The sequence below is a fragment of the Macrosteles quadrilineatus genome, unplaced genomic scaffold (genome assembly GCF_028750875.1).
Source record: "Macrosteles quadrilineatus isolate MER2022 unplaced genomic scaffold, UCM_ALF_1.0 Scaffold_3__2_contigs__length_128488019, whole genome shotgun sequence".
Taxonomy (NCBI): Eukaryota; Metazoa; Arthropoda; class Insecta; order Hemiptera; family Cicadellidae; genus Macrosteles; species Macrosteles quadrilineatus.
This window is the reverse complement of record NW_026542596.1, coordinates 47,833,098-47,977,276: the sequence shown is the minus strand read 5'-3', so window position 1 is coordinate 47,977,276 and position 144,179 is coordinate 47,833,098. Positions and strand designations below refer to the sequence as shown.

General features: G+C 34.8%; 1 protein-coding gene and 4 non-coding genes across 5 annotated transcripts; all 5 read left to right on the top strand.

Moving 5' to 3' along the window:
- The first annotated feature begins 15,242 nt into the window (after window positions 1–15,242).
- On the top strand, window positions 15,243–15,314 carry Trnac-gca (transfer RNA cysteine (anticodon GCA)). The gene has a single exon. It is a non-coding gene; the product is annotated as a tRNA-Cys (tRNA).
- Window positions 15,315–44,268: 28,954 nt separating this feature from the next.
- Trnav-aac (transfer RNA valine (anticodon AAC)) lies at window positions 44,269–44,341 on the top strand. The gene has a single exon. It is a non-coding gene; the product is annotated as a tRNA-Val (tRNA).
- A 6,355-nt stretch (window positions 44,342–50,696) lies between these two features.
- Window positions 50,697–50,769, top strand: Trnaa-agc (transfer RNA alanine (anticodon AGC)). The gene has a single exon. It is a non-coding gene; the product is annotated as a tRNA-Ala (tRNA).
- A 14,900-nt stretch (window positions 50,770–65,669) lies between these two features.
- Window positions 65,670–136,735, top strand: LOC128990187 (dorsal root ganglia homeobox protein). Its single transcript, XM_054412472.1, has 9 exons — window positions 65,670–65,760; window positions 73,727–73,838; window positions 86,019–86,110; window positions 86,734–86,835; window positions 106,654–106,776; window positions 116,977–117,104; window positions 117,935–118,072; window positions 133,152–133,258; window positions 136,115–136,735. Exons 2-9 carry the CDS (start codon window positions 73,748–73,750, stop codon window positions 136,429–136,431), a joined length of 1,098 nt encoding a protein of 365 aa, XP_054268447.1. The 5' UTR covers window positions 65,670–65,760; window positions 73,727–73,747; the 3' UTR covers window positions 136,432–136,735.
- Trnaq-uug (transfer RNA glutamine (anticodon UUG)) lies at window positions 89,160–89,231 on the top strand. The gene has a single exon. It is a non-coding gene; the product is annotated as a tRNA-Gln (tRNA).
- Window positions 136,736–144,179: the final 7,444 nt, after the last annotated feature.

Genomic DNA, 144,179 nt, shown 5'->3' with positions numbered 1-144,179 from the left:
AACAACAGTGTCTTTGTTACGGGCGACCACCAGAGGGACTGCTGGCATCCTCACGCTATTCAAATTACGGGGATTTCTATATTTGAGTCTGCAAGTTATGTGGCATTTCCAACTGTCAATTTGGTCTTCAACATAAACGTTGACATTGACAAACGAGCGGACGTACAGAGAATTTGAGGAAGCCGGAAAACTCCACGCTGGGAGGGTTTCGAATATTTTTTCAAGCACCTTTTATAAGATGATCCTTTTTTGAAATAGGACAAGGCCATAAATAAAAACTAGCGTCAGTGCTGTGACCCTTGAGGCATTTAGGGGTCGTTTTTTTATTAATGACAGTTCAGTTAACTACACCACACCATCTGTTTCTCAATCCTAATATTAATTTGTAAAGTAGGCCTACTGTTAGGACCAAGCCTTGCTTAGTAGTATTTTGATTTCGACTAGTTTTAGTTTTTGTTATTACTGTTGATCAAGATTCCTTAATCGCTAAATCAACTTATTTCAATGATAGGCCTAACATTTCTATTACACTCTAACATCCGGTAAGCAAATACAATGATCTAAAAAAAACTAATATAACCCAAATGACATCTATTTTCTATCCTTACATTAAAACATGGGAGGGTTTTTTATTCGCAGATTCCGAATCAACCACTTGGGTAACACAGTAGTCAAAAATTAAAAAAGAAAATATTTTTTTTTATAATTAATTCTAGTTTAAAATTTTATCCTGAATCCATAGATACCAAATATGTTATATAATAAAATTTATTTTATAGATTTTTTGTCATTTATTATAAATCTTGCACAGCTGTTTCAGTGATCGCATGACAGCGACTAAGGCTTTATATGCGATTTACCGAAAATTTACTTTTTTCTTCGTCCGGTACATTTTTTTGACACATTTATGAACCGATTTTAATGAAATTTTTTACAGACCTTCTGTGTATATTAACAAATAATAATAGGAAGTGAAATTACAAAATATTTGATACAACCCGAGTTTTAATTATTTTTTAATTAAAAAACGTGATAAAATATTTATAATAACAAAATTATTTTTGACTTTAGAACAAAAGTGGTTCCTATTATCGTTGAGAAAGGTGTGTAAGACAATGTATAAAAATTTCAGGTTGCTAGGATAATCTTTAAAGAAGTTAGGTGTACCTAAAAATGGTGAAATTAACATGGACGGGATAGGGACTACTGTGTTACCTTAAATAAAGCGTAGGCCTACTAGGAAAACACATGCGAATTGTTAATGTTAACACGAAAAACAATTAATATAAAACGTATTTTATTGTTATGTTTACAGAAACATTGAGCGAACTGTACATTACAAACTAGATGACCCGGCGAACTTTGTACCCCATAAAAGTTAAAAAAAAACCAAATCAACCGGCCACCTTTATAAGTCTTTTAAAAACAATCACAGACAACATAAAACCGCTGAAAATGACTTTCAATTACATTACCTGTCAAATGTTTAATCAGCTGTTTCTAAAATATATTAAATTAATCTATACATATGGTCAAAAACCATCATATTTTTCTTCATACGCATAACATACATATGTGGGGCTTAGCCCTAAATTTAAATACTGAACTGAAGATACATGTGTTAATCGGGTTAAAGACGAATCCAACAAATCATAAATCATTAAAAAGATCCAGCCGGTCTCGAGTTACAAACTGCTTAACTAACACGACATCATGGCATGTAGCCTATATCTAGATGCATACTAAGAAAGTGTTTAAAAGTACCGTATTTTCTCTCAAAGTCCTGATATGAGGCAGAAAATCCATCATAGCGACCACTTTCAATTTCCATAGCTATATATATCTTAATCCACGTAAATTTCACACCTAAATAACCCCATTTCAGAAGATTCGCATATTCAGTGTAACCATACCTCGAGTTATACATTACCTGATTTTAGAGTTTTGGTCCAAGAAGGAAGTACCGGTAATTATTTTATAGGGCAAGCCTACTTGCGTGCAACCGCATCTTGTTTACAAAAAGGTAAATTAAGTAATAAATTACAGCATCTCAAATATATCACAATTTATCACTCTATAATGCATAAAAAATAACATTTCATTGAAATAAAATTAGTTAACTGAATGATAAATTGTCATATCTTTGACAAGCTGTAACTTCTGAATGAAACAACCTTTTTTAACCAGGTAACGCACACCCAATTTCCGAAAAATGACTGCAAGGTTTCATTCAATTGTGCCAAATACTTTAGAAGGTATCAGACGTTTTCCAATTTATAAACTTGAGTTTAATGGCATAATATTAAAAGCCTTGAGGAACTGTAACTTTGATTAGATGGACCATTTACGAAGCGGTTTGTGCTGTTAAAGTTAATGTTATTATCAATGTGTATGCATTAATTGACATGCATTAAGTATTGACACGTTTCTGTTTTCAAACATCAGACTAGTGAGTAAAACGAACAGGTGGGCCTATTGAGGGCAGCGGTGCCAATCTGTCGTATACTGCTACGACTGATTGGCACCTCTGCGGCCGCCGTCAGCTTGTCACCACGACAGATTGGCACCACTCATTTCTCGAGGTCCCAATCTGTCGTGTACTGTTACGACTGATTGGCACCTCTGCGGCAGCCGTCAGCTTGGCACCACGACAGATTGGCACCACCCCTTTCTCCAGGTTCCAATCTGTCGTGTACTGTTACGACTGATTGGCACCTCTAGGAGCGGTGCCAATCTGTCGCGGTGCCAATCTGACGCGGTGCCAATTAGACGCGTACCCCTAGCAGCAAGTTGTTCAGGAAAGCTGCCACAACTTGTCAAGTATCCGTTATCAATGACTTTATCAGTTATCAAGGACATGACCAAGGTCGTACTGATAAGGGACCGGCGGGCCGGGAGCCACATTTATTATTTCAATCTGTCAGCCTATCACAATAACCACTTAACCTATAAACTGCTCCGCCGCCATGATTGAACCATGTGCGTCGTCCCGGCTTATGTCTGGTGTCAACCGTATCAACAAATCACAGATTCAATATTTGATCAGAGATATAGTTACATACATTTCCTTGAGGGAATTGTCCAATGTATTTACAGCTATAACTTTTATTTCATTACCAGTATTCAAATTTAACATGATTAATATAGATGTTTTGTAGTCTATATAACCTTTCAACGTGAAGTTTTTGGCTATGTCTCGGGTTTACTTTTAAAAACTAACCTAACCTTAAACTAGGTGAAAGATAATGCTAACATATCAACCAAAAATAACAAAGTGGTAGTAAAATTAAGTTCAGTTTTTATGATAGAAATTAAACTATAATAATTTTACGTATTGCGTTTCAAACTGTTTAACTAGTTTCGGTTGTGTCTCGGTTCTATTCTAACGTATACTTAAATAGGATTTGTAGATAATTATAACATCTACGCATCAACACACATAGTGGAAATAATTAGACAAGGTCAGTATAATTATTTTAATTTACCAAGAGTTTTACTGGAATTGATACCTATTGAAAAATACCCACAACACGACAAAAATATGCGATGATCATGATCCCAAGTGAAAGAGGAGCATTCATAATTCCAAGCTTAAGGATTTCTAAGCTAAAAATTCAGCTACACATTATTTCCAATTGCTCATTTCCCCCAGTATTTTCGCGTGATAAATATTCCAAGTGAGGGTAAATAATTCTAAGCATCAGACTGCCTACGTGTAAATATTAGGAATTGGGAAATTTTATCTATGAATAATGTGAGTTTGACCATTATAAGTTCGATGGTTTAAACAAAAGGTAGTGTGATATAGGGATATAGGATAATATAGCGATATAGGATAGGGAGAAGTGTGATATTTTGAAGGAAAAATTTTAGTGTAAATCCAATCAGGCAAATGAAAATTCGCTTAGTCTGCAGGTTTGCTTCGGCGGCGTATTTGATGTTGTTATGTATTTTTCAGTATTTTTAAAGCATTTGTTCAGCTGCCAAGCTCAATTTAATAACCTGCTAAATTTACTAATAGTTTCTAATCTGTCTTGTCTATTTGATTCCAAAAATAGCTTCTTATCAGTCTATTTGGAGACAGAACAAATTAGGCACAATGATTAGTCCAGTTTGGTACATAAATATTTATCTAATGACAAATCCAGTGGTTCAGGAATAAAGTTTTACGATAACTCCAGTGAAGCAACACGGGACAAAACACTGAATGTAATAGTATATTACGTTACTAGTCCTGAAAATAGGTGTTTACCGGACGAGTGTGGTCGTTCCCGTGCGAGACGATCAAGTCGAGTACGGGATTACCATACGAGTCCGGTAAACACATTTTGTACGAGGGACGTACGATATTTTACGCCATCTACTAAATCGGTACAAATCCTTATATATTACCACCGACTAAAGGACTAACAATCACTAGTCATAACCTCTAAGAGAGGTTATATTTTTGTTTATAACCATTCATTGCCACCTAAATACAGTATAATCAGCTGATTGGTGTCCGGTAAAACTCATTACAGTACAGTAGTACGCAATGAAACCCCTTTTGAATAAGCTGGCGGCAAACAGCTGTTTTCTGGACTAAATCCTTGCGTGGGAAGTTCGTCAAAATAATGTAGTGTGGCGTAAACATATTATCATAGACTATGACTATCATAGTCTAAGTCTATGATAATATATACCTACAGTGTAAATATAGTACACTGTAGTAAAAATTAAATATAATGTAGTACGGTGACTTGTGAACGAAACCATTGAACTATTCATATTATAAACAAAAACAGAGCGATTACGATTTCTAGTCACGCTGCATAATCAAAACCATAAAAAAAGATAGCGAACGATTATAGTATTCATTTGTATAATGATCAACATATTACTTTCATCGTGAATCAATAGCTACATCACCGTAAAATAAATATAATCCAGGTTAAATAACGTTTAAGCTAAATAAGTAACGTCTCGGACATGGTAAAGTTAAAATTATAATGCGATTTCTCCTTACACAGCAAATGAAATTAAAGTACAAATGCAAAAGTAGTAAGTAATTTGTTCCTTGAGAAAATATAGTATTCTATTATCAAGCAATTTTTATCCATAATTAAGTAAAATTTAATAATTTATTTAAATTGTCTGTTTAATGTATATACACAGTATATTATCGGACAAATTTTGTTTTAACACAGCTAGTATACCTAAATAATTGGGCTTAATTTTTTTATTTGTTACAATTTCTAGAACGATTTGGGGTGTTCTGTAATCAACATTTAATAATTTCCAAAATACATATGCTGTCAACAGCTGACTTTCCTGCCGAGATAATATGCTAAGAACGGTGACTACGACTTTATATAGTGTTCCATATAACTAATGAGAATGGTAAATCAATCTACATATAACTTCGTAATATTTGGCGAATTTCTTTATTCAATGTGATGGGGAGTATATATAAATTCTTATAGATCGCTTGTTTTATGATAGCCGTATTGAAATAGAAATCGTTAGTAGCGATCTTAATTATTGGATGCCTTTCGGCATGAACCTTTTTTATACAAATTTTCACTAATTAGCTAAGATTCTCCTTGTATTGTCTCCTGCACTGGGTTCCGACAAACTATTGCAATATTTTCTTAGAAAATCAATAACTATCCCATCTCGACTACTGTAATAGTATCTTATCTCATTTCCATTGAGTATCTCTTGAAAGCCAATCGACTTGGTATTTTCCTTGAGAATTATCTCAAAGAATTGAACCACGTAATCTTTAGTTTACTTGAAATGCTTACGGATATTTCAAAAAGTCGAATATCCTAAACACAAGCAACCTATGAGAATCAACGTTATTAGGCTACGTTAATTTTTGTAATATTTTATCCTTGTCTTGGTCGATATCTAAAACAACAATATGTATACCACCAAACCACACCAAACTAATATAATTAAATGATGTCAGTTTTCAATGGACAGGGCAGAAGCTTAGCCCGCATAATTTCACTTTGACAACAATACGTTATAGCAACAATGACACTACAGGCCTACTTCAGACTGTTTGTAGCAGGCCCCTGAATAGCAAAAAAGTCATGTTATTTTCATGCATCCTATCTTTTTTTATCGACACCTTTACATATACACGTAAATCTTGTCCAACCGATTAAATTTAAATCAAAGAGACTTCCTTGTAAAACACATAAGACAAAAACCAACATTATTCAAGTTTTGGGTTTGACTCATGGTTTAGTAACATGTTATTCGTCACCCGCAATTAGATGTTCTGAGATAACATAACAAACTACTGCTACTGATAATGGTTGATCAAATAACGGCTCTTTTCTTCAAATACGATTTATTTTGCTCTAAATTTTAACAACTAGAGAACATGAAATCATTTAGATTTTGGTCGAAGTCAAGATACTGATTTATTTGAATTTGTAACGAGTTAGTTCCAGGATGTCCTGAAAACAGACACTTTGGAGCGATAGCAACGCTCTTTACATCGTTGACGCTACCTGCGTGCCTATTTCAAGCTGGATATAAATAATTCACGATTGTAGCTGAGAGAGAGGTGGGTATGTAGTGAGATTTGAGTAGCTTCTTCCCTGATTCCTTGACAAAATATTTGTGTATGGAGTTTAAAAGAAAATAATCCAATTACAAAAACACTTCTACTATATCTTTAAAAATTTAGCGATACCCTATGAATCATTGCGGTGCTCGGTGTTAGGTAGACGACTGAATTGGAGATTGAGAAAGTCAAAAGACTACATCAAGAAGTTACAGTATCTTGTTTTCAAAAACTCTCAGCTGAACGAGATACAGTTATCAAGATCATAGGAGTATTAAGGGCTTGAGGATGTTACCGACATATTTCACTATGTACATTCAACTATGTTTTTTGTAGATTGTAAATTGATGCTGGTCCGTACAGACATCCCGTACATTTCAGTTTCAGTATCTAAAAGTCAGACTGAAACTCTGCCTCAGCAAACCACAAAATTGAAATCTGCGCCTTCCATTCCGGTATGTTGCTTGGACTTGTAAATGAAATAGGTATGTTTAGGTTCACATATTCTAGCACAATGGTCAAATAATTGACAATACAAACCTTCCGAAGTGATGACTTTGCCGTTGGACATGACAACAACCTGTTCGTCGTCGCCGTCTTCGGTTAGACGGTCCGACGCGAAACAAAACGAGTCGAAACACACGCGCATAGACGGTCCTGGCAAACAATCGCGTAAACGCATCCAACCAGTCGCTCACACTCGCGCACTACACTGCACTGACGACACACTCGATACTCGCACCTATCTGTCGTTATCACCGATAGATAACTGCGACTGCGGCATGTCGGTTATGCCACTGACAAGTTGACAACACGGCGCTGGTCGCGGGTCAGTCGGCCGGCGCGTCACGGACAATGCAATGCGCATGCGCGGCCACGGCCGACCACTGCTGCTCCTGGCGGCGGTGGTGGGAACTAGCGTTTTGGATGGGGAATGGGCCGTTTTCGTGCGTCTTCGTCTTCAACTGCAAGGATGGGTTTGGGATGAATGGTACTGTATTTGGTTACGGGACGAATTCGACTGTGCACATGTACATTGCACGAAGAGGAGGGGGCGAGGGCTTGAGAGCTAAAGCCCTCGAAACGTTTATGTTTTATCATTTTTATGTTATTTTATGTATTCTACAAGTGTAAGTCTTTCATGTAATTTCTTCCAGTCGTCGTTATTATTGCGTAGGTATACATTATTTATTCATGGAATAGGCTACATTTAAGTTTACTTTTGGGGCCCCAGATAGGACAAACTTAGCCCCCCTCCAAACTGTGGCACGTACCTGATGGTGCACCTTTCTGATTCTACACGTCTAGAAATCAATGTGATAACAAACAATACACCCTACAATACATGCAGTTCTTTAAAATAAACAAAACAATTCTCTCTAAACTAACCAAAGTTTGTACTCATAAGAAATATGTTGATATTCTTCATTACGTATCAAAGATGGCTACCGTCTTGGGTTACAGTTTACTAATCAATTATCACTACAGTGACATTCTTGTTAGATGCGGCTGGACAGCTGTGTCGCTATGAAGGCCACAGGTAGTGGCAGGTATCACAACAATGGAGGGGGACACAGCTGATTATGCGTGACCTTGACAGACCACTACTAGTAGTGTGCCTCTGCAATATAACGCCTCTTCGTTGTTAATATAGTGTAAAATACACTTTGCACTATAATAAGTAAAAATTTTATGTGACATCTTTAACTTTTGTATATTAAAGGAGACATCCCATCATTGACCAGCTTTGGTAAATTGTTTTTAAAAAAGTTTCGAAAGCTCTTGAGCCATCTACAGAGTAATAATGGCCGGATTTTATAATGCTAAACATGAGAATAAAAAGTCTCCTTCCTGGTACTGGTGGTAGTGTTATAGTCAATTATATTTGCCCTGTCATAGAAATCCTTAAATTTCACTAATACAATTTGGATTAAACACTATAATTTACTTATATCATTGCCTATATGTACTGTACAACCAAAATATCCACGCCACATCAAACCTGCAGACTAGGTGAATTTCCATTTGCATGATTTTTACACATTTTCTTCAACAAGTGAGATTCATTCGTTAGGTCGAGTATCTAGGTTTGCTACTACAGTGGTAAGCTAAATCTAAAATAGGCTACTTGTATGACAACCGTCTACTCAATACACTAAACTGGAACTAGCTGTCATCATACGGATACAATATTCTCGCGTATTTACATACCAAACACGAGATGTCTAGCCTACTTGCTGCTAGTCACGTTTTTCAGTTTACAAACACAAATATTTACGATAAAGTACTTTACTGAAATACTCTCTACGGATATTAGAACAGAAACGGTAGGCCTATTGATTATAAACATAAAAATACGTCAGTGGCCAGAAAGTAAACATGTTTGTAAAAATATTTGAATGAAACTGTATAATATTCGGTTTAGTGACGTCATTTGATTATGTTTGTGATCCATACAGTTTCTGTTCTAATATCTGTGATTTCCAGTAGTAAACTGCGTGAAGTTTGTGTACAAGTATTCTTGCAATACATTTCTACTTACAGTACTGTAAAGATTTTACTATTAAACGCAAATCTTACATTATATAGTACTACGAAACGTGGAATTGTTACATTGGATAAAAATTATAACCACTGTATTGTAATTATTATAATGCTCAGAGCAGAAAGTAGAATCTTAGCCATAACTATGAAAACTTGATTTTCGGAGCTCGATTTAAAATTTAATTTACTTATGCAATAATGTCTATCGTAGAACAATGTTTTAAAAACCCTTAAGGGTCCTACAGAGTTAGTAATCGCCCTCTTGTACTGTACTACAAAAGTATGTTACAATTAATTTGGGAAAACAGGAGGAAATAAATGTGTGAAATTTGTGAATACACAGGAGTTCCTTTTCAGTAGGTATTTCTTTTTTTTAAGAATTACGACAAATAATAGCCTTTTTGATAGATTACATAGTTATCTATGTTATCACTAAATGTCAAACACGCAACAGATTGTATCAATTTAAAGTAAAACAAGCTAAAAATCAAACACATGCAAACAAGCTAAGCAAAAAGAATTGAGTTTAAATGTCAAAAAAGAATCTAGACATGAAATTTTATATAAATGTGGAGACATATCAAAATCATGTTAAAATAAATGTATTATAAAATACAAAGGACATATAACTTAAAACGCCCATAAAAGGACATAACCTAATAACAATATTAACAGAGAAATATAAGAAAACAAGCTTAGGGCTCAAAGTGTTAAGATACCATGATTACCATGATATATTATACAAAAACAAAACACATTTTTGACATATCCATGAATTTTACTATGATTTACGTTAAGTAGATGTTGATTCTCATGTTGTATGTTTTAGTTTTAGTTTGTAAATATTGACGTTGCATGATATTTGTTACATGTTATTGTATACAAATCTAATGTGCAAATAAACTATTTGATTTGATTTGATTTGGTTAACGATATTATGTCAGTACTAAAGGCTCATATTCAAGAAGAGGGACGCCACTGTTCAAATTTGCTCCACGAAAATGAATGCGTGTGGTTAGGTTAAGTTAGGTAAGGTTTGGTTTTATCAGGTTAGGGACCATAATTATGAGTGTTACACTCTTTTTCTGTGCTAAAACCCTGCCACTCACTATGACTGTGGTGACCACCTTCTTGAAAAGACCTCTACTGGATATGTTTATACGACTAAAATACAGTAATTAGCAATGAAACTTACGGCGTCCGAGCGGCATATCCACACATACACCCGGCACAGACTAGCCACACCGGAAACTGCACTCTGCAGCTACAGTGGCCGGAAACAGGGTGACCAATGGGCCGTCTATTAGTTCTAAATATAGTACAACTGAAGCATGGCCACTACAAACTCTCGCCTCTCACGAGCCAAAATAGCCTCGTATGAGGTTCTAATCGTGCCCGGCTCGAGGCTAACAACGTAAACAAAACACAACGTTTACAAATAGTGTGGTAAAGAGATGGTTTGCGGTCAAGTAAACATAAATAAATAACAAATCCAACACTCTATAAATGTTGATCTCAGAGGGTGTTCCTTTTGCATTGCATTTTGTACGTATAAATTATCAAATAATTTTATAATATAAAATAAAATATAAATACGATTTAAAACGTCGACAATACTTTAGTTGGTTTATACGAATTTGTATTAACAGTTAATTTACAGCAATTAACTCATTTTCTGCTTGACGCCGGTACAATGCCACCAAGTTTTCAGTTTTTTACAGTTGGTTTAACGGAAAATTAAATGAAATGAAAAAGTGCTTTTATTTACAAAATAAATGTACAACATTAATTTATTCAGCATGTTTTTGATTTTTTCAGCACTAAATACAAACCAATATCGTTTGTTGCGGCTGGTGTACCTGGTTAGCACACAAAAAAGATCATTTTCCCAAATTTGTATTACTCATAACGGCATACTAAGAATGTTTACGATATACAATAGTCTAGATCAATATTTAAAGAGCCAACTCGATTTCCACAATTACATGACTCGTAATAATAAGGTTCTGCTTTTATTTGATCAGATTTTTAGTATTTTGAGGAGAAATTGGCAATTATAATTTCTGAAATAACCGAACATTATTTGACGCATTTTAGAAAACCCGGTAACTTTGCACTCAAACAAGTCATCGGATTTCCTGTTTTTGATAAGATCTATTCACTGTTGTATTTCTCTTATCATTGCAGGATAAAGTACAAACATTTACTGAACAAGTCTATTGCGCATTATAAACACTATGAGCCTTACAATTTATTTTACGTGTGTATAAGGTCATGGGAATTTTTATGATGTTCAACTTTATACTAAAGAGTATAAAATGCCATGGAAATTTTAGATGATTGCCTTCATGTTTAGATTTCGTAATTTTGTGGATATTCAAAGGAACTCATCTTTTGTTCGTAGGATACAATATTCCTCAGTTGAGTTCTATAATGGTTGATGCAGTTTATTTTATTGTTTAGCACTATAAATATTGTTTGTTAAGGTGGATAAGACATAAAAACTAACCGTATAGCATAAACATCGCGCACTGTATACTCTGTATAGAAATAAATTTGAGATGATGCAGTTTGGAAATAAAAACTAAATTATTGGAACTACATGAAATATATTGTCGATTGAGAGTGGATATGTAATAGAAAACATTTCCATAAGACCGATTACACTTCAACAATGTACTTGACAACAGATCAACTATTTCTGATAAAAAACAAGAAGTAGTCAATTTGCTGTAGCTGGGTTTTCTCTACACTATTACAATATACAGTGTATTGGTAAGAATATTTCCAGAAAATCGGTTGGAAATAGTAAATCTTGGAACGCAACCCAAACCCAGTACGTTCCTAACAAAACCGCAGATGTCCGCCATGATGTGGTTATAGACGTTTATTTGGGTCAGTAGAAACCCACATCGCTTCTGAGGAATTGACTTAATTTACAGGAAATTACAATTCAGTTTTAATCGAATCGTTACAATTTTTAGCAAAAAAAAATATTAGTATTAAATTTGTTGTTTAAGTTTTAAGTTTTCATTCCTGTTACGTGTGTCAATCGTGTCTAAGACAAATTACACGACCAATGGGGTTTCCATTTTCCAGCCGTCCTTCTTAACAGATTTTTACGATTGAGGTTTCAATTTGCTCATGATCTACCGCAACTGAGAATAGGTGTTTAAAAAGGTAAATTTTCTTTAGCGCTTTACTCCCATCACGTTTAATTTATTTTTAGATCTCATATTCAAAGATCCCGTTATGCTGACCCACTGTCTTTAGGTATGTGGATTGTAATTTAACAGTATTTCATTCAGTTGAATGTTTAACCACAGTCAAAATACAATCAAGAGACTAAACCGTTTATGAAAATTTACTTTACATGCTCTGAAATCAACATAAGTACTGTATATTAGTAGTTCAATTAACCTAACTGTTCTAAAAAAACATAATCTTGAAAGGGTATTGGGTATTACACAGGATTCATTTTTCCTCAAAAACAAGTTTTGGATCCTATTAACACTGCATAATTTGTGCGCAGATCCCCTCATGGTGTAAAATCATTATGACCGAATAGGTATATTATTGTAGTCGAGATACACGCGTTTCATGTTGAGCTCTGTACAGTGATTCTACAATATTTGTATGGTTCAATCACAAATACCCCAATGTTATGATTCATAGTATTCACATTAGTCATGCTTTGATACGCCTAATTTCGTCATAGCCAGATAACCGATGTTTGCTTTCAGTTTTTGCAACATAACGGAAGTAAATATTTTCGTTGAAAGTAAACTGATAAGATTACTGACCTTCAAATTGTAAGATAAATACGGCTGTTCTATTTCCCTAAATAAGATTGTTTTAAGATACGACTTTACGGCATACCATAATCATTATAGGTTATCACTATATGCATCTAAACAAATGAAACCCATACGGTGTTAGTGATGTTGAATTTTACTCAGTACATCATTTCTAATATTTTAGTCTCTCTAGTGTTAAAATATCCTTCAGGAAGTCTATATTTTCCTAATCAAAAAGTGTACCGACGTAATGTGATCTTAAATAATGTATGTGACAATAAAATTACATTAACGAATGGATCATCAGACATGTCAAACTTGTATGATATCTACTGCTAAAACCATTGAGTAAACTTAATAGAAATCACATTAGCCCTAACCTTATATATGGCTGAGATTATACAAATAAACTTTTGTGTGGCTGTCCTAACAATCAAAATACTATACTCAAATTTGTAAGTACAGAAAAAGCAAATAAAATAGTTTTAGGATCGTTAGATCCTAAAGTTAAAGTTTTATTTCAAAATAATATCGGAGTCACAATGATTACACAATGTCTTCATTTTTTAGGTTAAGTAAACTACGTTTACACAACCGTGCACTTATGGAGCCATAAATTCGCCCAAGACTGTAAAAATTCCACTTTCCTCCAAAGTAGCGATTTAAATTCATGATTCCGAGATACGCCCGCTGCCAAATGCCAAATGCGTTACGATTTTGTTTGGAATGAAAACATCCATTATCGCCTGATGGAGGAATGCAGTCTAGTCCTTCGAACAGGTTTTAGTTTTAGTCGGGTCCATCGGCCAATGTAACATTTCGACATTCTATATTCCGAAGGTTCAACATCCGACAGTCGTGCGTCGTGCAACTGACCAAAGTCACACAACAGTGTGATGTAAGTCACGATACGACATTCTGTCAAATTTACACTTCTTAACGATGAACAACTGTGTGAAATGACATATTTTGCACTGAATCCCTGTGCTGAAAGCTAAAATATAAGTACTGAAGTAGTTAAAAATCCTTCCTTTACACCTACAGCCAGAAGGTCTGTCCATAAGTACTGCAGTCCGACATGCTATAGTCTAAAATCCATCGCTTTATCATCTTAAATTTGGCTGAGACCAAGATTTCCAGTCTATAGTCGAATATTACCTAGAGTCAAAATTCTAAATTCTGACATTCTATATGTTCAAGAGTTCTCAATACATTGTGCAGCGCTGAACACCGTTCCTATTTTAATTCCGGCATTTAACAGTCTTAAATTCTATCCATCATTCTAAAAATTCTGACACAATACAGAGTCCTCCTCCTCCCATTAGTCTGCTCGTCCGAAATTCTACGTAAAGAGTCCAAAGATCTGTCCAATTCTACTGTATTTTGAAATGTCAAAACACAGGTAATGATATGTCACTACCTCAAGAGTTATCGAGACATTATAACGCCCTAGAGCGCAAAATTCAACAATTCAACATTCTATCAATTGTGCGTTCGTTTGCGTCCTGCAGTCCACGCTAGACCTAGGGTCCGATGGCCTTCCAGCGCATGTGTTATTTCGTGTCCTCCGCGGCCAAGTATTAGTATCAATAGTCTATCAGGAAGCAGCCTTCTTGGAACCATTAATCCAAACTCAATCTGCTGCTGCCTTGACCGCGATCTCGGACCAATTGGTGAACTTCGTCGCCGCCGGCGCCTCCAACTTTCCGCGTATACAACACAACTAAGGGAGTAGATTCAGATGAAGGTTTTGTATGAGCTTTGTTGGGACAATACTAAAAGACTGGTTAAATTTATTGGTTATAGTGTTTGATTTTTGAAATCAATACTTTATGATAATAATTATTAGGTACATTCTAATCTGTAAGTTTTATGCCAATTAATAAACTGACTCGAGTTTACTTTACACTATTTGGAGGGATACCACAGATCTTTACTAAAGAGAACACTTAAAAAAATACAGGTGCTACAGACCCCTTGGTTTGTCTACTACATGAAGCAGCCATCGATGTGTGCGGTAAATGAAATATATTGTATTAGGTACTCAAACAAAAACTGGCTCTTTCGTCGGGTGTATGATATAATAATTCAATCTCTATGTGCTTACCAATATTGTTGGTACCAACAGCCGAAACGAATCTCGAAACATCGACAACGACGATATACTATCCCGACTTATAATTATGGACTCTGGTATTTCAATTCTATATTTATCAATATAGTTTGTGTTACGCAAGATATGTAGTCTCAGTCTGCAAGTTTAAACTTTTATCCAATTCCGTTCAATTTGACTTATTTTATATATTTCATTTGTGTCGTTCTTGAGCTCATCTCTCAACGGGGGTATAGCTCAGTGGTAGAGCATTCGACTGCAGATCGAGAGGTCCCCGGTTCAAACCCGGGTGCCCCCTTAACTTTTGCTTCTTAAGGAGGTGATCCAATAGCTATCTGATTAAATAATTTTGTCAGCTAATCCGACCAAACAAGTTGGTTCTATGATATTCAATAGCATTAAAAAGTTATACGGTTTACCGACAGAGTGCAGCACTATTATATTTTTTGCAATTATGATAACAGCTAATTTGAAGTAAGCAGCATCAAAAAGCTGTAATACACAATGAGGACTGTCAAAGTAGGATTGTTTACAGGAACTTTTATGTTTTTTTTTTAAATTTAATACATAATTTGTGATATTGTGTGAATGTTTAATAATTTATTTACTTTTTTATACGTATTGTTTAGGTGCAGTGGTAGAATAGAATGGCTATGGTAGATATGTAGTATTATACTGTATATACAATACTATATATGTAATACTATAGCATACCGTAAATAAAAAGAACCAAATACTCTCAAGTCTTATCCTCCCCCATTGCAAACGCAAAGCTAGAGTATAACTGCAATAAGCATTTTATACTTATACGCCAACCCCGTACGAAGAACGGGTACTCTGCTAGTTTTAAATATTTGTTTAGAAGAAGTCAAAAGGGGTTTAGTATACCCGTTGAAAACATATTTTTAAATAAATCAATTTGTAACCGATTTTAAACAATAATTAATTATACTAACTGTTTACTTGCACTTACAGTTGCAGAGATTGCCACTTGGAGGCAGCACACAACAATGATGTAGCATTGATCTGCCTTTCCATCAGCTGCTTGTAGCTTCGGGGTTCTCCGCCAGGCAGCGCACAGTGCTGCAAAACACATTTGACTTAACGAAAGTATAATACCTCCACCGCAGCAAACCTGCAGACTAAGCGAATTTCAACTTGTCTGATTAGGCTACATTTTTACTTGAATATTTCCATATATAAGACATATTTATTCCCTATTTAAATAACATTAGATTTAACGAGTGCTTAGGTTTGCTGCTACGGGGAAGGTAAAAAGTGTTTTTTGACCATACGTCAACAGTATAGATGATATATAAATTTGCCAAACTTTATCAATATACATCCATAAACAAGTAAACTACAACAATTTTCATTTTCTCCATAAGAATAACATGGGAATTTTAAATTACAATACCAATAGTATTTTTGATTTTTTTCCGTGACCGTTACATACAAGGCATACAACAGCGCTTCAATTTACTAAATTATTTCTTTTTTTTTAAGATCTACAAAACTGTTTAGAAAGAAATTCCCAAATTTTTTGTATTTAGGGTCAAAAATGGGAAAACCCCATTTTTACCCCATAAAACCTCCCATAAACCCCTGTTCCCATGGTCCGATTATGCTGGATCGCGAACTCGTTTGAATTAACGTAGGTTTACACGTTTGTACCAAATTTAATCAAAATCGGATCATTTTTGCTCGAGTTATCGCGCTAATGGACACACACACACACACACACACACACGCACCCACGCACACACGTCCAGGTGTCTAGACTTGCCTCTTCTTGTACAGCTACTTGATACTTCCAACACCTCGTAGGTCGAACGACACATTGCTTCGAGAGGTGTAACTTAAAATACATCGAACTAATTTTCGAAGGAGTCTTTTGAAGAAGTGTCTGATACAGAAATACGTTTTGGTGTTGTGACACATTCTTACGGAGCAGGGCCGTACACCGCTTAGACAAAACAATGTCTAACAATGTCAATGTGTGAATTTGTTATCTTAGACTAAACATTTGTCGTTAAGAAGGGACATAGAGAATTCTTTGGTCTTAGGACGCTAGGCACGACCCCGGGATTGTTTTTCACATTGCTTCAGGCTAGATCTAGGGGTTGTGGAATAATCACAAATAACATCCATTGGTGATTTGGTGGGATTCGAACCCGGGACCTCAAGGACCGAAGTCCCTCGATCTACCAATATACCATCTTATTCCCCAGGGATATTGAGAATAAATAATAGATCATTTATAATACATTGCCACAATAATACATAACATACTAGCAGAGTTCCCGATCTACGGACGGGGATCTTGTAGTCAGTCGAAACCTTACTATATTCAAAACAGTATGTTTGTATATCGAGTTTGCATTTTTCTAGATTAACAGGCAAAACCATTATACTCTTACATCGCAAACACCATATCTGACAATCTTCATTAGGACAAAAACAATATCTGTAATTTTTAAGGCAAACCAAATGTTTTACAAATAAATACCACGGGATATTTCTCTTAGTAGGTACTTTTACCAAGCTTGGTCCTTAGGTACTTTTTTATGGGAAATTCGTGTCAGTAGATCAGTTAACATTCATTAACTCTACAGAATGTAAAATATTAAGTTAAATTGATTGTTGCTCAAATTACTTATAACGTGTGTTTAAGTTTTCATGTTCACTATTAACTAGCTGGTTAGCCCGTCCTAGTACGGGAATTCAGTACCTAGTAGATTAAAAATGAATTTAATTCAGAACTGCTAGTTTACACGCTTAAATAAAAATTCTGCCAGTTTTAATAGAGATCATCACCTTGTAAATTTATATCACATAACCATCTATCGTTTTCATCCGATTATAAGCCTATACGATACGCATTTTAAATCCGATAATTTTACAATAACACAGAAATTATGTGGATTTTAAAAGCCTTGAAGTGAGATTGGCGGTCGCGGTTGATCCACACACTAGTTTAAAGTACATCAGCTACATGCCACCTTTGATTGCATATTATTACTTCACTTGCCGTACCTTATTTTACCTCAGTGGCCACTGAAACCTTAAGAGGATTTTGGCTCTTCTATCCCTTGCCTCTGCTAATGTTGATCCCAGTCTGGAGAAGTCTTTCATTTCTTGGTCCTCCAAATGGTCGTCTTATTTGTGGTAATCATTGGAATACATTTTTAAAAGTTAATGTATCTTCTCTCCTCCACGCATATCTGGGTGTTGAAATATTCCTCTTAGCTCGCTGTTCTTTCGTATCTCAACCACCGTTATCATAAATGGTCCGTATATTTTCTCTGCACTCTATGTCTCAAACCCAGCAATAAGGGTTTTCGGTTCTTTGGTCAGTGCCCAGGCTTCTGAACCATACACTACTGGGATAATATGGTATGATATGAATCCAGTTTGGTATCGACTGACACCCTGCAGCGTATAGGGCAGTTTTATACACCTCATTCACCAGTTGACATTGACCAACCAAAAATTTGGTATGCCAACATAGTCCTGACATTTTGAAATAAAACGTCCATACCTATCATTTCCTTTCATCCTTTGTATCAATTTTACTGCATTAACTGCTAAATAAATTAGTAAACAAATAAAAGTAAATACCCCCGTCGCAGCAAACCTCCATACTAAGCGAATTTCCATTTACCCGGCTTGATTTCTACTAAAATATTCCTTATAAATGTTCAGATTTATTTCCTATTTAAATAACATTAATTTTAGTGAGTAGTTAGGTTTGCTGCTACGGGGAAGATGTTGAGGTGTGTTTTTTCAATTGAAATATTGATAGCTTAGTATGAAATAAACCAAATTGCCAAATTTGATTAAAATATATCCATAAACAAGCAAACTAGAACAGTTTATTTTTTCTCCATAAGAATAACATGGGAATTTTAAATTTACAATTTTTTTAAATTTTCTCCGTAGTCAATGAACATTCAAAAACACTTCAATATACTAAATTATTTGTTTTTTTAAGCTCTTCAAAATGGTCTAGAGAGAAATTTAGAAATTTAAAGTTTTTAGGGTCAAAAATGAGAAAAAACCCATTTTTACCCCATAAAACCCCCCATAAACCCCTGATCCCATGGTCCGATTATGCTGGTTCGCGAACTCGTTCGAATAAATGTAGGTTTACACGTTTGTACCAAATTTCATCAAAATCGGATCAATTTTGCTCGAGTTATCGCGCTAACGAACACACACACACACACACACACACACACATATATATATATATATATATATATATATATATATATATATATATATATATATAATTGAAAACATTATAAAAACATTATTACCCTTTTTAAATTCATTTTTAATTAATAAATAATTAAAAATAAATTTAAAAAGGGTACTAATGTTTTTATAATATTTTCAATTATTTATATACAGTAGTAGTAGCCCTAATCACAATCATACTTAATATATATATATGAATTTGAACGGATGGTGTTTTTGGCCTCTGGGGACCTCAAAACGAAAAAGTAAATCGGTCCCGGGTCTAGGTCTTACCATGAGACCTACGGTAATAGCTTATTCCCTATATGGGAAATTCGCTAAAACAATAACAGATAGTTTTTTTAACAGATGTTTAGATAAACTAACATTCATTTGAGAAAAGAACTTGTCATCTGTGGAAGAAATTTGAAAAAGTAAACACTCTAGTAAACTAGTGACGTAATTTTTCTATGTTTATTATCCATACCGTTATACGTTCTAATGTCTGTGACAATTGTCTTTGAATAAAACGCGTAAAATAGTTTGCATAGGCTTTTCTACTTTGAAAACTCGTGGACAGAGCCTCGATTTGTATACGGCAATGGTCTAACTTATCTCTGTGGTTTACTTATCTCTATTAATCTTACTTATTTCCTATAATCAATTACTAAATAAAATAACCTCATAGTTCTATAGAATATTTTCATATCCATCCAGCTGTTAGATCAATCACATTATATTGCTCTAAAAATAAATTAAATTATCAAGAATTTTAAAATATAGATTTAATTAATCGTTCATCCCCTTACCAAATAAATGAATGTATCAATTATTATAACATTACAAATAGTATAAATAAGTCAACCCTACGTATGTCATTTCATCTCTATCCAAATTATCCAAATGCTGAATTTCTGTCACAAACTCTGAATGTTTACAGCTGTTACGTTAAGCAAATGGTTTTATGCCAAAAGCTAATCTAGAATGTTAGCGTCGGCTGCTAGACTTCTTAAAAATCTAATCTTAATTTATAAAAAACGGAAACCCTAATCTAAAATTATGGCTTCGACATTCCCTAGTTCTCAAATTTATCTTTCTTTGACACAAAAACCATGAAAATCCGTCAAGTGGTTGATTCAGAACTGTCACGTTTTAATATGATGATAAAGATGATGACGGCTGTAAGATATTAAATGTTACAACGTTGCTTACTCTATGTTGTTTCGTTTTTTACTTTCTTAGTCAACACAAATTTGTAAAGCAACGCTTTCTCTGTGACTAATTTTCATAAAGAGAACTTGTGAATTAATTTTGTGAAGTGAATAACAGTTTTTTAGCAATTATAATATGAGTACTTATAAAATATAAATTTGCACCACTTGCACATGGAGAAGTTACAAACAGACATAAATCAACGGCAATTAGAAAGATCGATCATCGTTATAACACAAACATGTCACATAAATTTGTTCACCATCCAATTAGAGTAATTTTCTCTTGCCAGAACCTGTACTCTTGCAACTATCATTCTATATTGCCAAAGTAGCTGTACATGGAGCATCATGTACTTGATCAACTTGATTCTCCTGCTTCTAATGTGTAAGTGTTTTACAATGTATGTTTTGCAATTTATGATTACACCAGTAGCTTAACTAATATGGATTAAGATTTAGGTATGGGTAATGTTAAATAACTGCTTATCCGTACAACATACTTACCATCGCCGCAGCAAACCTGCAGACTAGACAAATTTCTATTTACCTGGCTGTAATTCCACCAATTCCCTTAAAATTGTCAGATTCTATTTCCTATTTAAATATCATAAATTTTAATGAGTACTAAGGTTTGCTGCTACAGGGAAAATAAGTTATGTTTTTATTGAAATATTGATAGCTTAGTACGAAGTAAACAGATTTTCCACATTTCATTAAAATATGTCCACAGACGAGCAAGCTACAACAGTTTATTTATCTCCATAAGAATAACATGGTAATTTTAAATTTGCACTTTTTTGAATTTTTTCTGTAACCGTTAGGTATACAAAAACTCTTCATTATAAGAAATTATTTGTTTTACTGCTCTACAGAAATGTTTGGAAAACATTTTTTTCTTTTTAGGATGAAAATGGGAAAACCCTGGGTCAAAAACTAAAAAGAATTACGCCACTGGATAGAATCTAATACTAAATAATATATACATGTGTTTTCGAAGACCTTTCCATAGTCCGATCATGCTGGTTCGTGAACTTTTTCGAATAAATGTAGGTTTTATACTAAATTTCATCAAAATTGGATCATATTCGTTCGAGTTATCGTGCTAAAGGACATTATAAATATAGTAGGTATATATATTTATATATTTTTTTATATATAAACTAAAATTCAACATATTAGTACCCAAGTAAAAATTATTTATTAAGATATTTGCCGACTCGTAAAAATATATAAATGAATAGTATATGATATTAAAAAATTGTCTAACTTGTTATGTAATTTTGTCTTTATTGATTCATTTATATACTATAATATATGCTTGTATTTCTTTTTATTAATATATTCTCAAATTTGCTTTGTTTAATATATTGGATTATTTAATTTTGGTATCATTGTGTTAAAAATATTCGATTTGTTGTTTTTGTAGCTCATATAAATATTAATTTCTTCTTTTACATTACATTTTTCTACGCCTTTTTTCAATTTCTAATATTGTTACATTTTCTTCAATATTAGTATTTTTATGTTTGGAATTTAGTAGATGATCTGAAATATTTGATTTCATTAATGTTTTGTTCTTCGAATCATACGCTTGTTTGTGTTGATTGAATCCAACTTTAAAATTTCGATAGGTTTGTCCAATGTAGTAGTTGTCACAGTCAGAGTATTTAATTATGTAGATACCAGATGCGTTGCACTTGTTTTCTGTGTTATTCGTTGTAGGTTTGTTGATTTTGTTGTGTACAATTTAAAAAATGTTATTTTTTTCTGTATTTTATTTGATTGGAAAGTGTTTGAATTTTTTCTTATTGTCTTGTTAAAACTTTTGATGTATGGGATGCACATGAATTTCTTTTCTTCTTTTTGTTTCAAATTATTTTTTAAATTTGAGTTGAGTTCATTTTTTTGAACAATTTCTTTTTGATCATATTGTTAATAATTTTGCTGCTATTTAATTTTTTTCAGCTTGATATTTTATGGTGTTAACTTCGTTCTTGAAATTTTCTTTATTCAAAGGAACATTGATTAGTCTGTGTATTAGTGAATGAAATTTTGTGTGTCCATGGATGATTCGAATTTCGTGGAATTATTATGACTGTAGTTGTAAGTTTTCCAAAATGTTATATGAATGTTTGTTGTTTTTTATGGAAATCGTTAGATCAAGGAAATTAATTTCTTTTGTTGGATTTCATTGGTAATTTTAATTTTGTCATTTATATTGTTGAGATATGTTAAGAATTGTTTAGGTTCATTGTCATTACCTTTAAATAAACATAAAATATCGTCTACATACCTGTACCAATATACGATTTTGTTTTTGAATGCATTTGTTTCATTGGACTGAATCTCAACAACGATTTGACATTTGTTTCGGAACTCTATGTTTTAACTCACAAATGAACCTTTTTTCAACACGATATACGATATCTAAAAAAATAGTTATCCTACTAAAACTGTTCTGAGTATGCATTTTCAGTATATCAAACTACTAATTTAACGAAACTAAGGTCGAAAATGTTGGTTAATAAACAATATTTTACAGTGTTTGTAATACGTATATATGGATGTTATTGTTTTGTGATAAAATGGTATGTTAAAACACTTCGAAATTTGTGAGTGGACTGTATATTTACGAAAAGTTGGAGCACTTGGTGTCTTAGCAAATGAGATATGATGAATTATTTTAAGGCATTATTTTAACTGGTTTTATGATATGATCACTAACATTCACTAACCATGAGTTGTGGAGAAGGGAAGCCTAGATGACGACAACATGGCCGATACCCACGCCATGAACTGGATGAGCTGTTGGGGAAGACGATGCAGGTACAATGTCCAGACGTGTGATAAGAGAATGTCCAATCTAAACACTTTTCTTGATGTCGAAACGACGGGTTAGTTTATATGAGCTCAAGAAAATGTTATTGTAAGTTATGTTCACATGCGTTCGCGGAAGCCACACAAGAAGTTCACGTTGAATAGGAGCTTTTACTTTTCAGGGAGTTAATACACAGTTAAAAATACGATTTAAAAACATAGAATACAATTATGCGTGACACGAAATAAAGAATATGGGGGCCTAAGTAGGCTACAATACACTGTTAATAGGGAACTGTCCTGAATCAACCGAGCCAAAAAATAGAGACTTGATGAACGGGAGTGTTACCAAGGAGCTTTTCCGAAAGACTGACGCTTGTGGGCATCGGGAATGGACGCGTCCAGTGGTCACATGACCGTCTCGACCAATAAATTTATTGCTATATTTTAGTTCACCAATGAGGGAATACTTAGACCCCTCTAAGCAAGTAATGTTATAGAATAACGGGACCTCTCTCTGTCTCTGTGGAAGGGATAACGATAGAAAATTGAAATAAAACAGTGCTGAGTTGCCTGACAAATAATATTACATCAAATACTTATACGAAATACTGAACAGTTATGATGTTGTAATTCTGTTGATAATTTAGTTATGATGTTATTGTTCTTTTCCGCCGCTTCACGGCACGGCGGTCTGGGTCTTGCACGCTTTCACAAAAACCATAATACCCTTGTTGTTACAGACTTTTACAATAGAGGTATCGATGGATTAGTCATAAAATTTACAAATAGGCAATATTATTATTGTTTTTAGCATAATTAATTATTTTAAAGATATTTAAGAGGGAACATTTTAAATTGTCACTATTTTAATTGATATAATGTATAAATCTGATACTTTATAAAAATGTGGTCCTATCTGTCCCTATGCATCTGTGCACTATGTTTGAAGACAATCGCAAGGTATGGATATTTGTGAAAATAACATACAGACAGACAGACAGAAAACAATATGAAGTTTGTATACACCCTGTATAGGTTGCTCCAGAGAGAATAGTTCGATACTTATGGTAGAAGGACAAGTAATGTGATAAATTAAGTTCTCACTTAGTTTAACTTTGGTCGTGGGTTTAGGTTTATTTCTTAATAACTACTGTTGTTAAGACGGCAGATCTATACCAAAGGTCATTTTTTGGCCCACAGCGAAGTCTCTGCTTCAGCGGTTCAAAGTGGTAATAAAACACAAAGTTATGTCGAGAGCAGCTAATATCTGATAAAAAAGATGAGGATTTTACATTGATATACAAATCTGTAAATAATGGTTAACTGCTTTAAAATGTCTCACTGAAAAAAACCCATTACTGTATGTTCGAAATTAATGATTCTCATCGAATTCGATATCTCGTCAGGTCGTTAAATTCTGACTTAGGTAGGGTCCATTCGGATAATTTTAAGTGGGGTGGGGGAAAAATTCCAAGATTAAAATTCCGGGTTGTACATCAGTTCACGAAACCTTGGTCATATAGGAAGGGGGTGAAATTCCGACTTTTATTACTGATCTAATTTATCACACACTGTCTTTTCCATTAGACTCACATGTCAAGAGGGTTATCAACAAACTTAGGAGCGCTCAGATTCCTACGTCATAGCAATTTTGCCATATATCAATGGTGTTCCTTAAAGAGTAAAACTCAAGGGATGTGAAATTATGTTACGCATTCATGAGAAATCATCATGATCTCCTCCCTACCTCGATGTTGGCAATTATCGATCTCAAAATCTTCTTAGTTGCAATGATTAAAGTTCGACTTTACTATTATTTCTGACTTGATCCTCGATCATTCAATTTTTGGATCAGCTAAGCTTGATATTCAAGTCGCTTGCACATATGTAGATGAGTTTTGTAATAGACAATGTCACTGTAGATTACTGCAAAATTTAAAATTTCTTTAATGCTGACAAACTTTCTAATTCGCCATTGTTAGAAGCGAATGTCACAGATGTCTTTTGGAAGTGTAAATATTGGAATTACATAACTGATATGTTTCAGGTACACTCTGTGGGGCCTTTTTAGGATGGGGGAAATGTAATTCGGGATTCAAGGCTTCAGGTTACCAATGGCATCATGGTACGAAAAAAAATAAACCTTGCATTCACTGCATTCCCAAAGATCCCAACTCGTCAGCCCGCGAATACTACTACTGCAAAGGAGATCTCGTATGTCATACATCCCATATCGAGAATGAAATGGGCGTCAAACAAGCGCGGCACTTGTGTTAACCTAAACAGTAAATACAATAAACAAGATTCCAAACTTATTTATAACCATACCTATTATTCTTTTGTCATGTTCATTAAAAAACATGTTCACTTGAGTTGTGTCATCTATAAGTACAAAAGAGGATGTTTGTATATATATTTGGCAGTGATAAGCTCAAGACACCGCTGAACCGATTGCCACGAAACTTGGTACATACGTGTAGAATTTCATGGAATAGGTTTATACACCATCAATTTCGTGATCCGTCCAATCGGCTCCGCCCCAGTGGCTCTGGAGTTTCCCATGTTAACCTTATGAGAAATGGAATTAATGAATCTTAACAGCTGTTTCAATTAAACAAGTTAGTTCTGTTCTATGATGTTCAATAGCATTAAAGTTACAAGGATTACCAACAGGGTGCAGCACTATTATTTCTTTTACATTTATGACAACAGCTGATTTGCAACCAAAAGGTGAGTGAGCATAGCGAACGAACTTCAATCTGGAGGCGAGTTTGCGTAGTGAACGAGCTAAACCTGAAGGCAAGTGAGCGTATATATATTATGTATATATATTTGGGTCACAACACCACCTTCATATTTGAAATAATTTATCACATTTCAAAATGGCGGATCCAAGATGGCGGCTGAAAAAAATACATCCATCATAACCGAGTGAAAATAGGTCTACAATGAATGGTGGTGTCCACTTAGGTCTATCTTTATCTAGCACTATTTTGAGATTATGGCCTTAGTTTGTAAATGCACAATGTTATAATGGACTAAAAATAAAGTTATAAAAAGTTCTCATAACTTTAGAATGGATAAACATTTTTTAAACGGATTGCAGCATCGTATTCATCGTAAAAGTCTTGTTTGAAACGGTGGGTCACAACCCTACCTTTACATTTGAAAAAATAACTTTGTATCCAATATGGCGGATCCAAGATGGCGGCTAAAAATTTAAACCAAGTCAAAATGAAGTACTTGCAACTCTACAATGATCTGACGTGATTCGGAGTTGATATCTTAAGAAATGTATAAAAAAGTAGGGGGGGGGCTCATTAAAAACTCAACCTGTATAAAACAATTCACAATTATTTTCCTCATAATTTTTTAGATTTGAACAGCCGCCATTTTGAAATGACTTGATGAAACTTGACCATTTTCAACCCAGGCCGAGATAATGTATTCAAGCACTTGTGTGCCAAATTTCATGAAAATCGGTTCAGGCATTCAGTCGTTATAGCCAATTCATGGGAACCCAGCATCCTCTTACGGCCGCCATTTTGATGACGTCATTACGGACGACCGAGGTCCTTAAAAATTGGGGTCTGGGCGGTTTTAGGTTCAGAAACTTGTATACTATAACCACCTAAAATTGCAGCCTCTCTGCCAGAACTGAAATATTCTGCCACTATATGCAGCTATACGACCCCACTATTATGCTGAGCGGACCAGTGGAAAGTGCGATAACCTCGAAACCCGATCTCAACTATGTTGATCTAAAGCAACCGGAATTAATCTGTCTATCTAAGTAAACTATTTTTAATTTAGGCCTAGCCTATCTTGATTATTATATCATTTTATTTAAAATTAAAAACAAAACAAAAAATTAAATAATAAGTTTAGCAAATGGATTGTCCTTAAGGGATATGCTCTTGGTGGCTCGGTTATAGTTTAATTGTAAATTCATTGTAACTGTGTACTGTGTTTATTGTAAATTGGTCTGGTATGATTTCATGTTCAATTGTTAAATTTAATTATTCATGCTCTTAGATTTGTACCAGGCTATTAAATAGGCCCATCCTTGATTCTTGTTTTAAATTCTTTGTAATATTTCTTTCAGGGCAGGCTGAACTGCCATTGTCTCAATTTTCTTTAATTTCAAATCTAACTGGATATCTTGTTAAGTTGTTCACCTTTCTTAGGCCTATCTAGTAATTACTGTACTTCCTATGAATTCGTATTTTGATATGTAGGCCTAACTTGTATTTCTGGCTACACTTTGATTTTCATGTAACTTGTTTTCTTGTTTTGTAACTTTTTGAACTTGCCTCTTGACTGATTTCAATATAATTTGTAAATGCCTAATTTGTAATTTTGTAAATATGTGTGTTCTTTTTCTAAAAGGATCAAGGGCAACCAGTGAAAGCGTACTTGCTAATTTGGGGTCTATTAATGTATTACCAGAGTATTATTAGGGGGTGTGATATGTAGGGCATATTATTGATTTACTATTGATTATTATTATTATTAATATTATTGATTAATTGATTAGTTATTGAATATTGATTACTGAATATTGTTCACTATTGATTATTGATTGATGTATTAAAATTGTCTTACTTCTATTTTTGGAATTTGATTTCTTGTCATCCTGGCATCGCACTGGGCAATTGGGAGTGACCATTAAGTTTCTGCTGGTAGGCATGCAACAAAGTTGTGCAGGTTTACTAGCGCTACTCAGCAACAAAAACCATTTAATTTATCTCTAAAATATATATTCTTAAAGTGCACTGAGCAGCAGCCTAAAAATCTATGTAACTTACCCATATAATATAGTTACAAAATGCTCAAACTCGCATTGTGACATTTATAATTCGGCTTATATTTCTCAAACAGAAAATTCATCTGCAAAAGAATTTTATTGTGCTCTTACCGTTTCTAATAACACCCAAACACAGAAACCTTGCCTAAAATGGTACCTATCTTGACAAATTATTTGCAGTGCCTATATTATGGACCGTGGCCCACTGGGTTGGTAACATTATTGAAAATAACACGCAATTTTGGCTGTAAACATGGCCCAATGAGTAAATACTATTTAAGCAGCTACTGTCATGACAGAAAGGTCATATTCCTTTTATACTAGATCACATCATCCTTTATAAGATACGTTGATTAACAATGCTTGTAAACGTCAATATTTACGTAACAGCCAATTTAGATTATTATTATTATTATTTTTTTTTTTTGAAATGCCACATTACTATGTCATTCGCATTATTTGTTGCCAATGAAGCTGCACGACCATATAAATGAGGAGGCCCCAAACATTTCAAGAATAAAAGCCAACTTCACTTCAAGTATATTCCACTACACCTAACATTCCGTAGAGAGATTATATTGACAACTGTATGTAACTGATAAGGCTGAGACAACTAACTGACATCCCCCATGTCAAGGAATTACAGCTTTAGGGTTATTCATTGGCACAGAAGTACGACATGAACTGACGCGACGTGACGAAGGAAAAATCAAACTTACACTGTAATGAATATACCTCCCTCTGAAGTTAGAACGTATCTTCCCAACAAACAGATTTTTTTCTCAAATAAAATCATAGATTAATCTGCATTACACTGATGAAATGACGGAAGTGTTTAACTACAAAAGATCCACCAATACGATTTTAATACTATTTAAAGGTTCTTCCAAAGGAAGAGATACCAGATAGCATACTAACAACTCCGATGACTACAGTATGGGTAATATAATTGACTATACACCTCTACCGGTAGAGGTGTATAGTCAATGGTAATATTTTATTCATTGAATGATCAACCATATTTGGTAACTAACGCAATTAATATCATTATTGTTTCTACACTTATTAATCTTTAAACAATGCTAAATGCTCAAAATATGTATAACTTCACTCGATAAATCGCAGTTAGATGAATTAGCGTAAGCCTTGAAAGTAACCGTCGATTTCGACGGGTTTCATCTTGTAAGTAAATGGTGGGAATTAATTAAGATCCAGAGTATTAAGTATTTCATGTTGGTAACTCTTGGCTCGTGTGGTGATGTCAAATATGTAATATGTTTATCTTTTATGTTAAAATAGATTTTATTTAAGAATCGGCCATATAATAAAAGAAATTAAAATGCCAGTCCTCCTTGTATATTACATATATTCTTCAGCCTAGAATATAAAGAAGAAAGCGTGGTTCATAATGTTTAGAGAAGCTGTAAAGGTGATACTTCGAAATACCACTCGATAACCTTAACAAATCATCAATTTTTACAAAATATTCTTAAAGATTATTCATTTGTATAAAATAAACTGAATACACTTTTGAATGTGTTCAGGGTTTTACCGGTTCAGTGTTTGAACAGTGTTTTGTGTAAAAGACAAATTAAACGTTGAGTATGCATTTTGCACATATCCTAATTATACTTGATCTACTGCTAACATGCTGGATGCTGGTAACAAAACTAATTTTTCAATGAACGACAATGTCCTGGGTAGTTGACCAGAGTCAGTAGTTGCACCATTTCCTACCAGAGCGCTCTGATGTGGTTCATAAGGCGAAAGCAAGTTGTTTGGTTGTACAAAGTACTGTACCAAGTTAACCAAACCATTGCTGTAAATAGTTCAGTCGTTTTCCACTAGGGCATTCTTGTAGCACCATCGAGAACATTTAGATAATCTTTCCTTTTCCATCTTGCTCTCGTGCTATTGTTTTACCATATATACATAATCATAACAATACCTAAGTTATTGCTATTGATTTTTATTCTACGTTGTTGATAAACTTACAATATTACGTCAAGATAAGAAAACAGTCAAAAATCTTTGAAGACTAATAATAAATTTGAATAAAGTTTATTGTAACAAAATTATAATAAATTTGCAACAAAGATTCAAATTAACCTCAACTATGGTATGCATGTTCAATATTATTGCACAAGTATTCCAAAAGTCATATTATTTACTATTTTTTGATGGGGGCAACCAAGCGTATTTGAACGCAAATTAATGGAATACGGAATAGAATGAAATCAGATTCCATGGGTAGCTTTATTCATGGCTAAGATAAGTCGTTTCTATGACAAGGGCCATGTGTAGAGAGCCAAATGATCAATAATAGCTGGGCGTCAAACCATCAAAAAGCAACTGACTAATCTGAAAACCAAATTGGACGTCCCGTTTTTTTAGCACTTTTCTTATAGCCCGATGGTGGGAATTAAGACCCAGAGTAGTATTAAAAGTAAAATAATACTGTTTGGAATACAAAAGTATTATGAATATTGTTGCAAATAATACCTATAACTTTACTAGAATATACGATAAAAAACATAATGAAATTTTTTGAATTATGTACAATAATTCGCACATTTATGTATAATTTGGCCAGTGGGCCCCATAAACTAAATTCAAACACGAAAAAAGTGGAAATCAAACCCATTGCAGGAACCGCAAACAAAAATGGAACGATCAGAGTGGAAAAACAATTGGAAGGTTGAACAAATCACGATGATGGGGTGACGGACATTTCATCCGGAAACAAAGTATCGGCTTATCAACCGTGGTCACAGCAGGTGGTGTGGGGGGGGGCGCCCCCCTGGATGTGACGAAGTGTGGCATTGTGTGGGTCTCGTTAGCGGGGTGATCAGGCGACAACTCAATCACACGGGTGATCGCATTACGATGATCAGGGAGGATAAGAGAGGATGTTGCAGAAGAGAGAACGTGATGAAGGAGGTGGGGATGTAGATAGAGAAGTTTACAGGTGAGAAGATGAAAGGGAGAAAGATGGAAGGAGGTTGGGGAGGAGTGACAATGAAAATGCAAATAGAGAGGTTGAATTTTTCAACCGACGTGTCCGTCTATAAGGAGTAAGAGAAGCAGAAATGCTGATTTTTAGGTCTAAGGGACATCCTATGGGTTAGTTTAACTTATGAAAGTGACTTAAGAGTAAAGCACTAGAAGATTATGCAGGAGGAATGGTAGGAGACTCGAATGGAGGGAAGACAAGGTTGCATCAGAAGAAGTCACAAAAAGAAGGAAAGGAAAGGGAAGGGAAGTGGTCAGAGTTGCTGTAACAGGTGGTAAAGTAAAAGAGAGAACGAAAGACGAGAAAAATGAGAGTAGCAGAGAAGTCACTATGAAACGCAAGGAGAGGCTGATCTCCAAAGAAATGGGGAGGGAAGCAGAAAAACTTATGGAAACATACATATAAGGAAGTTTAAGTGGGGAACTAGTCAGGTTAATACTATATATGAGTTGGGTAGAAAGGGGTATGGGTAAACAAGCAGCAAGGGCATGTGAGTTAAAACAAAGTAAGTATACGTAGGTATTAGCATTAGTCGGAGAAGTAGTTAGGCGGGAAGATTGCAGGAAGAGAGAATGATAAACAAAAAAGAAGGTAGAAGAAGTCTGAACAACTTCGGTATAACTTATTGAACGTAGAGGGTTAACAACTGTGTACAAATAAATATAGAGAAATTTAAGCAGCAAGGCTAATAACGTAAGATTATCAGAGAGTTACATAGAAAGTGGTAAACAAACAGGAAGACGGGAATGCAATTTGAAACGGAAGGACAGTCGAGAGCCGGAAAAAAATATATAGGAAGATATAATTTCGTACCCCACAACCACCTAAAACAACCACCAATGTTTATCTTAGCTTCAATACCCAATGTCGAATGTTTTAATTAAACACTTCCAGTGTTCTTGGTCACTGGGCTTACATGGCTAAAGAACTAGGTGATCATAAAGGTACTAACTTATCCTTCCAACAGTCATATTTCAGTCCCTGCCTAAAAATACACTTCCTGAACCATCCGAGTCGTACACTTCTCTTCTAATCTCCCTACCTTTGACTTTTGGTACAAAACCACCTTAAAACATCCACCAATCCAACAATACGATAAGCAAACACGCATTGTCGAATGTTTGACGGGTGAGCAGTGAGCACTTGTGTAACCAGTAGCCGCAGTGGGGTGTCTAGGGGAGGATAATCCCTACCACAGCCAACACGTTCAACACGCTCAACACGCTCATTAAGTAGACAAACACGCGTGTAGCTACAGTAGCAGTATGGGACAGATGGTAGATAGCCCGGGGCAGCGCTCGCCGTATGTTGGCCTACTCCAGCACAGCACACCCCATGGTAGGGAAAATAATAACTAAGTTTGTATTGTAAAGATGGGTTCTATTGGTGAACAAGGGAAATGAAGTTTATTAGGTAATAACCGTCGAGGCATTTTCTTTTTTATTAGTTTTTGTACAAAATTTCTATAACGTCAATCATTTTGAACATCGCTGAAAAATGATCCAAATTGTCGTCATCAGGTCAACATTAATCCACGAATTTTTAACTATGAAGAGATTTAATTATGGATATATTTTTTTACAATGCCAATTTATAAGTTGACTGGATATTCAAGCGTAAACGTATTACGTGCCCAATAAAAGCACACAGTTTTGTGTTGTGAAATTCTGGAATGCGGTAAAAAATTTAGTGCAGCAAAACAATGAGTGCAGGAAAAGTAAGTAAATGCAACAATTAGCAGGCCACACCATACGATATTTGGGTGAGTAATTACTAAAGTTGCTGAATGCAGTAGTAAGTCAGCAATGAAAATATATCTTGTTTAAACTGCCCAGGACTTTGTGGTTGCCTTTTATGTCTTATACATTAGTTATTATAATGAAAATGTTTTCGATACTGCCAAACATGATTCTGTGTTAAAGATTAAATTGTTGCCAAGTTTAAAATAAATCCGTGACTATTTAGCTTACGAGATATAATTTGTAGATCTTTTGCTGCACTCAATTTTTTACCGCACTCCAGTATTCCAACACAAAACTGAGTGCTTTTATTAGGCACGTAATACGTTTACGCTTGAATATAAGTTGGCATCACTCAAAGATACTACGACTACGATCAGCTGGTAAAGCGTTTCCCAATTCGTTCAACGCTTGGATTCAACCTATCCTAAACGTGTTGTTTAATGTTTGAAAGACTAATAATTATGTATATGCTTTATAGTAACTCAAGGAAAAATATAATGTGTAACTAAAGTGCAAAGTGGCATTTCGCACATTAGTTACACAAATAACGAGGCCTACTGTATTTCAAATTCCAGTTTGATGAGAAAAAGTAGTTTGTTGAATTTTAAATACTCGAAAAAACATCTTAAGAAACAGCTGGTAAGAACCAAAGCTACAGGAAGAATCTCATCTTCATCATGTTTCATGTTTGGGTAAACTTATAATACGCACCAAGGGACCCCTTTCTCGGTTGGTAATAGTTTCATTCATTTTTAAAACACATTTCTTTACCAGGACAATGTTTGTAATTCTTGATTTAACTTATAATGATGTTATAAGCACTACCTATTTTATTTAATGAATAAATACTTTTAAAAAGTCACCCAAAGTCAACAACGGTCGAAGGAAGCGTATCTAACTAGGCCTATATTAATTAATAGATTCCACCATTGACTATACGCAAAACTGTGTTTAATCAATTCCACTAAAACAGCAAAGTGTTCTAATAATTTCCAATCAAAATATACTTTTACTATGTTAAAAAAAGGAGAACAATTGCCGGTTCTGAGGTGTAAGTATTCACTTTTGAAGTGGGTTTGTGTTTTCTTCCAACTATTTACATGTCGGGAACTGCTCCCGTTCGACACCTAGAACCATCGGTCCTCCCGTCTTCACACAACACTGGTGGTGTATATATGTCGCCGCAAAACGCATACTTTCCTGCGAGAACCAATCTCACTGTTGACATTTTCATATTTATTGAGGAGCTGTAGTTGTATCTAATAACCTTTTACCGTTAAGAAACTATTGTTGAACAAATCTTGGTTTGAAAAAAGAACAATTTTTTTTAATCATTACCATTAACCCTTACGACTCTGGTGTCGGCTGTGAGCCAACATCGGCCGTTTCGCAATCGTATCACATTCGGTCCAGTATTATCAATTGATGGTGGTAGATTAGATGGGTATGCAGCCTAAGTGCGTATTTTATCCCAAATATGAGTGTAGAATGTTGTAAGACGATCTGTGTAGCTTATAGTTGTTTAAAAAACAAGATACTGGCAGTAAACAACTAGGCACAAACCAACATAGCTAATAAACGGTCCTTTAACTGATCCATAAGAATAAAATGGACCATACTTACTACCATACCACCACTTGACTTTTGGATATTGAAGCCAAATGCTCATTCCATGGAATTAATGAATTCTCGTGGACCAGCTGCAACTAAAAAATCTAAATGAACATTCTACTTAAATTAGCAACTTACATAGTGTGCCTTACAAAATGCCTTAATTTTATTGCTGCTGTTGACAAATTTTACACCTAACAGCATATTGTAACAAAATTAAAACTTACATGAATAATAAAAAAATAAAAAAACATCCTTCAACAAACAACCACTACGATAAAAACGGGACATTTCAAACAGTTCAAAAAACGATTTGGCAAACTATAGCTTTAAAAAAACATAATACATTGAATGTTTTATCATTTTTTCGGAAATAAAGTTGAACTTCAAAAATAAATCTCAAACACCATTTCATTCGAACACAAAATACGTACAGATTGTTCCTTTGCAATGTACTTCTACTAGCTACGAAAATCGCATTTATTTACAAATAAACCATAACATTTTACGATTGAATTTTACTACATAGCCTACCTGCTTCAATAAAAATCGTCAATACGTTTACACAACAGGTTTAAGATTATCTGTACGATATTACATACAATATATCGGATATGAAAACCTGTTAGGGAGTATGGGAATGAATTGAGTCATTTTGAAACCTTATAGCGATACGCGTCAACAAAATATAGCCTAACAATAATGCGCCGGAAGTTATAGGGAGGGTTTATATTAACACATTGACATATTCGTTCCGTCTTTACAGTCCATCAAATGTTTAGGAGGGTGTAGCAAGAGATGTTATGGCGTATCCATCCGCGTATGTAAATGCTACCCCGATAATATGTTTCATTTTACGGGGTTTGTTTAGTGGTTTGTAAAAACGAGGCAACAAGATAGGTGGGAGATTATTTTAGTGATTATTTTAAGAGATTGTTTCTTTTTCATTTCTTCTGCAAAACACAGCGTAGTTTTCTTGCATTCCACTGTTTAACAACTATATATTCATTCGTAGATATTGACACTGACAACATTCAAATCTGACTCAAATAACGTAAACTATTAACGTTCTTTTGTAAACCAAAGTCTACATGGTACCTTTGACTATTCAATGATGGTATACGAAACCAAACTTAAACAACGATTGAGTTGTGATGTTAAGCTATTCAAGTTAATTTTTTGAAATCCTTTGATGCTCTAATGTTTGATCATCATTCAATAGACAAGATCAGTGTCAGTGCGATGTAGTCCCCCACTAGCTAGCAGCAATCACAAGTCTGGGGCCAAATTGGATCAGCGGGGCTGATTGGGTCGTCAGCTTCTTACCCCCCCCCCCCCCAAACATTGTCACCAAACTCCGCGGCGCCCCCAAAGTTGGTTAGTGACGACCAAATGAAAGGTATTGGTGGTAGATCAAGGGGATTGAGTGACGTAGTTTATTAATCTCGACCGGTTTCGTACGACCGGCTTCTTATTGGTTTTCTAAAAAGATTATTGAATATTTTTATGTAGTTTTGGACTATTTAAATGTTTGGACTACTGAAATTCAAGGGTTAAAAATGTATATTGATACTCTCAAAGGAATTCTATTATTGTCATACATCTATACGGTTGTATTGTGCTAGTATTTGTACGTGTGATTTTCTACTTCTTCGGACCTAAAGCGTACTTTTCAACCCAAAATTGTTCGTAATATTATTACTCTTTTACATGTTCATATTTGTATGTATTTTGTATGTATATACTTTGCATAATTTGTAATGCATTTTGACGTCTGGCTCACAGTCACACAGCAGTACTTGTACTTTCGATATTATTTCCACATCCATACAACCAAATGAAATCAATTACAGTATATTTTTGAAAACCCAGACTGAGTATTTTTAGATGTTGCACATATTAATTAACATCTGTGTCTAAGGAAAATGTCGTTGTCTGATTTACAAGACTACAAAATCGCGCCACTTATCCTACACTCACCTTCATTCATACTTGGCTTAAAATACCTATTTTCATTTGGTCGCCATTTCAAAGTAAAGAATTGAAAGTATACGCTCGTACCTGAAATAATACACTTCGCAATGTATGTATTTAAGTTTTTCAAAGTTTTAAAAGCCTAAAGACCATATAAAATCCGAAAGTGTACGGAAGTCTGCATATATTGTAAATATTAGTTTTATTTTTTTATTATAAATATTCGTGCAACAGCCTATCCAGCTTATGCTGGTATCAATCCAAGGAGGAGCTAATAAGGTAATAAGGTATGAATTATATTAAAAGACATGTATTGGTTGAAAACTGAAATCAAGTGTATACTTCATCCATAGTCTATAGAATTACACAACAAATTGGCAGGGATATATTTGCTTATGAAGGGAAGGTAAGGTAAAGGCGATTGAGATGCAAATCATATTTTCTCATCCAAGGGTGTTTGAAGACCCGCCATAACTTGGTTCATTATTCAAAATTCGCACCTCCAGCGCGGGTATTGGATTATCTGTTCTACAAGATACAACTGTTCAAAGGCGCGACAGATTGAGGATTCGTTGATTTGATCCTCGAGCTAAAACATCGGTTATTAATTGGGGGAGATACACAATATTATAAATAGTCAGTTAATTTACAAGAGTACGCCACAGAACACTAAATGAAAACCACCAACTATTCTACAAACGCCGATACTTATGTTTAAATTGTCATTCTCAAACAAATATGTTTTATGAGCTGCTGACACCATTTGCTTTTTGAGGTATGAGTGACAAAAAGATCCAGTTTTATGCTGTTCCACCCAACTTGTCGTCATGAAAAGAACCCCTTACTCGCAATTGTGATAAACACTAAGTACACCATCTTGGAAAATAGGAATAGGAACTATTATTTCAAAAAAATTAATTATTTGGCAAGAAGGGATTTATTGATAGTATCATATCCTCCTTTAATACAAGGTCGCTGCGATGATGTGTGGCAAGACAACGTCGCAACGACGGCTAGAAGTCGTGGTAAAAACATTGATAACAAACGTGTAAACATAGCAATTGCCAATAAGGTCGATCATGAATTAGTGCAACAGCTGTTTCGGTCGAGACTACGTCGTTGCCACTTTTTTCTCGCTTCGGCATTGAGAAGATATGATGCAGGCACCCAGGCACCATACTACCTGTACACATACTTAACTTTGAGAGACCACAGAATCTCTTTATTCTGAGCTTAAACTGTAACTGTGTAAGTATAACCATTACATTCCAATGAAAATAAACACTTCTTTCAACTTTAATATGATATTCATATTATCTATTGTCACGTTATACGAGCGAGGGACGAAGTACGATGACAAGTGTAGTTTCTTTACCAAGACCGCGTTTCTTTAGTCAATAGGCTACAATTTTGTATTAAAAACCTTGCTGATAACGTTTTGATATTGGTAATATCATTGAACTCTAAGATCAACTGAGCAGATTGAACTCTACAGATGTTGTAGAGTCTGTAGGTAATAATTTTTGAGACATAATTATGCAATTTTATAAACTATGATGGTTGTATTCACAATTCACGTATTTTTGGGGATAGCTTTTATGGTTGAAAACTAGACTAAACATTCCTTGACCTTTAGACCCGTTCGTCGTCGAAACAGAGATAGGCAACATAAGTGAATGTTCAGGTGTGGGTCACTTATTCCGTGGTGGAACTCACTTGGTATTCACTCTCTAATTGCCTTACCCAATCAGCCTTTCCCTCGCCTTCCTAATTACCAATTACCGATCAAGAAATGCCTATAGTCTAGTGCTTTTCTTCAACTTTTCTCAATTAATCGTCAAATATTTAATTCCCAGCATATAATTCAGGATAAAATTCCCCTTTAATGTTGCGATTAGAAAAGCAATTCAGGGACTTCACGATAAGGCTATTGTAATTGTATTTGATTCCAGTAGAATTTTGTCAAATAAGCACTATTACAACGAGAAGAAAGAAGATAAATTTCAAAGTTTTAGTTCTACAATATTTAATGGTTTTTCAATAGGTCTTAAATATATATAACACAAAAAACCCCACTCATGCTATATTTAATAGAGACATATTAAAAAATATATGGACAAACCCGTGTGAAAAACATAGGTTTTCAACTAAACCATACTTTATAAAAACGTATGTATATATATTTTTCTCCTTCGCGTAAAAACACTACACCAACTTTCCTGACATTTTGCACAACGAATATCTGCCTACCTTGGAAAACTATAAGCCATTTCCATTTTCAAGGTATCAAAGTTCCAAGGTGCAAAGTCGAAGTTAATACTGATTTGTTCCATTGATAATAAAAATAATAATTAGTATTACCGGTATTACAATTGTTTCATGTACATTAGTATAGGCTACATTTTGGTAAAGACTATTTTATATATAAAATAGTCTTTACCAAAATGTAGCCTATACTAATACATGAAACAATTAATTACATGATAGATGATTGAATACAAGCAGTCGATTTAAAAAATCAGGTGTTAAAACGCAGGATTTGTCTACAAAAGATTTGAATAGCGATATCTTTGAGCTCTAAACTCACTGTGTAGAAAGGGGTAAAGCCACTAAAATTAAACTAAAACCACACAAACAACTTGAACCACAAAACAGATCCAGCGATTTTCAACGATTCGTCAATACATTATCATTATGACGGGCTCAAAGTACTGTAAATCGATTGCGGTAAAGTGTCGCTGGAAGCTGGTTATGCTTGATGAAAGTTTCGAGAACCAAGCAGCTAGCAAGTGTTTGAGCGGGAATTGATTGCCTCATGTGGACAACCGTGTTCTCCATAACCGTATTATCGCCAAGGGCTATCGGAGGGACGCGGCGACTTCAAACGGCTGTCAAAATGGCGCGTACTTTGACGCGCGTCACGCGCCGTCGCGCCAACTCATATTCTTTGATGTAACATACATTATTGACAGTTTTAGCGATGAAGTCACTTAGACGAAGCTTCACTTCGTTGGCTAGACCAGAACCGTGGCTCTTTTGTAGTAAAAAGCCTCTAAATAATTAGTTTTAGTGTAATAACGTTCTTTATCAATTGGAGGGTTCGCATTAGGGTTTTTCTGAGGACCTGTTGAATAATTAACTAGTCAGTTATGTAGGGGGCGTTAAGCTTGGAGTTTATTGGATTGTTTTGTATCTAATGTACGTGGATTGTTAGGTTTTCAGTAGTTCATCGTTTTTTTTTTTATGTTTATCAACCGTAATTTTATTATTCTCCATGTATTTTAATATCCTTTATGATTTCATGATAATTACTTTTTAGTATTTATTATTGTTCGATTATCTATGCAGTATTGGTTGTACGGACCACGGCAATAAGAAGTGGTACAATTTTGTTCGTGATAATCCGAGTCAAAGTTATAGACCTGACCACATTTTCCAACAACAAAAATTAATATTAAACAGTAATTTTAATTCTTTAACACTAATAATCAGTAATTTCGAAGCTGCTAAAATATTCTACTTTTAGGTTCATATGTAATATTATATTACATGTTTTAAAATGTTGAACCACCGCAAAAAATGTTTAAATAGGTACGGTAACACATTAATGCAATCATGCCTGGTACTATTGACTTTATATCTACACTTAGATATAAAGATAATATAGATATAAATTAAATGCTAGTATGTACGAAAAAAGTTTCAATCATACCACGTTTTTTTACAAAAACTTGTATAGTGGCCCTTTCAATGAATTGTTTTGAAATTTTCCGTTTACAGTTGAACCTCTATAAGACGAATTTCAAGGGGTACGGGAAACATTCGTACTATAGAGGTATTCTTAATAAAGAGGGTCGTTTTATCGAGGTTTAATGCTGCTGTTATTCTTCTTATAGAGGTTTCTCCTCGCTCCAAGGTTTCTCCAAACAATGACTGAGGAAGGAGGAGGGATGGGTGGGGGTTTCATGTTGAGACAAGCTTCTATTTGTTTTGAAAACTACGTACTATGGAGTTTACGATTATGATAAATTCGTCTTATAGAGGTCACGTTCGTCTTGTAGAGGTTTTGTGCTAAGAATATTCGTTGTATAGAGGTTAATCAGTCCTAGCCCATGTCCCAAACAAATTCGTCTTATGGAGGTTTTGAACTTAATTACTACGTTGTATAGAGGTGTTTTTAGCATTGACCTATATGAAAGTGTCAAGGGGATTAAAAAAAAAATCGTCTTATCGAGGAATTTGTTTTATCGAGGTTCGTACAAACGAGGTTCAACTGTATAATAAACCTGTTTAGTAACCCCTGTATATTCTTTGATTAATTGTTATATTTTTTTTTCTTTTGTCCTGTATTTGTTTGTAAAGTGTTGGTAAATTTTGTTTTTAGTTGTTTGTAGCTTGTAAATTTCTTTGTTTACATTTTCGCCGGATAGTTAATTGTCGATTACACTAGACATGGTTTTTAAACAGAACTTGGTTATAACATACATATAAGGTCTTCGAGAAGCTTTTGAAAAAAAAAATTAAACATACAAACTTTACTAAAAAATATGTTTGTATTAGTCCAGCTTTAAAAGTGGCCGAGTACCTCGTTTAGTAGGTTGAAGAGGTAACTTCACCCCAAAGACCGTACAGAGAATTTCATAAAAACCCCACCAACCGTATAGTTTCCGTCTATTGATCGATAGTCAATCCATTACGATTGCGGTTCTATTACCCATGATCCTGTGCACCATCTATCTTCTATTCAGTCGTGATCAAGTTTAACATCGGCTGAAACTCGACACCCAACCCCCTCGATAAAAATATCATTACTACCCTCCGCAGACCGGGAAGCTATAGGGCGGTGGGCTTCGATATTAATATTTATAAATGCAATAAGGACAGTTTGCGAATGTGACAGTTCCGAGGAAACCGGTCATATCTTGTGGTTCATTTGCTTTTATATAGTTTCGTCGTCAGATTTCTCACTTCCGAGACCCCCCAGCGTTTTGGAATCGTAGATGGTAAATGGTCTTGATTCTTTAGTTTTGTTTAAAACTTTATCCCATATTTTTGGGACTTTTTGTTAGTTTTCGATTTGTCTTTAGGAGATTCGGACAGGGTTGTGATTCTTGAGTTTTGTTGTAAATTCCGGATTGTTATTGAGCAAGTTTGTTTGCTCTGTATTTGCATAATTGTTTGACACTTTGTTTTTCGTTTGGATGCCAAATTTTAGTTTTAACTCATGAATATAAATTGAGTTTAGTTTTTTAAGTTTAGGGATTTTTTTATCAATGTCAAGTTAAACTATCGATATAGTTAAAATATTTCAAGCAAAGATATATATTTTGAATTAATTGGGTTTACAAATATTTATTAATTCATAAAGCACACACTTTTAAGTAGATTTTCAATTCTTTTCAATTTTCTGTATTTTTATTACAATTTTAGAGACGGGTATTTTTGTATTCCTTCGAGGTTTTAATTCAAAAAGATTAATAAACTAAAAGTTAATTCGTATATGATATTTATTATGTTAATTGTAGTTCATCTGGTGGCCTTTGGTTTGAGTACCAAACTTTTGTTCTGGAATACCAGAGGCCACAGAACTCTGTTTTATATGTGCTGATTTGATGATTTATTTAACCTCAAGTCTGAATTCACTAAAAAAGGCAAAAAATATGAGACTGGAAGATCCTGTGTCTAATTGTTCTTTATAAAAGCTCATTTTTGTTGTCTATCCTATAACTCTAAATTTTTACAACTAGACCTATACAGGGTGATTTGTACTCAGTGTGACAAAATTTTTTTGATGTAAGTACAAAGTAAATGAAGTGTGATGATGCATATCAAATGTTCCAAGTCTCAAAATTAGCGTCCCAAAAAATTATTTTATGTATTTCAAAAATAACCATGCTTTTAAACTTAATACAGCGATTTCTCAATTACCTGTATATGGATTTGAGTAGATAATGTCATTTTCGTGTTCTACATTAAATTTTGAACAAGAATAATGGAAAATGACGGAGGATCAGTTGTAAAAACTCCATTGTAAATAGATTCAAAGATAAAAATTAAGATATTTGATAAAAATTTTAAAAACAATGGTCTATTGCATTTTTCACACCCTGTATACAAGAAAGTGTCGGAATATGTTAAAAACTGCACCATTTTATAAGCTTTCCAACCATATGATACACTATTGAGGTTTAGATATTTTTTTGTTTTTTTAGTGGTTTGAATACCAGAAAACAGGGAACTTTTTACTGTTTTTACTGTTCAAGCTGAATCAAAAATACAACTTTTGCTTAATACATGCCGACTTTCGGACTTTCTATGTTTTAAATGTTAAAGACGCCATGCTTTGTAGTCTTCAAACCATTAAAGCGTACATAAGCAGACATAAACCTCAATAGTTTGGATTTTAAACAAAAAAAGGTTATTCGGTTCAACTATAGCACCACAGTAAGTATGACAATGTCACCTGTAAGATTGGTTCTCGCAGGAAAGTATGCGTTTGGCGGCGACATATATACACCACCAGTGTTGTGTGAAGACGGGAGGACCGATGGTTCTAGGTGTCGAACGGGAGTAGTTCCCGACATGTAGATAAATGCACATTAAACACAGTTATCACTTCAAAAGTGAATACCTACACCTCAGAACCGACATTTGTTCTCCTTTTTGCATCAACATTAGCAACATATAACAAAAGATTTTTGACTTAAATATAAGCAAAACATATTGTAGAATTACACTAAACGTTAATATTCAGAATATAAAAGAACCATTTTATTTTATTCTTAAACACAATAACATAAACAGAATATTAACTAACAAACTTAAGAATAATAAATCAGCTGATGAGTTAATCACTTACATATTTAACTATCTAACACTTTTCCTCTCTCTCTCTCTCTCTCTCTCTCTTTTTACGCTGATTCTACAGCCCCCATTCTTTGTCTCATCTGGTCGGCACGCTTTCTTTTTACAACACATCCACAAAGTACATCATATGAGTACAGTCCATGTTTATTTTTTCTTCATTCCAGCTGACCAACCATTCCCATTTTCATTTTTAATCCACACATCTTTTCCTTCTTTTAAAAGTTCGAACTTTCTTGTCTCTCCCTTGTTCTTTCCAAACCTTTATTTCCATCCTTTTCCTAAGATTAGGTTTCATATTGTCAAAAAGTGTTGTAGAATTACACACGATTACACTAAATGATATTCAAAATACAAAAGAACCATTCTTAAAACACATCAACACAAACAGAATATTTTCTAACAAACTTAATAATAATAAATCAGCTGATGAATTAACCACTTACAGATTTAACTATCTAACACTTTCCTCCTCTAAACAATTCTCTGATCTAACCTTTAATTTAGATTACTGAATCTATCTATCTATATATTAATAGGCAAGCATGTTTCTTTAAAACCTTTTTTCTCAGCTCCTGTGCATCGTAGAGAAAATCTACGCATACCGTTAAAAAGCTATTTTCCTGTAGGTGTGCAGAATCCCTTTATAAATTTAAATAGGCTCAAAGATAAGCGCAAAAAATGAGATTAAAAATTTGAAAAAAATTACATGGATCTTATGCGTTGCCATGCTGGTGACGAAATAACAACGAAATATAAACAGAAAATCAAAACAAATGGAAGAAACTCCAATCACATGTTTTATTTACAGTGTGGGGTGAAACATAACATAAGTGAGTACGTTACATATTTTTGGTCGAGTTTCGACCACTGGACATTACTCGTATAAATTATTTTTGGGATAAAATATGTATTTATTCAGTTGTAAACAGCTAAGTGCTTACTGGACTCAAATCGGATCCATCGTTTCCGTGGTGTAGCGGTTATCACGTCTGCCTAACACGCAGAAGGTCCCCAGTTCGATCCTGGGCGGAAACATTAACTTTTTGTTCTACCCCGCTTCCCCGTAGTATCATTTTCTTTATTTATTCCACTTTTCCAGTATTATTGATGGTATTGAAGGTACATAGTTTGCGATGAATAGTAGCCTATATTTTTCAGAGTAATATATCCACTTAAACATGCCTAATTGATATTGATTTATTATGATTGTTATTACTTTCATAATGGATACTTGAGTATTCCAATAAAAACAAAGCAATTCGTTGATACAATAACTATTTCAACAACCTAATATTTAGACAAAACCACTAAAAGTGGTTTAAATAGTAGTAAACATCTTTGTATGTTATGGTATAAAAGTGAAGGCCACGCCAGGAGTTGAAGTCACTTTTTCCTTCAAAAGCATTTAAGCGAAATGACGCACAATTTTCAAAGTGACTATGTCCCAAAACGAGAAATCACAGTAGGCTGAAATTTCTAAAATAAGAAGAATGACAAGCCAGGAGATTAAAGTATATTTAAGGAATATAAACGATGTTTTATCGTTTCGCCAAAAATTTGCACTCTCGTGTGCTGCGTCCTCTTTCCCTTCCTAAAAATTTATAAAAAACATTACCAACGAAAACATAATAGCATAGATGAAGTAATATAATGAGATAGGCAACCATATTAATTAGCGTAGGCATCTTTTAGCCTAGTAGCAGATGAAGTAATATAATGTATAAATAAAAATCAATAAGTTGACAGTTATTCGTAGCCTACAGTTTTTTATGTATGAGTGTAAGTAAATTCCAATCTGTAAGTCCTTCTATTATTGTTAAATTCAGGTTCAAATGTAACCATATTTTTTTTTTATTATTATCGGTTTTTATTGGTGTAGGCCTACAATTCTTTTTCGCGTTGCTCCTGTCGTTCAAAAAGAGCTGAGTCAAAACTGCTTTACCAACGTTTGGTGGTGTCTTCCCCAATCACCGCTAGGCGCGCTGGTCGCAGAGGTTCAGCTTACATCTCAAGTGTGACGCCTGTAGCACAGACAAGTATTATATTGTCTGTGCCTGTAGTTTTTTATATTCACTTGGACGTCTGGAAATGTGATATCGGCACGTAAACCTAGCTAATGGCTTATATGATACAGACTGAATCTTGATTTTCCGGGATACCCCACTTTCTTTCACCAACTATCCCATTCTTGTCATTGTCATTCCACGTATATCTTCCAAAGAAACGTTCACTACAATTCTGTTAAACTGTTTGATAGCCGGAGCATTCCATTCGACTAAAGACCGAATAATATTTGAAGGTCTTAAAATCTTTTTTGTTGGACAGAACCCTCCCTATACAGCGTCCATGAATACTTCGGGGGTTAATCAAAATAACAGTAAATATTTGTATATGTTTCACAGTACTATAAGAAGTTTGGCTGTATCAATTAGACTATGAATTCATTTTTTTAAGTTTTGAATTTAGTGCAATAATGACTTTTTGAGCATGTGTGCCGTAGGGAGAATTTCGATAAATGTTCAATAGGTAATGGAATATTTTATATCCGGGTGCATTTGACCATAGCATTCTAGGAAGCTATGATGTGACCATTTGACATTAATTTTATGCCCAGATGCATCAGGCGTTCGCTTGCAGGGCGTATACCACAGAGAAGTAATATAAAATACTATAAATATCCTACATACAGAAAAAATGTCTGATAATTGTAAAGTTGATTTTAATGTGGGTTACTTTACTTTACTTACTGTATAACTTTACTTTAAAATGGCGACCATACGAAGGTAGGTATTTTAAGCCAAGTATGAATGGATATGAGTGTAGGGATCTTGTAGTCTTAAGTCTTCTTACTGACTAAGGCCTAATAGCCCATACAGCCAATAGCAACCAAGGGACCTACGGTTTATAGTTGTGCTCACGACATTCGCGAAGGCGCTGAAGTTCACTATTTTCTGTGTATATGTTTTAAATTGATTGATATTTTATCATAGCAAGTCACAATTAGTAGGCCTATAATAATTGTGAAAAATAATCAAATCAAAAACATTTCGTGGATCCTGTTGTGTTTAGGACTAGTATCTTTGAGAACAGCGTTTGAAATATACCTAAATACTTTGAAATAAATACATACCTCAGTGCATAGTAAACGTGGAATGGAGAAACTAAAATGGTCCCAGTTGAAATTTTTAATGGCAACAGAGAAAGTTCTATGATATTTATGCCAATTAGTGACAGTATTAGCTATGTTCGTTCGGTGATAACCTTAAACCGTAAACTAATAAGAAGAAACAAATAGCACTTGATTGTACACGGACATTAAGAATATAAAATCTTAGGACGAAACCAAACAACAGATTGAGGTGACCGCAGTGTATATTGTAGATTGGCCAAAGAGAGCATCGCAGGTATTATGTCGTACCTGGTTGTTATTCTAGCCACAGCTGATCCCCCCCTCCCCCTCCACACTCACACTCAAGATCAAATCTAATCCGGCCTGGACATCTGATGGAGACGCACTGCGATCAACGATCAAATAAACCGTGTCTCACTCCAGAAGATCAACACTTTAACGGGAAACGAACTCAAAGTTCTAAGGGAAATAATTGAGAGATTTCGTCCCTGTACCACTTCCATGAGTTAAAATAAACCACAGCGAGTAAGACGGTAATATATACGATTATTATATACCAAGGGGTGTATAGCCTCTGTTTCAGATTTAAAAATTATTAGGTTCGGTTTAGTGGATGCAAATTCTGACACACTGTGCGCAAGGAAATAAATAAACTGTTCCTCACTATACTACAAGTAAAGTTCAAGCTTTTAGGATAATTGTTTGCATATTACCTGTACCAGAGTTTTGGTTTTCATTCCCAAAATATAGTTTTAGCACCTGTTTCTGAACAACACATAGTCAAAATGCGCTTAAAAAAACATTGGTTTCAGTTTCGAGGAAATGTGTGTCAGATTTCGTATGGATTGACTCCCATACAAAACCTGGGTGCTTTTCTGTTAACTAGCCGTGCTATTATAGAAGATGAGAGAGCAAGGAAAATGTGGGTATACGACATAAATAAAGAACGACTGCGATTTGGCGAGTACCATATACACTCATGACCCAGTTAAGAAAAGATTAAACAAGATTCTACATATTCTGGAATTAATCAGGAATGTTTTTACGAGTTGCTGAGTTTGATTTCTGACATAATCGAAAAGGAAAGTACCCACTACCGTGAAGCGAGTGCCGAAGAACGGCTAGCAATCACTTTAAGTTTTTTTTCCTAGGACGCTAGGCACGAGCCTGGGATTGTTTTTCACATTACTTCAGGCTAGACCTAGGGGTTGCGGCATTACCAGTTAGATAAAATCCATTGGTGACTTGGCGGGGATCGAACCCGGGACCTCAGGGACTGAAGTCCCGCGCTCAAACCACTACGCCAGCTCGCTCCCAAATCACTTTAAGGTAAGACTGGTATGTAGATATATTTTTCAATGAGTTGACGGATCAATTAGCATTCCACCCACCTCCATTACCATTACCATTACCTACCATCTCTCTAGTTCGTCTAGTCTGACTAGCAAAACCTCTACAATATGCTGTGCTATAGCTAATACAATATTGTATGAACTATTAAATAGTAATTTGAATCATCATCAAACCAGTATTAAATACGTTATTCTGTCAGCAATCGCCCAACATTGGATTGACAGCGGCACTGGAAAAACTATTGATAATTCAAATCATATGTTTAAGTGTTAAAATAATTAATAAATCCAAGATGTCTGAATGTTTGGGAATTCTATAGTAAATTCTTCAGAAAAACGTAGTTTAATAACAAATAATGAAGACGAACCCTATTTTAAATTTCTAGTTGCTAAAACGTGATATAAATCATAGTGCATCGGGTATGTATAAACAACTTCAAGTAAATGTTCGGTGATACACGACATGTTGTTGTTGTCAGAGAAAAGACAAAACTGAGTAGTTCATCGTTTGGCCTCATTGGTATCGCCGCGACACAGCGCTGCAAACAGTGCATGCAGCGTTACCGCGATACTATCGCTACGGTATCGCATTCGCCTCGGTATCGCGTATCGCGGTTCGCTCTGGTGTGTGCGGCTCCATAAGGCTCCATGGTATCGCACGGACCACTTGGTATCGCAAGAGAATTTCCAAGAAAAAGTATCGCGCCCGCTCCAGTATCGCACGGAGTATCGCTCTGGTGTGTGCAGGGCTTAAAAAATATGAAGATGTTCGCTCCCACCAAATGTTAACGTTGTTGTGTCTGCTTCAGGATACAAATATTTCACTTCAATTGAGTTTGAGACACCGATGAAGTTCCAACTTCAAGGAATACATTTTTTATTTTTTATGAATAAGTACCATACATTTTTTTAAACTTAGGTACGTACTTAGGTAAGTAGACTGAAGGAGTAGTGTCTACTCCTTCAATATATGGTACAAGATAACAGTTAATTCCAATGTTATAGTTTTAAGGACATTTTTCAGAGTAATAAATAATTTAATTTATATGTCCCACAAACCCTGAGTTCCAATTACGAGAACAAATCATTTTACCAGGTTTCTCATTGGTAAACGTTATGGTCAGCCTCTGTATCAAAACTTGACTTTAGACTCCCTACTGTGACTAAAACCATAAGTTTTCATATAAACAGTAGTACTGCAGAGTAAGCAAATAGCAATTTGTCTAATTGGATTTTAACTAAAAAAATTCCAATTCCCCATTAAAAAAACGTTTATTTGACGAGTACTGAGGTTTGCTGCTACAACGCAATATTTTTTTCTTTTTATAAAATGTCAATAGTATAAAATGGAATAATTTAATTGGTCAAATTTTATCATAATAGATCCATAAACTAGCAAAACACAACAGTTTTCTTTTTCTCCGCAAGAATAACATGGCATTTTTTATGTAAAAATTTCTCCGTAACCTTTGATCGAAAAACAACGCTGAAGTACAAAATAATTGGTTTTGAAGCTCTACACGATGGCCGTAATGTAAAATTCCACGTTTTAAGGGTACAATCGAGAAAAACGCAATTTAAGACAGTTTAAAAACACCATTCCCATTAACAGATCTAGCGATTTTACTGGTTCGCGAAATCATTCAATTTTATCCATCTCTACACTCATGCACGCAAATTTTCATCAAAATCGGACCAAAATTATTCGAGTTGTCGTGTTTACGGACACACAGATATATGTACACATGTTTTAAAATTCGAACAAATAGTGCTTTTGGCCTCTGAGGACATTAAAATAAAACAAAATCAGTCCCAGGTTAGCTTGCAAGTGTAAATGCAAAAAAGGTTATTTTATTCAATTTACCATTGTCTTATAACACCCATCATTGTATTTACCATTGCCTTCTGAATTGTATTCCCAAAACGAGCACTCAAAAAAATAAATACTTCACATAGGAAAAAATACATCCCAACAACCAAAACATATTTTAAAATCAAGATCTAAACACCCTCACAAGCCGTCGAACTCGAAGATTTTACCATAAGCCAACCATTCTCACACTTGATTCAAATGAATTTGCCAACCCAACACACATTATCAAACCAATCTCTAAACGCCCTCACGAATCCTCAAACGTTACCAAAACACACTATAAACCAACTCTAAGAACATTCACGTAATAGAATCCATCCGAGGGAGTTTTCATCCCCATAAATAGTAGCCATCAAATTACAAGGTGTATGTAAAACGGACGGGGATATACTGCCGGCGCCGCCCCATGCAAAACCAACCCTTAGGCAGCATTATAGCGCCGTAAACGTAAACTCTGTAATGTACGACTCTCCAGGGTTTGCGCGCCAAATTGTATTACTTGGGCCGCACTTTCGGCGGGAAGGGCGGGGAACCTACCTGTTATGTACCGGTTATGAGTGAATTACTTTATGTAAGTTGTGTATGAAATCGGTTCAAGTTGGGATTTTAAGTTAGGTGTATCTTATAAGTTTGCTTGGAAAATAATTGCTTTTGGACTAACGATGTTATTTTCAACAAGCATTCAACTGCCTTAGTTTAAATAATATATTTAATTAGAAATACAATCATTTACGTTTATGTCCTTTTACGTTTTCACACAAAAAGTTTTTAGCAGTATAGTATTTAATTTTTCATTTCTTCATTTTTTCATCACTAGAGTCAAAATATGCAATCATAGTTCTTTTAATCGACTTATACTTTCAAATAACTTGCAAATGTCCTATTGACAAGAATATTTGCAACGTCTTTTCACATAAACAGGATTTAACCCCATTTAAAAGGGTGGATTTTCGATAGAATAAACTTTTATCACCAGAATCCTTTTATCATTACGTACTTAAATAGTTTTTAGCATTTCAACCCCTATGTTAAGTAGGGGGCGTAGCTCAGATGGTAGAGCGCTCGCTTAGCATGCGAGAGGTACCGGGATAGATACCCGGCGCCTCCAGAGAAATTTTGAATACAATATAATTTACATTTGGATAGTATAAGACCATGGTTAGACCAACCACTATGGAATATGGATTACTGTACTGTATTAAAGGTTCTAGAATCCAAAATATCAGACTTATTAAATAAATCCCTCCCACATAGGATGGAATAAAAAGTAAAACTTTTAGCGCACCAAGTAAACATCTCATAACGTTCCAGGCTTGCCATTTTTTTCCGAGAATTAGTAAAATTCAGTTATCCAAAAGCATTTATAGAAACACTCCTACTCTTCAACTCAATCTTCCTAGTACTTAACTAAGGATAACTCCTAGTATCGATGTTCTTTTTTCACTGTACAATGTTAGATTTTGCAGATTAACTTAATTGTTGAGCATACTGTATCAAGATTAGTTTTTACAGTGTTTTATCCTTTGTTTTCGTTTTTATAGAACACAACTTACATTGATTTCCAAAACTTATCACTTTTCATCGCATTGCTTTCAAAATCTACCGATTAACTTATAAGAAGAATTAATAACGCTAAAAGTATTGTAAAATAATTAATTTGTGATTTATTCCACATCACGAAGTAAATGTTATTGACAAAATACAAAAACCATGAGTGTCCAATTTATTTTGCAACATTTCAAAAGTGTAGCCTTTAAATCAGTTACCATTCTACATTGGTCTCCCAAGGGAGTTTTGGAAGGGATTTACCCGCGTTTTCGTCTCCATCTTGTGTTATAAAGTTGCAATTGGGCTGCAGTGTCAACCTATTTGGCGCCAAACTTACATTGACATCTGATACGTTCTATTGGATATCTCAGGAGTTTTCCAGCAAATGTTTTTGTTTCGCGAATTTCCCTCGGAAACTCACTGTTCGAATTGGTTTTTGTGCAATCTTCACAATTGTTGCCAGGAAAATGCTAGGAAGTTTACATTGAAATGGATTTAATTTAATTATAGCTTTGTCGCTTACGAGGTTAGAAGGACAAAGTGTATACGTACAACTAAGTAAGTTCATAGTCAATGGCTATAACATAGACACTACACGTTAAGTTAATAGCAGACTTTGTTCGAGCGTCTTTGAGTAACCCAATTGTCGTCTTCTTGTATGCAAGCGAATGGTAAATAACAGATAATCGGATGTATGGACAAAGTTAGAGTTCGGCTACTATAGACACTGCAGGTGAGTCAATAGATTGAATTAGAGCGTCCGTCGTTGAGTAACCCAATTGACGACTTCTTGCATGCAAGCGAATGGTGTATAATCGAGTGTGCGTGTGTGAGTGCGCGGCTGTTAATTGTGTTACGAAGGGAGAGTTTGTAACTCAATACCTTCCTAGGAACTGAAGGGACATCGACATGAATTGCTAGCAAGGTCTGTAGGTTAGGTTTTGTAGGAATAATATATATTATTCACCAATGTGGAAAAGAAAATTAACTTTTCCTACAGTTACCTAACAATGTACATGTTCTCTCACTGATTTGAGAAAGCAAAGCGACCAATTCGCTCACCAGTGAGACAATGTTAACATTGTCTCACTGTAATTACTTTGTCTCACTCCAGATTTGCAACGTGAAGGCATGAAATAGTGAGGGCGTAATATGCAGACAAGGTCGTATGCGCGCGAAATACGTTGGCAGCACTGGCTGTAAATCAGCTGGTCAGCTGTTGTACTGTTGTGTCATTAAATGTAATATTAAAAGTTCACTTCTGTGTAAAAATATGACACGTTTCTTTGCCAATTTATTTGTTTTATGGAAACTGTAGGAAAAATATAATGTGCAACTCGAGTGCAAAGTGCAATTGCCTCACTCGAGAAACCATTCCTCTCGAGTTAGTCAATTGCTCCCTTTGCTCACTAGTTGCACAATAGTTATTTTATATAAGCTGACCAGCTGATTTACAGCCAGTGCTGCCAACGTATTTCGCGCGCATACGACCTTGTCTGCATATTACGCCCTCACTATTTCATGCCTTCACGTTGCAAATCTGGAGTGAGACAAAGTAATTAGAGTGAGACAATGTTAACATTGTCTCACTGGTGAGCGAATTGGTCACTTTGCTTTCTCAAATCAAATCAGTGAGAGAACATGTACATTGTTAAGTAACTGTAGGAAAATAACTATTGCTGTGACCTTTTTATCAAATTGAAAAAAATGTACATTTGGATTCACCATGAAAGTGTTGGTGTTTTTAAAACCTTTATTTGTAGACAATTACTTTAACTTTGTAGAGTTACCAGCTTTCAAGAGTAGAACCATCCCTCAACTCTTGATAAAGGAAAAATAGGGACATCCTTAGCATCATAAGGATCCAAACATGTTGTATGCATGTTCTTTGAGCATGCCTGGTTACAGTTTGTAAATACAAATATTTACTTTGAACACATAAAATTATTGACTGAATACCAGAAACGTCACCAGCTATAGACGCCTTACTTTGTTGGCGATAGTTTACGATGACGGAGTTTCGACTGTGCGTAGAAAAATAAAATAGTTCCATTCTTCTTTGAAAACTTCAATTTCGTAAGTTCGTTCTTGGATGTACAATATTCAATTCATACTCTAAAAATCGCAATATTTAAGGATGGCCACCTCAAAAATGTAATCTTCCCCAAATCCGCTTCAGTACATGATCATTACTACAATAAAAGCTCCAATACGAAACAAATCTTTTCATTTAGGTTTACAAACGAACATAAACTGCAACCCCACAGCTGTTCAAATATGTAATCACACAACGCGAGTCTATCGGCTCAAATTCAATCAGTGAGGAGGATCCGTGTTAAAACCTCTTGATTATTCTCTAAATAATTACTCCGCGGACTAATTGACACGATGCAGCCGACTCAAATAATGGACTGCTTTAGACTGATTTGCCTGTTTTGTTGCGGTCTGCTGGATTGCGCAGACAAATGAATACGCGGATCAGCGGGCGTTCGTTTTACCTTGTCGCGATTTTCTGCCATGTTGTGTGTCGAAATAGTGTAGTTGTCGCCATATTGTATCACATTCAAAAAAGATGTTTTCGCTACGATATATTGATGTAGTAGTATTTTCAAAGATTTCATTATTCAGCAATTACCTAGATCTTGTTGCTGTAATACACACAATAATTATCATTGAACAATAATTTTACTCCTGAATAAGGTACATTATGATTATATAATGTAAATTATTGCATTCTTCTTCACACTTATGCAGTGACTATATTTAAATACCTATTACTATTCATTACAGAACACACTATATTAGGCAGGCAAAGAACTATATCCGGTAATGTAATTTTCACCACCTAAGCAAACGTAAATGTGAAAAATTGCGTTAAAATTAGAATACAAAGAACTGTGCGAGTTTAAGATTTGTTTAATAGTTTGCAAATTTCTTGGTGACAAGCAGTGGTTTAAAAATGCATGTGGTTTAAAGCACAGTACACTACCTACTTTTGTCAATAAAAATTAACGAACAATAATGTTACGGTAATTTGTCACAAAACGAACTTTGCTACTCAGAACTTTGAATTTTTTCTGTATTGTTGTAAAAGTAATGATTTTAAAGATGTTCACTATAACCTGTATTCAATTCAAACATCACTAAGTGCAGTTCAGGACAAAAGAGCACTGCAGTGATAATAAATTACTTTACATTTCAGAAGTTTTGTAAACCATTACAACCACAACAATGGGAACGGCTTGCTTTTCAGTTGGACAATTTAAACATTGTGGTGCAGAATGGTAAATATTTTTTACATCAGCGGTTTATAGATTGGTTATTATAAGAGTAAAGCCCCAGTAGTATTATAGCCCAAGAACTGATTGAATTTTAGTTTGACGAGTGTTAACTCAATTCTATAGAAGAATACTGAAATTTCATAAACATCTTATATTCCTGCAATTTAAATAATAATAATTACATTTTAAAATATAATCGTTATGTAAGCGTGAATATAAAACCTGCACATTGAGAAGAGAAGTAAAAAGATAAAATTACCTCAGAACAATTTCAACGGGACGCCATTTTACGAAAAAAGTGCGAAGACAGGATAAAAGTTCTCAAATGTTATTTAAAGTAAAAAATTATAATTTATATGCTATAATAGTTTCAAAATCGGTTCCACAATTCAAGCTTTCTAGTTTAATTACTAAGTTATAGCTAATCATAAACTAGCCTAGCTTTTCCAACAGAATTACAATAATAATAGTAATTGGTGTAATACCAACACCAAAATTAAATGTGTTTAAATTGTATTTGATCATAAACAAACAAAATTGGTCACCGCATGCATATAGTTAAAAGTAGTGGAAGAAAGCTTTAAAAAATGCTAGTATGTACTGTTAGAGTAAAATACATCACATATATTAACAAGTAAAAAGTAAATAACTTTTTTACACGACTCGAAAATCCACAGTCGCTCCAAAACTTTAAATGTTTTATTATGTATGTATGTTGAATTTTCATCATTCGCTAAAACAACTGGACCAAAACCAACAAACGACAATAAAGACGAATCAAATTCAACGCTACCAACCTGACAGACTATTTAATCAGCTGGTAATTGTCAGCGGTGCCAACATCACAAAACAAATCAGCGTTGAGGGTAATCCCCAAATACTGTGGGAATCAAACGATACAATTAAAGTTGTGATGGTTGATTGCCGTGTGCAATTGTCACTAGATCAGGTGCCAATACTGAGAATATTATATGAGAACGGTCGATTTCGATTGGGTATTTGGTTTGTTATGGTGTAAGACTACATAGGGTTTAGCTCTAACACAGAATATTTAATTAAAATAACCAAAGTAAACTTAAAACAATTTCCAAATCGTTATGTTTCTCTTTGTAGATAACGCACTGGCAAGTTTGTAACTTATTTGGATGGTTAAGGAATGTTTTAATTTTAACAATTATCCATTACACTTATGTTTTTGAGACTTATTTTCCCCGCATACCTTTAATGTATGTGATTTTATTTATTTAATAAACGGTTTTTACAAGACATTCGTTTGAGTACTCTAGAATAAGTCGAAGGTGTCCGATAAAAATAACCTAGTTTTTCATATATTTTGTAATGTTTTGATTTTGAAATATTACAATACATGAAGCTCTCAAAGATAATTGTTTAATATTTTGGTTCCACCGTGAAAATTCAAATAACATTTATATTTTGGAGCAGGTAACACATATTTACATACAACGACAATGAATTACTGATTGTGCTCGTATAAAATGTTATTTAGATTATGTTTGCATTTTTAAGATTATGTTATTTGCTTACCGGTTGTTAACTATTGGAGTAGACACGACAACAACTGTGAAATAAGCTGTTTAGCGAGCGGAGCGGCAATGGGCTATTTTGCTTACTGTTTAAAGGTACATAGCAATGTGATCGTTTCCATGCAGTTGTAGGAAAAATACATGATTGTTGCTAAGTTAAGGTTTCAACATCATTATAGATTTACTATATGTCTGCATATTATAAGAATAAAAAAAAAAAAATTCTTCCAAAAGTTATTTATATATCTCCATTTATACACTGTAAACTTTTACAACTAGGGAAATGAATACTTAAAGATATAAAAAATTACAATATCGATTTTTTCGACCAATCACGACATTCAGCAACCCTAATCGGAGTGTTCCTGTCTTATAAATGTTTACAGTTTAAGCGTGGACACATCAAAAAGTGTCGGATTAATTATTTTATTACATCGTAAATAGTTCCTACACGAGAAATAAGAATGAAGTCATCATAGTTGTCAGTGGGCACGTACAACTCTACCAAACTTTTCCACTAATTCCTCAAACAGTGTGTTTTCAGCGGTTTAGCTGGTGAGTATGTAGTAATTATGTGTAAAGTACAAGTGCCACAATGATAGCCGCAAAGTCAGTACTCACTATGTTGTAGTAGTGTTATAGTGTTATGGCGCGTAGTAATTCATCACTTACACCCTCCGCCTCATTCACAGTAGCGGCGTTAAACCAAGTTGTCATAAAATGTTTCGTTTTCGAGTTTTGGATTTTGTAACTTTGAGGTTACCGAGTATAATTCCCTAGAACACTTCACGCTGTGTTTTACTGTGTGTTAACTACTAGGTAAATTAAACAAGTTCGGTCTACATAATTTTAGCGAATTTTCCTATAGGATAGCTGCTATAGACGTAGGTGGTAAGATCTGGGCCCGGGAACGATTTTCTTTTTCATTTTGATGCGGGTCCGATTTCCATTTAATTTGGAATGAGTAGGGTGGGATAAACATGAATGAGTTCAAATTTTTACCCTTAAAGCATGGGAATATCCAATTTTTAATGCAACCATCGTGTAGAGCTTGAAAACCAATAATTTTGTATATTTAAATGTTGTTGTAAAATAAAAGGCTGCAGAGAAAATGTCAATAAATTGTACATTTAAGATTCCCATATTATTCATATGGAGAAAAAGAAAACTTTTGTGGTTTGCTTTGTTACGGAAGTATGTTGATTAAATTTGGCAAATTTATTTATTTCATCCTATACTATTAAAATTTGGACAAAAACACTTTAACCTTCCCCTGTAGCAGTAAACCTAAATACTCGTTAAATCCAATAATACTTAAATATGAAATGGATATGAATAAATGATAAATGATTTTTTTTTTCATTAAAAATTACAAAAAACAATCTTATCATTGGAAATATAACTGACCACATTATCAAGTTGTGTGGTCAGTATAGAAAATTCTTAAAATCTAAAAATAATTTTTTTTAGTTATTATTCTAGAACTAACAATTAATTTCTCGCTAATAAATGTATAAACACTTGAAAATTGGTTTAGATGGATTTATAAAACAAATACATGCTCTACAGAGTACAATATGATATTGTTAACAAATTCTACAAATATTACTCTCAACCGAAACATTTTAACTAAAAAATGTAATATCTTAAAAAAGAATCGTCGACACCAACATTCTATGACTTTTATCCTACATTTATCAAACGAGTTACTCGTATCTGCATATTTTTCCATCTGTTTAGCGATGATACAGACAGGGACGTAACTAACTTATAAGACCCGTTATGATCCCGCGATTATTTCAAGGGGCCTATAATCGAGTTTGCGACGATGGCAGATCATAATCAACATCGCAAAGTTCATTATTCGCGTACTTTTTATCAAAGTACGCCACTCTTCGCCAACCGGCGTAATCGAGTTTTACTTATTTCGGTTCATTAGACCCATTACGCTTTCTTTCCCTTTGATTTCGAGCTCTTGATGCGAGTTCGTCCCGTAGATTATTCCGGCGAATTATGTATCGGAGGGTTTAAAAAGAGTTGTATGGCAGGGTAAATTTGCTTAGTAATATCTAAAAGATGATATCCGGTTAAACTGTAAAACTAGTCGATATGTAGGCATGTCAAATACGCAGTCGGGGTAGGAGGGGTATGTTGACACATCAATACACAATAATTTGTCCAATGATAATTAATACGCATGTCTGTAATGTGTTTTTAATAATTAGAAAATATTTCCTTAGCTAAATCCTGACGTTGTTTAAATTGCTATATTAGCAAAGGTAACAAAGGTAATTTTATACCAGGACATTTAGAGTAGTTACTGATACAAGAGGTATAGCTACCGGTACGTCTAAAGTCGAAATATGTATGCTATTTATGTATTTAGACTTGACTTACAGATTAGAAAACCTAGTTTCTTAATAATATATTGTAAAATGCTTTTTTCTAAATTGAAAAATCACTCAATATTTCAGAAGGTTCTCAGAATATGTTTTATGAAATATAAAACAAATAAGATGAATCGTTAAGTATATTTTATATGAAGGGTCTAAACACAATAATAGACATATAAATTATATAAGTTCCCGCAATACATAACGCTCTCTAAATCATTTCATAGCAAAAACGTTCATATTATTAATTAATAGATAATTTACCCTTGGACTTCAACCATTTAATACTTCGATCCAAAACACCACATGTTGGATTAAACTTTGCAATATACTGTATTTTGTATTCGTCTCCTTAAAAGTATTTAATTGTTTAACAAAGGGGTGTCTAAAATCAAAATAAATCTTAATTGTATGTAATATTGGTAACGGATGGAAATCAATTCGTAGTTGTGAAATACCATACACAGCAAAAAATAACACATTAAAGCATTAAAGTTCCTCTAATAACATTATTAAATGGTTTCAATGAAGGAAGAGCCCCTACATTTTTACTTTCTTAGTTTGGTTTTGTGAAGTTTGAACAAACTTTAGACAATATATACTATTCAAGAGCATCTTAAACGTCTTAAGTTCCAAATACTAGCCAACGCATTGTCTACAGTTCTTAAACAATAACTCATTCTAAAGTTATGAGAAAGAGGAAAAAGAATAAAGTTTTACTCCAAGTATTCAAAGTGGATACACATTTGTAGGGGGTTTGCATGTATAAGTGAAGCCCACAGCCCCTCAACAGCGGCTTGAGCCCTCCTCAAAATCAACATTTATCAATACTGATGAACGATCACACACCGTTCCTTTTATTATCATTCCCTAAAGCCTCGCATTCATTTTACATGCTTAATTCAACCCTTTTTACGATTATTGGCAGATTTTACTTTTCAGACTGAACGAAATGCCTCGATTTCTCTGTAAAATATGTTTTGGATTATTCAAAAGAATTTCGAGCGGGAAAGATTTTAGTTCTTTTTATCATCTCTGAAAGCCTCACATTCGTTCCCCAGTAGCTAATTCAACCTATATTCTGATTATCGGCGAATTTTACTTTTCAAGTTGTGGGGTTTGGATTTCTTGTTTTTTTTTTTTTTTTTAATTAGAAGAAATATGATACATTTTCTAATTTAAGGGGGGTTTTCAAGGGATTTCAAGGAGTTTTGTTGATATTTGAATAGACGACAAGGGGATGGTTTTTGTTTAAAACTTTTGATGCTAGAGTTTTAATAAATTTATTGCCTATGATTATTGGAACCTTCCAATAAAACCGAATGACTTTAATAGATCCAAACCTCGACCAAGCCTTTTCTGCTTTGAGAAAAAAAGTATTTCGAACGTTCTGCAAAAATAAAAATTAATATCTCAACAAACATTTTTAAATATTACAAAAGGGCAAGTTTGGTCTGAAACCTAACTTACAAGTGCGTTTGTCCTAAAACCTAATTCAACTGAATCAAATCCATCAAATTGCAATCGTCTTGTAGTGGTACCTCGCTCGCTCCCAGATAAAAAATATTTCGGCAAATTCATTTTACCTCCAATACATAGCAAACCCAATATCACTCACACTATTTGTGGGACAAATTGTCAAGAGAAACCTTCAATATCCAATACATCATCGTAACTTAGCCGAACAAGTAGGAACAGTTCACAATCCTATGTGATATTTATTGGAAAAGTTGGAAAGATATCGGTTTATCCCCGATATCAATCAGAAAGCAATATCAATATCAATACAGTATTCAGGGGTGGTGTTGGCAATTGTGTACAGGGCGACCCTAGCGGTGCTTTTATAACTTCTTTTCGACCCTTCTGGATAGGGGAAACTTATAAACTAAGCTTTTACTAAGAGCTTTCAATACTGATGGTCATCAAGGAGTTTTCATGGATTGATTTATTGTTTTGGGATAGATGATTGTTTAATTTAGTGACATTGTCCCTTGCCTGGCTCCTGATCCTGAACAGCTCATTTCCGTAAATATTTGAAATGTCAACCAAAAATCATGAAATAAAACAAGTAGAAGTGTATGCTAAGGTAAATACAATTTTCCTACCACTGCCTGGAAATGAGCACATTGCCATTCCTGTAAATAGTACGCAAAATAACTCATTGCCGCTCTAGAGAGGGAATGATATATTCCCACACGCTAAATAAGCTGATTTCACTGTTGGCGTTTCTACACCAACCAAAGCTGCGGATCAGGTACGTCAGTTAACAACCGCTTAGCAAATAGTATAACCTTAAAAAGCAAACATAAATACAACACTTTTAAGTTCTATAAACGATGAAAATTTGTCAGTTGAATTCTTAATTGGAAAATCAATAAAATACCTCTCACATAACAAGTTGTCTAATGACATCAAAGCCTCCATTAGCATAGATATTGAAGTGCTCAGTCTATTGTGTTTTCTACCGTCTATTTATGGACAGCGGAGGAGTTGAGAAGTTAATTATTTTCAAGATTGACAAGTAAAAGTCATCAAACAAAGACAGTCGAGTTAAGGAGTTGGAGATGGCGCAGAAATAATCAGTTGTTTAAACGGAATCTGCTTAATGATTACTACGGCTGTCTGCTCTCAACAACTTTATAATTAGTTTTCTACTGCCTACTCACATTGTATCGAACTTTTGACACTGTTTTGACAATTTCTTCACGATTGAAAAAAATCAATGTTAACACTTTTATAGGTGCAAACCTAGTGTATATTGTAATACTTTGACGTTGACTGAACTTCCAAGCTAAGTACTTCATTCGACGTGGTCTGTTTTGTATTTTAATTCGTCCTAATTTTATGTTAAAACACAGGAAGTTTTTATTCGCAGATTCTGAATCAAACACTTGACAGATTTTCACGATTCTGTTGAAAGAAAGATAGACTAGGTCTGTTTTGTATTTTAATTCGTCCTAATTTTATGTTAAAACATAGCAAGTTTTTATTCACAGATTCTGAATCAAACACTTGACAGATTTTCACGATTCTTCTGTTGAAAGAAAGATATTTTTAGAGAAAAGGAATGTCGGAGGGGGGGACAAAAACCTGTCTATTTTTCATCCATGCCCTAAGATAGAAAAAAACGTGGTGCTCTAGCTTATTTACCACTCAGTAATTCCTCATTTGTGTACTTTTCCGCACAACTTTGGATTGCTTAAAATAAATTTTAATTTGTTTTTAATTTTTTTTAATGATTTTTCCCCTAAGCTTGCTTGTCTCAATATAAGGTTTCTCTGAATATCCCAGCAACTTCAGAACACTTTCAAATAAGAAAATTACAGCCTCATCTCTAAATAACCCACTTGGGGTAATAGGAGAAGTCAGTGGGACGATAAGAGAATATTTTTTTTTACTTATTTAAAAAATCATAGAGCATCCAAATTGATTGTTCAGATTCGCCATACGGACCACTTATCGCAAGTTTTGTTAAAACTCTTGTACTCCTATTAGATTTAGAGATACCAATTAGTAGTACTCGTTTCACCTTTTTAGCGAATTTCCCATATAGGGAATAAGCTATTACCGTGTCTCATGGCAAGACCTAGACCCGGGACCGATTTACTTTTTCGTTTTGAGGTCCCCAGAGAGGCCATGATGAAATGTGGTACAAACGTGTAAACCAATGTTTATTCGAACGAATTCGCGAACCAGCATGATCGGACAATGAAAACAGGGGTTTATGGGGGGTTTTATCGGGTAAAAATCGGGTTTTCCAATTTTTTTTACCTAAAAACACAAAATTTCACAATTCTCTTTGAATCCATTTAGTAGGGCTTAAAAAAAAAATAATGTTGTATATTGGAGCCTTGTTGTATGCCTAACGGTTACGGAGATTATAAAAAAAATTAAATTTAAAATTTCCATGATATTCTTATGGAGAATAAATAAACTGTTGTAGTTTGCTTGTTTAAGGATACATATTATTCAAACTTTGCCATTTTATTTATTTCAAACTAAGCTATCAACATTTCAATAAAGAAAACACACCTCAATACACTCCCTGTAGCAGCAAACCTAAATTTGAAATTAATGTTATTTATATAGGAAATAAATCTGACATTTTTTGTAGAAATCCAGCCAGGCAAATGAAAATTAGCTTAATCTGCAGGTTCGCTGTGGCGGGGGTATTTCTTACTACTCCGGTTTCCTCTAAATTGTTTTTTTTTTCTGAAAACTTCTATTGGTTTACGTACGGCTCGGCATAGGCAATATGGGTAGACTACATCATTCATGTTGCCGCCGTTCAATGCAGGCGCACTGAGATATGATCATCGCTGGATCTTTACACACAAATCCGGCCATGCTGTATTTCAGTGTATTTTGACTTTTAATATTTTTATGAAAAGTCTACTTTAAAAATGGTCATACAAGCGTGGGATTCGATATCGTTGTTACTTGGTAGTATTAAACTCGACAAGACACCTAGCACACTGAGACTAGGGTGATAAGTACAAGTACTGTATTATGTTTTATGTGTGTTATGTGTTTTATGTGTGTAGAGTATGTTTTATGTTTTAAGTAATGTGCAAGTTCTGTTTCATGTTTTTACGTGTAAGACGCAGGATAGGCATGCGTCACCTGACTGCAAAAACATTCTGTAGTTCATACTGACTTTTTAATACTCCACTACGATTGACTATACACTGAATGCTGTAGCATAACAAACAGCTGATTTATTTATCACTTAACACAGAATATTGTCTTTAGTAAGCCATCTCAACAGTTTGCACCACGTTTTTTTTTTTTTTTTTCAAACTTTTACATTACATGTGATGTCTATTCTGTGTATAGTCAGTGATACTAGGTTCTTACGAAGTATTCTGCATTTTAGAAGGTAAATGAATGTCCCCTACAGAAGCCTACATTTCAACAGTTGTAATCGTGTACGATAAATAAAATACGTGATCAGATTTATTATTGACCACAAACACGAATGGTTCTTCGCGACAAAGGTAGTGTTTTTACGGGGTTTTTATATTATAACTTTTTAATGTAAAAATTAGTGATAAATACATGTGAATACATAAATACCCACCTATGAAATGTCACTAACCAGATCAGTTTTCTTCGTTAATTAGCGCTGGTTATTTAGCTATATATAGGACCATTCATGAAAAACTATAATTCCAGGTTTAAACAGTTCCACATGTTTTATTCAAAATCAAAACGTAATCTGTTTGAATTATTAAATACAATCGCGAGTTTCTTATGACAAAGTTGGTGTTGTGCGGTTTCTCAACCCTCCTCGTCTTTTCTAATCCTCATTTAATTACAATGTTAGCCACAAGCAATCCCGGAGTGATCAGCTAACGGGAGATTACGGAGATTTGCTTACCTTAACTCTCTCTCCTTAGCCTCCTTAGCTGCAATTAGGCAGTCTGTTTGCTTAGGTATTACCGATAGATTACTCCTTAGGTTGGCTCTTAATGATGTTAATACTTGGTTATTATTGGTTGAGAAGTTAACACAGCTATATTCTTTTAGAACACGCAGATAAGGTGTAATGTTTGGTGGTTTTGCACCGAGAAACACTCACAGCAATCAACACCTCAGATAGCCTATCCAACACCTTATACAGGGTGACAAAATTTTTTTGGTGTAAGTACAAAGTAAATGAAGTGTGATGATGCATATAAAATGTTCCAAGTCTAAAAATTAGCTTCCCAAAAAAATATTGTATGTTTTTTTTAAAAAAACCATGCTTTTAAACTTAATGCAGCGATTACTCAATTACCTGTATATGGATTTGAGTATACAGTATAATGTCATTTTCGTGTTCTACATTAAATTTTGAACAAGAATAATAGAAAATGACGGAGGATCAGTTGTAAAAACTCCATTGTAAATAGATTCAAAGATAAAAATTAAGATGTTTGATAAAATTTTAAAAAGCAATGGTCTATTGCATTTTCACACCCTGTACACAAGAAAGTGTCGGAATATGTTAAAAACTGTGCCATTTTATAAGTTTTCCAACCATATGCTACACTATTGAGGTTTAAATATTTTTTTTTTTGTTTTAGTGGTTTGAATACCAGAAAACAGGGATCTTTTTACTGTTTTTACTGTTCAAGCTGAAACAAAAATACAACTTTTGCTTAATGCAAACCGACTTTCTATGTTTTTAATGTTAAAGACACCATGCTTTGTAGTCTTCAAACCACTAAAGCGTACATAAGCAGACATAAGGCTCAATGGTGTAGCATATGATTGGAAAGCTTAGCTTGGGAGAGGACACGGTTTAAGAAAATGTGGTCCTTTTAATTTATTCGGTAGGCCTATGCTATAGTATAGCACACCTACCATAGCCATAATGGTACTACTGCACCTAAACCATAGAAAAAAGTAAAGTTCTCATTTTGTAGCACGGCCTTTTTGTTAATAGTTGGTTGCCATAAACGCAAACAATAATAGTGCTGCACCCTGTTTGTAACTTGTAAACCCATTAACTTTTTAATGCTATTTAATGTCATAGAACCAACTTGTGCAGTTGAAACCGCCGACTAAATTCTTTAATTTCTTTAAATATGAATACTTATTATGAATATTATTTATTATTATTATTATGAATATTTTATTTCTTTGTATACAAATAAATAAATAAATACTCATAAGGTTAACATGGAAAACTACGGAGCCACTGGGGCGGAGCCCAAAACTATTTTTGAGATAAGAATATGTCTATATGTTAATCGGGAATGTGAGCTATCATACCAAATTTCAACCCTGTCGGTTTAGTATTTTTCGCGTTTAAGCTACTTGTCACAAACATCCATATGTACATCCAAACTTTCTGACTGATAATATTAGTACTCAGAATAAGTCTAGAATCAACTCAAGACGTACACCATTACGTTGAAACACGTAAAGAACGTATTCCATTTGCCCCAACAATATATCAAACCAAGCACCAGAACCACCGTCAGACTCGGCAGTATCGATAATTATGGCCAAGTAAGCAAACACCAACACAATAAAGATCGCAGGAAGATTTCATTTCTAATGGCCTATTTAAACGGTATCACATGCCGGGACAAATCGTCGAAAGAAAATTACTTTACAAGAAGCAAACCACTTAGCGGTGGTGGAGGGGAGGCCACGCCCACCACGTGAGCGCCCATTGGTAAGCCCCGCCCTCGCGCACGCGCGTTGCCCTCCTCGCGCCGGCCCGCGGTCGAACGTTGTCAGTCGCGTACCGTCCGCTTCCCGCTCGTCAGCTGATAAGCGATTGTGCCGCTCGTACCGTGACGTGGTCGTTGTCGCTCAAGAGGATTTCCCAGTTGCCAAAGTAAGCGGTTTTTTATTTCATTTTAAAAGCTCTAATTTTTTGTAGTGTAGGGTAGTCTATGATTTTTGCTCCTTAAAAATTTTTCGGTATCAAAGTAAGCGGTGTTGGAAATGTAAATAAGATTTCATAAGGTTGTCACAACTAACTTTCTAGGGGATTTCTCGGTGTTCAAAGTAAGCGGTTGTGGAAATTCTACAATTTTTGAAAATTCGATTGGTTGTTTTATTTTGATGACTTAAAAAAACTAAGATTTTAATAATAATACAGTTAATCTAATCTACAGTTAAATAATACACAATTATCAATTTTGTATGTTATTCGGATTGTACTAGGATTCGCAGATTTTGCAATTTATTGTGTTTTCTTTTTTCGATATTATGCGATTGAAACACAGTCAGAATCAAATAATTTAATGTTTGTTTACTATGAATTAATGCTTTTGGCGTCCAGAAAGATGCCAAGACAGTTTGTTTACTATTAATTGACAATAAGTTTGTTGTGTGGTTAATAAACTCATCCAACATTTATAAAGTTTTATCTATTTGTTTTTACTTTGGCTAAATGTTATAACATTAGACTAATTGGGGGTTTACATAAAAAGCTGAATATTATTGCTTATTGCAATGTTTGGAACAATAAATTATTTTGAAATCTAAAATGATTTTTTTCTGTTTGTGCACTTAAATTCTTGAATTTTTAATGCACTTAAATTTTTATTGTAATTTAATATCTTCTTTAGTAACGGACTTTAAAGGTAATATTTGCAAGATAGTCAATAAAACTTGAAACTTTAACAAATAATTGGTAAATTACGATCATTGTCAAATACCAAAACTATAACATTTTGACCAACTAACACTTTATCGTGTTACTCGAAGATATTTCTACAATATCAGGTCCAAATTCTTGGACTCAGAGTGTAGTGTTAAGGCATGCGCGTAATCATTCAATAATCATAGTTAAGAAAATGGATGGAAATATTTTACGATGTTTGTATTTGTAACACTTATTAAATATTTTATTGAAGAAACTCAATGGGTACTATTTAAATGTATAAAAGCTCCTATATTATAGCGCAATACTAATATACCTAGAAGCCGCACGTTTCTGCGGCTCCTAGGTGAACCGTCTAGCCAGCCGCAGCTGCTTGCGGCTGGCCGTCGCAGGCTGTAAAAGCTCCCATATCAACGCAATGTACTTACAAGGCCGCAGCGGCGCGTGGCGTGCGGAGTATAAAAGTATAAAAGACAACTACAGATGTTAATAAACAACAGATAGAAATACAAAGTAAAGAAAGTAGTATTTTTAAACCCCCATAAAAATCTGTGTTGTGTTACAAATAATTAAAACAATATTAACTTTAATAATTAATATTAATTATAATTAAATAATATTATTGTACACTCGTCAATCTATTTGTTAACACAAACATGGACCTAAACACAGAGAAAGATGTGCCCTAATTTCTAAATGTGCGTCATTCCCAATGCAATGACGCCAGACAGAAATTATTATCGTCGGTAAATTATCAAATTAGCTAGTTAACGAATAATAATCGTTGAAATATGATTCAACAAGTTGTGCAGTCGAAACGCTAACTGATTACGGTAATCATGTGTTGAAATTACGTTAGTGTAATAACGACTTAATACTAAATTAAACAGCTGTTTGCGTCATCGAGTGCGTCAACTAGCATGGGAGTACTGTACGTCTTTGTTTATAAAGATTAATTGTATTTATACCAACAGCATTATTACTGAGCTGCAGCGATTTTCTATGATAAAATTAGTAAAGAAGATGTTTGTTGTACAACGGGTACACAATACAACATGGTGTATGTACAGCAATAATACAATTAAACCAAAACACTAAACCAGTCAGTTGATGAATTTAAACAAGTTGTTTTGGGTTCACCCTACATAGTAAAATACTTTGATGATGAGAAAATTAGGGATTTATCTTTAAAATGGCTTGAAAGATACTTATTGGGATTTTGAGAATTTTATCACAAAAACGTGTATATCTAAATGAATAAGTTTTAAAATATGGATTGAAAATATTGTAAATAATGTTTTTACTTTTTATTGTCAGTTTTAAAATACACAAGATGAAATAAATTTGTGTTTGTATTCTTTAAATTAAGTTCAGTTGAACAAATGCTTAACGATGTACCCTATATTCAATATCAGAGTAAATTAATTGTTGTTTATTGTTTGTTTATCGATATAGCTTTGTTCGTACATGTTGACAAATTCTAACAAAACTACTTTTTACTGAATTCATCGTAGCAGCATACGTTCGAATTCAATTTTTCTCTACTAACGGCAGATATTTTACCAGAGCGAATACAACAACATTAATAAGAATAAGAAATGTATTGACCACTGAGAAAATACATTGTTTACAATAGGTCTCGTCAAATTAGGCCACAAAATTTAAGTCCAAGCAGATAGCAACAGTCATCAAGTTTTCAGGCCTTGAAGCTAAATACAATTTTCTATTTAAAGCTACATGCAATTCGAATTAAATAAGTAAACATGACAAGCTTGAGCATAGTACAAGAAAATTCTTGTAATTAACTGGAATTATCATAAAAATACAAACAAGGGGAATTTAATCCATCTTGAAAAAGATTGTATGTGAACTGAGCATATGGATGATACTAGATTCGAAACATTGATACTGTAATATAAGCGAATGAATAAGCGTGTTTTAAAATCCAGTTTACATTATGAGTAATTCATGCAATAAGTGTAAATTTTTTGAATGCATATAATAAATAATTCATCGGCATAATAAGTTGTTTGGGCGTAAATATAAGTGTATATTTCCATTTACAGAGTTAGATCCTGTTTGGAAGTAAAATTTAATATGAAGATGGGAAATTCACTAAGTTCTAATATTTTCTACGACGGTGATACTGTACTATATACAGGGTGTCGCATGAAGAGGTTGCAATTTTTGAATCAATATGCCATACAAATTAAACATGCTCTAAAGTAAAAAATAGTTCCACAGTTGAAATAAAAAGGTACACATGTAAAAAGGATACCCCTGATTTTGGTCTGATTAATCAGACCAAAATGGCGTTGGAACAAAATAATAAGAAATTTATCAATAGCTAATTAGGCTTAAAGATGTAAGTTTGGAGGAAGGGTTATGAATAAACTTAATTTAATTTATCATTTACCGTTGTCCTATCTACTGTATTTGATTAATGTAGTTAAATTAACTTAAGCATAACAGTAATAAAATTATAATTTGAAGTAGACAAATAAAAGTACTTTAACGAAAACACATCACAATCTTGACGTTCCACCATTGTGTTCTTATTGGCCAATCGAGTGAAATTCGGGTGAGTTCAGCGTGTTTTTGTAGATACTTACTGTATAGAGTTTTAAGTTTTTAGAGTCTTCATTTAGGGTGTTCGGTGCGATTGGTATATTGATAAAAAAATAGCAACTTTTTGGTTACTCTTCCTGAAACTTATCTCTTCCTGCGGTCTCTTACGTATTGGCCTACATTAAATACAAATTTAGACCCAAAATATTTTTTTCCGTCCCCGATTTCTCTTAGACAATGTCCCCCTAGATTGGATTGTTTCTAACTACCACTAGACTCAACTCACAGGCTTGCTAGTAATAGTCTAATCATCGAGTTAATAAGTGTAGAAGATTTAATCAAGGACAATTAAGCTCGTATCGTTGCTGGTAGGGGCTCCGCTGCTCTACTGCACGGCTAAACACATACGTCCGGTATCCAACAACAATGCGTCGCTACACTATACAGTATACAACAACCTAGTATACATACACCTTTAGTCAATTTGTTTGGAAATTATTTTGTAGTGGAAATAAACTGCTTTGATGATTTTTAATTCTAAAAATTCCGGACCATCTCGTTGCATTACTTTGGTGTTGGTTTTGAAGCAATTTATGGTAAAAACGGATGTGGACAGTAAAAACCATTACCTACGTTTTTCCCCCCTCAGAACATGACGATGATGTATACAAAATAAATTAAAACTCATTCGTGTACAAATTTCTTCACAGTAAAACAATTTGTATAACTACTCAAGTCAATGATTGACTAACACTGAAATTGACAATTTAAACGTCTACGCATTGCAATAGGTAGTTTTTAAATCCTTATTAAAAACAGGTATAAAGTCCAAGCGCGTTTTAAACATTCTTTTGCGGACGTATGGAGTTTATAAGGAATATTGCGGACACAGTCCATCACTATGTGAAATTAATAGTTTCTGATTGTGTAATTAATGAATGCTTGGTTTGATATATAGTTTTGAAGGCGTTGCTCGGCTTGTAATCTTATCGTAATTTTAGTTACTGTCTACCTGAAGACGGAGCAGATGCCGGATCCCGAAACGACGTGAACATCGTTTTTATTTAATCAGTGATATAAACTAATATACACAAAAATAGAAGTTTTCTTGGTATGACCGTTAAACTTAATAAAGAAAAATTTACACTACGCTTCTTTAGTATTTCATTTAATCAATTTAGTTGCCCAGCATAGAGCATATACATCTTGAAACATATACTTAGTTAGTAGTTCAGTTATTTTATTATAATTAGGCTACATAAAAGTGGATGTATATTAATACTGCTTCTGCGAGTGAGAAATTACGTCCAACACATTAATATTATAAGTAGTCGAGTCTACTTACTCATGTACACTCTAAAACCAATCTATTCGGAGAAATGTTGTTAAGAAACAGAACAAAAACTGAAACAAAGTTAGCGGTAACAAGGTAGACCGAACATTCGAGGCACGTTACTCGACTTAGAAGTGACATTATTGGTAAGAAAACAGAGAAATCCACAAACCAAGTTACCTAAGAAGTTCGGGCTAAGTGAGTTACAACTCGGACAAATCGGATGAGGCGACATGTTTGTAAAAATACTACCGTCGTCCAATGGCGCTATTTCAGTCTCGGTCGCAATGTTAGGTCAAGTGGGGTCAATATGCCATGCTGGACCTCTGCCGCTAACTTGGACAGTTTATTAAATCGACAACAGCCTAACTCAATCAGCCTGGCCGGCCTTCGATTTGGTTATTGCGAAATAGGGCGCCCTTGTGAGTCCGTGCTTTTGTGGAATTTGTTTAGCGTAATTTTGGATTTTGGACCTTTTTCGTTTTTCGACTACCACGAACTAACACGTGTAACAATACACAACTAAAGTTTTAGGTCTTGGTTCTAACCTAATCAATCTAACCTAACCTAACCTTACCTAAATCAACCTAATGTAACCCTAAACAAGATTTGTATACAATTTAACATTTCAATCTCAAAGCATAGTAGTCATATCACGGAGAAGTTCGTTTTAGGACGGTTTATTTGAAAAGACAAACTACGGTACGTACATTAACAAAATCAAAAGTGGTAATCTTGTGTAATTAGTTAAAGAAAAATTTACATAGATGTCATTGTGTATTCCTGCCCCTGTTTTTCATGTGTTCAGATAAAGGTAAATGGTAAAAATATTACCTCGTTTGTGTTAGTTATTATAATACGGCATAATCTAATCTAACCACCCCAGCGTAAAATGGTGGAAGTCCACTTCTTGAAAAAACCCAATTTATTATGTGCGATTTTGGATATTACTAGTCAAGTATTATCAGAAGGGGGTGAATTCTACAACGCGATTTGGACGTTCACATAATTTGAGAAAATCAATATAGGATACGCTATTTCGTCTCAAGGAAATTTAAGACGATCGTGTACAACGTTTGGCTTTTTGAAAATATGTCTATACCTATGGTGATTTCCTAATCATCAGAGGGTCACCGGTTCGATCTAGAGATAATCTTTATTTTTGTTGGTTTAAAACTGGGCCGAACTGTCCTTGAATATTGGAAATAATGTTGGCCCTTCAATGTACAGTGGGCTACCCGAGAGCCTAAAATCAATTAGTCTATATCCAGCAAACTTACCAATTTAGGAATAAATTGAAAAAAAATGTTTAAACACACTGTTTAGCACTTTATTTGGGTAGTTCAAAAATACTGTTAAGAAAATCTGACATAATAGAGAAACGTTTTAAAATAACGAAATTTTATTATTTTCATTTATTTATTGTACTTTAGCTTTAATCTAATGGTCCTGACTCGATAAACATTTGATCTTTTTCAGTAAAAAAGCTACGCACATAATTCCACAGCATGCTACGCCCATTTTGCAACGATATCATAAAATATACACTAAGGGCGTAGGCAGCTTAAAAAGGTTATTGAGGTTCTAAATAATAAAATTTCCATCCTATTAGGTTTGTTGGTCAAATTAAAACTATATAAAAATAATAAAAAAATTGTCACCAAATACTGCCTCAGTTAACCAATATTGATGGTAGTGAGTAATAATAGAACTCACATCTCACATCGTATTTGTGATGTTGTTTGCAAGACATATTCATTGGAATGACCATTAATTATTTATTAGAACAGAGTTGTTACGATCCACAATTTTCGCTATTTGGGCATTAATAATTGACAACGCGCACCTCAAATACCTGTAATTCACCGATTACTAGGTACACTTATTCGCAATAAATCACACAGACACAATCACACGAATAATTATTTCCACTAATTGAAAAAGACAAAAACCTAAATAAACACGCAATTAGAGCAAAACTATCCAAACCCAATTACCGTGTAACACCAAAAACTATCAATCATGTCATTTAAACATTTATTCTAATAATATTTAACTTATTCAACGAATTAAGCTTTAATGACTGAAAAACCAATTATTTTTCGAATCCCGAAAGGTAAACAAGACCGCCGCGGGGGCCGCAGTAATGGAAATATATCGGAGAATTATCGAATAACGTAAAAACCGTTTCGATCACAGCGGCCAAATATTTGCGAGCAATTACTGTTATAAATCGAATCTCTGCGAGTCAATATAGAGTGGAGCAGGTAAACAGAGCGGGATTGGCTCAAGAGGTTGCCATGGAAACCGTCTCATACCCGCCAAATTGTGGCTAATTGAATATGTCTTCTAAGTTGGTAAATTGGCTTACATGGAACTTTGCGTTTACACATGTAGCGCCTAATGGAGAAACTGTTTTACCTTCAGATGGAATTGAAACTCCATCTCACCCAGGGGGGGGGGGCACCGGCACATGCTCCGTGTTTTAATCCTGTTTAATTAATGAAAAAGTTAAGGTAACTATTTGGACAGTAACTCGATCACGCTTGGCTTTCAGCTTCTGAATAATGATATCAGTCGCAAATGTACTTCTTTAGAAAAGGTTTTTGCAAAAACTGATATGAACTTTGTGATGCAGCTACTGTATTTGCATTTTATAAGTGCTGTTTCAATACGTGCTTAACGACACATTGGAGGTATTAAAACAAATAAATTTGTTTTCGTCAGAATAAAATGTTAGCCAACGACTAATTAAAGAGTTTAGAGGTGTACGACTAAATTAAATAATCATCCTTTGTATCTGGAAATCATGTTATGTTAATTGTACATAGTCTTTTAGGAGCCAATTAGAACAAATGTAGAATGTAGGGAAAGTAACAGCTAATAGCCAATATTGTGTATATGTTTTATGTTTCATCCTTGTCAATTGTGGATATTGTGCTACCATCTGGCTGAACTGTGTGTAAATACATAGATAATATCATAGACAAAAAGAATTAAGTATAGACTGTCAGCCGTGCTCCGGTTACCATGGTTACCATAGGTTCTGGCGCACACCGCTGAGAGCACCGTGAAGTTACGTAGCGCGTACGTCATAACTACATAACGGTCCCAGCGGTGTGCGCCAGAAACTATGGTAACCGCAGCACGTCTGACAGTCTATATTTAATTCTTTTTGTCTATGATGATATCAAGTCAACACACATCTACTATTAGCAAGAAGTACCGGTATTTAGACTTTGTTAGACGATAGGCCTACACAAGATCTAACATAATATTTGTGTGTTTCAGATCGCCGGTCACGGGTCTAGCATGTTCTGCTACCACTGCCCACCTTCCCTTCACCCAAGCTCGGCCCCCCGCCTCCCCTCGCTGGAGTACCCCTTCTCATCGTCCCATCCATGTAAGTACTCCACACAAACACGCTGTACAGATGGCTTCATCTATTAAGTCCATTCAGATGTGATCGGGCGTGAAATGTTTGGTTTTTGTCGACAAGGGTTTAATAACTGTGCGTCCGTGTATCGAACGGGACTTTGCTGGTTTGTTTAGAGACGTTATGTTCTGTGCCAACGCAGAGTGTTTAGACAATTTAAATGCTTTTGTAACATCCTGATACTCTGTAAATTAAATTATTTGTGTGATTGCTCGATCACACAGGGTTTAAGTTTATATGCTAATACAGTAGCGAATTAAATACCCCCGCCGCGGCAAACGTGCAGACTAAGTGAAATTTCTTTTACCTGGCTGGATTTCCACTCAATTGAACTACAACGGTTTATTTATTCTCCATAAAAAACATGGGAATTTTTAGTATACTATTTTTATTAATTCTCTCCGTAACGGATAGGCACACAAAAACGTTTCAATAAACTAAATTTGTTTAAGGTCTACATAATAGTTAAGCAATAAATTGAGGAATTTCATGTTTTTAGGGCAACAATTTAAAAACTCATTTTTTACCTGATGTAATCCTTTTATGAACCCCCTCTTGGGTAGGATTTAGACATAGTTAGGCCAAAGTCCAGAAAATGACGTGTAAATTCGTTAGCGGACTTTTTTAGAGCTTTTTTTAATAGCAGCTTAACACAGGCGAGTGCGGCAAGAGTTCTGGGCTAGTTTACAAGCTGCGTCTAAAATAACCGACTACTGACACTTGCAAACACGTATAACTGAGCCCATGCACAAAAAAGCTAGACAGGTATTTATGTGATTTTTTTAATAATGCTGATTGGCTAAATCCTATGTTCTGATAAAACATCTTATTCAATCCAATTTATAGAACGCGCATTTAAGCCATTCTAATAATTTAATTCTAGCGATTTAATCTACATGTATTTCGGACATGTTGCCAAAGTCTTAAGTAGCGCTTTGGCAATAAAAGAACATTCATTCTACTTTATATGCACACAAGGTTAAACTAATCCTAACTCAATCTACATGAACATATATTGTGAAAGTCGGAGAGTGAGATCGTGTTTATAAATACTTATACAGTATTTTTCAGCACCTTTTATTGCTTGTGGTTGGCTACTGCTTTTCAACGCGATTATTTACTCAATGACTAAAGGAGGTAAGTTTCGATATTTTTGCATTATTACTGACCATTTAGTAGCGTACTTTGTTTTTGTTCGACCTTGTTCTATAATTCCCAATAAATGTTTACCATGTTTCATTTCAATCAAAATTTGCAATAAAGTGAAATTTTGGTAAATGTAATCCTCATCTGACGATTCCTGATTTAAAATCCTCCACGAGCTTGACATTACGTAAAATAGCATATTTTAAATGCACTTCCCTGGTTCTACAATAGCTCTAGCACTTTTACTTCAAGAATTAAGCTTAAAATTACTTTTTTATTTTGTGGTTACTATTATAAATAGTTATGAATATACACGTTTCTGACCAATCAAAAAAATACCTTCCTTCTTGCAAGCGTACTTTTCCTACATCTCAGTACGGTATCACTTATAGAAGTGTTGTATGTTGATGTATGAGACAATTCTTAATTAATAATGGAAGAACTCCAATAGGGTGTAGGTGAATTTATGAATAATCACCATGAATCCTCGCCGTCTCATAGCATCGAAAGATTGGGTATACTCTACAAAGCCCGACATTTAAACTCTCACCCCGCAGTCAAATCCTGGGGACCCTCCCTCATCCCGGCAGAACAAACACCATTTCACGCCAATCCACGACCGATTTCACCTTAGAGGGTTAAACAATAGTTCAACTCTTTTGGAACAATTTGATTTCACTGGGGCCACAACTGTAAACACGCTCTTTCAAGCTTCTACTGTTTAATAGTTTTTTGTAAACTACAGTATCTTGTTCCCTACGACTTGATTTCAAATGTTTTCTGTGCTTAGAGCGTGTTTAGGTATATTAATGAACTAGTGTACATGTTGCTCGAATTCGAGCAATTACAAAGTATTACAGGAGTTATTTCAGATTGAATAACAGTCATATTTACAATGAGTTTAAAAGAGTCAACTCAAATATTACCGTTGTGTAACTCAGACCCTGTTTATCTTCGTTATTGATCAACCTAAAGCATTTCGGCTGGTTTTCTCCTTCTCAAAATGCCTCGCTGTACAGGCAACACAGGTCATTAATAGAGGGCCAATTGAGAACGAAAAGTCGTTTTGGGGTAGTGTAAGGGCGCATCTGTAACCAAATAGTTGAAGTTGTCCAGGTTCAGGTTCAGACTGTGATGAGTTAAGCCTATTACGCGCCACTGTTCTGTAGCTGCGGTCGTTATCACGATTGCGCCTCCTGTCTATGTTTCGTTGTCGTCGCGTCGGAGACATTTAAAAGAAAGAAACAACAAATAATAAACAAATTATAGCTACACAAAACAACGATAAATGCACAAATTTAAGTTACAATCATGCTAACACAATCCATCATAGCGACACAAAACAACGATAAATGCACAAATTTAAGTTACAACCATACTAACACGATCAAACCTCCCGATCACGTCCTGGGGGTTATGTTTACACTGTAACGAGCCTTTTTCCTAGGGGGGTAAATATTTGCTATTTGGCCGCGCACCGATTGTTGAGGTGAGCGAGCGGCGGCAGCGAGGCAAGCGAGCGCCCTTTGACCCGGCTTATCAGTGCCGATAAGCCTGGGATATCCTAGATTTTCAGGATAGCTAGAACGGACATTCTAGTGGTGGATCCCGTACAGTGAAGAAGGCAGTGTTGGTGTCCAGTGGAGACGGCCGGCGTACGTGGGTACAGAGAAGTGTACGGTGTCGTGTGATATTGGTGCTCATAAGGAGTGAGTGTCGGCATTCAAGTTGGGTAGTGAGTCAGTAACCCACTTGTGGTGAGTGGACGACGTTTTATTATATTTTGGTTTAAGAGAGTTAGAGAGTTAAGAGTTGTAACCGTGTTAGTCAAAGCCTGACGATAGTTAGGATTTATTTATTAGTCAGGAATAATATTAAAGTATATTCCTGACGGTTCTGGGCAGGTGCTAGAGCGCAAATAATATAATTTATTGACTGTAGTAGTTATTATTTTGCGTTGTACCAAGAGTTAGTTATATTACTAATAACTCTGAGGCCCGACAAACCTAGGTTGCACGATTTAGCGTGCGTAGTTGGAAACACGTGGCCAGTAGGCTAGTAGCTAATATTATTAGCCGATTAACAGAAGCCCAGCTAAGTAACATAAAGTTGGTAGTAGCAGTAACAGTAGTAGGGTTGTTATTGTATATTCATTCGATTATTTTAATTTAATGGTAGTCCAACACGTTATCTTGGTAGCTTGGATAGCGGAGTACCGGCTATCAGATAATATATTTATCAAGTGTTTGGAACGTAGTTAATATTTATTCATCTGCTACTAAGTTGCTCAATAATTTTAATAGTGCAATTGCCATTTAGTTTTGCTTGTTTAGCTTGGTATTTATTGAGACCAGCTACTAGCGGTGTAGTCACTCTACCTATAGTGTACTTGTATATTATTATGTGGTACGATTATTGAGTGAACTGTTTGATTCTTAGCTTGGGCATTAGAGTTGTGTATTGGATTATAGTGGCCTAGTAGACCCCGCCTGGTGATAACACGCGTTGTGGTTTTTATTGGCAAGTCGTCGTGTAACTCACCGTGTTTTAGGCACTCTGGGCTTAACTATTGGGTAGTTAGGACGAAGCCCGAGTTGCGTAGTCAGCAACGACCCCCTAGGAGTGCGGAGAATCGGCGTAGGCCTGGTAGTGATTATTGCACGTTTGTTTTGGTGACTTGTTTTTGACTTGTTCACAGTGCCCGTGTATGAGCCAGTCCTATACCGGTTAGACCCGGCTTTTGGCCTAGTGGTTTCCCTGACCTTGTCGCAGACCCTGGAACTTTACCCAGCCATTGTAGGCTGAGCTATCCCCGGCAAACGGTTGCGACTGCACTTACTTGTAATATTTTTCCAGTGCAGAAAATCTCGTCGCAACACAAACTCAAATAGTAAATAAATGTACTCAATGTGTTTAATTGAATTGAAAAGTAAATAACAGCAATAAAATTATACAGCTGATCAAAATGTAAACAATTATGTTCTTCATAAGGATAACATGGGAACTTTCAAAGCCACTGGGGCAGAGCCCAAGGGACTTTTTCAAAAATGTAAGGTCAGTTTGCAAATCTACGCGACACGCTCTTTCCAATGAGACGTCAATGGATAAAATCGGTTAAGAAATGGCGGAGGAGTTCAACCGACAAACTTTCGTGTAGCGTATTAATTATATAGATAAACTACCTCAGTTGAGAATCGGCTAATGAAATCCAAAGTAATATGGTAGAGGACATAATATAAAAAACTTATAATATGTATAAGAAATTGATTGACTAGATTATCAGATTGGTCCAATACAAATCTTTAAAGCATCCGGTATTAAACAAACTATAGTAGAAGATGACATTTCCTTACACCTTTTAATGAATCATTCGATTAACGCCAATCTAAAAGGTAACACAATTAATACTCTAATAAGAAATTTATAAAACCTGTTAACACTAGTGTCACGGTACGATAAGAATATTGTAATGTCAAACTGGAAATCTTGGCTGTCAGTAGCCACAACTGCGCGCATTCTCTCAAATTGGGTTAACAAGCATTAATTAACCAATTGTGCGATTAACAAGTGTAATTATCAATTAGTGAAACAGAAGGACGGCGTTGTGTATGATTTGCAGGAATGAGTCATCAATTGACAAGCGATTGTGTTGCTTGCGACAGTCAGTTGTGATGATTTCTCGTGGTGAAAATGAGCTGACAGTTGTGATAGTTGTCCGTCAGTTGCGATAGCTTACATATATCGCGGGAATAGACTAATTTCCCCGCCAGTTGCAAAAGTTGTCCGTCTTTTGCAACAGTTGTCCGTCTGTTGCGATACCGTCAGTTGCGATAAGTTGACTTGTTCGTCTGTCGCGATAGTTAGTTGTCCGTCAGTTGCTATAGTTTCTGTTCCATGAATTACAATAGTTGTGCGCCAGTACGAATAATCACTTGACAAAAATTGCGTAACAGTATTTGTGTAAATAGCTGCACGAATTATTTACACTTCTAAATATCCGTAGAACATTTACCATAAGCCAAAATATGATGTGAATTGTATTCATATACAAAGGTAAAATTTACATAGCAAGCTCTTTAATATAACTCTGAACAAATAAAAGGCTAAGATAGCGATTTTAGGCCCTTTATCATTTATCAAGAACAATAACAAAAAAACTTGATTCATATACACTCTTAAACAGCAACATTTCCTCAATCAAGACTTTAAAATCATGTTTCAATAGAGTTTTCCCATCTCCTAACTTTGAAGAAACCCACTTTGATCTCACCAAAATATGCTCACACATCAACTTGTAGACTTCTACGCGCCAAAAAGCATACTCCAAGGGTGTGCAGACCGACTTCCCCTCTCGAAAGATCAGCTGACCCTCAGCCGTCAATTTGCCGTTGATCCCGCCGTCCATAATACAATCCTAATTTTCGCTAGTCCCATTAACATTATGCGAAGGCGAATTAGACGGATTACAGGCAGGAGCTGTACTGTACAATAGCTGAGATCGGGTCCGCGGGGAATAGACCCTCCCAGTCATAATTGTTATTGGCCCTCCGAATTCAATACTCGCCTTAACTCGCTTACGGTCTTAATTCTATAATGGCCCTCTCTAATGGCAACGACTGTGAGTTTGTGTAAACTTGAAAAGTGTGCAGTGGACTTTGTGAACAGCCAACACTTGCGTACTAGATGAGTAGGCTATTTACTAATACACACCTGGGATAGTCTGAAATTCTTTTTGTCTATGGTCTGACACAGACATTGTTCCTGATTCAATCAGGGCATTATTAATTCATGAGTATACTATGAGGTTCATGAGTAAAATGTGTATAAGGTCAAAACCTGCACCTAATTTGCCTGTTCTCCACGGATGTCTAAAACTATTTCTAATAATATTTTTGGATTTATAACTGAGGAATAAACACTATCGGGATTATCTAGAAAATTGGAATTATAACAGGATTACCACTACCACAACACACACAGCGTGAACAGGATTGCCAACCAACAAACAACGTAATTCGCGCCAAATTCCCGTCAAATTCGCGCGAATCGCGTAATCGGCTTGGCCTTCTTGCGGTTTTATTCCGTTGAGCCGATTTGTCGCGGTTATACGCGGGTTTACTCACCCAAACTGCCTCAGATATTAGGTCTTGATTAAGTTCAACCCCCTAATGGAAGCTGGTAAATCCCTACATTAAATGTAAGTTTGGAGAATTTCGCTTTAAGGTGATTTAATTTACATTGCAACCATCCGTATTGTTTTAGCAGTGATGTGCAAACAAAGAGGTTTAACATAGTATAAGCAATTAATTGTTAACAATTCAGATCATTATCAACAAATGTATGAAAGAAGGGAAAATGTGTGTAGCCTAAGTGAACATTTTCAAAGCAAAAATTTCGAACCGTGATACATGTCTAGCAGTCTAGCCCTTCACGTTCTACATAATTTGGTCTCTCTAAAACGTTGATAATAAGACTAAACAGTACAAAGTACAATTAGGGTAACAAGAACGAAATAAATAAATAAAAGTGACAAATTAAAAACACATGAGTGTATACAATAGGACTTACAATTATTTCTATTTTCGTATTTGAGAAAACGCTTTATACTGTAACACCAAAATTTCATATGATCTGTTTGGTCTAAAGGCTGCAAACACTTTTAACAATCTTAGCTTTTAGTTTGTAAATTTTGGTTTATATGGAATAATCTGTACCTTTCCGATAAGACTTTATATTTAAAAGCTTAATATTGTACTACTGAATGCTGTGTTATATGCTTCGGGAACCGTTATGTAGTCAAGACATAAAAGGCAAAACTGTACCTTATAAACCGATTTAAAAAATATATTTTTTGGGCGATTTCATTACTTAACAACAACTTTATCGTTAAATAATTGATTTTAGATTATGCCTACAACCATTTAATTGATAATGGTAAAACTACAAGTATGAAAATTCCAAACCCATCAGCAACATAGCATAACCCATGGATGGGAAACCAGGGAGGGGAGGGGGTTAGAAAATCGTGCAAGACAAAGTAGCCCAGAGTTAATCCAATAAGGACCCAGCAGGGGGAAGTAGGGGGGGGGGGATTAGCCCCTTGTTGTCACACCTGATGACACTTCCCCGCTCCAATCACTTAACGTCAACCACAGCCTCTGTGACGTCACGGTCATAACCACACGTTCTTATCACCGCCTGGTCATGTGACACGTCATCATGCGGCTTTGCTGTCTAAGGCCAGGCGCACACAGGCGATTTTGAGTCGCGCAACAGTTGCCCGACTAAAATGTTCAACATTGTTTTAAATTGGAGTGCGCACACGAAGGAAACAGTCTGGGGACAGTCGCGCAACTGTTGCAACCGATGTTCCCGGACCCAATTTGCCAGCGACTGCTCTGCGACTGAATTGTTGCGGGACTGTCGCTCCAGGTTTGGTATCCATTGAAACAAGTGTAGATGCGCACACATGCAACTAAATAGTCGCTGTGTCGCTCAGTCTCACCCCAGGAGTTCAACTACTCGTGGTCAGAACTGTCACTAGTGTTTGCTCTCTTGTTGTGTGAAGATTTTAGAAAATTACAAGTATGAGTGTGCGTGATGAGTATGTTTGAGAAGAGGCCGACTATATTTAAAGTCATTGAAACTGTCCTATCACAAGTTGCTCACTATATATATGGGATGAACCCAGTATCTTCTCTTTTTCTTTCGCGCGCGAAACTTCAGCAACAAAGCACATACTACGGCTGTATCATTGAAATCCATTCGGAACGCTGTTATGAATGTATTTCCAACACGTCTCAAGACTAGATCCGCGACTAAAAAGTTGCCTGTGTGCGCACTCCAGCTCAACTGTCGCTAGACTTCAGAGTCTCCGAGAGAGTTGCGCAACAGTCCCCCGATTTGTCGGGCAACTGTTGCGCAACTCAAAATCGCCTGTGTGCGCCTGGCCTAAGATCGCATTGATTGTGCGGCCGAAGATTAAACTACCATTACCATATAGAGTGGTTAGCCGCAATTGACGTAAGAAGACTGACACGGTTTGAGTCAAACGAAAAGTTTTTTTTCATATTTTATTTGCAGTACTGTGCCAAAACATAAATTTGTGGTGAAGTTGGAAGGATATCACAGTTATAACGGTAATAAAAATAGGTTAACATGACTTGCTTGAATAGAAATAACTGAATAAGATGCAACATAAAAAATATACGTTCACATGTATTTAAGGTTCAAGTTCACATAACTGTACCAATAAACTCGTTAGTTTTCTCCGTTTCGCCAATTTCAAGGATATCAATCAACACAATAAATTTAAATACAATAGTATTTCAATCAGTCAGAGTTTTATTTAACTGAAGGGTTTTATAAGCGTTTATCTCGATTTATCTAATATAGATTCTTGTTTCTCGTTTTATCCTTCCTACAGTGGTTTTATTTTATTCCGTAATATAACAGATTTTACTGTATGTCAGGGGTTTGAACAAGATAATCAGATTGGTATGAACTGGATAATATCCCTAACTTTAAGAAAACGGCTACTAACCGTCGTAATTGATAGCGTTTTAAATTCATAAAGAAATTTACATAAAAAATGGACTACAAACTCGAAAGACCAATCTGCTTCACTTCAAGCCCTGCGAAACGTAATCCACAAACTACTGTATAACGCTAAATTGGGTACTATAGTTTTATAAGTATCCAAATTTGTCCGATGTGTACTCAAACCTGTTTATCTACTTCACAAATGTTGGACAGAACTATTATGTATGGACGTCCAGGAGATTTGTGGTGGTGGGTAAAAATACATAATTTTCATGCCCATCTGAATCATAATTCCTCAGCAACTATACTTCAACCGTATAATTTGTTTATTAAATCAACCAAATAAAACTTCCCTACACAGTGGCTTACAAACCACGTTTAAGAAGAACGGAAGTTGAAGTTAGAGTCTCGTCAGGTTGATGAAGTTTTAATCGAATATAACCGCTGGATGATCACACTTGGCAGGAAATTGGAGAGCTCGTCGAGACAAAGTAATTTGAACCTTGCAAACCTTTTAATCACCGGAGATTTCGTTTGCGCCCCTTCCCCACCGAGCGACCTCGGGATTAAAAACAGCAACGGCACTAAACCTCTACCTTGCGGAACGCCGCGAATCCTTCCACTGCCGCCACTCTCGCGTCTGGTGCTTAGTGAGTTTTATTATAAAATTACATCAAAATAATTATGAAAATAAAACAAATTTTTACTTGATTTTTCAACCTGCTAATATAATTTAGAAAAATATTGATTACGTGAAACTACCGTTAAGATAATGGTATGTATCTCTAAAAGCAAATAATTTAATAAATAATATATTACAACATTAGGTTACACAGTTGTTTAATTTCATGAATATATTTAGTTTTTACACAGTACCCCAAAATATAGCAATTAATAAATGTAGGTACCCACAGGGAAGTAATATCTATAAGCAAATTGTGGTAACCTTTTTATATATATTTATATATATGTCATTTGTACAATTGACATAAAAACGATAGCTTTTGAATTTAAATTAGAAACTGGTTGTTAAATTTTATTTGATTAAACAATAACAAATAACAACAAACGCTAAATCTTTTATATAAGCTATACAACTTTTACTGTAGTCTATATTATATAAAAATTATGAAATAATCCAAATAATTACAATTCGTATCTCTAATGTGGCATTTTTTCAAGACAACAGTAATTACTTTCATCCCTGCCAAACATGGATATCCACACCACTTGCTACACAATACTAAGTGCTGACATCTAAATACATAAGTACAGAAAAGTTTCGACGTTTAACAAATGAAATCATATCCACGGCCTGGCGTAATCACTAACCCCCGTATAGAACAATTACATACTCGTCACATGTGTTAAACAAAAGCGTGAATTAGGGGTGGGTTAAACTACGACCACCGTTATCATAAGTGGAAGGGGTGGGGAGTTGATAACAGATGTATAGCGACGCCCCCTCCTGCTACCCTTCATAATAGCGCCAGATTATACAATTATTTTTAAAAGCTTAAACATTGAATTTTTATGACGGAGGAAATTAAATTCTACGCCCCGACAATACGGCTTACTCCGGGCTGCTCGGAAATTGCCAACTTAATTTTTAAATCGAATAGTAAAAATAATGTTTTTGCTATGTTCCCGTTTTTCCACTATTTACTGACGCTAATTGAAACTGGGATTAGGAAAACGACTGGTTGGCAATTAAGTTCTCGTTATTTTTTTGTTTCTGGCAAAAATGCATCCATTTGTGGAACGAATGACATTCTAGGTTGTTGTAAAACACTGAAGTGTACAAATTGTAATTTAAGAAATTATATTTAAAAAAAAACTCATTTCCTGTTAAGAGGACTTTGTTAAGAGGTTTCAATTACACATTTTTAAATTTGAATGCAATATTTTGGTTACAGAGCTTAAAGATAATATGCAGTAGATATCAAAATCGTTAAACATTTTGCAATTTTTGTTCTTCCAGCAAAAACACATATTGTATTTTATTAATTAAAATAAGTAAAACATAATTTAAACCCTCCTCAAACCCAATATTAAATTCAAAACAAAAGCTTTTTACGCTGGACAACCCTTTTCTAAAACCTTTTTGGCACAGTAATTAACATATTCTTTTAAGTAATCTTTTGTTCCCCCAGTTGTATCCCTCAGTAAGGCAAAATTAGCTAGTTATGTGGCGAATTGGATTTGCCAACATCAAAAGCGTAATAAGATGACATAATATTGCTTTATTTAAATAACTTTCTCTTTGTGCAATTTGCTCGTCTTACCTTGTTATATCAAATGCGGATAACTTAATGAACGACTCCCATCTTCGTTATGCTTTAAACAGTGAATTTGTTAGTTTTGGCTTTAAAAGTATTGATGCTTTTTTTAAATACAATATTATGTAAAACGTTGGAAACATTAACGTAATAACCGTTTATTTCGGTTTTGGGGTCGACAGTTTGGAATAAACACGTTTGATGGGAAAATGCCTATGGTATTTACAAGAACGGTGGAATACGTAATCAATGCAGATATCATCGTTGAATTATTTAATGGTATAGAGAAAGATAACTAAAGAAACTAATAGGCTTAAAAATCCTAACCCTTGTCGGAACTAAAAAATGACTCTATTCTGTTTAAACATTTTTTGATATTTTTGTTGATTGACAGAAATTACTTGTTTTATATGTCGTGCTTAAAAGGTTAGATACCTAATTTAGCAGTTTCGATTTGGATTAAATGTAAAATCTACTTAAGTTAGTATAGTAGTATAGTTAGGTATAGTAGTACAGTAAAAGCAGTGCTCGATTTGTGGGGGAACATGGCGGAAGGGGGCTCCGCTACCTCTCTTTCGGGAAGATAAAAATATTGGCAGAAATAGGTACTAATCACAATAAATAGGTTACAGTTCCGGCACCTCATTTTTTACAAATCGAACATTGAGAACAAGTAACATCTCATCAACGATCACATAACTTCTCATGCCATTGTGTGTTTCTAGTTGGTGACGTTTGAGTGTGCTGGTGTCGACTACTGTGTCTCCCTTTTGGGTCAGATTTTAAGATTTTTGCTTTAATAATTTGTTACAACGTGAAAGGGAAAGCTATACTTTTTACAAATCGGTTGCTGTATTCAATTTATTTAGTGTTAAATGTAGGTAAATGCCCAGAAACTAATTGTGAACAATAAAACTGGCTTCATAAGCCGGACACAACTAACCTTAAAATCATCCTCACTATCTATGAAAATTATAAATCGATAAGAAGAAGGTAGAAAGTATGTTTTGTCTGTGGAAGTAGCGAAGTAGCTATGTTTAATCCAGGGCGTAAACCGTGCTATTGGTTAGCGAATCTTACCTTGTTGAAGTTGCCAATTTAACTTGTTGTAGGCATAGTTGTTAACTGTTGTTGCTGTTGTTGTTACTGTTGTTGTTAATGTTGATTGTTGTTGTTGCAGACACCAGTTACTCATATCACCCCGCCATCCACGATGATTCCTTCGTTCGTCGCAAGCAGAGGCGAAACAGAACCACCTTCACTCTACAACAGGTCTGTAAAAAGATAAAAATCTATTGGTAACAAACAATAGAATACAAAATAATAAATCTTCATACTTCTACGATGTAGATAGTGAATAATTGAATCTACTTGATAAAACTAACTTTCAATTATTTGAGTTTTAGTCCTGCATAGTTTGGCAAATTATTTAAAAATGTTTTCCCAAAATACCAAAATACAACAACTATTCATTAACAAACAGAAACGGGGCTTGAACCTTAAATGACATCCTATCCATTAATGAAGTAAATACAATATAATTCACAATAATATGAATGGTAATAATAAATAATGTATAGTATGATAATGTATAATATCATGATATGTAAGTTAATAACGGCAATTATGTTGAATTTAACAGCATTTTTATTTCCTATCAATATAAAAAAATTAATTAAATGGTACATACAAATATATTATATACTGAAATAACAATAACCTCCTAAGAGTACACAAAAAAAAACTATAGTGAAAGAAACATGAAAAAATTAAAATACACAAAAAATAATACATGTGCAGACCTGTGCGAAGACTAGATGCGAAAAACCTTATCATGCGAGATTTAAACGCTATTGGTGAAGATGTTTATTAGTAATTGTTTGGCGTGTTTTCAGCTTGAGGAACTGGAGACAGCGTTCGCACAGACACATTATCCTGATGTCTTCACAAGGGAAGATCTTGCTATGAAGATAAACCTGACTGAAGCCAGGGTTCAGGTCAGTAACATCACAAATGAAAAAGTCATCTTACCTAGACTGAAAATACATTTTTACTACACTATTTAATTAGTGAATATTGGATATTCTATGCACTATGTGATAAAATACATTTATATATATATATATATATATACTATTTCCGCTTGCTCCAAACACTGTTTTTCATTGTTAAATTTGACTGGTTCGTAATTCATTAAAAAGTTGCCTTGTAGGTTTCAACCAAATATTTACAATAATTGGAGAATTTTACGACAGTTATCATGCCTATCTAAATTCACCCAGATGGAATTTAGATATCTGGGAGTCTCGAATCGAAACAAAAAACAGTGGCCCGGGCTGAGGTCATAACAGGAAAAAACTAGGGCAAACATTCGTTCATGAAAATTCAATAAATATTAAAATGAAGACGTATAACATATGAATATTTAAATGATTGCTCAATGGATTTTTTTATGAATTCAAATGCTTCAAAATACATGCGTGTAGTTTTATACATCGATGGCGTGTACTGGCTTGAAATAGTTAATGTCGATGTCAAGGACTCATAATACACTTAAGACAAAATATTAAAAACTTGAAAGCAGGCAAACCATTCTTAAAACATATTCTTCGAAATATACTCTCACCTATTCCATAAGCTTTCAAAAGTTCAAAGATATTTGTCAACAGAAATATCAAGAATGATGAGAAAGTTGAGTGATGTGTCGTGGTAATATAATGTAAATATTACTACAAAAACAATTATGCCTTAAAGATTTTATTATTTTGAAATCATTTATTGGATGCATGTGGTCTGTCAAGAGTTGTCTAGAAATTATACATTTTTAGTTTGCAATATAACTTTAAATTCCACATTCTAATGTTTGATTTCACTTTGAGAACGAAATAGCCACACATTTTATAACAATTCTACACTTTACATTATTTCGCATAACAAAATTTACACGAAAAAGGATTGCCCCTCCCCTAACCACTTTCAGGGACTTACTTGCCTGAGGGCTCTAAGATGCCGTTTTGGATCGACGAGGGCCTATAATCGTATGCAATAAGGCTCATTATCGTATGCAATAAGGGTCCGTGGCCGCTCTAATCGCATAGCTCGCCGTGCATTATTTAGTTATATCAAATCCTTGGTCCCGAGACGGCGAAGTATAGATGCAAAGTAGGTCTTCAGGGAGAGGGATATCATCATCGATTGGGCTTTGCACTGAGGACATGGATGATATGGAGTGGTCAATAACTGATGAACAATAACTCAGCTTGGCCAAGACTTTAAAATATATTTTATAAGTATTGCTCCAAAACCTTGTGGCTTACGTACCTTTATGTCATCAAACCTTGATAACTCAATAAATACCATGGCCACTTCAAAGAGTATAAACACAAACACCATCATTTATATTTTGAACGATTGCAATACTGTACTTAACAGTATGTGAATAGAGAAGCACAATAATAAACATTTTTCGACGTAAGAATGTAAAATGACGGACTGCCAAAATTTCCAACACTTGTTTTCAATTGTATAACGTCATTCCGTGTACCAAATACAAAGCTACCCCTTTTTGTCTACAATTTCGAAGTTACCGGTATATCCTTTTTAACCATTATAGTGCACTTTTTTACAAATATATTTATGTTGTGTCCATGTATATGATTTTAGTACCATGTCCCTCGACCAAAAGTATGTATTGTGCTAACTTCTCCATTTTCAACCCACGCTGTTAATAGAACATGTGATTAGAATTTCTTGATTTTTTTTATTTTCTGTTTATATTTTGTTGTTATTTCGTCACCAACATAACCCATAAGGACCATGTTAATTTAAAGTAAATTAAAATACATTTTTCGTGCTTAGTTTTGAGCCTATTTTAATTTATAAAACGATTCTGAACATCTACAGGAAAATATCTTTCATTTTATATTCCATGTGTTTTTATGTACAAACCACGTGTAATTCGGTCCAGTAGTATGGTCAGGTACCTGTCATAAGTTTTGCAAAATATTTTTAGTATATAGGATTTCAGATACGAAACATTCTAATTTACCTTCAGACTTTCAATTGCTCACAGTATGTCCGTACTGGTTATGTCAATGCTTCATTGCGAAAATAATCACTCAACACAAGACAATATCTATGTACTAATCCGAGTGGAAATTAACAATACTGATTAATATAAAACACCTGATGTGCTTAATTTTAATACAATATACTATAGTCAACGTGTTTATGTTACTTTACTACAGTATAACGAGTTAGTTTACACGGCGCATAAGTTGGCAACACTGAACAGTGACGCGCGATCGCCTCCCCACAACTCGGTCCCATGGTGTAATGGTTAGCACTCTGGACTTTGAATCCAGCGATCCGAGTTCAAATCTCGGTGGGACCTTTACTTTTTATCATCGGTAGACTACTCAAACCGTTAAATTACTGTTTATCAAGTATGTGTATTGAAATAACATGCGTTTGCAAAAGTTTTTGTTACGAAATATTTTATTATAGTTTTCAAACTTAAAAATACTATTTCATGTTATTTAAAATTGTTATAGTTTTTAAATTACATTAGAGAGCTAAACAACATATCAAATTATTTTAAGTACAGTTTAATAAACAATGTTTAAAGGAATAAAATAAAAATATTTAGGCTACAAATTAATAATTAGTCCTTTGGAAGACCTTGTCTTTTTAAATGTGAATGAAAATGAAAACGGTAAAATACTAACTTTACTTTTTAATAGTTTGAACCTACACACGTTTTTGTGTATATTGCAAAAAATGTTAATGTCCATCAAGTTATACTGTATTACGTTCTGTAAAAAAAATACTTTTATTAGTTGCCAGTGTAAACATCCGATGTATATGGAGCAGCTGTATCCATTTTTTTAAGAACACAGTTGAATGATCCACTAAGTGTACTGTTATCGAAACTATATTTTCTCTCCAAGTTTTCGAAACTTTGATAATTCTATATGATTTGCAATACAGTACACGATGCTATAGAGTTTTATAACAATCTAACTTTTCTATTGAGCTTGATTATACGGTGGTGTATTCAACAGAAATTAGTAATTGAAATCAGTTCACCAGGTCGATGGTCAAAATCATCAACATTAACTTGTACATTATCCTTAAATTAGCTTCAAATTAAAAATAGTAATGGCATTACTAGCTAATTCATAGTTAAAGATACAACCGAAAGTTTTACATTGTAGTTATTTTTGAATATAAAAAAAGCTTTGTTAAATCGAGTCACCAACACAGAGCATTGATGTAAATTACTGTGTTTTTGGCAAATATATACCAAGTTGTTCATCTAGCCTCCGTAAAGGACAACTTATTGTAAATATAACATATTTTATGTCACAGTAACAACTAGGGAAGAAAATATAATTTTTACAGTAGCGCACTATGTTCAATTTGATTTTCATAAGAGGTTACAACTGGTCCATATTGTATTTCTACTCCAGTATATAAAAATCAATGGAACAATGTCATAGGAAATTACGTAAACCCTTTCACATAAATTGAAACAATCAACCACATTTGAATCCATTCTCTAACACAAATACTACTATTACTTAAACTTCCATTCAACAAATCCGGAAACCACAGCGCGGCAAACACTCCAAGAAACATGGACGCGGACGGACATCTCCGGGTTATTTAGTTTTGTCCCGCCTTCTTGGTCGCCATGGCAACACTGGGCGTGCGCATTGTTGCGTGTGGCGCGCTGTCGCGTCGTGTTAATCGCGTTATCGCGTCGTCCAACGTGCACTTACACAAACCCGCTTACATGTAAGCTACTTACAACTTAACACGTCTCTTACACACTTCCCGGCGACTTAAAAACTCCCTTATTGAGTTTTCCAATAAACCCCTAAGTGAAGAGTTCACCGGCGGCGAAATCGGGAGTAGAACGAAGTTTTTGTTTTTGGTTCCATTAATAAACGCTAATGGAATTATTTTAAGACCGGTTAATCTTTTAATTACTTGTTTAAGACGTTAAAAGCTTATCTGGGGCTGGAATTGATTAAACTCACGGGTGTAGTTCTATTTATTTATAAATCTATTTATTATTTAACGTGATGTATCTTCCGCTAGGTCTTAAGATTTGTGCTATTGACTTTTTGGATGCTCATCTCATCTATGTGGACCAGCTGCAGATATTCTTTATTCAAATGGAACATAGTTTAATGAAACGCATATAGAGTGCGCTACTGTCGTAATTATATTTTCTCCCTCAATTTTCGATACTTTGATAGTTGTAAAAAATCACACAAAATATGTAGTTTATTTAATAATAGGCCTACGTCTGATTTTCATTTTGGCTTGGTTAAAAAGATGGACACAATTTTGCATTACATATCATTGTTTTGCATTACAATGAAGCAAGTATTTACACTACATATATTCAACGATATCTGGAGGCTAACATAAAAAATGAAAAAGTGATAAAACATTTTCGACTGTAGCACTCTTTGAGAGTGACTCAAACAACCCTTATCAATTACCCTTACAATAATCAATTACCCTTATTTCTATAGGTTACAGCTAGTTTATTTAGGCCTATATCAATACACCAAAAGTCAACGGTAAAATCAATCTTTTAAAATGGCTTTTATAACCAAAAATAACAATGTTAATAAATTGAAAGTCATAAAAAGTTGTGCGATTAGTTTATTGTGGACGTTGTTTTCTACAATGTAGAAGCAATGATGGAAGCCAGCAAGTTATTCAGTCGAGCACGAAAGCGTAGACGAACTAATGACACAATAACATAATAACACAGTCCGCTCTTCCAGGAAGCACTCACACTGTTAGCTACTTACCGACAATTTGCCTCCTTAGCAAACAAACTTTGTACACAACTAACCGACGATGGGAGAACTCATCCGTCTAAGTTATATAGGATGAAACTCAAGTTGGCTTGTAACCTTATCACATGGTCTATTAGGATCTCAATTGGGATACAGTGTGCTTAAAATAAGCTGTACGTGTAGTGTAAAGGATGGCTAACAAAATATGCTTTCACGGTAATACAGTATTAACAACACTTTTAGACAAATGTATTGTATCGATTTAGTTCACAATACCTTTTACAGGTAAAAGATTAAGTGAGTCATGTCCATTTATTTGTTTTAGTTGCTGACTTATAATAATTTATAGCTTGATTATAGCCGAATTGATACAAAAGAACTACTACGTTCTGTAAAGATTACGTTATGTAAAGTATATGTCTTTAATATTTTGAGTCTAGTTCTGGACGTTAAGGTTGCACTGCAACATTGTAAGTAGCTTTATGGATTTGATCACCAACTTACTTAGTTACTGGGGGTGGTTAACTTTTTCAATAATTATCAAAGTGTCTATAATTCCTACACTTTGATCAAAGATTTAGAAACAATGATACGGAAGAATGCATCATTAACGTAAAATTAATAAATGTTGAAAGCCATTTTGAGAGGCAACGTTTACATGAAAAGTATTTTTATTATTAAACTTAAGTTTGTTAATGATGTTGCAACAAATATGGTCAAAAAGTTTCAATCATTTCTAATTTTCGGTCGAAAAGAGCCACTTAGTGATGAAACGTACTATTTTATTACAACTGCAATACTGTATGACGCAACCTCAACCACCATAATATACCAAGACCTAAGAATACCCATGATTTTCACGTCATGAAACTTCACAACAAAAATCTTCAAAGACAACACCCAAGAAGGAAAGAAATGCATAACACAGTTCATTAAATTTGTTGGAGTAGGTAGAGGTGGGGGCAGGCTGAATGAGTGGGTGTATCTAATTATGACCCCCTTATCGCCGTGTACCGGTTGTAGGGTTGTAGTACGGGGCTCGTGGAAGTCAAGTGTGCTTGGACAAATTGTACAATCTGGCGCTAACAATACAAAGGCCCTTGTGTTACTCCACACCTTGGAGAGAGACGCGAATGAAAATGTACAGGTTACGTTCTTTCAGACCAGGGTTGTGTGGAAGGCCCTACTAGTCGGGGAAATAAATATGTGCACTCGAGTTTGAGCCTAAATATCTCTGAGATTAATTATCCGATTTTGTTGAAACAAAAATTAAATGTAAGCTTGTTTAAATATATTTTACGTGGTAACAATTTAAAAATTTTCCGTTTACCAGAAAAATTTATATAGTTGAAAGATCCTAAAAAGTACCGGTTTTTAAGGAACTCTGCACTAACACTGAAGTTTAAAAATTAATTGTAAACAAACCACTGAGCCAATCTTTCTGAAATTTTTATGGCTTATTGGTAGGTTTATTGTTAACATTTCCATGCATTTTAAAATTTTTACTCACAAAAGTTTTTATGCTGCTGTTAATTTTTAAAACCTATGCTAACATCGTTAATAAGACGCTAAAAATTTCGTTCAAAATACCATCGTGTTTGTCGTGACACAAGAAATAACACCAATATGATAGATTTATAATGCGAACAAAGGCGTTTTTTAAACAGATTTATATTTGTAAACAAAAATTTCTCCCGCGACTGGCAGCGGGCCGCCTGGTGTGCGTACGATATTTCCCAGCCGGGCGGGGGCGCGGCGAATCTGCGACGTTGCCGATGTGTACCTGGCCAGTGGCCACCACACTGACATTGCATCGGTATTAACTCACGGCAAACAACTGTGTATATCAATATTTAGTTTGAAATTTACATAAATTTACTAACAATATATTCTAATTAACTAGTCATGAAACAAATACATTATAATAAGTTAACTATGGTGGTATGAAAAATTAATTTTGTATTACAAGCAACAAGCCAACTGTTTTGTGTTGATTGAGCTAGTTAAAAAATTATAACAGCTAAACGCCAAGTAAATATTTTCCACCAGTATTTATTTTATGGTTTCTTTAATTTGCCACTTTTAAATATACAACTGAGAGTAGAAATCGGAGCGGTCATCACCCTTTCCGGGAAGTGTTGCGTTCAGCTGGAATATCCGATGAGTAATGGAATGTAAACATTAGCTCCCACCTTTCTTGAACTATGGTCGCTATGAGAGATGACTAACCAAGCTAACCAGTTCGTCTTAGATTTTTACACCGGTCGGTAACATCTATTCGAAAATGGCTCCTCGCCGGAATTTTTTCGATGGTGAAATACAGATGATAGTTAGTGCGATTTGTTTCTTTCATGCGGAAAAAGAAAAGTGCTGTGACAAACGTTATCCCGTGTATGATCATGTGGCCAATTGTTTTAACATCGGAACAAGGATAAATGTGGACCAATTTACCGTGGGAGCGATACGAAGGTACTTATATGATTTTTACGTTCAAAAAATGTTTCCAACGATCGAAAAATTAAGGCAGAAGCTAAATATTGATTTTCAAAGTTGTTTGCCGTGAGTGAATAGGCTGCCCATGCAATGTCAGTGTGGTGGCCACTGGCCAGGTACACATCGGCAACGTCGCAGATTCGCCGCGCTCCCGCCCGGCTGGGAAATATCGTACGCACACCAGGCGGCCCGCTGCCAGTCGCGGGAGAAATTTTTGTTTACAAATATAAATCTGTTTAAAAAACACCTTTGTTCGCATTATAAATCTATCATATTGGTGTTATTTCTTGTGTCACGACAAACACGATGGTATTTTGAACGAAATTTTTAGCGTCTTATTAACGATGTTAGCATAGGTTTTAAAAATTAACAGCAGCATAAAAACTATTGTGAGTAAAAATTTTAAAATGCATGGAAATGTTAACAATAAACCTACCAATAAGCCATAAAAATTTCAGAAAGATTGGCTCAGTGGTTTGTTTACAATTAATTTTTAAAGTTCAGTGTTAGTGCAGAGTTCCTTAAAAACCGGTACTTTTTAGGATCTTTCAACTATATAAATTTTTCTGGTAAACGGAAAATTTTTAAATTGTTACCACGTAAAATGTATTTAAACAAACTTACACTTAATTTTTGTTTCAACAAAATCTGATAATTCATCTCAGAGATATTTAGGCTCAAACTCGAGTGCACATATTTATTTCCCCGACAGTACATACATCCTCGCTGTAGTAACAGAGTGTTGGTCGCTAGAGCTTCTGCGTTCAACACTTGCTTCTTGCTACAATTGTCGGCGTCATAGTTCAATATTTCAGTAAAATATATGAATCTATATTTCACATCTTGGAGGGCAGGCAATGAAATGTATCGTACAGGCTACGTTCTTGTACAGGGTTTTGAGTGGGAATCTAACAAACCGTGGTAACATAAGATGCGATGTGACGGTCAGTAAAATGACTACTCAATCTCTTTTCTCGTTCGTCTTCGCTCTAAATTAATTCTGATATAAACCGTTTGTCAGGAACAATTCATATATTGAAAGTTGATTGATATTGCAGCAAACCTGCAAAAGCGAATCCAAAGAGGCTCATAAGAAACTAAATTGACTCATCACATTCATTCTATTTCTTACTACAGTAAAAGCCAAGCCAGGTGGCATTCGGACCTAAAGTATAATTCTCTCGCTGAATAACTCGTTATGGTCTATTATCAATTAAGATGGGAACGCCTAGGTGCGTATTTTGGTCCCAAATACATTATGAGTGAGATATATTAAGTGTAGGCTGGAGTTAGATGTCTTGTATAGCTTTGTTGCTGACCAAGAGCAGCTGGTTCATTATCCTGAATCATTTATTTAAAGTTCATTGACCAGGAACAACTGGGTCCAGTTTCAAACCATCCAAAAGCTACTGACTTTTAGAATAATCTTCACCCCTGAGGTTTACATGGTCCTCACAAACACCTACTTGAAAATTAAAACATTTAAAAACTTGTTGGTCAAATTATAATACTGATAAAAGAATCAAATCAAATCAAAATCTCTTTATTCCTGAATTAATGTTACATGTTTGTTAAAAATTATGTGTGTACAGGAAAAATAATTCCCAAGTAGACTATCCGTCTGTGTTTGGGAATGAGTTGCTAATACAGCTATACACAGGCCCATAAACATTCAGGAGTACTTAGACACTTAATGATGATAGTAAATAAAACAATATTAACAAGATCAAGAGAGAAAAAACCCTAATTGCATCGAAACATCCAAAACTCAAATTTAGTGATTGTAAGTGGTATTTAGCAATGACGGAAAAACAGTGATTTGGTGTCGCATGAAACTGCAGAAATTTATGAGTACTGTACAACGATTTGAGTAATCCTTCTGATTGCTCCCTGCCGATATTTAAAAGCCAGCTCATGACTCTACGCACAGCGACGCTGTCACTCTCCGCCTCTCGAATATGTGAAGGCAAGTTTCTATACAATGTATGACAAACGTAATAAGGTATAGTTTTAAGGGTTGAATGGGAGAGTCTGGGAAAAGAAAAGCCGTAGTTAATGTTACTTCTAGTCAAATAACGATGTTGAACAGGAGAAAAAACCGAACATTTATTAAGTTTTATGAAAATAAGAAGATTTTTTATGAACAATTGTCGAATATTTAAAACTGGAAAGTCGCAAAACAGTTGCAAGGAAGAAAATCTAGAGTTTTTATTTAAAATAGTTTTGATAAAAACTCTAGATTTTCTCTAGAAGCATGGTGCAATCGGTAGCATGAATATAATGTATGAGCCCGCAGACCGTACATATATTATTTCCAAACATCACATTATCAGAGAACATTTTCGTAGCTGTCAAAGTCAGTTGACCTACACTGTCCTAACAAGATGCTCACGGTTATATGATCAGTGAAGGGTTGTTTTAATTCAATTACCCTCCCCAACGTAGACCCAATCAGAAATGGCCACCCATCGAAGGCTAAAGAAGCCTAATTTTTTAATCAACAGCCCGTTACACTGAAGGGGAAGTGTCATTCTCATTCCAGGAAAGAGAAAATTAGCGTGTCCAAAGTCGGAAAAGAGAAAAGAACGGGACTTTGCCTTTATTAAACAATCATCTCGAAATTACATTTTTCCTGATTATTTTCGCAATTGGAAAAGAGTCCTTTGATTAGCCTGGAACGAGATAATGCTTTCTTGTTCCCCGCTGGATTTGGAAATGTCACTTAGTAAATAATTACTCAAATTATTGTTTTCAGACAAGTTTGTAATTGGTTTATTTCTTTTTGGCTGATTATACTGGACAATTTGAAAGAGTTTTCGTGGTGTTTTATTAACAAATGACATTTGTATATTTAATTGTCTTTTATGCTAGCCTCTAAACATTTGTAATTATGTGTGAGTTACTTTCAACATTTTTAAATTTACTTTCAAACATAGTCAACTTGCTTCTGTATTGTATTATGTTAAAGGTCTATAGTAGTTTTATAAATAAATTTGAGACCATTCGTAGACAGTTGAGAAAAAAATCACTCTTTTATATGAAATGACAAATTTTAATACAGTACAGTTAGCGAATGTAAACCATAATAAAATAAATATAAAAAAGGCAGTTTTACTTTTACATTTGATTTAGGATAGTTTAAAAAATCCAGTTACATTTTTCATGAAAACTTGATTGGAAACAATTTGATGATTGTTTACGTACACCTTCATTAAAAGGATACATTTTGTACTAACTGTAAACTAAGGAGGGAAAAAAGAAAGAGCAGGAGCCATTCCGTAGTCTATATATTCATTTTATGTTGAATTTATGAAACAAAACTTTTGACGACACATATTGCCAACCTACTAAATTATTGTACCTAACGATAGAATGGGCTCAGTCGGGGACTTGTAGAGGATTAAAGAGATATGTAACAAAATACCTGCAAACTGAGGACAGAGCTTAGCCGTTAGATGATAAAATAGTTTTCTTTAATTAAATCATTTGACACATCACGCAGTTTTGGTCAGTACGAAACACGAAACTTGTCTTTTATGTAGCAATGATGGTTTGTGTGAGCTAAAATAATAAAGTTTCAACAACCTACTACTCTGGATACGCCATACTTGTAGAAGTATTTGCAAAACTTTCCAAACTATCAAAGAAAGTTTGCATCAAATTATCAGAAAATCTGTCGATAATCGTACAAACCATAGTTTATATACTAAACAAAGCAAAAGTACATAAACACACATTCCACACCAACAATACACCAGACAGAATCTGAGGATAAGCACGACACACTCCTGGGGGTAAGAACTTACAAGGAGGGTAGAAGAAAGGGGGGAGTGGTGTCCGTTTCCACAACCTGCTACAGATATTTTTCAATTCCAATTTAATCTGACAGCTAATAGGCCTGCGGTGAACTCCAATAATTCGTCTGAAGCCCCGAGCTTGTCCCACGGGGGTGGATTTAAAATGCCCCGCGCCGCGCCGCCCCGGCCCGGGCTTACCCTAACCCGAGTTTATAATCTTCGATAATATGTTAAGGGAACGGCCACATCCATAACGGCTATCCCTCCTTAATAGACCAGCTCTTTATATTATCACATTTCACATCCGCTGCCTCTACGTCTTTATTTTTGTAAAGCTGCCAAAACCGTTGGAATTTAGTTTAGGAGATCGATCCTGCGAGCATTTTTACTCTGTGTAAAGAGATGTGATCATTTGACGATGGAAATGTGAAGAATTTGAACTGTTTTATGGTTTACGCTGAAAATTATAATGTTTTCAAGCGGCACTTCATAAAAGTTGACGGGCGTTTAATAGTGATCTGACTTGTAAGTCTTGTAATTTAAGAGTATTGATGAATCAAATTAACAATGACATTAAATACTTGAGGATTGAAATGCAATTAATGGTTGGATTACTCGTTGTTCGTTACATTGTTGTTTATACTTTTTTCATGACAAATTTTAAAACCAATCTAGTCGCAATATAAATTTTTTTATAGCATCATTAATTGAGCCTGAGGTAAAATACCCCTACCGCAGCAAACTTGCAGACTAAGCGAATTTTAACTTGTCTGATTACATTTTTACTAAAATATTTCCATAAATAAGACATATTTATTCCCTCATAACATTGTAGATTTAACGAGTGCTTAGGTTTGCTGCTACGGGGAAGGTAAAAAGTGTTTTTTGACATACGTCAATAGTATAGGATGAAATAAATTTGCTAAATTTTATCAATATATATCCATAAACAAGTAAACTACAACAATTTTCATTTTCTCCATAAGAATAACATGGGAATTTTAAATTACACTATTTTTGAATTTTCTCCGTGACCGTTAGCCATACAACAGCGCTTCAATATGCTAAATTATTTTTTTTTTAAGCTCTACAAAATGGTCCAACATGCTAAGTTATTTGTTTATAAGCTCTACAAAATGGTTTGGAACGAAATTGCAAAATTTTCATGTTATGGGGGTCTAAATGGGAAAACCCAATTTTACCCCATTAAACTCCGTTCCCATAGTCCGATCTTGCTGGTTTGCCAACTTGTTAGAACAAAGACCAAATCACTGTTTACTCGTTTATACAAAATTTAATTAAAATCGGATGATTTCTACTCGAGTTAGAGTGCTAACAGACACACAGCCTGAATTCAAACGGATTGTGTTTTTAGCCTCTGGGTGGGGAGACAAAGTAAATCGGTCTCGGGTCTAGGTCTTACCATGAGACCTAACATAGCTTATTCCCTATATGGGAAATTCGCTAATATACTTTTGAACCGCCCCTAAGGGCAAGTTGTCATTCTCTACTCCTTGTATAAAGCCCTTGGCCGCAATTCAATTTACCACATTGTCGGACTTGGACTTATTCACCTCAGAACTCAGCCATTGCCCTTGGGGGAATTTCTTCTCGGCCGCGTTCAATTCTTTTAAGCGGTTTGTAATTTGACATGCCTTCAATTTCTCCGACGTTTATAAACTTAATTTCACCTTTTCGTGTCGATTTATATTGCCAGTTCTTGCCGGTTCCTTGGTGAATTGGGTTAGCTTAGAATGCATTTGGTGAATCAAATGTTGAAGGAAAAGTGCTATAAAATGTTTATTATATTGAATTTAGATCGATCACTTAAACTTGCATGAAGTCGTTAATACGAACAATAAGTATTGATTTAGAGTTGATCTACTACCCTAGCTTTAATTTGAAACAATAAAATATTTAATTACTACAATGTGTGATTTTGACTTGTAAAACGCAACGTGAAATATTCGTAATTCCTTTAACAAAATATGCATACGTCTAAGTATAAAATAAGTCTTAGAGAAAAGGTATATGGTCGAAATTATGGCTTTAAAATTTCTCCAGGCTAATTTGTTAAAGCTATGACTTTCTGTTGTGTTAATACACGTACATTGTATAGTTGACTGTAAAATTAAGGATTTACAGTCAACGATTGTAGTATACCTTGCTTGCTATCGCATTGTAGGGGTTATGGGGATAGCTGTACTAGTGACAGTATTTGGTACAAGTTGACTGGATAACTTTTTACTCCATTAATAAAGCAATGCATGGTTATAAAAAATAAATAATTATTATGAAATATTTTAAAATTGCCTCAAGTACATTATCTCACGTTATATAGATCACTGGTAGCTGAAATTTCGAAAAGGTTAAACATAACACGCTAATCTGAAACGCGACTTTGAATTTAAAAAATCTCAGTTTAAATATTGACTACCAGTATATGAAACTTAGAATTTTTACTCTTTCGATAGAATTAAAAGTTGACATGAGTATGTAAGTCAATCAAATTAAAACAAACTTTCCAAGACTGTTTTAAAACAAAATTATTTTCGATTAAATAATAACTAACTAACTGATGGATTACCTATGTTAGTTCCCATTTTAGTTTTTTCATCACAAATATACATATTTTGAACCACAATGTAAGAGTATCCATTAAAGTTTGTAAAACAGTTATGATATACTTATGTTTATGTAGACGTCATACTTGTTATATTAAACCAAGCTAAGGCCAAAGAATATGATTTTCTTGGTCCTAAGCATTTTCCTTAAAGGAGATAAGCTCAGGTTTTTTTGGTAGTACGGTATATAAAAAAACCTACTGGACAATCAAGCAAAAGCATAATAATTTAGCCATAAGAAATTCCGTGAGATGCCAATTAATACTTCAAGATACAAAATAATAAAATATAAATTATGTAAGATTTTTTCAAATATAACGAAAAAGTTAAATTAAGTAAAGTCCACTAAGTTAAACTAAGTGAAACAAAAGCTTCTTCCATTTATACTTGCCAGAGGACCCAACAATGATGCAATATAAAAAAACCCAATTTAGGTTTTTAAAAAAGAAAAGGAAGAAGCCATAGATGGAAAACCTGAACATTACTCAACTAATAATTCATTTAATATTATAATAAGAAAAATTAAAAGAAGACGATTCCAAGAAAAGTTAATTAACTTTTTCTTTATCCACAAAGGATAAGCAGTAATGAAACTGGTAATTGCTTTAAGTGGTTAAATTTGCTTAGCAGCTCGTTCAAACAACCACCTTCACACGAAGGGATAATTTACATGGAATAATGAAACAAATTTGAAACCAACGTTGTTTGCTCGTTTCAAAGAGAAATTCCGAAATTAAGATAACTCTTTTCGAGAAGTAATTTTATGAATGAACTCCGTTCAGTGAAATATAAATTCAGAAAGTAATTAAAAACTTTGTCAAATCGGCTTAATGAGTCCGCGTCGTTGCAAAAGTATATTCTCCTTGGTAAAATCTAATTTTTGTAATTATTCTTGGATTATTATGTTTTACAAAGGAGCGATTTCAAATTTCACCATGCTTATCCCTTTATTTTGGTGGTTATATTTTAATATGTACAGATTTCATGGCATTCGATAATCAAGGTGCAAACGTTTTACCTGAATGGTTTTAGTACCGTAATTAATTGGAATTGTATCACCATAGTTCAAAACATCAAAGTACCAGATACGCTCATAGGACTTCAATAAATATGCGCATAGCCACCTCTAGAGAAGGCTATGATTTGTGTCTATTACTTTTTTTTATATCAGTACTGATTCAACTGTAAAATTGATCAATACAGGTAAAAAGTATAGAAAAATATATCATAAAGCAAACTTAAATTTAAAAACTCAAGTTTCAAAAAAGAATTTTTTGTTAAGTGCCATTTATAACGTGTTGCAACTTGCAACTACAGTGCTGTAGTAGGCCCACTGTAAGTTTCTTTGCATACTCAAAAGACAAACATGGTGAATACATAGATTACGTCCTTAATCTAGTTATTAGTTATTAATTTTTACGATAGTATTCTACATACCATTTATTAAGTTGGAAAGAGTAGCAAGGTCTCCAAATTATTTTATGAAACATTGTTTCTAAAGTATGTATGTGAAATATTTTTCAGTCCTCGACTCAACCGACAAAAGAACGACTGATTTCCATACAACTTTATATAAATGCTAATAATGTTTAAACGTCTGTTAATTTTAGAAAACTTACTAAGAGTTTTAAAATTAAAAGCCCAAATTAATTCCAAAATTTATTCAAATGGCATTAACCTTCTCCCTTTAAAATGCATTGCAAAGCGAACCAGCTCAAACCACACTCCATAATTCACATAAATATCGACACAAGATGGACGAGCGTTGACAGCGAGTCCTCGCTTGTTGGTTAAGTCATGAAATGCAACACTCGGCAAGCGGTCTTGACGCCATTCATTATACAAACATACTTTTCCAATTCCCTTTGGTTCGAATCGAATCGTAAAGGGAAAAATGGAGCGGAACCGCGAAACCGGACTTTTGGCGCGTGAATATTGATGGCATCCATTAGATTGGCGGGAAATCGCGCTCACGGCGGTGCACGGGACTTTGGGAATTGTCAATCACAGGTACACAGGCGATTACGTGGAAAAGGATACTCTGCAGACCTCTGAGTGGTGAAAGCAGTGTAGATTTTGCTGGTTGGAATTGAATTAGAGACCAATTTCATGTTTATTTAGTTTTTAACTTTTTAATAATTGATAAGTAAAATCTACGTTTTAAAATTTCTACGTCTTTGTAGACCTAGGAAGAGATAGTTTGTAACTCGTTATCCAAATAATTATGTTTTCTAAGTTTTTCTTTTTTTAGTTTTTGAGCTTACGAAGCGGTTCAAACCACGTCGTAATATGCTTTAATAATTTAAGGAGTGTAAACCCAATACTGCGATGCAAAGTATCACATCGAACCCAATAAAAATACGTTTAAATTTAAACTTCTACTTCTACTCAATGCCAGTAGCTAAAAACACAATAAATGGACAGCCTTCAATTTAACGACCATTAACAAAGCAATCATCGTACTAAATGACGTGCAAAGCTATTGTCCCTGGACCGCAGTAATTATAGCCATGAATATGGCACTACAAACAGCGCTGATGACGTCACGCCGCCGGCTGCTTGTGCGACATTGTCCGCAAATATTAGTTTGAGCGGATTGTCCCTCCTCTTGTTGACTCGGAGCTCATCTTGTTTAGAACCAACATTTTGTTTTCGGTCTCAAATCCCAGTTTAAATAGGACTCCCTCGGGCTAGTCGCTGCCTCGCAACTCTCCCTGTCAAGATTTACTGAGTGCAATTTCAGATTGTCGGTCAGTGTTTAGTTACTTTTGCCGAGACAGTTTTCGAGAGTGAAAACAATGTTTTGTGTACAGTGTAGAAGCTAATTCCGAAATGCTTGCGTGCTTTCTATGGATTTTCCTCTTCCTAGCTAGGGTAAAGGGAAAAAGTATTCAATTAATACAATAAATTTAGTTTGTTTAAATCAATGAATCATTGATTCAATCAATTGAAAAATCAATAAAGATTACCAAAATCTATCAGGAGTTATGCGTTTCAAAATTATGATATCTTGCAATTTCTCAATAGTTAAGATTGTAACAGATTCACTGCAATATAGCTTGACATAACAGGACCAAGAATGTACTTTTAAGCTATTTTAAAAACAATAATTACATGAATTGAACGCTGTGAATATATAAAATTATATAAAATCGACAGAAGCCAATAATATTTTAGATTGCCAAGGTCGTAAAGAGTTAAGGAAATGGTAATATAGTATGTTTCTTTATTCTTCTGAGAAAGAAAACAATAAAGTCTTTGTAGGTAAATTTCTCTTCAAAGTAATGAAGCGAGCATAAAAACAATTGTTAAAAACAGAAGTGAGGGAACTCGAAACAAAGAAGTTGTTTGGAAATGAGAAAATGACACTGAGTGAGAACAAATAAGTCGCAAAGTTGAGAATAAAGTAGGAAATGACTGAAATGTTGGAACAATAAGGACAATAAGGGTGTCCGGTGAGACGAAGGGAACAAAGGGCTCTCGTAACAAGGTCGCAACAACTGGAGGTGCCGGACAAGAAATCAGCAGAGTGGATACACAATTAGGCGTAATGAGCAAGGGCTCATTAGCTTTGATACAGGGTAGAGAACTCATTATGAGCGGCGGCGGCACTACGATGAGACAACGATGTAACAACAGTGTCGTACTCGAGTGGTGCTTGGTAATACTATCAGGAGTAGAATGTAGTGTGTGTATACTACAATGGGTCAAACACGTAACAACATTGTTGTAGTCTAGCGGTGCTTGGTAATACTATCAGGAGTAGAATGTAGTGTGTGTATACTACAATGGGACGAAAACGTAACAACATTGTTGCAGTCTAGCGGTGCATGGTAATACTATCAGGAGTAGAATGTAGTGTGTGTATACTACAATGTGACAAAGACGTAACAACATTGTTGTAGTCTAGCGGTGCTTGGTAATACTATCAGGAGTAGAATGTAGTGTGTGTATACTACAATGGAACAAACACGTAACAACATTGTTGTAGTCTAGCGGTGCTTGGTAATACTATCAGGAGTAGAATGTAGTGTGTGTGTATACTACAATGGGACAAACACGTAACAACATTGTTGTAGTCTAGCGGTGCTTGGTAATACCATCAGGAGTAGAATGTAGTGTGTGTATACTACAATGTGACAAAGACGTAACAACATTGTTGCAGTCTAGCGGTGCTTGGTAATACTATCAGGAGTAGAATGTAGTATGTGTATACTACAATGGAACAAACACGTAACAACATTGTCGTTGTCTAGCGATGCTTGGTAATACTATCAGGAGTAGAATGTATAGTTTGGCCGCTTAGAAAACGACCTGCGCGTTAATGCTAAACCAATGTTGAATGAGGTTGCTTTCTAAGCGGCCGAACTATAGTGTGTGTATACTACAATGGGACAAACACGTAACAACATTGTTGTAGTCTAGCGGTGCTTGGTAATACTATCAGGAGTAGAATGTAGTGTGAGTATACTACAATGGGACAAACGTAACAACATTGTTGTAGTCTAGCGGTGCTTAGTAATACTATCAGGAGTAGAATGTAGTGCGTGTATTCTACAATGGGACGAAAACGTAACAACGTTGTTGCAGTCTAGCGGTGCTTGGTAATACTATCAGGAGTAGAATGTAGTGTGTGTGTATACTACAATGTGACAAACACGTAACAACATTGTTGCAGTCTAGTGGTGCTTGTTAAATACTATCATAAGATAATCCAGTGTATGTATATTGGAAAAATGAATTTCTTGACACGCAAACTACTAGCATATGGTTATAATCACGGTATTGGAGGTGATTTCCCAAATATATTGTATTGCTGCATAACCGAAATAATAATTTATTGAATTGATAAACTATGGGGGTAATCTGAACATAACCTAGTTATTATACCTTTACTCTCTAGTTCATAAGGATTTTTGAAAAAATGACCTAGACTTTAATTGCTTTCACACAACAATTAAAATCCTTATGCTCAATTTCCAAAAGAATAGTTTAACCTCACAACTACTAACTGAAAGATAAACTGTGTATGCAGATTTTAAAATTTTCCAACGTGTATCTATATCCAACAACACCAACAGTTCCCACCCCTTCGATGGTGTCACATCGCGTTGTGATCCCTAGTCAAATCTCGGAGGCAAAGTCACAGTGGGGAGTGAAGCTTGATGTAAATGCAGTTGCACTGATCAAAATCAACTCACTTCTTCACTCAGATATCGAATCGAATCGCATCGCATCAGTGTCGAGAAAAGGTCTGAATATCGTATTACATTCAAAGGCGCGCTCCTCTTTACCCTCTCACTCTCTCTATCCTTCTATGTCGTCCCTCTATCAATATCTATACCTTTATTTGTCTCTTATCTTTATTCTATTTGAACTGAGATTTTCGTTTTTCTTCCATTCGTAATGTTTGCGCTGTTTGATCGCTTCTTTGTCCAGCTTTATTTGGCAATCGATTCAATCTAATATTTTCAGATAATTCTTGTAATTCTACTCTTCTAAACATGTTCTACTTAGGCTTTGGCAGATAAACCTTAGTGGGAGATTCTATTAGCAAAATAAGATTTATTATATTCCAAAAATAGCATTATTCGTAAAAGTATTTGATGAACACAAATTATTACCTACTCAAACAGTTGATGAAATAAACGCAAAAAAAATTGTAAAATAAACTATTTAGTAAGTTGTAGTAAGCTTTAAACAATTGTCATAGGCACAATAATACAGTATTCTAACGTGTGATTTTTCCCATAGTAATTTAGAAAACTTAAAAGTTCTGCTAATTAATTGGAAATAGAACAATGATTGGCTGTGAACAACTAAAATTATTGTTTACTGTAAAATTATCCATGTAAACCGTAACATTAGACAAATTAAGCGTCGTAGTTTACTCCAATCTTGGATACAACAGCTTTGATGGACATAATTGTTTACCTCTGCATCTTTCGACCCTTTATACTTGTAACATCACAGTTAGTGAGTGTTAGCACTTCTCAAAACAACTAAGCCTTCATTACTGCAGCTAATAGTCCGGACATATTTGTTGGTACTTTGTGTTTTGAATTCATTCTCGTTTTCAGGTGTGGTTCCAAAACAGGAGAGCGAAGTGGCGCAAAGCGGAGAGACTGAAGGAGGAGCAGAGGAAGAGAGAAGATCAAGATATTGGAAAGAGAAACTCCGATAAGGACATCAAAGACTCTAAGGTAATTTCGAAAGGAAATGCTGATGATGAGCAAAACATATCTTTTAGGTGATCTAACCTCACTTTCCATGGTTAGGCTAACGTGTTAAGATGAGATCATGGGGAATTTTTCACTCATTAGGCCTGCATGAAAAACATGGCTAACAAATTTGATAATTTTAAATTGTTCAACTGTTTTTCTACGAAATATTGATAAACTAATCAACGTTTCATTGCCACTGACTGGTCCGTATTGTAAGCAAAATAACTAAAGGGACCAACCCAAATAAACAAATCCGTTAAGAGGTTTTGGAAGATATTTACTAGGCTTAAATATATTCATGTTCAAGACCTTATTCGTATTTTCTTTTTAAATACAAAGTTTTAATGCAAATTTTTCATACGAAGTTTGAAAGTGGGACATTAACAGTAAACTAAAAACCAGACACATGAAAGTATCATATAAATCGCTTTCTATCATACACAAACTCTCCCCTTCACACAAAAACAATTAACACATAAAAATAAACCTTCCATGAAATTTCATCGTAAAAATTTCAAAAGAATAGGTTTTCCAAGACATTCAAATGCCCTTACCAACACAAAGAGAGCAATGCATTACAAACCACTGTGGAGCATCGTGAGGAAGTTTTATTTCATAACCGTGACAATATTTGACTCTGGCTTGTTTCCAAGGGGACCGCGTCTCGTTGTCCCTCCGTCTCGTTGTCCCTCCGTCTACTTGTACCTCGAGGCCTAGAGACAACTAGTCGTAGGTACAACTAGACGTAGGTACAAGTAGACGGTGGCTCACCCGACTAGTTATACCTGCAGATTTTTAAGAGGTACAACTAGACGTAGGTACAAGTAGACGTAGGTACAACTAGACGTGTATCCCACCGACAAGTAGTATCACCTAGCTTGTACGGATGCGACCAGTTGTCCCTACGACTAGTAGTCCCTACGACTAGTAGTCTCTACGACTAGTGGTCCCTCCGTCTAGTAGTCCCTACGTCTAGTTGTACCTACGCGTATTTTGCGTCCTTATAGTCTAGTTGTATCTATCCTTCAATTCGTTACCCTGTTTAATTGATTACTGCACGAGTACTTTTTAATAATACCCTTAATTAAATCAGGAACTGCAGTGTTCCGAGTCGATTGAGTATGATTGGCAAATATTTTTCACCGCAATACGATGTTTTAGTAGTTTTACAGACGTTAATTGGAGGCTGAAAGCTACGCATTGCTGTCCAGGGTCGAAATGGCAGCTATAGTTGTGATTAAAATTTTCCAGCCCTAGTACCGAAAATCGCTTATTTAATTAAAACATTTATATATATCATTAAATATACAAGCAGTATATCCCTAATGAATTGCAATAGACCGCTGCCCAGCAATTATGTATTACTATTTTTGCTGATTCCTTTAAATATTTTTTCACATAACCTTAAAGTATTTGCATTGATTAGTGTGCATATCTTATAGTTTACAATGGATTTCCCAGTGATCAATGAACAATGAAGTGTACAATGAAGTTGAGGTCCAGCGGTTGAAAACTTGACAAAAACTATGCAATGTACTACACATACTTCTCCATTTAACATACACTGTAAATAATAAATGTGATTGGAATATGTTCCATTTGTTTTGATTTTATTTTCATAATTAGTTGTTATTTCGTCACCAGCATAGCAACCCGTTAAACCCATGTTAGTTTTAAACATTTGTAATTCTTTTTTTCTGTCTTTTTAGCCTATTTTAATTGATAAAGGCATTCTGTAGATCGACAGGAAAATACATTTCCACCGATATGCGGATATTTTCTCTGTGATGTTCACGAGCTGATAAAAAGGTTGTAAAGAAACATGCTTGCCTACATTATTGATATATTTTCTCAGGTTTGTATAGTTTGGTGAAAAACAGCAATCGTACCACGGACCGATTTCATCTTCGTCTCGAACTTAAAAATGATCCCGAGCTGAAAAAAAGTCATTTTCGGCCCTAGGTACGAAATATACTCTTAAACTATCGTAGGATCGGTGAATACTAAACTCTATCTTGGAATTGCATACACTCGCTCCTATCTATAAGTTTACGTTGTTGCCATACAATAAATGTATAAATAAACACAAAAATTCACAAGTTTTGTTGTAAGTACCTATATCATGTATAAATAAAAACATACAATAGCATCATGTGTAGGTGTATTCTGTAAAACTTTAAACAAATATTAGTAAAATAGTTTTCAGGTAAACTATTGTTGAATGAATTAGTTTTAAGTTGTTAAATTAACCTCGACCCGTGCTATATGTTTAATGGAGTTTGTCCGGAAAAATACCATAGTAAAATTAAATCAAATTAATAAAATCAAAAGCAATTCATAACAAAAGAATAATAGATACAGAATGAACGTAATTTCTGAAAATCGACAGGGCCCACATATGCGAAGCCTGTGCGTGGGGACCAAGTTGACTCAATAATTGGCAATTTGTCATAGTCTTGTAACATAATTAACTAACACTACTATAATTATCAATACATTTTCAAAGGAGAAACAAACGTCCGATTATTTCTAGGCAGCCACAACAGATAACTTTAGAAAACTACGTTATAAGAATTAGAACAACTGAAAAATTAAATTGTTAACATGATTTGTTTAGCCTAACGAAGAAAATCATGAAAACCAAATTTAACTCCCATAAGAAAAACATGGGGAGCAATTTCGTTTACGTATAAGCCGAGTGAGATAATAGAAAAATATACGCCGATGCTTGATGGCAAATCTGTGCGTGCATACCTTTAATTTGAGACCTCAATAATAAAAATGGTCGGGTAGCAGAGCCAAACGAATAACTCATTTTCTTAAATTTATAAGATTATTTAATTATTTATTTATTTTAATTATTTATTTATTTTACTTGACTGTTAATACCAAAGCAAAAGCTTCAACTTCGTATGCGTCAGGATTACGAATAAACCTATAACAATCTTACACCAATTTACCAATAAGTTTAATAAACCAAAATTGCACATACTCCGGACAGATTTCTTATAAAGATATGCTATGACAATATGATCAAATCTCTATTTAATATCGTTTAGGTTGTGTATTGATTAGTCAGGACATTGATTGAATAAATAAATATTTAAACAGTATATATATATACTAAAACATAAATACAGCACAAAACAAACATATAAAACATAAATGTAAAACATAAAACATAAATGTACAATACATAAATAGCCTAATTGTTACAATAAATTAACAATGATCATTTGTTAAATTAATCAGTTCAATGTTATTTATATAATACGACCATAAAGATAGGCGAATGTCTCTCGTGTTTATTAGGACAATAACACAATATACCTTATTGTTGATTCAGGAACACGCCATGAACAGCTATTTCTGAGAAAGGTGAACGAAATACCTGTTGTAAAATGCAGCTAAAGACATCTGCTACAAGGTATTTGACTTATTGTTTAATATAAGCAAAACCATATACAGGGTGAATAAAAAGTCAAGACCCCCCCATTTAATATTTTTCCAAGTAAATATACAGAGATATCCTTTTGGGGGTCGTGCAATCTTAGCAGGAAGTTTCTTATGATTTTGAAATTTTTGAGTGTCCCCCCAAAAGGGGAGATTTGGGGGGTAACTCAAATATTTTAAATGTAAACCCCCTTCAAGTGACATCTCATTTTAAAGTGTTTACAAAAACTTAAAGAATGGTGAAAACTAGAGGTCGCTATCTCTTCTCTGACCAAAATGGTAGCCCGTCAAATGTTGTGGAAAATCGATGGTAAAATTGGTTCGTAATTGTAATGGCTACCATTTTGGATAGAGAAGAGATAGCGAACTCTGGTTTTCACCATTCTTTAAGTTTTTGTAAACACTTCAAAATGAGGTGTCACCAAATGGGGGTTAACGTTTAAAATTTTTGAGTGTCCTCCCAAAAGGGGGGATTGGGTGGGCAACTAAAAACTTTTTAATGTAAAACCCCATCAAGTGACACCTCATTTTGAAGTGTTTACAAAAACTTAAAGAATGGTGAAAACCAGAGTTCGCTATCTCTTCTCTATCCAAAATGGTAGCCATTACAATTACGAACGCGTACAGCGTACAGAATGTCCCGTTAATCCCCACATGTTACTCAGAATGGACTTCATTTGCAAATTCTTAGAGTTTCCTTTCACAACAATCCATTCCAGTTATTGGGCTGTTGGGTCAGCCCCCTATCGCGTAGTTGCGAGAAAGTGATTGACCTCCAATCAACCTAAATATTGTTTTGATTTTACGTAGTACTGTGGTAGTTGCTAAAAAAAAACTCTTTCACTCACAGTATTAAACATTTTCAAAAAAATGTTGATTATATCAAACTGTTATGAACAGTGTGATTTTTTTATTAATAGCATAAGCTTTTAGTTGAGTATTTTAAACTCCTTGAATGACAAAAGTTTTAATGTAAAACAGATCTATAATCTGATGTACGCTGCCCAACAAAGACGTTATTTATTTATTAGTTTTGAAATAATTCCTGGTAATACACATAGCTTAAAAATTAGTCGATTTCGAGAAACAGGTACACTACATTATAGTGCAAACAAAACGTAAATAACACTTAGATTTTCAATCCATTACTGATTTTATACTGATTTTAAGTCTAAATCTACACAGGCAACGTAACTTATGAAATACTCTTAGTTTATGAAGGCTTGGCATAAAAAGTCTTGTAAAGTGCCATTCTTGTGTGTTCTCTGGTTAGGAAACTAGCCTTAATATTTAGTTGTTTATGATATAAGCGGTCTGATTCATACCTACAGTGTATTCAGGTTTTGGACTGGCTAGGCCTATATACAAATATGCATGAGTGTTCGATGTCATCATGAGCGTTGGAATGTTTACCTAAAAAAAAGTCGTAGTAGAGGGTGATAGTGTAAATCATAGCTGTTCCCTGGTCCATCGGCCGGTGCCTCGAGGGATAATGACCGACGGACTAGGGATAGAGCTGATGACTCATCCGGTCATGTGAACATCGATATATTAACTAATACTATTTAATAGTAACTAGGTGAAACCCGTCGAAATCGACGGTTACTTTCAAGGATTACGTTAATTCACCTAACTGCGATAAATTGGATAAAATATAGGCTACATATTTTGAGCATTTAGCATTGTTTAAAGAATAATAAGTGTAAAAACAATATTGATATTAATTGCGTTAGTCACCAAATTCGGTTGATCATTCAATGAATAAAATATTCCCCTTACCGTACGTCATCGGAGTTATTATTAGTATGTTATCTGGTATCTCTCCTTTGGAAGAACCTTTAAATAGTATTAAAATCGTATTGGTGGATCTTTTGTAGTTAAACACTTCCGTGATTTCATCAGTGTAATTTGTGTTGTAATTTTATACTGAGCTAGGTATGTGTACACTGGCTATGTAGTCTGCAACTAAACCAAGATTAGTTTTACTAAGAACTAATAAGCGCGCGCAAAAAAAAGTCATATCTGGGTTATTTTTTTAAATGGTATTTCAATACTGAGCTTTAATTACGTTTGCGTAGAAGGTAATTAAGATGTTTTTTTGAGAAAAGTTAGTAGTTAAGTGTGAAATAAACTAATTTGTCAAAGTATATGCATCAACTACCATACTACGCCAGTTTACGTAATATCCATAAGAATAACATATACATTTTTAATTTGAACTTGTTGTAATATTCTCCGTGACTAATACCGTACAAAAACACTTTATTATACTCAATTACTTGTTTTTGTAAACTCTGAATTTATTTATTTAAGATAATTGTTTAAAGTTGTTGTTTAAGCTAGTTAAATGTTAGTTTTCTATAGAAAGGTAGAGTTTAAGTGGAAAAAACAATGATAGCAGATCTTGACAAGAAATAAGGAAAACCAAAGTGTAATATGGTTAAGGACTGACCAAGGGACACAAGTACGTTGTTGTCAAGAACAGGGGTTTCTCAATGAGCTGCAGACAAGCCAAATGTTCCTGGCTTTTGTAGCAAGTTGTTTATAATAAATTGTTGTAAGATTGTATGATTTTTAAAGAAATAAAATAAATCTCTTAAACCGGTGACAAGTTGAAGGGGAGATACAACTAGCCGCAGGTACAACTAGACGTAGGTACAAGTAGGCGTAGGTACAACTAGTCGTAGGTACAAGTAGTCGTAGGTACAAGTAGTCGTAGGTACAAGTAGTCGTAGGTACAAGTAGTCGTAGGTACAAGTAGACGCAGACGTATGAGGTACAAGTAGACGGTGACGTTCCCGACTAGTTGTACCTGTAGATTTTTAAGAGGTACAACTAGACGTAGAGACAACTAGACGTCCGCACCATCGTCAAGTTGTCTCTACAGCTTTGGACGGGGTACAACTAGACGCCTGTCACCAAAATGCAGCAGGTACAACTAGACGCCGGTACAAGTAGACATCGCCCCTTTCCAAGACTTCACAAGGGGAAGATTCGCGCGTGCGTCGGTTGAACCGAATAAATGCAAATGGCGGCAACAAAGAAGAGACGTTGCATGATTTATCTGTATAAAACACACAAAATATGTATCAAAAGACATAACCCATTCATTCAGACAACAAAAGATGTCCTTAGTATAAAATATTCCTGGAAGGAAGAGGCCATCAGTAATGCCCTTATATTAGCATTGGGGTGCTTTTCTGAGAGCTCTGAACACTGCTGGAAAGCCAGAAAAATAATGCTGATTATCATATTCCGCTTTCCTGATTCCCGACAATCTGGGCGGGGAGTGTTTTGAATATTTTACTTGTCCCGAAAACTGTAATCTACCACTGAAGTGCACGGGGTGTTTGACGGACGCACTTGTATAATATTGATACATCTATGGATTGTGACATATCCACAAAGTTCTAAGAACGATGTTTGTTAATGCGTTATGTATATACAGCAAATGATGAATTCTTGATTATATGGCAAAGAAAGAAACAAATGTCCTTTACAAGTGATTGACCAATAAAGCTTTGAGCACGTTTTTTTTATAAAATTTGAAATATTTATATAATTATACAAAACAAAAATTTATAGAACAATACTAAACAAAAAAAAACCAGAATGTAAACTTAAGAAAAAAGTACAAGTTTGGACTTAACATATCAAAGCCGTGAATTTGTCTGGAAAAATGCCAAACAAATGTAACGTTATCTTACTCTCCACCTTTTTACCAATCAGTTTTTGACTTATTTGCTTAGTGCTATAGTCTTTTATATTATATTGAATAACTATACTATTTTCCCAACACTTATGTGGGCCCTTAATAACTTATGATGACAACATGTTAAAACACTTGTTTTGCAATTTTATGAAATTCAATTTAGTTTAATAACACATCAATAAGCACGTTACGTTACTAACTTTCGAAGTATTTGACACAGTCTGCATCTCATGTTACTTTGAGATACAGTAAATCCTTTTTTTATCTAAGGATGATTTTTAATGAACATACCTTTATAACATTTTGAAAACTTGTATGCTTTTAAAATTTACAACAAATACTTTTGTGTGTTTCTAGTAGCAACAAAACGCCTACTTATTGTTCAAAATATTATTCATTTGTCTTATCAGTCAAAGTAGTAATCATTCGAATTGATTTGATTTCTGAACAAGGGAATTTCACTTATTTGGTGGTCATTTTAATAAGTTGATTTAATTTTTGAAGTCAATTGGGTATTTTTTTAAACCATTGCTGAATTCTAATATACACAAAACTGTAGTGGACCTATAGCCATATCCAGACGGTGAATTGTGGACGGCTTTTATTCCATAACCACGTTAAAATTCGATTATTGCACGTATCCAATCACCCCGATTGTGGCGATATTTCATTTTTGTCTCGCTTTGTCAATTCTGATACCGGCGCTGATGCGTCGTTCCGATTGTGAATTCGTTTTGTGTCCTGTTTTTCAATTGTGCTTCATCAAAGTCCATTTCACTTTGGATTTTATGAACTGTAAAAGTAGTTTTGTTCATCAAACTTTATTGGATCAATTAGTTTATTTCAAACTGCTAAAGTAGTCAAACCTTCTTCTCCGGGAAGATTGTTATAACTAAGAGCCCTAGAACGCAGAACATAAAACGAGTCCGTGGTTTCAGTTTGAGTGTATACTAGGTAGCTAGGGATTGCACAATTCAGTTCAGGAGAGACTGAACTTGGAAATATCCTTGGAATATATCAGACGGGAAAAATCCTTGGATTCCCAATCGGTTCGGATTATTGAGGGTTCACAATACAAAAATATAGATGTTTCCAATGTGTTACTACAACCGCAGAGTACCCAGCACGACACAGAGAATCAAGGTATTCTGTGCTACAATATAATTAATATAATAATCTGACTGCAACTGCACGCGATAAGATTTCTGCACGAATACATAGGCTTAGTCCAATGACAAGAAAACTTAACGGAAGTACAAGGTTTTGAAACTCACTGTTAACACGGGGTACAAATTACAACCACTCTCAAAACTTCTCTCACTGAAATAAGTAACAAGCAAAACAAACTCTACAGTTCCACCCTCAGTTGTTTTATTGCACTTTCCAACTGCAAATACTGAAACAGCAAAAGATAATCTTCATTATCAAGAAAAATCCGTTGTCTCACAATGTTATATATGTTTACAAACTCAACTTCACCAACGAGAAACAAAGATAACTCTCAACTCACAGCGATAAATACTTGTAAATAAGATAACACCGGTTGGGAATGCTTCGCTCACAAAATTTATCGCACTTTACAACTGCAATCCAAAAATAACCGTTCATTATCAAATGTGCAAATCCTCATCTCACAACTCTTCCAACACCAAGCAGAAACAAAGATAATTCTCAACTCGGAAACAGCGATAAATAAACAAGATAAGCTCGGTTGGAAACACTCGGATAAATCAACTAAAACTCCGCGATGTGATAAACGGTGCAAGTTGTAGTCATTAGTAAGGAGTTCTCAGGTGCGAAGATGTGGTTGTGCGCCTCCCGGGAACCTTGCTAATTAGTAATTACATTGCTACAACGGGGAGGGAATAGTCATTGAAGACGCGCACTAATGTATATTAGTCGGTGGATTCAAAGACAATAATTCAAGAGCGCCACCTGAACACAGTGGAGCTTATTAATTACATAAGAAGCAATCGCAGTAGATTGCCGCCACCTTGAGATCAATACGAGGCTTAGGAGCTTGCGGTGAATCGGCAACTTGGCGTAGTTCGGGTATCAAGTGATTCTTGAGTGAATATCAAGTAAGTTTGCAAAATTGAAATCCTGGAGCGAGCTTTTCCCCAACCTTTGAAGAATTCACTTAATTAGTTTGTGTAACAATCAAAACAGGTTTGATCTTTAGTCTTTTTTTATAGTTCGGAATAGGACCCAGCTGAAATAGATGGTCTTAATCAGTATAAAAACAGTACAAGGGATTTTAATAATTATTATCACAGTACACTAATTATTCACGCATATTTAGTATTAGTACGCTTGGCTGCGTTCCCCTCTTACTTGGTGATATCACAATAATATCGAACATTTCATGATCATTGTCATTACTTTGCAACATAAGTCTTTATGAAGTTAAGACTCATTGATGTTTTTGTACGATTTCTCTTGAGAAAGATTTGTGTCTCACTTGAAATCTCAGAAATCTTTAATCAAAGCTCATCTGGAAATTCTCAAGACTAAAGAATAAGTTCATCTTTCGTGTCCCCATCGTTATAAAAACTTGTATGATTGTTATTGCGATTGTTATTCTCTTCAATATGTTCTTAAACATCCGTGAAACAAAATATATTTCAAGAATCTTTTATTTTTTATTTCTAGTACAATGAACGCCTTTTCTCCTTGATTCATTTCATATATTTTTCTTCATTTTGGTATAGATCAATTCTCTAGACACCCTATATGGTCCTGACCATTGGACGATCCAAACTTCCTTTCTTTGTACAGTCGTCGAAAGAAAGATAACCCTAATGTTAGTTTTTTTGGTCAGACTAAAACCATGATGATGTATCATAATCCTTGATATTCGATTGCCTGTAAGAGGTCAACTAAAATTTAGCACTACAGTACTTGTTATTTAGTAGGATAGAAGGTCTCCTGTAATTGGTATTGATATCCTTCTTCGCCGGTTGTGTTTGTCAATACTCTACGCTGAGTTCACACTACGCCTGTCCTTGTTCCAGACTCTAGGGTCCGAGCCCGATGTATGCAGCAGTGGTGAGGACGCTGACATGGAAGATATGAACCTTCAAGTCTCCGACCGAGCTACACCAGTCAGCTGTGACAACGAGGACCGTGCATACTCACCCAAGTAGGAAAACTCAACTGAATTAACTACTTAACTTTAACATAACAAACTAGGTGCTATGGTTACGACCGCGTGGCAGACAGAAGCTTAATAAGTGCTAACGTTACTGCAGACAACCAATTACCTGGGGGGTGGGGGTAAAATTAAATTTTCCCCTTAATTTGTTATTGGATTGATTGGTGTCACACGAAACATGCTTTTACAATAAGAGTAGTGTCATCAATTTACATCAGCGCTTTCTGTTGGTGCTAAATTAAACAATGATCATATTTATTCTAAAACCGACTAGGTACAACTTTAGCGAGGGAATGGGATGTCTATTTCTATCCATAATAAACGACGAAAATTAATAGAAATTGAGATTACTAATCACCTTTTTTAACCTGTCAGTTAGAAATGTAGGGATTTAGTTGACCTTGTACAGTCTTCAGATATTCAAACCTTGCACCATAGTCTCACACAAGTTCATTTCGGGTGACGCTGAACGCTGGCTGGTGTCGACTCAATTTTGTTTCTATTATTTTAGGGTTAATTTCATGATTTTTTCTTTACTGTTTGGTTGTATATATAGCTAGAGGGCGAGTTATTGTTTATGATAAGACAATTTATTAATTTTTTTAACGAGTTTTAAAATTACTGATATAACAAGAAACGAAGTTTACATAAAACGAAAACACGACTTCACACTTCACAGTGCACCGCACAGAACTAACAATAAAATTGGCTTCAGCTGTTTCAAGGACGAGAAATCTACTAAGAGAGTATGTTTTATCTATGCTTGTACATTGTAGTTGCTGTTCTGTTATTCTGACCTGTACGTCTCCTGTTTCCAGCGCCGGTGACGTATCTCCCCGACCTCCAGCCGCTGGGTCTACCAGCGTCACTTCATCCCCCCCAGGAGGGGACCGACCCCCCACCACCCCCACAGCTACATTCACTCACCCTCTCTTTCCAGGGTTCACCACTGACGGGTAAGTCATACATTTGCTACTTTGTCATATGTTAGTACTTTGACTGGGTGTTGGTAATGGTATGAGATAACTGTATTCAAAATTCAACTGAGTAGGTACGTTACTTGACATGGCAGGAAAATGAGTTACTTTTAATTGAAAAGTTCTTGTTGTTTAAAGTTCAGAAATTACTATTATTTTGATCAAGTGCTTCATTCATATTTACTTCAAATACGGTTCTGGACAAAAGGAAGGCGAGTTATCACAAGTAAACAAGCTCACGTTTACCTTCCATTGTGGTGTTTTACGAAAGCAAAATTAAACTCCATACCAAAAATTATACAGTAAAATGAATTTGCGTTACAACTTTATAAATTACATCTACGAGGCGTCGCGTTTACAAAACTCGATTAAAACCGAAAGTGTAAAATATCCGTTTCGGCGACTCTACATTTACTCGATCGCGCTGAATTAAGGCAAATGTGATTAACAGCGAGACAGCCGGTAGGTAAAGGATATCGAACCGAAGATTTGCATGGAGGGGGGGGGGAGATGGACCCTTTCAGTGGCCAGGGACGAAACTCATCTGCATAACCGAGTTAGTCGCGTCTAAGCGAAATGATAAAATATGATAACTCCTCCGCCACTAAGTGTCTCTAATGAATTACCCCAATTAAGAACCTTCTATCACGGCATACATATTTAATAGACTCGTTACTCAGTTTCCTTTTGACGTTGAAAAATTCTTCCGCCGGCGGAACCTCTTCTGAGCGAATTATCATATTTTTCTACCGTCAAAGGAAAAGTACATAAAAGTTAAAAATATAAAAACTCGACGCGACGCTTTCCGAATGAAATCCAATTTATTCGGATACACCGGAGGAGAGATGAATAAAAAATGGCCGCGCCGGGGCGCGAATTCGTTTCCTTCTGATGTAATAACGAAGAAGTTGATAGAATTTTTAGAAAACTTTACGCTATACATTTTTCATAAAGGAAGAAAGTCGGTTTTCCGATATACTTTTCTCGGGAAGGTAACTGGGTTTGAGTTGCCAGTTCACAAAGGCAGTACTTGGCTGTGTAGTCTGGCATTTCGTATGCGCCGGGTAACGTCTTTTTCTCGAGTTTCATGAAATATGCAAGCGTATTCCGCGAGATGGGCCAATCCTGTTATGTAACTAGACGCAAACACATGGCAATCGCTTTACCCACTCTAATTGTCCTTTATACATACCCAGAGTCACGTCATTCTACATGTAACGTGCTCAACGCATTACTGCTGGTGTATTCTGTAGGCGACACATAATGTCGAAGTACTCACATAGGGGGGTTAAAATCTTATCAGTATTAGCAAGGTGGCGTTGGCTGTTGAATATCCATAAATAAAAGAAACTATTTTTAGAGTGGCCCTTAAATTAGTTCGATTTTTTTTTCGGCTACACAATTCATTATTTAAACATTCAACTAATAGTAACACCAAGGTTAGAAGCTTTACATCAAGAGTGCCATCCATTCAACAAATCACAATCTATACATTAATCCAGTCGAACAAATGCCTTTTGGATTTGTCTAGCACTCAAAGTTGTCTAGTTTGTTTTGCGTCAACATTAGAAACTTGTCTTGACAACGGTATATCGGGAGCTATAGCTTGTCGGAGGGAACCTAACTTCTCCATCTCTCACTTACATTGTTGAGGTGTGCGTCTATTCCGGCCGAGTGACATCAGTCCTGACTTGATAGAATCATTGCACCAATTGCCAACGTTAGCCTACGTTCGTTACAATCACGACCCGACTAATTCTAATCAGGACTAATGTTTTCCTGCCGTCTCGTAATCAATTACGACAATTGGATCCTATTTTTGAACGTCGGATCGGTCACGTGACCCCGTCACTGTCGTGATGTAGAATACAAAGAGGGAGAGGGAGAGAGAGAGAGGGAGAGAGAGAGAGGGGAAATGTAAGCGTAATTAGCCAAGGGGTGCAGTGATGTGACTGCGTGATGTTTGGTTGATTATCAAGTAAATAGGAATTTTAAAAATCATCTGCTTTTTTCAATTATTTAATCGAAATTGTGCTTAATTTCGTATCTTGTGTTATCTTCACGATTTTTTTTAAATGTCCAAGAGGGTAGGGGTGAGTTGCCGGCAGAAGGAATGTCCTTGTTTACGTGTCATCCTAACCTAACCTAAACTAACCTAACCTAACCTAACCCAACAAAACTACTCATTTATACAGCCAAAGAGGGCCGCCACTTGGCTTATAAGGAACGTATCGGGTTGCACCCTGGGGTAGTTGGCGCAATTGCAATTCAGGAATACCCGACTACCTGACTCAGGTCAGTTGGCGCAATACCCACCAGTACTTGATAAATAGGTTTTTCATCATCGATCCTGTCCAAAGAATCGTCCAATTTTATTCAGTAACAAAGCTATTTCACCCTTCTTATCTACCTTAAAATATGCATCCTACAATTTCAGTGTCGTGAAATACCTAAATACTAATTCATCATCATGGAACTATCGCTAAGCTACAATAAATCAGGAGTAGGCCCTAACTACATAACAAATTGCAAAACAATATGTCGTAAATTTATCATAATATCGGTCTGTTAAACCAAGTTAAAAATAAAACGCAGCCCACTCATAGAGATTTGCAGCCAGAATGTTTAATTCCCTTCATTACATGTAACCTGCTTGCACACCGGATTCAGCCCAGAGTAAGCCCCAGGAAAGGAACACAAAGTATGACGGTGGCTAAGCCCGCGGTTCCTGTCTGTGACACAACTCCCGTTCCCTAATCCTTACAAGTGTTTTCCTACATATTTAAACCAGTTTTAAGCTTTGCCTGTCCGAAAATTTCATGAGCGATGAAATACTTCCTTTCTTACTTACAGGACGGATTTTTGTGTTATTAATGTATCAGTGTCTTTTTTTCAGTTTATAGGAAAAACTTTTAAAAACGGCGTTCCGTTTGAAATTAATTTTACCTGTTGTCTCTTAAACTGAAGTTTAATTACGTTGAAATGAAAAAAATTAACGTAAACAAATCTTGTTGAGTCATGTTTGCTAACTTTGAACTTTGCAAAATAATATACCTTCTCACTGTACTGTTATAATGGGAAAACTATGACGCATTATTAACTTATTTCGCAATGACAAATAATATCTGGATCGAGTTATAAGTTATAGGCGAGCACTCCACTCGACTACTTTTACTCTCAATCACGTAAAAATACAATTTGGATCAATAAAAATAGGTACAAAGTAAATCCTGGATCTACCTACAGAACATCCACTAACGTTGGAGTAGGTGGCGTCGTCGCTCTCAGAACACCGGGAAACCCATTGCCATTGTTGCAGCATCGGAAGTCATAAGTCGGACGTCGTCGTTAGTGTCTTGTCTAATGACTGAGGCAGAGTAAGTGTATTATCTGACCCCCCTCCCCCCTACCCCACCCCACTCAACACTCACCACTTGGGGTAGTCAAGTGATGGGGTGTCCAGTGCGATTATTTCCTTTTGAAGAGATTTTTTTTACAAAAAAAAAAGAAAGATACAAATGTTTTCCGTTTCGAAATCACAATACTACTAATTTGACCGGTTGTATTAAATTATCGGTTGCGAGTCGGTGTCTCAGCCGGTAGCGCCACGGACTTTAAGGACTTAAAGGCAGCGATGTCTTGAGTTCGGACTCTTGATACATGCCACTACTTTTAGCAAATTTCCCATACAGGGAATAAGCTATTACCGTATAACTCATGGTAAGACATGGACCCGGGACCGATTTACTTTTTCGTTTTGAGATCTCTAGAGGCTAAAACACCATAATTTCAAATTCATACTTATATAATATGTGTCCGTAAGCACGATAACTTTTTGGAGCAAAAATGATCCAATTTTGATGAAATTTTGTATTCAAACGGGTTTGCGAACTAGAATGATCGGACTATGGGAACGGGGGTTTATGGAGGGTTTTATGGGGTAAAAATATGTTTTCCCATTTTGACCCTAAAAACACGAAAGTTCACAATTTCTTCCCAAACTGTTTTGTTGAGCTTAAAAAACAAATAATTTAGTATATTGAGCGTTATTTTGCGCCTAATGATTACGGAGAAAATTAAAAAAAATTGCAAATTTTAAAATTACCATGTTATTCTTATGGAGAATAAGTCAAATGTTGTAGTTTGCTTGTTTATGAACATATTTTGATCGAATATGGAAAATACATTCATTTATTACTGAAACTATTAACATTAAACTATGAAAAATACTTTTTTTACCCTCCCTGCTGCAGCAAACCTAAGTACTCGTTGAACTAATTCTATTTAAATGGGGAATAAATGTGATATTTTTACGGAGGCATTTTAGTGTAAATCCAATCAGGCAAATGGAAATTCGCTTAGTCAGAAGGTTTCCTGCGGCGGGGGTAAATCAGTGCAGTCGTTCACCCTTGTACTGTACCAGCCCTTGCTTTGCTGGATACGCTCTACGACTAGGCCTCTGTAGCCAAATTAGAGGTGAACACAAACCGTGAACCTTCTAAACAAAAATTGATTGAGCTCGTATGTTAACACCAGAATTGTACAGTACACATGTCTGTAAGCTTGTAACAGTTGGGCAAAAAGGTAAACATGAAGTTTGGATCTCAAAAATGTCGTCACAGGTAGAATTAGCGTAATTTCGTTTCGAAAGGGTTTAGTTTACGTTTTAAATTTTATAATACTATCACAGAATAAATAATAGGCATTAAATATATAGAAAAAGGGTGGCTACTCTGTCTTCTGTTGCACCATCCTGGAGCGTCTTATAATTTAATTTCAAATTTTAACACGACAAATACATTCTAAATTCATAATTGATGTATGCTGTACCAAATTCAACTAAAACTAACTTTCCGATTGATTTCTACATTATTTTGTCCACTGAAATACAGTAGTAGATTTAAGAAATATGAGTTTGGTTTTAAAAAAGTATAACGTTTGCCAAACACCTTCTCATACCCAATCATCTATTAAAATCGCTTACGTGAATACGAACGTGTCTCGAAAGCTCATTGGTGATGTTACGCTAAAACTAGTTGATTGCAACGATTATTGGTTTATTTAGGCTAATCTGAACTAGCACAAGTGTTTTACTAGGTCATTTTGCACGATGATCGAATTCATGACGCACGAATTAAACCAATTTTCATAACGTCTGCATGGCACCATCTCCAATTTATTTTTGGCAAAACATGTGTTTGTTAGTTAAAATTGCTCTTAGGAGTAAAGTTAAAAAAAATAACACTTTGCAGAACAGAACTGAAAGTAATTGTCCTATGATAAAAAAAAGTCCAAGCTGCTATTTTATACAAAAAATTCACGAGTTCACCAATTTCATTAAAAGAACGAGTTGATTCAGTGTCTGTACAGCACACGAAACGAGGGGGCCAAACTCACTACAACTCTTGAAACTATTCCGTTCCTACAACATGACCCAACTCACTTATAAAGTTATTGAATTAGCTGGTCATTCCGGGAAGCCAGAGCACAATTACACGATGAATAGCCCTGTCGGCGACCGGCGTCACAACTGATGGTGTTAATGGTCATATCGCCCCCTTAGTGGCGCTCAATTACGTAATTTACGTAATTACGACTTGTTAACACCAAGAACAGTCGCACTTTGTTGTCTTTGCCGCTCGACGAACTACTATGTAGGCCTAGTCATGATACATAGGATATTGTGTGGTGTTTTTAGATCTGTTGTTATAAGTTTACTTATTCTCAATTGTTTCTCGTTGACAGTCAATCAGCACAATTTGCTCTGCACAATTGGGTATTTTATGCACGTTATAATATGTTAGGATCGCAATTCCTAAGTAGTCTTGTACAATTCACTAACATTTAAACTGTGACGTCATGAAATAGCTTAACTAACATAGTAACTGCTCATATTTAAGTAACCTAATATTCTTTACTAGGTGAAACCCGTCGAAATCGACGGTTACTTTAAATAAATAAATAAATAAAAATGCCTTTATTTGCGAGCGTCTTTCAGTACAAGAACTGTTTTACAAAGAAACTCATGTCATAACTAACTTTCAAGGCTTACGTTAATTAACGGAATAAAAATATTGATTCTTCTTGATTCTTGATTCTTGAATTCATCTTACTGTGATAAATTGGGTGAAATATACATATTTTGAGCATTTTGCATTGTTTAAAGAGTAATAGGTGTAAAAAATAATGATATTAATTGAGTTAGTTGCCAAAGTTGGTTGATCATTCAATGAATAAAACATTCCCCATACCGTACGTCATCGGAGTTATTATTACTATGTTATCTCTGCCTTTGGAAGAACCTTTAAATAGTATTAAAATCGTATTGGTGGATCTTTTGTAGTTAAACACTTCCGTGATTTCATCAGTGTAATGTGATTTTATTTCAAAAGAAAATATTTTTTGGAAGACATACTCTAACTTCAAAGGTAGGTAGGGCCTATATCCGTTACGGTGTAAGTTAGATTTTTACTTCGTTTTACTCTTTTACTCACGTCGCGTCAGTTCATATCGTACTTCTGTACCCTAAACCCTCTCCAACTAATTTCAACGTATATTCAAATAAGGATAGCTGATTCTGATTTTTAAATATCCTCTATGTAGGGACTACTCTAAGCTAAGCTTAATTATTATATCTTACATTTATGGACGGACGAAAATTATAGGACATACAACAATGCATCGTTAGCATGCTACAAAACCTAAAAATATTACCATCCAAGAAATGCGCTTGTAAGAACCGTAGGCAAAAGATTCCAAAGTAGTCACCTAAACCCATCCTAATCGCAGCACAGTCAATTGAACGGGAAAACAAGCTTCTAATGGGATCGGCCGGATCACAGAAAGCGATGTTTTCTTATTGCCAATGATCTGTCAACATAGGGACTGAAGTAGTTGGGGAGGCTCGCACAATTAAACGTATTGTGATGACGCGTGGCACTGCAGGGGTTCGTCCACCACCCGCATAGGGTCACACTCACACACACATACGTTGTGGGGTCTCTGCCAAACACAGTACTAACATGTGTAGTAACATACACACACTCGCGCCGTGTTGTGGGGTATCTATAAGTACAGAGCACTAACGTGTGACGTCACACTCACACACACACACAAAGTCAATTCACAGCAAACAAGGACGCTGAGGGAGTATCGTGTGTCGGAGGATTATCTTGCAGTTTAGGGTCGCGTCTGGATGCTCTGATGCAATTAGTGACAATTCGATTCCAGTCCATATTTGGGATTGGATTATTTGTCAAGATTGTATTTTTATCACTTTCACAGAGCGAATATTGGTCAGCCAATATGTTTCTGAGTAAGTTTAAGAATGCGTTAGCAGTTTTAGTGTTTTTAACGCTTTCGCTATTTTTCTATTTGGAACGGTCCAAACCGTAGTCTTGTTTATATTTAACGTTGATCTTTGGTTAGAATCACTAATTTAATAAATTTCATCTGGGCCCAGGAATTGATCTCGCTTGGAATCCAACCAGTGATATTCATTTTTGAACCACTATAACACCTCACCTCACCTATGGTGACAATCTTACTATATTAGACGAGTAAAAACTGATTTATTGAGTCAAAACCAATGTTAAACTGGGGAGGATCGTAAAAAAATATTTACGGACCGTTTTTAAAGGAGCTTCAGTTCAGCTCTTAGAATTGAAAAGTTTCACATAACAGCATTGTTTACTTTCATAACAGCATAGTTATACTCATAACAACACGGGTCGGACCAATGAGGTTCAAGGATTCTACTCCTGTCATTAACACTTATCTTTACGCAATCGTTGAGTAAACTACTATAACATCTTTTAAAAATAAAATATCCCTCCTTTGAAATTAAACACGCAGGTTTCGTAGGACAAAAACTCGAACAAACCTAATATTTATTATAATAACCTCAATTTCCAATGTTATTTCTCATTATAAACGTCTAGTGAATCATTTGATCAATGTATTTGCACGCGTACCAACACAGCCGCCAGCAAAGCCTACCCAGTACACTGAGGTAGTACCAAGTTAGCAACTAATCAACTATCAGACGGTAACTAGTTTACCTGGGCCTTTGTAGCAGAGTGTTGTACCATCAGTCAATCAGCTGTTACTGAATCAGCTGATTATCAGCTTCTAAATGCTTTAATGGCTTGTTTACGCGATTACCGCCAATTATCAACAATCAATGCATCAGTTAATTTGTGAATAGTAGTTAAACGTCGTTTATACATTGAGTGTGTTACTGGTCAATATGTTTCATACTGGTTGGAATTTCCTGTATAATTATCTACAGCCATTAAACATTTAGTTGGAGATTGATGTGAATAGTTGTTATGAATATTAAGGAGCTAGTATTGGTATTTATAATGTAAACTTGGTATTAGACCGAAATGGAGGTAATAGGGATTTATATTTTAATTATTTATATAATCATGATAATATTCGAATAAGGATTAAAAAATAATATAACAGTAGCAATTAATTGTAAGGTCTGTTAAAAAAGCAGCATTAATTTTATAGACCGAACCGAAGTACTACAATGTTATCTTAGAGCAGGATTCGATGTACAAATAAATTCTTAAATCGTCACAACGTTACATAGCATTTATGAACTGAAGGAAAATACTAGAGCTAAATTTGTAATTAACTTTTTTGTGTGAATCTTTTGTAACTAATGTATTGTTAGGTTTGACAATCCTACGTCCCTGTTACATTCTTAAACCTTCTTTTTAATATGTTTTTTAGGGTTTGAAATCCAGTTAACATATTCAAGGAGGTATTTGTTACAGAGGTTAACGTTTGAGACTTAAATCGTGAAGGTGTGTGATTAATAATGGCTTTGAGATGGAAATTGGTGTCATAAGTTCTGATTTAAATTTCCAATGTTTTGACCTCTTGCTTTTGGAATCAAAGATTCAGCACCGGGTCCCATAGGTGTGTAAATACGTCTTACGTGAGAAATACACCTTCGTTTAACACTGCTACCTGCACAAACACTGCTTAAGATTTTTCACAATCGAATTACATCTTAGAACAAACGTTTTTAAACATTCTAACCCACCAGAAAAGATCAGTAAATGTCACTAAATACATTACAGTACACTGAACTCTCAAACTTTCCCATTATGAGTTTTACTATTCCTCACGTCCCAATGAAATCAAGCTTCTCGGATTGTTTTAATTAAAGACGGTGTGATGAAATAAAGGAATCGGAGAATCAGAGGAATCGTGAGAGAGGGGAAGAGTAGAGAGGGATGAGCCAATTATAACTAACAGTGTTACAGTGTTAGGGCACTAGAGAGCGCCGTTGGCCGCTACCTCTAACTGACTTTAGAAGTGCTCTCGTGCACTCGTTTGTCGGATAAGTTGCTTAATTGTCTCTTTATAAATAATTAAGGTTTGTTGTTTGAGGCTAACTTTCTTTAAAGAGAGTTAAGAAATTTTATCTCCGCTCTAAATTAGAACGCCGCTTCAGGGTATGTGGTTTTAATTTGAAACAGTTTTTCCGCTCGACTTAGTTTCATGTGTCGGTTTTCAAAATTGGAAAAGTTTTGGGAAGTAATTAGATTATTGATGTCAAATGTTAGGTTGGACTTTGTTTAGTAAGTTATTTTTGTCTGTATTTCCACGCTATTAGCATTTTCTAATGAGTTTAGTAAGGGATCTGTCAAGCCTTGGCGATGTTACTATTTTACGCTTTTACGTCGACCTTTTGTCGAAAAGACATTAATTGATATCCCTATGACAAATGGGATCTGGGTCTAAAAACGAGTTCGCTTGTGATCAAACCGGCGACTTAAGAGCTGTAATAGTGTGTCACAAACTTAATATAAAAGACAATTTTAATTTTTCTTTTATGGATATTCATTAACCTTAGATCTAATCCGTACAGGATTGTGGGATGGTAAAACTGATACTGTAAAAAAGGTTTTACAAATAACTTATCCGACGGGTGTCTCGCAATTGTATACCATCCAACTTATCTAACTAATCAATTCCTAACAGACCTTAAGCTAAAAATATTAAGACATCCATTAAACGCTAAGTAAATTTCATCAAGAGCCAACCTAAGGAGTAATCCATCGGTAATACCCAAGCAAACAGACTGTCTAATTGCAGCTAAGGAGGCTAAGGAGAGAGAGTTAAGGTAAGCAAATCTCCGTAATCTCCCGTTAGCTGATCACTCCGGGATTGCTTGTGGCTAACATTGTAATTAAATGAGGATTAGAAAAGACGGGGAGGGTTGAGAAACCGCACAACACCAACTTTGTCATAAGAAACTCGCGATTGTGTTTATTAATTCAAACAGATTAGGTTTAATTGCCGTACATGATTTTGGATTGCAAATTAAATACACTTTTACGCTCGACAGTTAAAGTTGGTGGTGTTGATTTGAGACGTTGACCTTTGGGTTTTATAACCCTGGCTGAGGAACCAGCAGCTGATCTAGTCTGGGAAGCGCCACTTATTAACTGGTATCACAATAATTCTATACTTACTGGTTGTTCTGTCCGTGCCTTGCCATGGGAAGGGAAACTCAGAGAATATATGGTGATTCTTCACCGAAACAAACTGTCGATTGATTAAGCGCTTTTTCTTTGTGTAAATTAGTTTTATCAATGTCCACTTCACAAGAAAAAATACTCTACAGCGTTTTTTACCAGTTGGAACTCATAAGGCTTCGTCCGAACTCTAGTGTTCTTATGCCACTCAATTATATACACAAAATTTGCCTACAACATCAATTGCTGTTCTTAAAATATATAATGATGAACTAATAAGTAAAAAATTGAAACATAATTCAAATGTTTGAACACTATCGCACATTAGAAGAAAAACGTACTGTTACTTCTCTTGATGCAGTATAGAAATTATTGGTGGAATCAAAAGGTTAACCCAAGGAAAAGTAAACAAACTAACTAAAACTAAAACAAATCTAACAGCTGATGCATCTTTATTATTTTAAATGTGAACAAATATTGCACTTAGGAGAGGATTTATCGAAAAACTGATATTTCTTTCATTCAAGTATGCGGTTAAAAGATGTGCGGATTATGATTTTTTCAGATCCTCAAATTTCCGCCTTGAAGTGCACACACTCTGTTGAGATTGTCGCTAATCTTAACTAAAAAGTATAGCATGATTATTTTACATTGAGTAAATACAATAATAATTCTAGTCGAGTGCGCCTGCACGCCGACGGCGGCTAGACTGACGCTGCACCTGAATTGCCTATCCTGCGCCGTGCATACGGGAAACATTTTTGAAGTGTAATAAGAGAATCTTAGTTCTATGTAATATTTCGGTATTTTATGATAGTTATTATCTTCCACTGGAGTTCTGACCCACCTTGCAGCGGTTAGATATAGTGAACGTGGTTGGTTACATTTTTGGAGAGCATTAATGTATAGATAATATCATTGACTAGATAATATTAAAAGATAAACTACAATATAATATAGGAACATGACTTTTATTCTTGATCAGTAAAAAATAATTAAAAACAGTTTGGAGTTTTTTACATTTTATTGAATAAGCAACGGGTATTGTTTACTTGATTTCATGTGTTCATATAATAATTATACATAGTTTATTAAGTTTAATTGTATTACTAAACACTTTTATGAATAACAATTGCTCACTATTTTTTAAGCTCATTACAGTTAATGATACCGATGTCTGATATTGTGATACGGAAATATAATAACAATATTTGAGGCCATCAAAAATTCTAATCTTAAAAGAGCGTATCATTCAAAAGAATTCTGTGCATACACTTACTTCGCTTGTTTTTGGCTGTATTTTTTTGTAATTTTCAAGAACAATGTTGTTAGTTTTTTAACTAACAATTTTGGATAAACCTTAATTTATCCGGGAATTGAATCCGTTTGAAAAAATCAATAATTGAAAAATCATTCACATCTATTACACATTTATCACCATATACAGTACAACGCTAGTATTCAGCGCGCTCAGGTTGGCAGTACCGGCTACACTGACGTCACAAGATGGTTCGCCTGTCCTAACCTCGTTATCTTTAACTGGTTCTCACCTCACCTCGTGTTTGGTCTTATTGGATTGCTCGCACTAATTGCTCTTATCTTTTGTCTAATTGATTCCATTGCCGCCACTTGGAGCCGCCATCTTGCTTCCATCAAATATTTATCCCTCCCTCTCCCTCCCACTGTCGCGCCGTAAATTCAGGGCTGCCACAACAAACTTGACAGGTAATGAAATGTTGGCCAACTTGGTCGTGTATTAAACGTAGCATGTATGTAATGAGAGTAATGACCAAGATAAATACGTTAAGCCAAAAACTGCATTGGTTTACTATTCGAAATTATTAAATGGCCAATGTCCCTATGTATAATAGGTATTTAGACCGATGATTCTGAATAATAATGTACGAAATAATATCAATACTATCCAAATATTTTCAAAATAAATTTACCACTGTTATAATAGATTTAAGATTAGAAATTGTATAGTTGATATAGTGGTTAGTATTTAATTAACTCAAATTATAGACACTGCACATATTATGTAACAGGTATGGTACAACCATTGATTACATTTGGTAAAAACATCTCTGAACAGGAATGTGTAGGTCTTACACTTTTATGAGTGATCTTACAAAAAAGTTAAGCAAAGTGAATATCTTAAATATTTCAAGATAGATGTATTAAAATAACCAACTAATTTGGTCATATCTTTGATGGACTTTTCTAATTTTCAAATTTATATCTGCATTCATTAGTTGATTGTATGTAGCAACCCCATTTTAAAAGAAAACAATATTTGTAAATGAAAATATTAGCCATGAATCTGTGTTAAAATATAAAAATAAGGATTTTTAAAAACTTCTTACTGGCTTCAAGACACATAAAAAAGGATTCTAATCCTCCCCATCCAAACCAGCTGATTCTTCCAGCTTTACTCCACATTACATTAACCGCTTCTACGACGCAACCCCCTCCCCCGTAATGTTTCCCCCATTACATCAGCTGTGCCGATGACATAATTACCCTCATGGCGGCTTCTTTACCGGGGCGTCATCAAATATTAACTATTGATGAATAATTGACACGTAGGGGGGACGGGAGCTTGTTTGCATCTTTAAAAAACGTGTAATTCAATTGGCTACGGTGTTATCCGAGAGGGTGAATCTTTCAGCACCCCCCTGTACCCCCCCCCCACAGTGGTGACCCCCCGTGTGTTCAGCGGTGACAACGTGTCACGTTGAAAGCCGTACTTGGACATTCGCTTGTGTTGAATCATTCAATGAGATCGCTCCTCCTCGCATCAGAAGGATTTTAAGCTCATTATTTTGAGTACCTGATAAGTTTGGCGGACCACTTTGTTGATTAATTCGTGGTATTTTTCTAGTTTAGGGTAAAAGGTGATGGATATTGTATATTGTATGTTTTATCAAATGAGGCACGTTTTGTTTTGTGGAAGTATGCGAGAATTTTCATATATTGGTTGGAATGGTAAAGCTTTTTGAACCACGTCTGTTCAAAGCGATCACTTACAATATGTTGAAATACTTTCGTTTTTCGAGTAAATTAGGAAAGTAACGGCTACATGATTAGGTTGAAAGTTTTTCCTTAAGAATAAGATCGAGTTAAAAATTTACATTCAAAATTATATTATTCCAATCTTAAGTTATTACTTACGAATCAGGTTATTTATTTTTGTCAAGTTAATACTGAAACGTAAGAGGGATAGAGAGAAAACATTTCCAAGCAAATCCAATCCTTGATGGAAAGGTAACAAAGAAAAGTAAATAAGAGGAATGGAATTTGTCGGGATTATTCGAAAATCAACTACTCTATAAGTAATGTTTCCATTATAATAATGCAGTTGGCCTGACGAGTCTGAAATATTAAAAACAAACAAATCCAAAGGGGTTTAAAAACGGAGTAAATAAATGATGGAAGATGGTGCAAGGAGACAGCTCGGGGGGGGGGGGGGGTTAAGCGCCTTTCCATCGGGATCTGGAATTATGTAAACCATTTTAAAAGATTTCATTTTTGTACTTACACCGGGAGTGGGCAGGTGGGGAGGGGGGAGGCTAATGCATTTTCTGTGGCGTATGTGCTTCTACCTCGGTTGTCAAAGTACATTTGGTAAACTCGTCTTCAAGTGGGATTTAGGGCGGTCGCTCCCCTCCCACTCGAAATAAGAAAATACGATGTATTAGTCGGATCCAAATGCAATTCTTTACCTGATTTATGACCAGCGCTCCAGCCGTGTTTCCTGCCTAGGCTTCATTCCAATATCTCTACGACCTCATGTGAAATGATGGGGCAAGACTTTCACTCCCGTGTCAGATCTGATGTGGGTTTGTGTCTAGAGCAAATTTATACTATAAATGTAATGTATATACAAAGTAAAAAATGAACTATATTTATTTGCTAACGTTTTGGATCAAATTTACCAGGTTTTAGGTATGTTTGATGTGAGTGCGTGCATACCATCACTGTGTTAAAAATTGCAATCTATCTTATTACCTCCGCATTTTAAAGGTCTTTACACAAAACTTTGAATTATTGATAAACAATATTTGAAGCAGTTAAGGGTTTAAAATACACATTTTGACACGCGACACACGTTAAAGAATATCTTTTGTCGAATATTTGGGAAAAAAACTGTTTCACAACTTTTTCATGTATATGGATTTAAGAACATTAGGTAAACATATCATTAACATTTCTCAGTTTGAAGATCAATTTTGCTCATGGTAAGTTTTAGTTCTTTTCGAGATCATTGCCACAATCTTTTGCAAACTTTACCGTTGTGTTCTTCCCTGTACTTGCACCAACTGTTTGTTTCCATTCAAATAGTTTCTTGTTTTGACCCGAGACAAGTCCTCTTTGAGGTTATTTTTTTTGTGTTTTCAGCTTCGGCTAGCTTTGTGTACGTACAATCTCATCTGAAGACGGGATCAGCTTCCAGAACCCGAAACGTCAAGAGCACTTTTTATTCACTCATACATTTATACACTTGCCACTATGCCTATATCCGTGACCAAGTTCTGATTGTATCCTTGTGTGTCCAGGTCCGGCAGTTTTCGCCCTGTAGGAGAGGGAGGATCCGCCCACAGACACAACCCTCCGTTGTTTTTCCCGCCTCAGTTTCCGCCACCGCTGTTCCCTTCGCTCAAAGGTACGTAAACAAATAACAAACCTTGCATCCATTTGGAATTCATCGTACCAAATGTTGTTTTGAATGAAGATTGTCAATTATTTAGTTTGTGTGTTTACGTACATATTTTTTACGTAATTCTCAGCTCTAAATTCAACGACGATATTTTGTTAAAAGGTATCAATACTTTAAATAGGTACTTTTCAATGAAATGGCCACACAAAGTAGGTAAGCCAAGTATGAATGGAGATGAATGTAGGATGGGTGGCGCGATCTTGTAGTCTTGTTAATAATTACCTAACCCCTAAACATATGGTAGATAGGGACACAACTGGTTCTTGGTATGAAGATGTCTCAACAACAATGTAGAGGAAAGTAGTCAACTGAATTTGAAATTCTTTATCAACATTTTTTATACATTCTAGGGTTGCAAATTAATGATATTTAGGAAAATCTGACATTTGTTGTGGACATTATTTATGGGTAATATTATTTTTAATTTGTTTAATATGTACGGTAAGTATGGGTATTAGTGTAAAAAGTTAAATGTTAAGCCTTTTAAAAGCAAAATAATAGCGCATAAATTACTTTCAAATTATGCTGATTTTAATAGAGTATTTCCCAAAGAAGCTTAGGCGAGCATTATTTTTCTCTAATGGAAATCACGTAGGTTTGATACAAGCATTGACTTTATATCTTACAAGCCATTTAAACTTAAAATTATAAACAAAGATACGCTTTTCAATTGTTAGCTTATTTCAAGCCTACTTTTGATATGGCCACCAACAACGATAAAACAAAAACTAAAACTTCAAAACACCAATATAAAATCAACACAAAACATGGCTAACCAAGTTAAGCCGCATAACACATCACGTTGGCACACCTGTGTCTAGATTTATCGAATGAACCCCTTACGAAAACCGAATTATGCGTGTCGTTTTTTCTTGGAGACGTTTATTGAAATTAATCGCGTCCGCCGAGCAAGACGTAGCGGTGATGAAAATTAAGTGTTAGTTCCGTAATGCCTACTTTGCCGGTAACTGGGCATATTGAGATATATGGGCGTTATCAACTTTGCGTTTCCTCTAATAATCCCCCTCCCTACCACCCTGTCCCTGAGAGGTGGAGAAGTAATTATACAACTTTCCTAAGCAATTAGTCGTGGTAATTAATTGGGTGTTATTTATTTTAGACCAATTACAGTTCTTGGTAACTTGGAGTGATTAAAAGTAGTTTGAGTGATGAAATTGTGTTTGTTGGTTTTATTTTTGTTTTAAGTTAATACATTTTCGTAAATTGTACTAAAAATGTTACATTGTTAGTGAGTGAGAAATCAGCTGTTTTTAGTAACCTGGTTTTGTTAAATTTGGAGATTTACAACGGTACATTACGCATCGGGTGTGACTAAAAATTGAATAAATTAACTGATCTATCATTTGTGCCATGTTAAACGACGTAGAAACTACAACCACCTTACTCCTTCTTTAAACAATAGATTGATTATTATTAAACAAGTCTTATAGGTAGATCTATTTTGCACTAAATTGATTATATAGTAGTTGTCAAGGACCGTTTAGAGAAGATTCTATAGTTTAGTAAACCATTGTATTAAACAACAAATAACGTGACCTAAACAATTTGTAATATAGTAATATATTAATTTTGATTGGAGGAAATATCTTTATTAGTCTAGGTATGAATATTACTTACCAGCATCAGCATTGGTTTAGTTATTCGTAGATGTTTGAAAAAGAAAATCCACCTTTTTACTTAACTTTAAAACGTTAAAACTTTACAAACACTTCCGAAGGGTTCATCCCATGTGACCATACTAAGACCAATACTAAGACTGGGACCATACTAAGATCCCAATGACTAAAATTACCTATAAATAATTATAACACAATCCTCCCCCCCCCCCGACGATTCTATAACCACAACACTCAAAATACATACAAAAACAAACCACAATATCTACAAAACCGATCGATACCATCGGAAACACAATTCATTAATTCATTTAACCCACCTCGAAAACTGTTCATTGTAATCCATTTATTTAATGAGCAATAATACTTGGATAGACGCGCAGTTAAATTGAATTTCGTCTGGCAAATCGGCGATAATTTCCTCGCATGATTGCTTATTAAAAATACATTATCTCGAAAAGTGCGAGTGAATATTTAAAACACCGTGCACATTTAATCGTACGTACATTTATTTATTCGTTAAAAGCAACAACAAATCCCCCTTAATGGATTGAAATGCAATAAATTTGTTTTTAGAGTGTTTTCGCCATTAGAGTCGTCCCGGGTGAGAAATTTAATTTGTAAAAACGGTGTTTGTTATCCAATTTCATTGTGATGCGTTTTAAATGCATTTTATACTGTAATTCTCCGGATAAAAGTATTTGAAATCATAGTTACATTTATAGTCCGGAAAACTTTGGGTCTATTTAGTTATGTATACATCTTAAAGATTGAGGTACTGTACTTGGATTATGGGGAAAAGTAGGAATATGCATAAGCCTATATCGAGAAATGTTGGGAGGTTCATTTTTTTTGTAGGCTATCCGTAATACGTATAACAGTACCAAGTAAAATGCTTATCGTTAAATTATTTTTGGAAAAGGCGACCCAATGTTGAAATATGTACCCTGTTTCTTATACTGCACCTAATAATGGGGAATTTTTTTTCAAAATTAGAAATTTTTTTTTCCTAAACTGTTAAAATGTCATTTAAAAATAAAAACTTGACTACCTATAGTGATTGTCGTCGTCACTCAGACTTATTGACACAAACTGCAAAAATTGACCATCACTGTAAAGTTTTGTTTGTTGCTCAAATTGTACCTGACAATATCCATGTGTGCAGGATTCCCCGGACTGTGCTCCTGCTGCCCGATGAAGCCGCTGTCTCTTCTGCCAGAGCACGCCGCGGGCGCCGAGCAGCGGTCCTCCAGCGTGGCCGAGCTGCGGCGCAAGGCTCAGGAACACTCCGCCGCGCTGCTCCAGTCGCTCCAGCAGGTAGCCAGCTTCCAGCAGCAGGCAGCCGCGGCGCTACACCTGCCTGTCAGCCTGCAACTGCCGTCGCTGTCCACCCTACAGGCTCTGGCCAGGACCAAGGACCCTTCCTCGCCTACGCCCCCGCAGGCACACACACCCGCGCCGACGTCCTCCCAGCAAGCCTAGACTGTTAAAGTGCGTTCGAAAAGTACAGGCTGAAAAAGTCAAAGTCGTTAAACAGTGGGATTAAAAACGTTCATTGATTCTGTAACTACTGATAAGCTCTATAAATTAATTATATTTAGTTTTTATAATCTGTTTTTGTCCTATGAGTCTCTAATACATCAGTTTTCTAACTGAAAGAGCTACAGTAAAACTACGTATTTTCCTATTCAATTAAAAGTTGTAAGAAACGTAACCGAAGCATTAACCTAATAATAGCGGTTCCTTCAACAACAACAAACATCATGACTTAATATGAACTACATTTAGGTAGATTAATTTGTCCTTAGTAGTAGGCGCCTTAAAATAAGAAAATAAATAGCAAAACCTAGAAATAATTAGAACACAGATGAAACCATTGTTGTTTGATAGTGAAAAGTATTGTGAATAACATATCAAAAGTCTCCAAAAATATCTTTGGTGGAACACCACCATTTTTCCAAAATGGCGGCCAAATCCAGTAGTTTTTTGCTTTTTATTGAAATTCTGACTTTCCAGTCAATATTGGTGAAAAGTCGTCAATACATTTAATGTTCCTCCTGAAATTACCTTTAAAATGATACCAAATACATGTACCTACAACAAAAAATAAACCCCGTAGAAATAATAAAATATTTAAATAAAAAAATTCTGTTATAAATTAATGTAATAGTTCAAGCAAACTAAAAAAAAAACCAGACACGGGGATCGTATAAAAATTTTCAAGTAAACATGTTATGGTTTTATTTTTATTGTTGTGGTGTGCAGAGTGTCATACCAAAGTTTCAAAAATCAGTCCACGGGAAACCCCTAAATTAAGGAAAAAAATGGCGGCTTTTCCCAATATTGGACAAATTTTGCAACAAAAGATACCACATGTTTTTTGCACATTTTTCGAGATATTGACTTGGAACCACGACCGATATTTATTGGATAGTCCGTACCTAATTTCAATAGGGGGCGCTTTTTGGGCCGCCATCTTGGATCTGCCATATTGGATATAAATATTTTTTTATGTAATTATAATGGGGAGCGAGCTGGCGTAGTGGTTAGAGCGCGGGACTTCAGTCCCTGAGGTCCCGGGTTCGATCCCCGCCAAGTCACCAATGGATTTTATCTAAGTGATAATGCCGCAACCCCTAGGTCTAGCCTGAAGTAATGTGAAAAACAATCCCAGGCTCGTGCCTAGTGTCCTAGGACAAAAAAAAAAAAAATGTAATTATAGTGTTGTGACACATCTTTATGAACTAGATTTCCACGCTGATTTCAATGCTGAAATCAATTTTTTAAATAGCGTTTTACGATTTTAAGATATATAAAAACGAAAACTCTCCCCCATACATTTCTTATGGACGTTTTGTACTTTGACAATTTAAAAACACATTGAAAACTACCACAGTCTAAGGTTGTACTATCAGGTTCAAGTATGGCGTGGAAATAGTTCACCAGCAGATCCAACAGATTGGGAGTGGTGTTTGACTGATGGTACATATGACTAACTTACTTATAAATAACTGTACTTATAAATAACTGTAACTGTGTAACTTGGAAATTATATTTAGATAAATATAGGATATGGCCTTTAAAAAATTTCAACAAAACGTTTTATGGTTTTATTTTGTAGTGTTGTGCAGAGTGAAAACGGGAAAAACTCATCATAGCTATTCGTTCAAGTATTGACTTTTATTTTAGCTATGGATTCCTTATTGGGTGTTATTTAGAATTGGGGATAAATGTCTTTAACTAAAGACAAATTTCAAAATAACAATAATTCATTCAATAGTTCATTGAAGGTAGGCCTACATGATTCGTTTTAAATTTGTCATGTGTTATTTAATAATCAATAAAATTAAAGCCAAACATTTACTGAGTACTTTGATACCAGAACGAACTTGTTAACATATTAACAACCCGAGATATAAATCTTTTAACAAAAACAGATAAAAAAGTTTTATTTAATTTTGTGTTGGAGTTTGTACCTCGTCTATAACTAGTCTGTTTTAACTATAAATAAAACAAAATGAAAGCTAACTAAAATGAAAGATCTTTTATCACTGAATATTTTAAGGCTAGAACGAACTGCAAGCAATAATAATACCTGGAGAAAAATAATCCAAACACATTTTCAAAGTAACTTTCGATACGTCCATAACTGATGTATAGGGGAGAGTTTTCGTTTTAATATATCTTAAGCAACGAAAAAACTTATTTAAAAACGGATTTCAGCATTGAAATCAGCGTGGAAATCTAGTTCATAATGATGTGTCACAACACTATAATTACATAAAAAAATATTTATATCCCATATGGCAGATCCAATATGGCTGATCCAAGATGGCGGCCCAAAAAGCGTTCCCTATTGAAATTAAGTACGGACCATCCAATAAATATCAGTCGTGGTTCCAAGTCAATATCTCGAAATATGTGCAAAAAAAACATCTGGTATCTTTTGTTGCAAAATTTGTCCAATATTGGGAAAAGCCGCCATTTTTTCCTTAATTTAGGGGTTTCCTGTGGACTGATTTTTGCAACTTTTGGTATGTCACTCTGCACACTACAACAATAAAAATAAAACCATAACATGTTTACTTGAAAATTTTTATACGATCCCTGTGTCTGGTTTTTTTTAGTTTGCTTGAACTATTACATTAATTTATAACAGACATTTTTAATTGAAATATTTTATTATTTCTACGGGGTTTATTTTTTGTTGTAGGTACATGTATTTGGTATCATTTTAAAGGTAATTTCAGGAGGAACATTAAATGTATTGACGACTTTTCACCAATATTGACTGGAAAGTCAGAATTTCAATAAAAAGCAAAAAACTACTGGATTTGGCCGCCATTTTGGAAAAATGGTGGTGTTCCACAAAAGATATTTTTGGAGACTTTTGATATGTTATTCACAATACTTTGCACTATCGAACAACAATGGTTTCATCTGTGTTCTAATTATTTCTAGATCAAACCACATATTCAGGGGCCTATAGGTGGGGAAGGTAGAATGTAGATCTCCTTACAAATCCTAATTCTAAAATGGAAAAAATAAAGTGTATATTAAGTACATTGAAAAATAATAACTTCATAAAAATAGATCCTGAAACGATTTAAAAACAAGATTATTAACCTTTAAAAGCTGACTTTTAGTGTCCTTTCCAATTTTATTAAAATTTAATCTGTTTCATAGAGATGCATAGTGTTATTCATACAGTATTATTATCCAACAGTTACTCAGCTAACAACTGAAATATACAATATTTAATGTCTCTATGACCAAGACCCCACCGTACTCTTTCAGCCGTATTTTTAACGCACTACATTAATTACATTCCTACTGCTTACCTTACAACTGGTTACCTTACAAAAACCAATTTGTATTACAGACAAACGTCATATTCCATTGATAGTGTGTAACGTTTATTTTATGTTTGTAAATACAAAATACGTTTTTTGAATGCACAAAATGATGAACCAAGTCAGCGTATAAACCGTTACAATATTTTCAGCTGAAACGTAACTAATTATGAATGTATATCTCATTTTAGTTTGACTGAGATTTGGTTAACTGTTTTTAATTATATTCAAGAATAAAAATCTTTGTAAACTGAAATTTATTTAATATATAATGTCGTAAATTGAAGGAAGAATTTTTATAAACAGGTTTCAATAAAAGTTCCAAAGTGTTAGCTGTGTTTCCTATTCTGAGTTTAATGAATATTAATTAATCAAAAGCCATTCTACGGTAAATGAAAATTAATGGAGGGATAGTTTCCACTTGTATATAGTTAATTTTAAGTATTGTAAATAGTCTTCGTACGTTTACCAATAACGATGCCAAAGCGTTACCATAAAATGCTCCTAGGATTAAGAAATACCGGTCATTATGACTATGTACATAGTAGATCCAGTTTTAATTGTCAATCGAAGTAAAACCACCATATATTCACTTATCATGCGTATGATGTAAATGAATACATGATATTATTAAGAGGTATTAGTTTATCTATATGATTTACCATTATGAATACTTTACCAATCGCTTTTGCCAGTTTTGAGCAGGCTTCAAATATTGATTTGTTACATTATCTATCAATACCAGTTAGTCAATAATGTGCCATAGCTACTTAATATTCTGTACAGATTAAAATTTGTATGTAATGGCATTTACCAAATAGATACTTAAAACCAAAGCTAGAAATGTATTTATAAGCTTATAGAAACAACAGTGGCGTGACTTTGACGGGGTTTCACCAATTTTGACCCCAAATTCATTTTTTTAGGTTTTGTCAGGAGGAATTAAATATCTTTAAATTAGTCCAATAAATGCAATTCAATTAATTTATTACTTTAATAAAACTTATTTCAGCATTAATATAATTCTTTACGGGCATTTATTTGAAATAATAATAAAATATTTTACCCCGCTTTGTTTAAGGACCCTTAGGTTTAGTTTATCAGATTTCCGAGACCCCCCCCCCCCCCGATAGATGCCCCCTTTTCACAGCTCGCATCAGGGGGCTGTGGGGTTTTTATGGTTACGCCACTGCAAGTTGCCCAATAAAGTTGAAGTAGATTTGATGTTACAATTCTTGACAATATGTTTCACTTCAATATAGTAATTAGAACAACAATGTGTAATATTTATTGTAAATAAACTTATTGTTCTTGCGCCTTTAAGCGGTAGTTTTATTTATCCTTCAGTAATTTATTGCAAAAATAAGTTGTCTTATTGCATTTTGAGTATAAGAATAAAGAAAAACGTTTAGTTTCAAGCTGTTTTGAAGTTTTTACAGCCATTTTGTACCACGAAGTTACAAAAACTACTTGTTTAACACTTATTATCAGCTATAATAAATACTAGTAAAAGAAACGAAATTACGACTGTTGATAATAAATTAAAGCTAGGCTATTGCAACTATCTATATTGTGACATTAAAATATTTAAAAGCCTCAAAACCAATACTTTTTTCAATTGTTAATTATTTTTTTGGGAGCAAAAAATTAATGAATGATAGATTTGGAGATTATGTTTGAGGTTAACTTGCATAATAACATTAGATTAGTAGTATGTTGTGGTTCTATCCATATAGGTAACAGTATCGACCACAGAATCCTGCAACAATACTAAACTGAAGGTCCGTGAAGTTGGCGTACCCATATTAGCGTATCCACTTTTGATCATACCAATCGTTAGTTCATCGTTAGTTCTCGATAGTTCCCAAATTTTTTCGTTAGTTCTCAAAAAATAAAAAAGTTATAGCCGATTATAAGTGGGTACGCTAACTTCACACTTCCGGGTTCTAGCACGCGCCGTTTTCTGAGGAGAAATGTTTACATCTATATACCAATCGTTAGTTCTTCGTTAGTCCTCGATAGTTCCCAAATTTTTTCGTTAGTTCTCAAAAAATAAAAAAGTTATGAGGCATACAAAGTGGGTACGCTAACTTCACAATTGTACAATTTCCAGCGGGAACAGTTTTTTTACTATAAATGCCTATATCTATATACTAATCGTTAGTTCTTCGTTAGTTCTCGATAGTTCTCAAAAATTAACGTTAGTTCTCAAAAAATAAAAAGTTACGAAGCATAAAAAGTGGGTACGCCAACTTCACAGTTATAGAATTTCCAGCGGGCACAGTTTTTTTACTATAAATGCCTATGTCTATATACCAATCGTTAGTTCTTCGTTAGTTCTCGATAGTCCTCCAATATTTACGTTAGTTCTCAAAAAATAAAAAAGTTAAGAGGCATACAAAGTGGGTACGCCAACTTCACAATTATGGAATTTCCAGCGGGCACAGTTTTTTTTACTATAAATACCTATATCTATATACCAATCGTTAGTTCTTCGTTAGTTCTCGATAGTTCTCTAATATTTACGTTAGTTCTCAAAAAATAAAAAAGTTAAGAGGCATACAAAGTGGGTACGCTAACTTCACAATTGTACAATTTCCAGCGGGAACAGTTTTTTTACTATAAATGCCTATATCTATATACCAATCGTTAGTTCTTCGTTAGTTCTCGATAGTTCTCCAAAATTAACGTTAGTTCTCAAAAAATAAAAAAGTTATGAGGCATACAAAGTGGGTACGCTAACTTCACAATTGTACAATTTCCAGCGGGAACAGTTTTTTTACTATAAATGACTATATCTATATACCAATCGTTAGTTCTTCGTTAGTTCTCGATAATTCTCCAAAATTAACGTTAGTTCTCAAAAAATAAAAAAGTTACGAAGCATAAAAAGTGGGTACGCCAACTTCACAGTTATAGAATTTCCAGCGGGCACAGTTTTTTTACTATAAATGCCTATATCTATATACCAATCGTTAGTTCTTCGTTAGTTCTCGATAGTTCTCCAATATTTACGTTAGTTCTCAAAAAATAAAAAAGTTAAGAGGCATACAAAGTGGGTACGCACACTTCACAATTATAGAATTTCCAGCGGGCACAGTTTCTTTACTATAAATACCTATATCTATATACCAATCGTTAGTTTGTCGTTAGTTCTCGATAGTTCTCCAATTTTTTCGTTAGTTCTCAAAAAATAAAAAAGTTATGAGGCATACAAAGTGGGTACGCTAACTCCACAATTGTACAATTTCCAGCGGGAACAGTTTTTTTTACTATAAATGCCTATATCTATATACCAATCGTTAGTTCTCGATAGTTCTCCAATATTTACGTTAGTTCTCAAAAAATAAAAAAGTTACGAAGCATAAAAAGTGGGTACGCCAACTTCACAGTTATAGAATTTCCAGCGGGCACAGTTTTTTTACTATAAATGCCTATATCTATATACCAATCGTTAGTTCTTCGTTAGTTCTCGATAGTTCTCCAATATTTACGTTAGTTCTCAAAAAATAAAAAAGTTAAGAGGCATACAAAGTGGGTACGCACACTTCACAATTATAGAATTTCCAGCGGGCACAGTTTCTTTACTATAAATACCTATATCTATATACCAATCGTTAGTTTGTCGTTAGTTCTCGATAGTTCTCCAATTTTTTCGTTAGTTCTCAAAAAATAAAAAAGTTATGAGGCATACAAAGTGGGTACGCTAACTCCACAATTGTACAATTTCCAGCGGGAACAGTTTTTTTTACTATAAATGCCTATATCTATATACCAATCGTTAGTTCTCGATAGTTCTCCAATATTTACGTTAGTTCTCAAAAAATAAAAAAGTTACGAAGCATAAAAAGTGGGTACGCCAACTTCACAATTATAGAATTTCCACCGGGCACAGTTTTCTAAATAAAAATGCTTATATTTATATACCAATCGTTAGTTCTTCGTTAGTTCTCGATAGTTCTCCAATATTTGCGTTAGTTCTCAAAAAATGAAAAAGTTACGAAGGATAAAAATTGGGTACGCCAACTTCACAATTATAGAATTTCCAGCGGGCACAGTTTTTTTTAAATAAAAATGCTTACATCTATATACCAATCGTTAGTTCTTTGTTAGTTCTCGATATTTCTCCAATATTTACGTTAGTTCTAAAAAAAAAAAAAAAAAAAAAAGTTACGAGGCATACAAAGTGAGTACGCTGACTTCAAAATTATAAAATTTCCAGCGGGCACCGTTTTCCGACTAAAAACGCTTAAATCTATATACAAATTTTTAGTTCCATGCATTGTAATTTGATTCATCTTCACACAATGAAAATCAAAGTAACACTGACATTAGAATAACTATCACATTATGATTCTCTCGAAGAGAAAGGATTGC

Coding starts and splice junctions, on each gene's coding strand:
- LOC128990187 (XM_054412472.1), top strand. CDS start 73,748: ATGTTCTGCTACCACTGCCCACCTTCCCTTCACCCAAGCTCGGCCCCC. Junction 106,777..116,976: donor AGGACATCAAAGACTCTAAG/GTAATTTCGAAA, acceptor TCCTTGTTCCAG/ACTCTAGGGTCCGAGCCCGA. Junction 133,259..136,114: donor GCTGTTCCCTTCGCTCAAAG/GTACGTAAACAA, acceptor CCATGTGTGCAG/GATTCCCCGGACTGTGCTCC.